This window comes from Amaranthus tricolor, chromosome 6 (assembly GCF_026212465.1).
Source record: "Amaranthus tricolor cultivar Red isolate AtriRed21 chromosome 6, ASM2621246v1, whole genome shotgun sequence".
NCBI lineage: Eukaryota > Viridiplantae > Streptophyta > Magnoliopsida > Caryophyllales > Amaranthaceae > Amaranthus > Amaranthus tricolor.
Genome location: NC_080052.1, coordinates 28,239,008 through 28,343,529, shown reverse-complemented (window position 1 = coordinate 28,343,529; position 104,522 = coordinate 28,239,008). Strand labels below are relative to the sequence as shown.

The 104,522-nt window shown below is 31.0% G+C and overlaps 8 protein-coding genes, 1 long non-coding RNA gene and 1 other non-coding gene across 16 annotated transcripts; 4 read left to right on the top strand and 6 right to left on the bottom strand.

Moving 5' to 3' along the window:
- Positions 1-5,084: 5,084 nt before the first annotated feature.
- Positions 5,085-8,091, top strand: LOC130815455 (autophagy-related protein 8C-like). Of its 2 annotated transcripts, none has more exons than XM_057681939.1 (6): positions 5,085-5,230; positions 5,424-5,497; positions 6,889-6,944; positions 7,055-7,107; positions 7,468-7,586; positions 7,671-8,091. In XM_057681939.1, exons 2-6 carry the CDS (start codon positions 5,461-5,463, stop codon positions 7,778-7,780), a joined length of 375 nt encoding a protein of 124 aa, XP_057537922.1. In that variant the 5' UTR covers positions 5,085-5,230; positions 5,424-5,460; the 3' UTR covers positions 7,781-8,091. The 2 variants fall into 2 exon arrangements, with proteins under 2 accessions (XP_057537922.1, XP_057537923.1); XM_057681940.1 differs by having other exon boundaries at positions 5,180-5,316.
- Positions 8,092-8,875: 784 nt separating this feature from the next.
- Positions 8,876-9,838, bottom strand: LOC130815154 (uncharacterized). The gene is made up of 2 exons (XR_009042542.1): positions 9,627-9,838; positions 8,876-9,315 (listed from the first exon to the last, which is right to left on the bottom strand). It is a non-coding gene; the product is annotated as an uncharacterized LOC130815154 (long non-coding RNA).
- A 1,671-nt stretch (positions 9,839-11,509) lies between these two features.
- LOC130815352 (uncharacterized) lies at positions 11,510-18,820 on the bottom strand. Its single transcript, XM_057681793.1, has 3 exons — positions 18,071-18,820; positions 16,791-17,631; positions 11,510-12,040 (listed from the first exon to the last, which is right to left on the bottom strand). The coding sequence occupies exons 1-3, from the start codon at positions 18,652-18,654 to the stop codon at positions 11,678-11,680; spliced, it is 1,788 nt and encodes a 595-aa protein (XP_057537776.1). The 5' UTR covers positions 18,655-18,820; the 3' UTR covers positions 11,510-11,677.
- Positions 18,821-29,565: 10,745 nt separating this feature from the next.
- On the bottom strand, positions 29,566-36,183 carry LOC130815451 (indole-3-acetaldehyde oxidase-like). The gene is made up of 10 exons (XM_057681928.1): positions 35,527-36,183; positions 33,400-35,022; positions 33,040-33,305; positions 32,731-32,934; positions 32,429-32,647; positions 31,149-32,114; positions 30,521-30,613; positions 30,346-30,444; positions 29,978-30,167; positions 29,566-29,886 (listed from the first exon to the last, which is right to left on the bottom strand). Exons 1-10 carry the CDS (start codon positions 35,663-35,665, stop codon positions 29,651-29,653), a joined length of 4,035 nt encoding a protein of 1,344 aa, XP_057537911.1. The 5' UTR covers positions 35,666-36,183; the 3' UTR covers positions 29,566-29,650.
- Positions 36,184-36,901: 718 nt separating this feature from the next.
- LOC130815452 (putative lactoylglutathione lyase) lies at positions 36,902-41,271 on the bottom strand. The gene is made up of 9 exons (XM_057681930.1): positions 40,765-41,271; positions 40,104-40,229; positions 39,879-40,003; positions 39,504-39,568; positions 39,219-39,431; positions 38,480-38,527; positions 38,281-38,388; positions 37,740-37,892; positions 36,902-37,208 (listed from the first exon to the last, which is right to left on the bottom strand). Exons 2-9 carry the CDS (start codon positions 40,211-40,213, stop codon positions 37,167-37,169), a joined length of 864 nt encoding a protein of 287 aa, XP_057537913.1. The 5' UTR covers positions 40,214-40,229; positions 40,765-41,271; the 3' UTR covers positions 36,902-37,166.
- Positions 41,272-42,281: 1,010 nt separating this feature from the next.
- Positions 42,282-48,735, bottom strand: LOC130815453 (vesicle transport protein GOT1-like). 6 transcript variants are annotated; one of them, XM_057681935.1, is made up of 9 exons: positions 48,370-48,735; positions 47,930-47,987; positions 47,775-47,812; positions 47,593-47,678; positions 46,048-46,139; positions 45,867-45,947; positions 45,679-45,776; positions 45,269-45,350; positions 42,282-42,673 (listed from the first exon to the last, which is right to left on the bottom strand). In XM_057681935.1, the coding sequence occupies exons 4-9, from the start codon at positions 47,621-47,623 to the stop codon at positions 42,635-42,637; spliced, it is 423 nt and encodes a 140-aa protein (XP_057537918.1). In that variant the 5' UTR covers positions 47,624-47,678; positions 47,775-47,812; positions 47,930-47,987; positions 48,370-48,735; the 3' UTR covers positions 42,282-42,634. The 6 variants fall into 6 exon arrangements, with proteins under 6 accessions (XP_057537918.1, XP_057537914.1, XP_057537919.1 ...); XM_057681931.1 differs by having other exon boundaries at positions 47,593-47,685; positions 48,370-48,526; XM_057681936.1 differs by having other exon boundaries at positions 47,593-47,673; positions 48,370-48,526.
- An 8,739-nt stretch (positions 48,736-57,474) lies between these two features.
- Positions 57,475-61,121, top strand: LOC130815262 (5'-adenylylsulfate reductase 1, chloroplastic-like). The gene is made up of 5 exons (XM_057681671.1): positions 57,475-57,888; positions 57,969-58,148; positions 58,234-58,375; positions 59,303-60,098; positions 60,192-61,121. The coding sequence occupies exons 1-5, from the start codon at positions 57,846-57,848 to the stop codon at positions 60,420-60,422; spliced, it is 1,392 nt and encodes a 463-aa protein (XP_057537654.1). The 5' UTR covers positions 57,475-57,845; the 3' UTR covers positions 60,423-61,121.
- A 5,961-nt stretch (positions 61,122-67,082) lies between these two features.
- LOC130815427 (glucan endo-1,3-beta-glucosidase 1-like) lies at positions 67,083-71,542 on the top strand. Its single transcript, XM_057681894.1, has 4 exons — positions 67,083-67,355; positions 67,794-69,095; positions 70,714-70,741; positions 71,338-71,542. The coding sequence occupies exons 1-4, from the start codon at positions 67,289-67,291 to the stop codon at positions 71,480-71,482; spliced, it is 1,542 nt and encodes a 513-aa protein (XP_057537877.1). The 5' UTR covers positions 67,083-67,288; the 3' UTR covers positions 71,483-71,542.
- Positions 71,543-78,742: 7,200 nt separating this feature from the next.
- TRNAF-GAA (transfer RNA phenylalanine (anticodon GAA)) lies at positions 78,743-78,815 on the bottom strand. Its single transcript has one exon. It is a non-coding gene; the product is annotated as a tRNA-Phe (tRNA).
- A 2,904-nt stretch (positions 78,816-81,719) lies between these two features.
- Positions 81,720-93,579, top strand: LOC130815289 (L-ascorbate oxidase homolog). The gene is made up of 8 exons (XM_057681705.1): positions 81,720-82,066; positions 86,908-87,017; positions 89,387-89,657; positions 90,056-90,158; positions 90,289-90,634; positions 91,351-91,716; positions 92,314-92,392; positions 93,038-93,579. The coding sequence occupies exons 1-8, from the start codon at positions 81,920-81,922 to the stop codon at positions 93,248-93,250; spliced, it is 1,635 nt and encodes a 544-aa protein (XP_057537688.1). The 5' UTR covers positions 81,720-81,919; the 3' UTR covers positions 93,251-93,579.
- Positions 93,580-104,522: the final 10,943 nt, after the last annotated feature.

Sequence of the window (104,522 nt, the reverse complement as noted above, 5' to 3'; positions counted from 1 at the left end):
GACACAGCACAGTGGCCAGCCCTCTTCTAATGCTCAAGTCTTCACGGCAGCACAGTGGACAGCCATCATGGGTCTTTTTGGTAATGATAAAATTGCGGAAAATCGCCTAAGTGGTAAGTTTGATACTACTTCTTGGATCATTGATACCGGTGCAACTCACCATGTCACTGGAGAATACTCTTGGTTGTTTGACATTACTAATATACATTGTCCTGTGGGTTTGCCAAATGGTGATATTGTTATTGCATCTATGGAGGGATCCGTTTCTTTGTCAGATACGATCACTCTACATCATGTTCTATATGTTCCTAACTTAAGCTGCAGTTTACTTTCTGTTTCACAACTTAATGATGCTTTACACTCAATTGTCACATTTACTTCTGATGTGTGCTTGATACAGGACCAAATGAAGGCTCTGATTGGAACGGGAGTTAGACGGGATGGACTATATTACTTCAGCAAACCCGAGATGGTGTCTGCAGTTGAAGCTACTTCCGATGTGGAGTTGTGGCATAGAAGAATGGGACATCCTTCTGAGAAAGTAGTTAAGTCTCTCCCACATGTCAATAGATCCAAGAGTACTTTGAATAAAAATTGTGAAGTTTGTTTTCGTTCTAAACACCATAGAGACAAGTTTTCTTTAAGTAATAATAAATGTTCTCGAATTTTTGAAAAAGTTCATTGTGATTTGTGGGGTCCTTATCGACATGAGTCATCGTGTGGTGCTCGTTATTTTTTGACTATTGTGGATGATTTTTCAAGGGCTGTATGGATTTATTTATTGCTTGATAAAAAGGAAGTTTTTCAGATGTTTATGTCTTTTGTAGCTATGGTGGATAGACAATTTGGCCAATGTCTTAAAATTGTGCAAAGTGATAATGGGACTGAATTTAAATGCTTGCTCAATTATTTTCGTGATAATGGCATTCTTTTTCAAACCTCTTGTGTTGATACACCACAACAAAACGGGAGGGTGGAGAGAAAACATAAACACATTTTGAGTGTCGCGAGAGCTTTACGATTTCAAGCCCACTTGCCAATTTATTTTTGGGGTGAGTGTATTCTTGGTGCGGCACATTTAATTAACCGTACACCCACACCTCTTCTTCAAAACAAAACACCGTTCGAAATTCTTTTCAATAAAGCACCTACCTTTGAAGCTATTCGTACTTTTGGTTGCCTTTGTTTCACTCACAATCAAAACACGAAAGGTGACAAGTTTGCTAGTAAGAGTAGGAAGTGTGTTTTTGTGGGGTATCCTTTCGGACAAAAAGGTTGGAGATTGTATGATTTGGATACGAAGAAATTTCTTATTTCTCGAGATGTTAAATTTGTTGAAAATGTGTTTCCGTTTGCTAGTCACGATGGTGTAGCTATTGAGTCTAGTGTTGATGGTGTCATTCATGAGGATTTTGCGGACATTGGTTTATGTGATGACGAATGTGATGATGAGTTGCATAGTAATGATCAAGGGGGGGTGGGTACACGACATGATCATAGGCGTCCTGTCAACTCGCAGCAGGTTCTGCCCAGCTGCTCACCCACGGCAACTGTTCCTTGCAGCAACTCCACGCCAGCAGCGTCTGTCCAGCAGCCCCCAACCATAGCTGCCGCACCAACTCAGCAGCTTCCTGCTGCTGCTGCTAGCCCAGAAGAACCCCCACAATTCACAGAAAATATGGGCCGTGGTTTTCGTATAAAATATCCATCTGTCAAGCTCCGTGATCATGTTACCCACACTGTTCTTGCTAATAGTCCTTCTCTCCCGGCTTCCGTTTCTGATCACCCTTCAGGTACTCCGTATCCTCTAGCACATTATATACATTGTGATAATTTTTCTGTAAATTACCGAAAGTTTATTGCAGCAATAGTTAGTCACAATGATCCGAGGTCATTTAAGGAGGCAATGCAATACGATGGTTGGAGACAATCTATGCAGGAAGAAATTCGTGCTCTTGAAAACAATGCTACATGGACCTTAGAGCCACTTCCTCCAGGCAAAAGAGCTCTTGGCAGTCAGTGGGTATACAGGACAAAGTTTTCTGTCCAATGGTGCAGTTGAACGACTAAAATCCCGGTTGGTTGTTCTTGGGAATCATCAGCAAGCAGGCATTGATTACACTGAAACATTTGCTCTCGTCGCCAAAATGACTACTGTTCGCACTTTTTTGGCAATTGCCGCCTCTAAGAACTGGGAACTTCACCAAATGGATGTCCATAATGCCTTCTTGCACGGTGATCTGGATGAAGAAGTCTATATGAAATTGCCTCCCGGATTTGAGAGTTCTGATCCCAAATTGGTATGCCGATTGCGCAAGTCGTTGTATGGCTTGAAACAGGCTCCCCGATGTTGGTTTGCCAAGTTAGTCACAGCTTTGAAAGAATATGGTTTTCTTCAATCTTACTCCGATTATTCCTTGTTCACATATACTAAGACAGGTATACAACTTAATGTACTAGTATATGTTGATGATCTTGTTATTTCTGGGAACGATTCCGCTGCGTTATGTACTTTCAAGTCCTATCTCAGTGATTGTTTCAAAATGAAGGACTTGGGCCCTTTGAAATATTTTCTGGGTATCGAGGTAGCCCAGAGTTCTGCTGGTTTGTTTTTATGTCAAAGAAAATATACTCTGGACATTATTTCTGAAACAGGGATGTTAGGCGCTAAGCCAGTTGGCATTCCCATCGAACAGCATCACAAGCTTGGATTGGCCACTGGCGAATTACTTAATGATCCTGAGTCGTATCGGAGACTTGTTGGTCGATTGATTTATCTCTCTGTTTCTCGTCCGGATCTGGCATATTCTGTTCACATCTTGTCTCAGTTCATGCAAGAACCCAGAAGTGAGCATTGGGAGGCGGCCTTGAGGGTCGTTCGATATTTGAAAGGGACACTGGGACAAGGTATTCTTTTGAGTGCAGATTGTGACTTGACTCTCCAAGGATGGTGTGATTCCGATTGGGCTGCATGCCCACTTACTCGACGTTCTCTTACAGGTTGGCTCGTGTTTCTCGGTCAATCTCCTGTGTCTTGGAAGACAAAGAAGCAGCATACCGTTTCAAGGTCATCGGCTGAGGCCGAATACCGATCTATGGCTGCCCTCACTTGTGAGTTAAAATGGTTGAAGGGTTTGTTGTTAAGTTTAGGAGTGCATCATCCTAAAGCAATTAAACTGTTTTGTGATAGTCAATCCGCCTTACACATTGCAAAGAACCCAGTTTTTCATGAACGGACGAAACACATAGAAGTGGATTGTCATTTTGTTCGAGATGCAATCAATGAAGGTCTAATATCTCCATCTTATGTTTCTACCTCCTCTCAATTAGCTGATATTTTTACTAAGGCGCTTGGAAAAATGCGGTTCGATAACTTACTCTCCAAGTTGGGCATCCGTGATCCTCATGCTCCAACTTGAGGGGGGGTATTACGGGAATATTAGTTAATTGGGAAAATATATTTAGGAAATATCTTTGTTTAGAATATAATCTTTGGTGTATATTCAATAATTAGGCAATTGGAAGTAATTAGGGTGATTTTCTTATTTAGCAAGATCATGTAAACCATACATAAGCTTTCTGATCATCAATACAAGGAAGAGCCATTGTTGTCATCTTTTCACTTTTTTATTTACATCAAATGAATTAAATACATTTTTGGCATATTTATATCAAGATTTTTTAAAAATTTTTGTTCTCTACTTATACGCCCAGTTATTTACACATTATCATTAAGTTATGGAGCTTTAATCTCTATTTAGAATTGATGACCCCCACAATTTTTTCTTATTCATCAATTATAAATGTGCTCAAAAAGATAAAATTTAAATATAATATCAATTACGAATAATTATTTCATTGAGTTGGTACTAGCTCTTTTTTAATTGGCTTGAGTTTAGGTTAGTTTGATTGCTTAACCTCCCCAATTTAGCTTTGAATAATATTCATATAATCTTTCTCATTATTAATTACTCTACCATAAATCACTAATATTTTTATAATTTTAACTGAATATTATATTATTATGGGAGTAGCTAAGTAGGTCTTGTATAGTTTTTGCACTAAATAGTATAAACTAACTTTAATTTTAAAGAATTTAGTTAAAAAGTATAATTAATTGGAGTGAAGAGTGAGAAGTGTAAATTTATTAAATAAAAAAACATCCACACTAAAAATATTATAAATTAAATATGACAGATAAAGGTTTGGCTTTAGAATAACTTGGAGTACCAAGTGACAAATCTTTACTTGTTTCTAGTTTTGTTCATATACCAAACTGGACTATCAATGTGAAAATTTTTATTTTAGAGTTTGTTATTTGTATATTAGGTATGCATAATGGCAATGTTGGTAAATAACTCTTTTAAATTGGCCTATGTTTAGCTTAAGCCAAATTACACCTAGGTATTATGAGTGATTAGATATTTACACGGTTTTAATATCATGCCATGATTTTTATTATGAGTGAATTAATTTTTTTTACGTGATAAGAAACGAACTCTTGTCATAAAAGTAAATAAAAAGCTCTAAATCACTAAGATAAGTAATGATTTTTTATGTCTTGTTGAAGTCTTTAAAATAACTTATTAGTTCATTTTATAAGAAATTACCGAGTATTATTGACAGACAGTCTCTCACAATAATTTATGTTGATAAAAATATAAAATATTTTTTAAGTGAACTTGAATTTGTTGAATCAACACAAATTAGTCAAACTGAAAATGACTAAACCAAAATTTTATTAAACCCAAAAATATTTCGACTCAAATTCCATCGAAGTAATCATTTTGATAGGCACATACAACTCGATATCCCAACTCCCAAGATTTGGATATTCAATATTTATAATCTTTTACTATTAATTAACAATTTTTTTCATCTGTATTTTCCAATAATTTATTTAAAGTAAGATGAAAAAAGATTAAGTAAGAATCAAATTCAGAATCTTATTAAATAAAATTAATATTTGATTTATCTAAATAAACTTCAATTCTTAGATTAATAAAATGACAATTTCAAATTTCTAAAAAAAAATGACAATTTCAAAATTTCTCACCTTTACATTTTTTTTCTTTCTAAATTCCAAGTAACTTGATGACGACGACAATCCAATCAAATTCCTAAATTATCCGCAAAGTGCTAAACAGAAATTATATATATAAACTGATAAAAGAAAGGAAGAATTGAAATTAAAATACTCCCAAGTCCCCTATAATTTTTCTTCGCAGAGGTATTCCAATTGCTTAATTTCCCAGTTTCCATTTTCCAGTCGAAATTGCAATTCTTTTTGTCGTTAATCAAACCAATTCCAGTAATGTAATTTTTCAATTATTTTGAATCGCCGTTTGATCAGTGCCAAAAGAATGGAGAATTTTTTTTATTCATTCGTTTGCTCATTCTTTTCCTTCTTTTCATTCTTGCAGTCTTGCAGATAGCGATTTTTCTCGTCTGAGTGCTGAAATGGCAAAAAGTGCATTCAAATTCGAGCACCCACTGGGTCTGTTACCATTCCTTTCATTTGGGATTCTTTATTTCAGTTTATATGCTATTATGATTTTAATCTGCATTCGAATTTGTAATCATATTTTGTGATCAAAGTTCGGGGAAATTTTCATCATGTTGGTAGGAATTTGACTTTGATTTTGTGCTAATTGTGGTGTATAATAAGAAAAGGAGTTTGCGTGCAAAATTAAAAGTTGAACTTATGAATTATGGGAGGCGATAAGTATGCTTGACATTTCTTAACTTTGGTTTAAACATCCATAATTGAATCTTTTTTTATCATTAGTGATCAAAGTTTGTGAGTTTTTCATCTGGAAATTCTAATTGTGAATATTAGTAGGCATTTAATACCCTACGGGCAAAGGGGAGAGTAATTAATCCTTCTTATACATGGTGAGAATTGGACCCATCTCACAAAGAGAAAGCACTCCACCACTAGGTTAATCATCATTTTCGGTACGCGTTAGACTTTGATTTTGTGTTAATTGTGTTAATTATTCATTACCAAAAATGGGTTTGCTTGCAAAGTTAACTTTAAACAGTTGGGCATTCTTTTGTTGATGAATTGTTGTGGGAAGTATAACAACGATCTTGGGTTACTCTTGATCATGTTGATAAACAATGAGATGATAAAGAATTAATCCAAAAACAATCATTAAAGCAAGAGTAGTAATCGACACCTTAATACGATTATCCCGAACACTTTTAACATCAACACCTACATTTTCATCTTCATCAACATCTTTTTCATCACAACTATTTACTTTATCATCATTTTCATCCATCAAAAGTCTCCTTTGACTTGTTGATAAATGGGATGCTAAATCTTTTTATTTTTCTTGGTGTAGCTGGGCTTTGAAGGGCTTCCATGATCAACTCCCTTGTAGTCCTTTTGAGAGATGGCATTTTCCATTTACTAGCTTCTGAAAATGATTATTTGAATTGTTGATATTCATTTTCAAGATCCATGATCAACATCAATGAATTAAAGATGGTGTGCACACTTTATAAGCCTTCCTCCCATTGTCATATGGTTTTGGAATGATATCTCTTTGACTTATGAAGTGTGCACTTCGTATTTCCCTGATTATATGCTACCATTTACAATAAGTCCAGTTAAACTTAACATTCACTCGGGTATCAATCTATAATATACTTTGATCAAGGCATAATGCCCGGTTGTGGATGATTTTCGGGTGAAATAAGGAAACTGAAATTACTAGTGGTTTTTAACATTGTTTAAATTGTTAGTTGTAGCCCAATTGATAATCATGTTTTGTGAACAGTATTAGTCGAATTGTCAACATTCCTTTATATCCTATCTCCTATTTTCTCTTATACTAAAGTTGGGATGAGGAAGGATTGAAAGTTAATGTTTACTTTCAGAACACAGACAAGCTGAAGCAGCTCGCATCAAGGAGAAATATCCCGATAGAATTCCTGTAAGATGCGTTAATTTTCAACATAATGTGATTACTTTGTAAGAAGTATTTGCGTTTTCATGTTTTGCCCATCAGATTATCAATTCTAACCTAGATAGCTGATTGTGCAGGTGATTGTTGAAAAGGCTGAAACGAGTGACATTCCCGACATAGCTAAGAAAAAGTAAATCTCATATTTGGCTCTCTTTTTGGATTTCAGTTATTTGATACTCATGGCATGGTGACATTGTTGATAATAACTCTAAATTTGCAAATCACCTTATATGTATTAGTGTACGGTATCTAACTTGTAGTTCTGAACTAGAAACTGGTCTAAAACTTGAAGCTTCTCATTTACCTTTTACTATAAGTCTGCCAAATTGTGTCAAGCTTAAGTTGGTCTAATGCTTGTGGCTCGTCCGATGATCAGACCTAATATATAAATTTCCGAAAGATTTTTGCATCGTGCATGCACGAATGATAGGTTTTCATCCTGTTACTAGTGATTTATGTTTGTGATCCCTGCCCTTATGAGTTATCGCAGGTACCTCGTCCCAGCTGATTTAACTGTTGGACAGTTTGTATATGTGGTGCGAAAGAAAGTAAATTTAACTCCTGAGAAAGCCATATTTGTGTTCGTGAATAACATTTTACCTCCAACTGGTAAGTTTGAAATCTAGTAAACCTTAAAAGCACTCTTACGCAATTTTTCGTGTTTGTAAGCATGGTTTTTTTTTTCTTCTGTAGCTGCTTTAATGGCCACAATTTATGAAGATAACAAGGATGAAGACGGGTTTCTTTATTTGACTTATAGCGGGGAAAATGTGTTCGGATCAAGTTGCTGCGCCTGCTGCTGATTCGCGTGTGAATAATCAAAGTCATCCAAAACTTGTTCAGTAAATCTTCCAGTTCATGACTATCATTCACTTATGTTCCTTGGATCCAAAATTTGTTTTTCTGACCATTAATTTAGGGCTTAATCCTCGTAATACTACCACTTATTTGTAATTAGGAGGTTCTGTACAATGAAGGGCTGTTGTGCCAACTGCTAAGTATGGGGCAACTTTTAGCTGCTGAAGTTGGCAATGGACCATCTATGTAACGTAATAAACGTGTTCAAAATACTTGATTTTGTTCGGATTGAGCCATTAAGTGGCTCTGTTCGGGAGGATTGTGTGTACGCAATCTTACCGTTAAAAATATATGTATCTTTGTGCGTCGTTAGTTCAAGAAGCAAATTGAGATCGATGAAGGGAATTCCATTTAATTAGAGTTGATACCGGTAAAATTTGACCTGATTCAACTTAATTTGAAACGGATCTAACTCAGAACGTCGTTATCTAAATCCAACACAATGATTTGAATGCCCACCTTAGCAATTCATACAGTGTGTTTGGAAAACTTGGTTGGTAATGAAATGTATGGAAAAGAAGTGTGGAGTCATTAGACTTATTTGATTGCCAACTGAGTAGTACTATTGACAAATGTTGAAAAAAAAAAAAAAATCTATTTTTCATTGTTTGGTTTCTTTAATTAGTAAAGTTTGTTAAAATTATAAGAAATGTCTTAGTAGTAAATTAGATTCCATTGTTATCATAAATTTTCCATTGTTATTGAAAGTAAAGCTATGATCCAAAAATAATTTATGGAGAATTAAATCTTATTTCAGTACTATATAATTTTAAAATTGAATCTCGCCTAATCCTTCCTTTATTTAGTCTACCCTATAATTCAAAAAAATTATATTTACAGATTCACCAACAATTATTGTGCGAGCTAACTATTAAGTGGATTTCATTTAGATGAAATTAAGGGATTAAATTTGTACAATCTTATCCTTGTAAAAACAAATACTTTTTTTACTAAATTGTTTTTCAATTGATATTTGATAGCCAATATGATCTTCAATCTTCAATTAAAACATAAAAATATGGATCTTTGCATTAATTACATTAACAACAACCACAATAATATTAGAGCTTTAATCTAAAAGATTAGAAAATCTTTGCATACATGAAGAATAAAAAACATAATCTAGGAAAAACAATACTTAATTAATCAAAATTTTATTCATCAATCTATTACAAACTCATTACTTTTTTATTTTTCTATTCTTTTGATACCCAACCTTAATTCTTAAAAGGAAAGAAAAAGGAAGCAAGCAAAACTAACATACGCAAAAAATAAAAATCAATATAAGTCATTTAGGATGAGGATTTTTCTTAACACATTGTTGCTTAACCCATTTGATTCCAGCCTTGAATCCTCCAAAAAAAGATGTTTTCTTCTTGTTGGTGTCTTTGTTTTGCACTGGTTTTACATCATCCATTGCACCAAAACCTCCTTCACCCCATTGATCTGCCCATGTTGGTGCCTCAGATGCCATAAACACCTACATCAATTATTAGTACAATGTTAAATGCAACAATGGAGTAGATGTGAAGCTACATGTACTCATTTGTACCATTAAATTTACTAAGTTTGCATCATCATAATCATCTTATCCAGTATATTTCATTCATAAGAACTATGATCAGGGTTTGGATTGAGAAAAAAGGCGGTAACGCATACTCATAAAGAAGAATACAGCCAAATAGTCCCTCTGAATGAAAAAGAACTAGGTTTGCATATTCAATGTAATAGTTTTTTTTAAGTAAATATAGCAAATTCAATTATACGGGTGAATTGGAATTTTGCAATTACCTGAATGAATCAAGATGAGTGTGAATTGATGGGTAGATTTGTGCTTGCTCTATTAACAAGATATTAGGAACTATTGTTTTGGTTTTTAAGCATGTGGTTAGGCTCTTTTATGCTGTTTTCAACCTCTTTTTTAGTGGACAAAGCATTTTGCTTTTGTTAGTCACTTAACTTGTATCTTTTCCTTTCTTGTTAAGCAAACTCTTGTTGCTACCTCAATGCTACTAATTTATCATATTCTTCTTTCTAAATTGTGAGTTCTTTCAATTATTGGCCCATTTTTAGATGTTATCTAAATTGCATTATTTTGTTAATACTCTTACCATAATGGCCTAATTAGTGGTTTAGCTAATTAATAACCTTTTTAAAGGTATAGTTATCAAATAATAAAACTTTTTTATTTAATCCGTACTTCCTAAAATATTTTTTAGGTAGCATTACTAGCAATCTAGCATATTAGTGGGAGTCATTTGAGGATATTATTATAGTAAAGTATTGTTTTTTTTATGTGATCAGCAATTAGATTATTGAACTCACTTAGATGAAAATTCTTCTGTTTAAATTACATATATTTACCCTTTAACTTGTAACCTTACTGATTCATTCAACCTAAATATAACATCAAATTCAAAGAGGAAATAATGAGATATAAAATAAACAAACATATAAGAAGTAATACTCCTTGCATCAACTAAATCAAAATTTGGCTTATATACATATTCTCTCTGAACTTTTAACTTGCCATATATTCAAATTTCAAATTTACTTTTGAATGCTCCTCCATAGTCACTACAAAAAGGAGAAAAGCCGATAACTTTTCAATATATATTAAAGGTTCTACACACTGCTTTATTTGTAACTCTCTTCATTGAGAAAATCTTATATCCACTAAAAACTCCAAACCTTATAAATCCAAAACTCGACTTTAAATCAAAGTGAAAAATTAAGGCTTAAATCTAAGTCTTTAGACATTCGACTTAAATTCGATTCATGATATTTCTGAGTTTTATTATTAGATAAACAGATAGAATACTCTATAAAAATTATACTTCCCTTCATATGTAGTTGAATTAAATAGTAGTACCACTCTTGATAGAAACCTCATTAAATTCATTATAGATGGATAATTAGTGGCAACCTAAGTTAATAAGCTCATAGGATACAAGGTCTCTTTCCATAATATTGATTATTCACCTGTTAATCTGTTGCCCTTTCATTCTGAATGAATATAATATGCCATCCTGGAAGTAGTTGAGTTAGGTTATTATTTAGGATATATGCATAATAATTATTAATCTATCATAATTACTATTTTATGATATATTCCAATTTAAAAGAATGTATTCATTCAAATTCAACTTAGTTCAAAAAGAAGGAAACACGGAAAGCAAAAGAGGGAAGAAAAGCAATAAAGAAAAAGACCCAAGAGAAAAGAATCACTTCAACAAAAGGCAAATCTAGTGCTTAAGATTAAGATATTCAAAGCTATATTCAGCAAGAATTTGTGTTTCTATTTTGGAACACAATCCTTTTTCCTTCCTTTGAAGGCTTTTAGATTCTGGGATCCATGTATTCTCATTTTCTTAGGTTTACACCATGTTTTCAACTATTGAACATTCGAATCAACTAAAGTAGTAAAATAAAATCGAGATTTCACATTCAGCGTTGAAGCCAAATTTCTCGGTGAGGTGTGAACAGTAAAATCATAATTGATTCCTCAATGTGAAATCACATGGTCTATGTTTAGAACACAATTGATTCCGTGCTTTGAGTTATATCCTTGATATACGAGCTTTTGGTGAAAAGAAAAATCAAGCAAACCCAAAAGCGAACCTATTAAGGAGTAGTTAAATGAATAAAAATAGATGAAAAACTGAAACATGGTATAACGCCGTAGAAACGATGTTCAATTTCATTGCTCTCTTTCTCAGCAGCCTAAGGCTGAAAAATATCAGCTGTTATATCTACAACAATATGCAACTTGGACAACAAAATTAGAAGAGGGGAAAGCAAAATTAGCAACTACTACACTAACTTATCTGTACTTGCCCTTTCTACTTGGCTTTTCGCACTGATTTAGACTTTTTCACCTTGCGGTTGTTTTTACTATCGATGCTTTCCCATGTGTATCCATCAGGAATAGCAAATGGGTCTGAAATCAATGCCTCGGGGCACTGTTGTTGCTGCTGTTGTGACTTGTTAGATGATCGGCTACTATTGCTTCGTCTTGGCCATGACAAAGATGTCGAAGCAGTTGTGGAGTGAGTTTCTCGTTCTTCAGATGGACTATGGTTGTTTCCGTTGCTCAAGAATCTTGGACTTGACAACGGAGTGTAAAAACAATCGGTTGGTTGCAACTCGATGAATTTAGTGAATGTAATTACTACCCTCACTGTTGGTACCACTGGTATTGCTATCTGCATCATTGGTACACCAATAGTATATGCATTAAATTACAGTAATAATAATACCCCAAGGTCCAGATGGCAGAACTTATACCAAGAACCACTGGATTTATATAGCAAAATACAGATTTGGTTGTTTGAGATTGGTACCACTAAACAACCAGAAAAAGCTAATAACATAAAGGCACATGCAGAGTGCAAGTGTGCAGCTGTGAACAGTCATCAACTTCAATCGAGTAAAAAAAAGATTAGGGGTGGTGTGACCGAGAATTGAGACTAGGATACCGAAAATCTTCTCATGAACCCCAAAATGATTGTAGATTGTACAAATTTACCAGTAATACTTTCAGACTTCAGTAACTAACTCAGGATGAGAAACATAGATTTACATCATCTTACAGTGTCAAGCACCCATAGTCATAGCTAGAGTATTAGTTTTTGACGCGGTAATTAAGGTGAAATGAAGTATGAGTAGGATAGCGTCAAAGCAGTATTCTCGATGAAGGTTACAAAGTGCAGAAGAATTCTAATACGACCACATATTAAGGGATTGTTAATCATTCATCTGAAGATCATGATAGGCAAGCTTCTAACACACCAGATAAACAGAATGATACCAGAGTTAGAAAAATATGGCATCATGATCCCATAAATACACGGATGAACGAGCTCCTTCTGGCAAGTGGACCAGCAATAAGCGATAACCTATAACCAGAATTCTACATTTGCACAATAGCAGCATCCAACTCCCTCTCCATGACTCCTGATAGGCCCTAAGATATACTTGCAGAATGAAAGTCTAGCAATTCATACAAACCTTTTGATATGATATATCCTCTGATAACTTGTTTGGATCCACAAATTCAAACCCTAATGACCTAATCTTCAAACAGCCAATTTGGCTTTGCCACAAATATTATCTTCAAATCCACAAATATTTCCCACATATTCAAAACCTCATCTCTAAACAGTCCATCCTTAGAGATCCACATTTTTTTCAAAGAAAAAAAAATAATAAAAAAATAATAAATAAAATAAAATAGTAATAATAATAATAATAATAATAATAATAATAATAAATCCCTCCATCGCTTTGAATTGCTTCAAAACAATTAAAAAGCTCCTCTAATTTTTGATAAATTTTGATAAATTATCTATCTCTAATTTTAATGAATTATTTATCTCTAATTTTTCGTGAAACACGGATACATGCTGCTATTTTTCTGATTTTCTCCTCCTTACCTCCATGCCCAATCGCAATTTAGATGAAAAGCTAGATTAGGAGTTCATAAGTATCAATTGTCGAGTATAATTGCAAAAAATTATGAAATGATTAGTCTAACATGTTAAGCCACACCTAAAATCTCAAAAGTATTACATAAATCATAGGAGTATGTTCAAATTTACTTAATCCAAGCATCCAGCTTGACACTGAAGAGTGAAGACTACTCCTTTCACAAGTCATACCTCAAACACACAGCCTGGTACAGGTATATCTTGAAGAACAATCTCCATATGACATACTCAAAAAGACATATTATGTATTAGTTGTACACATAATTACTATACAATGCCACACATGCCTACATATCATTCCCTAATGTTTGTGGACGGATTACATTAGAGGCAGGAATGAAGTTTCCTTCACTACACCTCATTAGCCAGACAAAGAGCAAGTACACTTAAAGAGGGGTCCCACTATCTTAAGAGTGGCCCACATGTTTAGGGTTATATAGCTTATTGGTCTCCGACATTTCCAAAACAATGGTCCTACAATTAAATATCCTTAATTATACTTTAGTAGATTTGTTTATGTAGTAATAGTAGAAATCAAAATCAAACGGCCACATTTCCAAGACAGAAAACATCGGATCAAGTGGACCCATTAAGATTATATAAAGCCTAAAGCTTTGATCTTTTTTTTTCCATATATCAATTCATAAACACACTTGCACCCTTTCCTCTCAAACCCCACCACCAAAGCCAAAAAATCATTCTTCCAAATCTCAACAATCCAAAAATTGAATAAAGATCCAAACTTCTATTTTACTCTTAAAAGTCTCAATGTAACCCACATTTCCCAATTATCAATAAATCAGGTATACTATACAAGTGAATAAAGCTAACCAAGACTATCAAATAGCGAGGAATGAATTATGTAAATTCTCCAAAATGCCCATCATATTTTTCTAACCAATATGATTTTGGGCATGTGCAAAGTTCTGACCGCACCAAATTCCCAAATTTAAGAAGCCTTAAATATTAGGGTATTTTTTTTATCAATTTTTGCTCGACACATGTTTTCTATCAAAGTGAAGATACTTGTACAAATAAAGTAAACAACACTAATGATAGTAAATACTAATACATGAACCTAAAAAAATCATAACAGTAAGAATTATGAGAAGTAGTAAAAATGCCCTGTTAAGCTACATTTCTATTACTATACTTCTATTTAAATGAATCAAATACTCGTACTGAATTGAATAGGAGTAAAAGCAAAAGCAAGAGTTGCAGAAATAGATTAAAGTAAAATATCAACAAGTACTATGAGCAAAGTGAATTACCAAAAATACCCATCACATTTACAAGGAAAAGATCTAGGAGGAAACCTGGCATCCCCACATTTGACATTTCACAATCACCAATAAATCTACTTTAATGAATAAAGAAAGCAAGACCACCAATACTGGAGTTATGAATTAAAAGTAGCAATAACCATAAGTACAAATTTCCATTTAATCACCCCAAAATAACCCCAACAAGATTATGACTAACCAAAGAATGCCCCCTCTAATCATGTCCAAACCATCCATACTCTTCATTTTACCTCAATATTCCATGCCAGTAAAAAAAATCCTTCACATATCAACTTATTACTCCATGTGTCCTTTTAAATTTACTACAATTTTTTCTCATAATATCAATTCACTTTCAGTAGCAAATTCATAAATTACTCCCAACAATTAACGGAGCTAAACACTAGCCATTATTTCAAGTTAAGAAGTATATAAAAGCCATTGTCAAAATGGACAATTAGATAGGTTTTAGGTTGATCAGAGTTTAAGATTGGTCAAAATATTTAAAAATCGCTATGTTAAGCAATTTGACTTTGTTGCTATTACAATAATAAGCAAAAAGAGTAAAACTATTAACATGAAATCAAAAAATCATAACAAATGTTCACAAGTTTGGGTCTCATGGCTAAGACAAAATTTGCCAGGTCTAGCCGTAGGAATCAAGTAAACAAGATGCACAGAAAAAGACTTATACCAAGAGCAAAACAAAAGAGTAAAAGAATCCTGACAAAAGAGCTTATCAAAACCCCACATTTACCCAATTATCGATATAACCAATAATCAATCCTGAAAAAAAAAAAAAAAAAAAAAAAAAAAAAAAAAAGCAAAGCAAGCAAGTTCAAAATTGCCAGGTAAACCAAAAACAATATGAATTACCAAAATTACCCATGTTACTCCCTCCATTTTTTCATCTAATAAAATTTTTTATCAAGATCCATTTCAAATTTTTGTAAAATTATTTAAAGTGAAATCTTATTTAATTCGTTTATAATAATATATAAATATTTATGTATTAATTTTTTGACAATTTATCTAGAATTATCCAATCTTTTAATGTTTTTTTCAATAATTAAAACTTTTGATTAACCATTAATAATTCGAATTTTAGGATCACCTATAAGAGAACATTTTTGCTCAGATGGTGACCGATTTTTGCAGGTTAATTGCCACAAAAACAATAAATAAATAAAAAATTAAAAATTGAAAGTTAAAATAAAATAAAAAAAATTATTCGATTTCTTTTTTAATTTTTAAAATTTTTTTATTTTTTTATAATTTAATTTTGCATTTACTTTTTTTTTTTTTTTAGCAAAAATGACTCGTTTTTATATAGGCAAGAGGTTACATTGGTGTATTCTTAGCGAACATCTCTTGTAGTTGAAATATTCATGATTAATCAAAAGTTGAAATTATTATAAAAAAATAGTAAAAAATTCGACCATTCTAGTTAATTTTTTTATAGTATTATTGATTTTGATGATGCAAAAATGGCTATCAAAAACACTTATTTTAATTACCGGTCAATAATCCCATCTTTTGAAAATTTTTTAATAATCTAACTTTTGTTTTCAGTTTGTTGTCAATAGACCCGTCAAAGAAATGACTACTATCTCAGGTTACCTCTTATCTTCTTCCTTCTTTATAACAATCCAATCTATTTGTCATTAACTACTAATTTTCCCACCTTTAAAATTTTGTTCAATAATTCAATTTTTACTTTTTGTTTATTGCTAATGAACCCTTAAAAAACTAAATAAAATTGTTAATATTTCCCAAGCTTATGAAATTGATCATTTCATAAATAATAATTGTCTTTACATACATATACCATCAAATAGAGATGTTCAAATCGTGAATTTTTTGAAAATAATTAAAGAGAAAATGTATTAAAGAAATTAAAAGAGACTTTAATATGTATGGATGAGATATATTTAATGGGAAATAAGTTGAATTATTATAAAATAGGAGAAGACGACAGTTGACCAAGCAGGTCATTTTCTAAAGAATTCATTAACAATAAACTGAAAGCAAAGGTTAAATTATTACAAAATTTTCAAAATATAAAATTATTAATAGATGATTAAAAATAAATTATATTATTCACAACAAATTTTCCAACAAATTTTCCACAAAATTCAAAATATTCCAAAAAATAATAAGAATTACGGAGAGTATTTTATTACCTTTACAGGAAAAGTCCCCGGCGGAAACTTGGTAGTAAGCAATTCCCTCATCCTCCTAACAGCCTTAACTTTATTCGCTAAAATATCAAGCAATGGCAAAACCTCCGCCGTTTTCAATGGAAAATCCTCCGTCAACCACACTGCTGGCCGTAAACTCTTGACGTATTCTTTCTCCTTCGTCTTCACCTCCGTTGTCACTGGAATCCTCGCCGTCGTCTCATTCACCGTTGACGCTCTTCTCCTTTCCGGGGCTCGTTTAGTCGACGACGGCGCAAAGTTGATATCTACGCTCTTCCTTCCTACTGAAACCCACTCTCGCTCCTCCCTAACGAAACTGCTATGCCGTCTCTTTTCATGATCGCCGCTATGGTTGAACTCGAAGTTTTCTGCTACTAAAAAACCTTCTTCTTCATCAAGCTCTAATGGAAGCACTTGTTCATCTCTTGAACTCACTTTTCGCGACCTAAAACTGAATACTACGTTCTGGATGTCGTAAACTTTTGCTTTCCATTTTTCGACGCTTTCGATTTTTTCTTGGCGTCGCCAATTTGTTCGAGGTATTAACTCCGCTTTTGTGACGTCCATTCCTGGTCGGTATACACTTGTTTGGGAACAAAATGATGCCACGTCATCGTCGGACATTGGAGCTCCGGCATTCTCGAATGCGTCGAAGATTTTCTTTTCGTCACGGTTTAAGACTATTAAAGAACCTTCTGGAATTTCTTTGTCGGAATCTCCTTCACCGAGGAAAAGGAAGCTTTGATCGGCGCGTTGAATTTTCATTCCATCGAATCCTGCTAATGTTGTGTCGGCGCGTACATTTCCGTCGCGCTTCCATATTCTGTAATTAGATTAATGGAAATTCAATGCCTTTGGCGGTTACACAGACGGGAATTTACGTAATTAGCACAAAGTAAGTGTATACGTTATGAATTTTCTCATTAATTAACTGAAAATTCAAACAATTTGCTAAAAAAAATTGTCCAATTAAAATTCTTAATCGAGAAATTATGAAGATCCATTGAAGCCGTTTTTTTTTATGGAGTAATTATTTTTTTGATAAAGATTTATGTTGTTTTTAATGAAATTAACTGCAATAACTCAATAAAGTCGAAATTGTTGAAATAATTTATGAAATGCAGACGAAATTCTTCAAAATGCCAAAATGCTATCAAATGTCAGCATTTCAAACCAAAAAATTTCAAATTAATCATAAAAAATAATAAACAGGGATGACCGATAATAAGTAAACGAAAAGGTAGAAATTAAGATTGATATACCGATAAGTATCAGATGGAGCAATTTTGCCAATAAAAGGAACAAAAGAGGACTCAAAATGAAATTGAATCTCCAAATAAAAATCCCTCATTCTTCTTAAAACAGCAAGTAGTCTAGGAAGACGACGACGCCATTTTGCCCAAGCAGATAAATGATGATGTTGAACAAGAATTCTAGAAACTTCCAATTTCCTTCTACAGAGAGCATCTTGTAATGGGTTCCATCCAGCAGAATTCTGAAGCGATACATCAGCTCCAGCAGAAGCAAGGAGTTGAACCGAAACGGGGTCGTTTAATCTAACAGCTAAATGGAGTGGCGTTTCACGGAATGGAATATCTTCACGGCGGTCAAGAAGGGATGAGATCTGGTCAGCAAGTTTCTCTTCGCGGAGTGAGTCTAACTCGGTGATGACTCGGGATGGATCAGCGAGTTTAGGGATGGTTGATAGGAAGCGAGTTAACGAGTGGTGGTCGTGGAGGGCGACGGCGTAATGGGGTGGGCTATGAGAGTAGTTAGATGGATTAATGGGCTGTGCTTGGTGTTGGGTATGGGAGTGGGATGAAGGATGGGGTGGAGGTTTTGACATTGATGGTGAGTGAGACGTTACAGGGTTTAGAGAGGGAATGTTATGGAGGTTGAAGAAGATGGATGTGAAAATTTTGAGATAGAAAGAGAGAAATTGAGAATATTTTTTGTATTTTTGTGGGGATTTAAAGAGAGAGATAAAGAGCACGCTAGGACAGGAAGAAATAGGAGAGCACACTTTTTGTGAGGACTGAGGATGAGGAAATTGCTGAAATGCTTAAACTTTTAATTGGGCAAATTTTTACTTTTTAAGAGAAAAAATTATTTAAAATAATTTAATATTTTTATGATTTTCTTATCTATGGACTAAACATGAATAATTTTAATTTTGAAGGGTATTTTTCCAGGTTAAACAATAACCAAATGACTTATTATAGCATATTTTTTTTATAACAAAGATAAATTAAAATAAAATGTCGAAATAAATGTTAAAGAATTTTTGATTTTTTAATTATTCAGAATTTTTTGTGTGGATTTTCAAAAATTTTCTCTAATTTTATATTAATTTTTAGTTTATTTTTTTGGTAAATTACTTATTATAGCAAGTCATTGGGTTACCAAAGTTTACTCCAGGCAAATACCCCTTAAGTTGGGAATATTCATGCTTAATTAATAAGTAAAAGTATTGTAGGAAAATCATAACAAGATTGAATTATGCTAGATTTTTCCTTTTTTTCATTTGAGGAAATTATTAAAAATAAATTAATATTTGCTCGATTTACACAAATAATATATACATATTGTTTATTTTTAAATAAATTAACCTATCATCATAAATTATCATACAATTATAAATAAAATAAAAGAGTAGAAAATAGAGTAACAAATATTGACTATTTAGAGTCTTGCTAAATGAATTGATTTTCTTAAATAAATTTAAACTAAGGTAGTTACGTATTTAAAAGGTTTTATTACATCAAATTTTAATACTTAAATAAAAATTTTAAATTGATTAATTGTTTGAAATTATAAATAAGTAAGGACTTTTTAAAAAAAATTTATTGATGTCAATTAATAAAAGTTATTAAAATTTTGGGAAAATTAAAATCAAATAAATTAGTTTGAATCTACTCAAAACAAGTTCAATTCATTCATAAATAGTTAGTTTATATTATTTAATTGAATTCTAAAACACCAATAAAAATCTTTTTTAGTATAATTTTAGGGCTGAATAAGATTAAATATTTTAAAAAGTTATATTATTATCCAAAGTTATTATTTCATTCAAATATATAGCATTTTATACTTTTTTAAAACAAAAGAATATCTTTTTGTTGCATTATTCATTGAAAAATTTTTTATGTATATTTTCATACTAACTTCATGTTTTACATCGTTTTTTTTAAGTGTAGAAACTCGTACAATACACAGTTTTTTTAACATCGGCATACTCATATATCCTCTTTGATTTGCATCAAAGAAAAAGTGAATAATTTTTAGAAAGTGTTAATAAACGAAGAGAGAAGATGAATTGTGTTGATGAAATTAAAAGAGAGTTAAAATGTAGGGATGAAATCAAAGGAAAGTGGTTGGCCATTGTCCAAAATAAAAAATGATGCAAATTAAGTGGGCAGACCAAAATGAAAAATGATGCAAATTCAATGGAATTTATGGAGTATAGAAACATATGACATTAAAAAAAATAAAACCAGTATTACACAATAAAAACACTCAATTTTGACCGTCATACACTCACATGTATAAATTAACTCAATAATTTTAGAAATTATCAACAACATACTATGGAGTATTTCATATCCTCTAATTTACTAAATTTAACTATAAATGAATTCTAATCAAGTTTAATTTAATGGTAGAAATATTGGTCAAGATCATATTTCATGTCATTTTATTTTAGCGAATAAATGAGTTTCATTTTGCAAACTCTTTCTGGTTGCGACACTTGAAATTTTACGAGTTTTTTTAGTATAATGTATGATATTTGCTAAAAAAAATACTCAATTATTATTTATAATCATTTTCAAACTATACTTAAATTTATTTTCAGCAATTATACAAACAAACTTTTTATTAAAAATATATACAAGATGAACTTATTTTCATCAGAATCAGAAAATGTTAGTTTATCTTTTGACAAATTCTCCTTTCATAATAACTTTTTGGATTTTCGGATCTATGGAAGTATATACTAGTTTAACTTAGTTATTGTACGTTGTAAGAAAAAAAATGAAAAAATAATTCTATTTTGTATAATAATAATAATAATAGGAGTGATAAGAATAATTTGCGATTTATAAACTTAAAGTTTAAAGTTTAGGTATTTTATGCTATTCACAGCTTTAGTGTTTAATTTTTGCAAATAATAGACACCAAAGTAATCTATAGTGTTTAGGAAAATTTAACGAATTTCGCCACTTAATCTAAAATTTCAACCATTTAACCAAAAATTCGGACCATTTAACTAAAACTAGCACTTTTAATTATTATTTTCAAGAAAAATTATTAAAATTTTGCTAATAGTTTTCATTAGAAATATATCAAGTATTATTTAACACATGCAAACAAGTCGAATTGATATAATCGAACGATAAATTTATTATCCACTATCTACCTACTTTACACGACGATTAAGATCTTTTTACATACATATTCATTTATTTCGGTATAATCCACTAAATTTTTTCATATACACGCTCTAATTAAAACAAATACGAAGCAAAACTTGTGAAGTTATACAAATTTGCCATTACTCAAAGTAATAAACGAAATTGAAGTTGTAGAAATGATTATTTTTAATGAGGAAGAAACCAAAAGCAAAGGAAAAGGAAAGGTGAGGGTTGTAAGGTGACCAAAGCCCCAAAAAGAGCCAAAGAAGAAAGAAGGAACAGACTATTTTGTCTGTGAAGACACAGACCATCCTTTAAGATGCATATACACAGTATAAATCCAATTTCTAGATTTCCTCTCCTCTTCTTTCTAAGTTTCTTTAGCATCTTCACTTGTCTTTTTTTGGATTTTTTTTTTTAATAAAAACCTATAAATAAATTATATATAAATATCCTCTAATCATAAATAATCTATTGTGATTTGTGAAGACTGTTCAGATTCCATGCAATATTGCTATTTGCATTTGGACACATTCTCAATCTTGAGCTACTTTTGCAAGGCATATACTACGTTAATCGAGTATATATTTATTTTATTAGAAGTACTAAATATGGATATTTAGTTTTATGTTGCTGATTCTATATTGAGATTTAAATTTTAATAATCTTTTTGTTTTTTTAATGTAATTTTTATTTAGAAAATTTCACCCTAAAGAGAAAAAAATTTAAATAATGTTTTTTAGACATATTTTAAAAATAAAATATATCAATGTGAGATCTCGTTAGATTCGTCTTAATGCATACTTTTTTATTATGTATTTTTATAATTTTTTATCATGCGTATTTAGAAATATTAAGGTTAAAAATTTGATTTGAAAACTGTGTAAAAAACAAATGAGAAAAACAAAAAAGAATAAAAAGAGTATATATATATATATATATATATATATATATATATATATATATATATATATATATATATATATATATATATATATATATATATATATATATATATATATATATATATATATATATATATATATATATATATATATATATATATATATATATATATATATATATATATATATATATATATATATATATATATATATATATATATCGTTGGAATTAAAGTACATTTAAATTTTAGTGTTGGTTGGTATACTTGAGTTGATATTATTAATATTGATATTTAATGGATGAAATAATATAAGAACACCCTTTTTAGAAAAAGAAAGACTTAATCTGAATATATTTAAACTTATAAACCAGGATCAAATTGAAAGTTTAATATAGAAAACACCACATAAATCATATTTGGAGTAATTAGTTTGTAAATTGACTTTAAATAATAAAATAACACTTTTATTTATTTCCTCTTATTCATTTGCTTAGAAAATACACAATTGTAGATGGGAGTAGAGTTGTTCAAAATAAATTCAATGCTTCAATATTTTTACGACCTTGTAATTAAACTCGATTTTAACTCGACTTAAAATAAATTTAAAATTATATAAAACTAATGTAAACACAAAATTGGATTTGAAATCGACCTAAGGTAGTATTTGGCAACATAGAATTCATTTGAAAATAGAAAATTTAATTTTGATATTCAAATTCAAGAATTATAAATGACGTATATATATTTGGAATTTGCAAATTTTGATGCTTGACCAATTCTACATTGTTATTGGAATTCTCTGGAATTGACCGAATTTCATATTTTCATATTTAAGATTTATCAAACATAATATTTGAGTTAATTTAACATTTAAAAAAAATTCAAATTACCAAACATACCATAAAATTAATCTAAAATTGGAATAAACAACTCTAAATAAAACAATGCTTTCGGCTTTGGAGAAGGGGAAAGAGTTCGGACATATTCATAAGCTGGAGTGTTCAAATTGGGCTGCTCGGCCCACATAAGCATATGGGCAAATACATAAAATTAGAAAGCAAATATGTGTTGGGCTTATTTCAAATTAGAACAATTTTCTTAGTCATTATGTTTATTAAAAAACTAGCAAGTTTTGTATGAGATCGTCTCATCGTGAGATAGGCCTATATAAGTAATCCATTAGTAAAAAAACACAAAAGAAAAATGAAAACTGAATTTTAGTTATATAGAAAGCGGTTATTTTTTTAAAAATAGTTTGGGCTGACCCAATTGAAGTCGTCTCACGATGAGATAGTCTCAATAAAGAAATAGTGTAAAAAATTAGTGTAGAAACTCATGCAATGCACACTTTTTTTAGCATCAACATATATAAACATATGATCAGGGCCGAAGCCATGATTTTAAATTAGGGGGGCCAAATTGTCAATATACTCGAAAATTATTTATTATATGAGGTGTTGAAAACTGGCATCATGACCCGAAATTTACACAACATTGTAACCGAATCCGATTTGACTTGAATTTAAAAATGATTTACAATTATATAAAAACAATATGGACACAAAATTCAATTTCAAACTCACCCAAAACACCTAACTCGAAATCAACAATGACTCGCAAAAACCATTAAACACTAGTTAAGCTATAAAAATATTAAAATCTTATAGACCGAAATGAAATTGAATCATATAAATTTATTACTCTATAAAAATAATAGTTTAAATTAGGGTTTGATCCTTTAATCTTAGATTACAAATGTGTTAGTCCAACCATTGAGTTATAGTAATTTTTGTTATATTTTTACTCTCTTTAAACTATATATCTTATTAATAAGGGGGGGCAAAATTAAATTTACAAGGGATCACATTTTCGGCAAGGGGGGCGGGGCCTCCCCAGCCCCCATGTAGCTTCGCCCATGCATATGATGTTTAACAAAATAAACTTACTGATATTATGCAATAGAAATACTTAATTTTGACAATTATATGTATAAAATTACCCCGTAATTCTAATAATTATCAGCAATATATTATGCATTATATTATATTCTCTAAGTTACTCAATTTAACTATAAATAAATGCTCGTCAAAGATACTTTAATGGTAGAGATATTGCTCAAGATTAAATGCCATGTTATTTTTCTTTATCCAATAAATGAGTTCCATTTGGCAAAACTCTCTTTAATTCAAATACTTGAAATTTTTTAAGCTTTTAAGTATAACAAGTGTAGAAACTCGTGCAATGAACGATATTTTTAGTATCAATATGTATAAACATATGATATTAAAAAATAAAACCAGAGTTATTATACAGTACAAACACTTAATTTTAACAGTTAAAGTATAAATTAACTTTGTAATTTTGAAAATTATCAACAACATATTATACAGTTTATTAAAAAATTACCCGTTATTTTCTCATACAAGACTTGCTAAATAAACAAGGGAGAAACTGAATTTATAGATAGCATGATCTGTCATATTTGTGATGATTCAAAACATTAATATTAACGTTCAAAATAATGTGTTGAACATTTAAATAACTAAAATGAGTCTTTTAAAAATGTTTTAATTATTTTAGTCAGACTTTTTAATCCAATTTTAAACTATCAGACCGCCTTAAATTAAAATTTGAGTTGGTAATTTTTATTCACAAACAAACAATGTAAAAAGTTTAGAGCTTAACATAATAACATTCTTGTTAGGTGTTTAGAAGTGAATTTTTGTTGGGTGGTCTAATGATATTAGCCACGTAGGACTTAGGCTGCAATGACAAATAGCAAATGTAAATATTTTATCTTAAATAGTATAAACATTTTGAATATTAGAGCCTTAAAATATACGAATGTAAAATAATTATAAGTAGTTAATTACTATTACAATCGATAGTTTTATGTAAGAAAATCTACAAAAATTTATCAAAATATTTTTATGTTACCAAATAATTTATGTTTCAATTATTTTCATATACAAACAAAATGGACTACATACTAAATATTACTTCCGTTCCAATTATACGTTCCACTTATTTATTTACAAATTTTATTATTTTAATTTTAATTAAAGTAAAACGTATAATTAAAACGGTGACAATGAGTAATTTATATGTAGGGCTGAGGATGACCACCCCTTTGGCCCTCTCACTCTATCCTAAATGCAGCCATGACCCACATGTGCCGAGGAAAGGGGATAACTAGTTGAAATTCGATCTTAAGACTAAAAAGATAAAACTTTTTCGACTGAATGAAATCCGATTGCATGAATCAATCAAAGGCGAGAAAATCTAGCTCCAACCGGAAAATAAGACACCACAATGGGCGCCGAAGATCTCTTGATCTCTTTGGAGTTGCTGGGCGACGACTCATCGGCTTTGATATGGTTTGGTTGGTCTTGTTCACAAGCAACCTGATTGAAAACTGGGAAGCAACTAAACAAATTAAACAATGAAGGCATTTTTAGAAATTTTGTGGTAAAATTTATAGAGTTTGATGTGTATACAAGAATTATAAAGATGTGAAGTATGTATGTGTTTTTTGTTTTTGGTCTTTTGTGAATGATGCTTAGGTTCCATTTTTGAGGGTTTATATAGCAATTGAGAATATGTTCTCCAAGAAATGACTTGAAAACTTCGTCCCCAAGTAAAAGCTATTCATGCATCTTCTAAGAAGTAAGAACCATCCAATATCATGCCTCATAACTCATACAAGTCATAGAGTGATTAAGACATTGAACTTTTCTAGTTGCCAATATTGTTTGACCGTGTCAAAAAAAATTCATGATTTTGAACAGAGGCGGTTCTAGACTCATTTATATTGTCCGACCATCTAAGGATTCAGAAAACATGGATGTCATATATTAACAAATTCCTTATAATTCATCAGTCAAGCATAGTTCTATTGGTGACCTATTTTTTCTTTGATATTGTTAGTTAGAGATTTAAAATCTACAAAAATGTCCATATTTTACCATTAATGGTTGACAAAAGACCTCAATTTTCAAAATATTAGAAAGCCCCTTAGTATTTGCTTTGTCCCTGATTTTGAAATAATTAATGAATTTGTGATGAAATATGTGTTCGAAAGAATTGAGAAAAGTTTTTATCTTAATAATTAAGATCTCTAGCATTTGATATTTTTTTTAATGTAATTCTATCATTAATTTGTCTTTTTATCTTTTTTTTCGTTTTGATTTCTTTTTTTAATAAATTTTATAATTTTAAAATTTATGCAAAATGAAAAAGGAGTAGTAAAGTAGAGGCATGGAAAAGTCCTGAAATTAGCTAGTAGTCCAAAGGGAAAGTTGATTGATGTTGCCATTATCAACATCTCATTTTTAATTTAATTTTATTATCAATCAACTTTCATTTTAGTTGAAACATTAACTTTTAATTACTTGCCAAAACTCGTGTAATGAAGTCAATTCGATTGCATCATTTGAGCTATTTGATTGGTGTTTTAGCATCATTCTCATGATCTCCTATGGAGTCAAAATTTATGTTCAACTTTACCCTTTTCTTTATCCACCTTATTTAAACAAATTTTCATCCTTTTTCTTCTTCTATTAAATTCTTATAATTTTGTATTTTTAAATAACAAAATTAATAAATGAAGTAAAAAATAACATTAAGTTAATAAAGTGTTTAGCAAATGATTTTTAGTTAGTTATTTTGTTCATTATTGACTTGTTAGGTCAAATGGATAAAAGTATACTTTTATTTAAAAAAATTGCTCTCGATGACTTTTTAATTAACTTTGGTCTATTTAACCCATTTTTTCTTTAATGTCATTAAAACCAACAACTAATCTGACTTTTGCAACCGACCTAACATTTAACTAAAAATGCTCTTAGCTAGTTGAATAAGGTTTGTTTGGCGCAAGGTAGCTATGTGGATAGTTATTAGCGGTGTCAATAGTTGACAAGCTGTAGTTGTGGGTAGCTGTAGTTGTATAATTGTAGCTATTAGTTATTTAGTTGTCTAAATTGATGTGTAAATTAATACTTCTATTCTTCGATAAAAGTAGCTATTCTGATAGTTATTAAAATATAATTTATAAAAAAAACTAGAAAAAATTTTAAACCTCCCCTTTTAATTTTAGGGTTAATTGACAAAAATAAAACAATTTGATTGATCCATTGAAAATAAATTCAATTATTAATTATTCCTAATTATTTGATTACAAAGAAACTTTGAAAATCGTTATAAACAATAGGTGAGTTTATTTTTAACAAATATATTTAATAAAAGGGCTTATTCAAAAATAAACAATAAATAAATTTATTTTCAGCGAATCAAACAAATAATGATTTAGAATCAACAATTTTTCCTTAATTTTAAAGCTAAACATTATAACTTTCTAAAAACAACTATTACCCCCAAATTATGAACGATAACGTTTTTTTACCTCGTTATTCCTTGGATCACCGGGTGTTTGGTACTTAGCTACTTGCATTGGCTTATTAGTTGGTCAGACTGTCAAAAAAAAGTGTTTGATAAATGGTTTTAACTCAGCTAAAAAGCTGACTTTTAAGCCAAAATAAAAACTACTCTAGTTAGCTTTTTTGTTGACTTTTTGGCCTATTGAGATACTTTTTCTCTAATAAATAGCCAACAACTAATATAGATAAATTTACAAAACATCTCCATTTATAAACAATTGGCCTTTTCAGCTAGCTTAAAAGCTAACAAAAACAATAACAATTTAGCTGGTCAAACAAGTCAACTAAAAAGGTCAACAGCCAACTGCCAACTGCCAACCGCCAACCGCGAACCGTCCTTTGCTAAAACACTGCTTTTGTAATTGTAAACCAGTACCCCGAATAGGTCCTACGTCCTACGTCGTACTACCCCGTTCCTTAATTTATTTGGCGGCTGATTGCCGGTTCTCTTATCTTTCCGTCCATCTCTATTTCTCCCTCTGTCATACCGTCATGGCGTCATATGTTCTGCATTTCCAAATTCCAAATAATACACTGCTTTTGTACAGGATCCATAATGCAGAAAAAATTTGCTTTTATTTGGTTTGGTCATCTGTGATAACTTGCCAATAATAACCAATTTTCTGCTCACCTCCTCATCTACACCTCCCAAGATTATACTTTTTACTTCAATTCAAGCCTGTAAAATTGTGATTTTTGGGGTTGAATTATGGCTTTAAAAGCTGATTCCATCATTTTTGGATGTGGGATTTTTTCATCTACTGATTTACAAACTAGGTCTATATTTGTTGAATTGAAGTTTAGAAGAAATCTCGAGAGATTAGGGAAATGGGATTGTTGTTGTGCTGTTTTGCGACAAGAAAGGGCAATTATTCCTGCCCCAGTTGATGATGAGAATCAATTGAAACCCAGCATTTCTTCTGAGAATCACTCTGTTGGGATTCAGCAAAATCATCATACTGGTTTTCATAGGGATTTGAATTCCCTTCCTAGTGAGTTTTCTTCTTTATAATTGAATTATAATTTGGATTTTTATGAATTTTAATTTGATTTATGTCGTGGGTATTCACTATAATGTGATTTTGTTCTTGTAGATGAAATAAATGTCTCATTTGAGTGTTAATTATGATAAAGATTGAAGTTTTATTATTAAATAATGTAAAAGTTGATTTTTTTTATAACAATGAGTGTCATAGAAGGAGATTTTCTTGAGCATTGTATATGATTGTGATTTGTGGTGCAAGGGGGAGTTATTTATATTTGTCTATTTATGTTTCATATAACCTATGATTTATATTTGTCAATTTGAGAGAATATGTGAGTGATACGCATCACATCAGCCATGTTGTATAGGTGTTCAAAATAAATAAACCGATACTTCACCACAGAGTATGTGAGATAAAGCTTGGAAATTAGGTAGAACAGACAAAACTGAAAAATTTAGCAAACTTGGAAGGGATAGAGCGAGTAGATGGATAGATTGTGCATTTGGAAACCTTTGCAGAGAGGGGGGGGGGGGGGGGGGGGAAGCTCGTCTGTATTAATGTTGGGTCAATACTATTCCAGTCGTTACCTTCAGATATTCTTGAGTAGCACTACTACAGTGATGGTCTTGAATATAGTATATCATGTAGTATATCCCGCTCATAAAAGTTATGATCAGGGTCTAAAGAGGGATGGAAGACGGCAGACCATACCCTTATCAAAAATGAACTTGTTTGGTGCAGGAGTTCGCTAACTTTCTTCGAATACTAGGAAGTTATCCCATGGATTGCTAAATAAACAATGGCATTGATGAGTGACACAAGCTAGATAAAGTTTTTCAAATCTACTAAATCAAACGGCTTCACACGTTATCGCATCAGTGTGACCATTACCGCTAGATTGAAACCTTGTTTTTTCAATATGACGGTGTTTGTGGTAAATCAATTATGAACACTCTTGCTTTGATGTAAGTTCCCCACGATTACCATCGACACCATTTTTTTATATCTCAAAATGAGTCTACTCAGCAGAATACGAACTTTTTTTTTTCTCTGCAAGATGTTTTATAAACTGAATATTCCGAATGCAAACACTATCATGTAATCATGTATAAGCTGTGCTTCCATTGTCTAGTGAACTGTTCAAGTACTTCTCAACAATATCTAGCCCACAAAGCTCCTTCACCACAGGCATTGTTGCAGGGACAGATAATTGGAATGGATCATACGCATGAGCATCCAAGCCACCCCAAGAGGCGAGCTGCTTTCTCGCTTCTTTGATGGCTGCTCTTGTTGCACAGTGAACCGATGCTGCTAGCAGCACTGGTGGCTCTCCAGATGCTGCATAAAACCAAATAGATGAGATTAATGGCATACTTTCCTGTTTTAGGCTTTTATATTTTTTCTTTTCTTTTAAGCAGTTTGCGCGCACCTTTAGATGAAAGAACACGCTTCTGATGATGTCCGCTGTTCATGATTTCGACATTCAATTGTCTTGGAACTGTATCAATCGTCGGGATCTTGTAAGTCCATGTGCTATCAGAGACCACCAAACCATCAGGGTTCGTTAAGTACTCTTCCAGCATGAAAAACCCAATACCTTGAATGAAAGCTCCTTCTATCTGTACACAATGCTACTTTAAGAATTCTCTTTTAAGCTATAAGCATGATTCATTATAAGTCTGCAAATCCTAAAGCCTTATCCTAACATTGTATGATCGGCTATACGAGCCAAAACAAATCAACATGAGATTATGCAAAAATTTCGAGTTATATGATCCGGATGCAACTATAACCGACCTGTCCTAAATCAACAGCAGGGTTTAGACTCTTTCCACAGTCGTAAATGATGTCTGACTGCAATATAGTCGTTTCTCCAGTGAGAAGATTCACCTCCACCTGTGGAGTATCGAATCTTTATTATCATAAAAACGACACAAGCTGAACCTTAGAAAGACGTACACGCACACATTACCTCACTAACAGAAGCTCCATAGTTTAGATACCGAATGGAAGAAAAATCAGGTACGAAGTAAGTGCTAGCTGACATATTCACTGTCTTGTGTGCCTGCATTTAGAAACTAAGTGTAAACTTTGTACAAAAATTTTCTTCATATTTGATGATCGGTTGATCATTATTCCAATGCTTTCCGAACTCAAGAGCGAATCCAAGGAACTAGTACAGGATGAGCTGAACACTCACCTATGCATGTGTGCTGAACTAACTTGATTAGTATTCTTCTGTATTATAAGTTACACAATTTAATATTAATAGGGTTTTTAATCAAATATCCTGAGCTATCACCTAAGTAGGCTCGGGCCTTGATTTACCATGTTTCCAATGTCCTACTAGAGGGAAAATAAACATAAACATGCAAAAATCGGGTTAATCATATGGCTATTACACACCACACGATAGCGCAACTTCTATTCCCAAGTATGTGTTATTCTACACAAATATTCATTTTTATAAGGAATGCACATGCTTGGAAGAAGCATGTCTTTCGGTCATGAACTCGTTTTCATAGGAGTTGTGCTCCTGCCTACCATGTCGACATTGAAACCACAATACATAGCCAATAAAAACGGTTGGTTCTTCTTACCTTAGAAATAAGCGTCTCCCAGTTGATAGATCCCATTTGCTTTTCTAGTCTCTTCAAGACGGGGATTAATCTATCGACCAACGTATTGCAGCAGATCCTAACCGCTTCACAGCTCGACTCAGATGTAGTGCTTCCAGCCGTAAGTCCCCCTTGTACCATACTTAATGTATCTGCTTGTATTACTCGTACCTTATCCAATAAACGATCACTTCCAGCACAGTTGATCAAACTCAGTGCAAATGCAGCCATCTGTTTAACTTTGGTCCATAAACCCTGACCTAGCTCGATCCCTCCTACTTCCACAGCTATTGACCCATCCGAAAGTATGCTAACTTTACCCGGTGTTGGTCTCATATTAACACCATATATAATTGGTATCCTAGAAATGCCCCTTTTAGACCATTTACGCGTGCTGTTAAATTGCTTTACCATCTCTTTTCTCTGATGGAAGTTTGATGATAAAGCTAGCTTATCCCAAATCGACGGTAAAGTATATTCACCATGCTCTCCAGCACTATCATCATAGAACAAAGTTAACGTATCGAATGTGTGGAAGTTTTTCTCTCGAACAATATCGACATCTAGGAAAAGGGTAGACGCTACATGTTCGATCACAGCTTCAGCGATAAATGATCCTTGTAGTCTACCAGGAGCGCGCATGGCAGTCTTACTGGTATGATTCGTTTTGCACAATTTAATATCAAATGATAAAGCACCCCAATCATACTTCTTAAGGCCATTCACTATGCAATATGGCATAAGAGGGCTAAACTCTTCTGATATACCCGCATCAATCAAAATATCGAGATGTAAGGCTGTGATCTTCCCGTTTGATTTGAATCCTACACTATACGTGATTTTCATGGGATGCCTTCCTCCTGTCATTATCATATCCGTTTTGCGATCTAGATACATCCTCACAGGACGGCCAAGCTTGTGTGCAGCTAGTGCACAAGCTGTTGCAATCTATAAACAACAGAAAAAGATGAAATTATCAGTAATTCGAGACTAGAAACGGGGATTATACCAATAGAAGAACCACAATCAACAACACCCAACTAGTGATCGATGAGGAACAAACTAGGGAGGTAAGAGCCCAACAGAAAGAGCTATTCTTGTGAGAGACTGTCTCTCTGTGAGACAACTTCAAAATAAGGAGCTCATATGCTAATAATTATATTGGTTGGTTTATTCAGCCCGTGTATGTAAAGCGTCTCACGATGAGACCGTCTCACACAAGAGTTTGTGATGATTAAAACCTTGCAAACGAAAATACTCACAGGCACAGCCTTTCCGGCTTTTCCGCCAAAACCGCCCCCCACCCTTCTTGTGATGACGCGAATGTTATTTTGAGGAAGTCCTAGACAAGAAGCAATCACAGAATGTGCAGATTCTGGATCTTGAGATGAAAGATAAACCACCATGCAATTATCTTCATCTGGAATAGCTAAGGCTGTTTGAGTTTCCATATAGAAAAAGTGCTGAGATGGGAGTCTGATCTGCAAATTTAATCACAACATAAAATTCATGATAGGTGATTAAGGGGCTACTGAAATTCCTGCAATAGAAAAGTTGAACCTACCTCAGCCGAAAGAATTTTCTGTTCAGCTTCGTCCATTCCCTTCGCAAAGTCACCGACTGGTTTGGGACTAATCAAACTATCGAAAAAGCTACTCCTGTCAACTGCTTCTTCGACTGTTAAAATCGGTGGCTCGAGATTTTCTACATCATAGTCCACGACTGCTTTCATTGCTGCAATGTCTGCACGCTTCTGTGTATCTGCAACCTATAATGCTCTCTGTTATGATCATGATTTATATAACTCGGAGGTAGAACACCAAGACGGTAAAATGAACAGGCAATTAATGGGTTCAAAACGAGACTAACTTACAACTAGAGCAATACGTTCACCAGCAAATCTCGTGAACTCATCAGCAAATAAAGGATTCTTGTCGGATATTGTTCTAAATGGGGCTCCTATATTTTCCCCTCCATCTGGGATATCTTTATGGGAAATAACCGAAACCACTCCTTCTGGAAATGATTCAGACTTGTATCTCACGCATTTTACTCTTGCTAATGGCTTCTTGCTATATACAAATGCCCCATATAGACAGTCTTTTGGCGAAGGAATATCATCGACAAATATGGCCTCACCTGGAAAACCAAGCCTCATAGTCGTAAGTCCAACCAACAAACACGCACATCGTTAAGTGAACAACATAAACCATTCATAGAAATTAAAACAAACCGGATGCCAGGAGAGCGGCAGCTGTTTTACTGATAGGCTCCCCAACAGGATGATGCTCCGTGCTGGGCTGAATTACTTGCTTTGAAGGTAATAACAGCGGTACATCACTGCCCTCTTTCGTTTTATATCCGTTTAATTCTAAACTCGAAAATCCCAAATGATCAGTTTCCGGTTCCACCAAAGCGTGCAGAAACTCCAAAACAAATGCCTCAGCTAAACTAGTCCGATATGAACCATGTGAAATCTCATCTTTAGGTACCACATTTGCTCGAACTAAACTCATCGTTTTGGAAATCACATCACGGTCAATATTTCTACCCGCTAAAAACTCTTCTATTTCCTTCGCTCTAATTGCATGCCTACTTCCATAAGCCCCAAAAGCTAACCGGATATTACTCACCACGAACCCACTATCAGAACGAAAAACTTCAGCTAAGCAAGCAGCATTTAGATAAGGTAACACATTCCCCAAAGGACGAGGCGATGCTCTATACGTTTCAAACACGAGTTCACTACCTGATCTCGATGATGGTATCCAAATCGGTATATTGACACTCACAATCACACTTTTTGGATCTAAAGGAGGCCTAATCAAGAACTCCTCCAACTTTATACTCTCCCTTTGTAAGCTTCTTATTATCTGTACACTACAACCTACAGCCAGAAGAACAGTAACAATATCTGAAGGAAATCCACACCTTTGTGACATAACTATATTGCCCCCTATACTCGCTGAATTCCGAACAGATAAAGAAGCAATTTTCTCGAAATGGGCAGAAATTTTCTCGCCCAATCTATCCTTATCACCCTCCTTCAACGCTATGATTGCCTTAGAAATCGATACAGTAGCACCGATTTGGATGCCTTTAGCATCCTTTTTAACTGTTGAGAGTTCAGGAATACACCTTAGATCTATGTATGTATCATATTCATCTAGTTCCTTATAGTAACCGGTTCCAGTATTGCTAGCAACTAATTTAACACGACCCAAATTTTTCGACTCACTCAAATTCAGCGTGGCTTCGAGTTCCTCAATGCTCAAAGGGGTATGCCAAGAATATTTCCCCGAATCTAATAACATATTCAACCTTATTTCGTTCTTCAAAAAATCCGGAAATCTTGATATCTGATCACTATGGTCATAAACAGGCAACCTACTCAACTTAACTTCCTTACCCTCCTCATTTTGCCAAAAAGTATTGAGCCCGAGATCCTCAATATCGACATCAGCTGCAAAACTTTTGCAAGCATCAGCAATAGGTCGATAACCAGTACACCGACAGAGGTTTCCGTTTATGGATTTCTCGGCCTCACAAACTGTGAGGTTCGAGAAGTCAGACGAGGATCCTACTCCATTACTTTTATCGGAATTGAGAAGGGCTGAAAAGAGGGAGACAGAGATTCCGGGTGTACAATAACCACACTGAGCAGCATGGAAGCCAGCAAGCCTTTGGTGTATTGGATGGAAACCAGTTTTCTGACTTCCAAGGCCTTCAGTAGTTGTAATAGAACAACCATGAATACTGCAAACAAGTGTAAGGCAAGAATTAATTGTGTAATTCTCCACTTTTTGGTGTACTGGATCATATTTGGATAGCAGCACAACACAAGCTCCACAACCACCTGTAGTCAGCGAATGACAGAATTTTGAACATTAATTTCAAGGATGCTTAACGACTGACAAAACACTCTCAACAAGTCAAACAAGCCCGTGAATTGTCAAAATACAGCCACAATAGCATATAATATAAGAAATAGAAAAAAGTGTGCTCAATAATTACACCTATTGCCCATCTGATCATGCCTATTGTCCATCTACCGTAAATATTGAATAATCGTTTTACTATTATTTATTACTAAATAATTTAACCTTTTTATTTTTTTGCTGATAACCTCTGTTTTTGTATTCTACCTATCAATAAAGATAGTTAGGGTAGACCAAGGAAGATGCATGGAATGAGTGTAAGGGCTAGTAGGTACTCACTACTGGTAAGGGTACTTTTCAAAAAAATATATATATAAATTGGATTATTTAAAATTAATCAATAGTTGAGATTATTCCTGCCGAAGGCAATAAGTGAAATTATATTGAAGTTGAGAAGAGAGATGAAGAAAGTAGTAATTAACCTTCCCCACAAGAAAGCTTGACACTTTGAAATGGTGTTTGAGAGCGCAAGAATTGGAGCAAAGTAGTTGATGGGTGGTCGATCTTTGATATCTCAAATCTTTCTCCATTAACAGCAAACACTAAATTCCCACCTCCCATTGTTTTTGTTCTATCCAAATGATTTCTCTATTTCTCTTTTTTATCATAAATATCATCACTATAGTATTAACTGGTCAGTGGAACCCATTTTGTATTATTTGAGTTGCATCGCTTTATGTCGTTATCAACATCTAGTGGAGCTAGAGCTGCTTATTTAGATTATTGGATTGATTTCGATTAGGCATTTTGAGTTAATCTAAATTTGTGTCTTTGACTACATTTATTTTTAGATGAATGTAAATCTATTTTTAAATTGGATAAATTGAATTAGATTATATAGTCGGGTGAATAGCAGATCATCCTCTGAGTGGAGCCTATCACTTCCTATAATGCTCCAACGTTGCCTGACCTCACTCACATTGGTTTTGAACAACGTGTTCAAATGCACATAACTACCACCACCTTAATTTCAAAAAATTAAGATGAGATACATGACCTAATAAAGACTTCACACTTAATATTTTTTTAGTGAAATTTAATTGGAAGTGGAATTTGGCCAAAAAATAAATTGATAAAATAAAAAGAGATAATAATTTATAAATAATATTAAAAGAATATAGTGAGACAATTGTTAAAAAAGAAAAGAGTACAAAATAAATAGGACAAATTAAAATAAAAAATTTATAAATTGGTACAAATTAAGAGTGAGTAGTCATTATGGTGGTCAATATAAGTTTTCCATCTTTGTCTGTATGGGTATTATATCATCTTAATGGGCAAATTAAAAATTTTCATACTATTTTCCACACTTGTCCTTCATATGAACATTTGCTCTATCTTATGGTGATTGGTATTAAAATTGAACCAATAAATTAATGTTTAATTTTCGTTGATGTAAAGAAAGCATGTAATCCAACATCATTACATGCCCCAAACCACCCATATTCCCATATTCCCATATTACCCATGTGCCATGTATTGTCAAACAAACAATGCTAACTATCTTAAAAGGATCATCCACTTAAAATATATGCATGTTGACTTAGAAGTTGTAGACATTCAACTCATTTAACAGTAAATTGCATTACATTAATGTCACTAGATGGTTTAAAGCTAACTTTATCATGAGTTATTAAAGGAGATAAATGTATGTATTCTTATTCTAAAGAACTAATATAAAATATTACTAAACATATCCATAACAGCGAGCTCATCAGCAAATAATTCTAGCTTGTCAAACCAATTAACAACACCAATTAATAGTCATTTGATATTGAGACAAACATGGCACAATAGTAAGCCAAAATGACACTACTAGTATGTAACTTCGGATTTGAAAATCCACATGATAATCGAGCACAATTTATTTTTGCGAAGTACAAATGATAGAATAGCCAAACGTTTACTCATTTCATCTCAGTCCTAGTATTCTCATTCATACTTCATATTATATCACATAATTCCTTAAGATTCAGAGTTAAAATGATGAAACATTTATTTATTTATGAAAAGCAGTCGGCCATAGTAGTAATACTAATAACTACTTGGAGATCGATTTCAGTCACTTCAACTCCTTGAGAAAATCTTCGTTGTCAACAAGAACCTGCAAAATCGGGAAAAATCTGAGATGATCTCTAATTCAACGACAACAACTCTAATTTGATAGGGTAAAGTTTACACCAGGGTACGATAATTCCTTAAGATTTCAGTCATTTTGCAAGTAATATACACCAGGGTAAAGTTTAGACAGGCAAGAGATAATCTCTAATTCGACAACAAAGGATATTCTTATCACTTATCAGTTTAGCTTCAAGGACAATTAAAAATCTGAAACCTACTTTAGGGATGAAAATTGCACTATTCACATCCAGTCATATTCATGTGTCTTGTCAAGTAACTGGATTGGTCGGACGGGCTGAAACCCAAGTCAGGTTTTGGTTTTCCAGGGTAAAAGAGGTTAACATTTCAGATTATGATCAGTCTCATTAAAATTATAATGTTTGCCAAGGCAATAAATGAGACAAATTACTTTGAGAGCTGCACCAAATTCCATACATACTACACAAGCATATATCTGGTCATGAAGAGCAGTTCAATTCCATTTGATATTAGAAATCAAAGCACAAGCACTCACAGTTTTCCAGCCATCTGGGTCAAGAAAAGAGACAATCTTTGTGTTGATTCCGGGAACAGGACCAGGTTGACGAGTTATCTTTCCACCAAGCTCTTCGGTAACCAACTTGACTACCTCACCACTTTTGTAGACATCATCGGTACTAATAGCAACCTACAGAAGTAGAAAATTAAAAATATACAGGACAAATAATCATACATAAATGAGGCGGTTAGTTATTGATATTAAAATGGTTGTAATCAGAATGATTTTTAATTTAAATTTTCACAATGTCATTCCCATTGTAGGGACCTCTCACCCTCAAACATGTGTTTTTCTTCATAATTTTCCATTATCACTTAATGCCATCTTCCAAGTGGCAATATAGGGAAATGAATTTTATGATGAAAATGAATTATTCGAGTACGACAAACATGAACATATTCCTCGTCACGTAGTTTTTCTAAGCTACATTACATTAAATTTTCATCAACATTACCAACAATTGATATCAACAACCAAACAGACAAGCATAAAAATAGAGAAGTAATTTCATTTATACCTGTGCATATGCAGTTCCTTTAGTATACTCCGTCACACCATAATTGTAAGTCAACTCCAGAACAGTTGTCTCTTCCTCAGGGGCATAACCCATCATTGCAATGGTGTACTTCATTGTTTGAAAAGAGCAAATTGTAATTACCCCAATAAATTCATATTAACTAATACATTACAGATCAATAGTGAGAAGCTTGTGATACCTTTTGTTCAGGCCTATCAGTCCTCTTCACTACCTTCATCCCCAAAGCCTACAAAATGAGAAGCAGAAGTATACTGCATTACTTAAAAAAAACAAATGGCTTTTAATGGTTTGACAATCAAAGTATAAAACTTCTCTCAAACTTGACAAGATTGATCACCATTTTTTTTAAAAAATTTAGACTACCATAAAGGACTTATCAGCATGCAATTGGAATCATAATGTAAAACCAACGCCACCTTGCATAGACACATTGCATCAGCCGCGTAGTAAAGATTTTCAAAACATATGAAACAATATTTCCCGTGTTGTAAAGTCGTAAAAAAACCACTTTTTGGGCCGTATCAAGGCTGTTAAGAAAAAAGGATACAACTTGACACATAGAAATTATATGAAGTTATGTTTTATGCACAAGAAACTGGATGAAGGATCTAAAATAGTAGGATAAGCAAGAGCATGTAAGATATACTAGTGTTTCAGCCCCTTATGTGTAATTTCTTTTACATTTATCCATACACCACACCTTAAGACTGCTAAGAATCTCCTCCTAATCCCAGTCAGAAGGCAAAGCAATAACTTTAAATATCAAAAAAGTATCATTGCAACATCGGATAACATCAACAAGTTAAATAAAGTAGTTTTTTTTTTTTTTTTAAATATTTTTGGGACTTCCTAAACACTCACTATATCAGAAGTTCATGCATACTGAAAGGAAGATCAATAAAAGAGCTTTTCAATACCTTTTCATAGAATTTGATTGAGCGCTCAAGATCACCAACACGAAGCATTACTTGGCAAAGTGGTTCAGGAGTCGAACCTCGCTGGATAAGCTCAAATAGGTAACCAGTAGGATCCTTCACAAAAGCTATTACAGTTGATCCACCTTTTACTGGACCAGGTTCTCTAGTTATGGTACCTCCCTTGGCTCGGATGTCTTCAACCATTTTGTACACCTAGAAGAAAATGAAGTTATGAATCAAGTTCTAAAAACTTTTCAATTCATCATATATACAAATACCACTTACATCTGGGGTAGCAATTGCAAAATGTCCAAATCCAGTTCCTATATCATAATGGTCCACCCCATAGTCTGTAGGACAATAAAACACAACTATGTTAGGATTTAGATGAGATATTCATAAATCTTCCCCCTTTTGCACAGTTTGCAAATTCCAGGAAGTATCTTAAATTCCTAACAAAGTAACCTCTCTCGTCGGTCTAACAGCAAACAATCCTTCAATTGATCAAGAAGGTTAATTATGGGCCAATGGCCAAGAAAACAGCCAAACAATGTCAAGCTTACCCTCCTCCACGCCTCATTCCCACTAGCAAGAAGTATAGAAACATCAATGCAAAAGTTGAAGGGTATAATTATAATCATGATAAGGTAGTTCACTCACTGTATGTTAACTCTACTGCAAAGTTGGACTCTTCCGGACCAAAACCAAGAAATGCATTGGAATATTTCTCCGCTGGAACATCTCGTTTCCTCAGCAATTTCATTCCAAAACATTCTGTGTAGAACCTGAAATGAATATGATGGAAAAGGCCAAATATTTAGCTACACCTAACACTTGGATGTTGGATCACAAATCACTAGTAAAGAAAGATTGCCATGGGTATACTTAATGGTTTTATCAAGATCCCCGACACGGTACACAACATGCAGAAATCTCCGCTTGTCTTTTTTTGGGAATTCCAACAATTCTGCATTAGCAGCTTCACATGCGGCCATTCCAAAACTATGGTACCTTAAAAGATTGCAAAACAAACTTAGCGACGATGTCAACATAACCATTCCTAGGATTACAAAAGGTAAAAGATTGCAAAACAAACCTAAATCATTAAGACAAATAGGAATTATCCCGACTCCCGTTTCTTATGGTTGTAACAAACAGAAAGCAAAATTCACCACTTAGCAAGAAAAAAAAATGAAGTATCCGACAAATACAACTCACAAAAAACATCAAAAATCAGATTATAGATCAAAATGCAAGGAATTTCACATTTTTATTCGCACAGAATCGCAAAAGCCGCAAAATTAAACATCGAAATGCAGGTTTGGAATTTTTTTTTTCCCATTTTAAATTGGATATGTAATAATGTAATTGAACAAGGGATTGCAATTATTCTCATTCAACAGGTAAAACGACCCCATTTAGAAACAAAAATAAGAAGATAAATTAACAAAAAAATTATAAAAAAAACCTAGAATTGGAGACAGAAAAACGAATTTTAAAAGAGATATTCAAGCTTTAAAATGCGAAAGAAGAGAGGAGAGAATACCTGAAGAGAGAAGTCTAGTAAATGATTTGAGGAGTTTGAGAAGTGATAAAAATGGTGTGAATAATGTGGTAAAATGCTTCTGTGATTCACATAGATTTTTATAGAAACTTCTCCAGAAAATGAATAAATGCCCTTCAGCGTCACTGCCTGTGATGTCTCTCTTTATGACAGACAATGATTTCGTTTAGGTACAATCGTCCAAGGATACATTCACGGCCTTAATTTGTCTGAGCTTAGTCACCTACTTGTGACATTAACTACTAGCGTATTTCCTCTTCCAAACCTCAAAACAAAAATTTAACACGTTAATATTTCGTATTATTAAACTATTTAATTCATATATGAAACTTATTTCATGATAAAACTGTTGTTTAAGAGCAACGATAACTTTTTTGCCCTTGACTTATTTTTTAGACAAATTAGTGGACCATAATTTCCTCTAAAGCACACAAAAAATAGACCAAATTGCATATATTGTGCAATTTTATCCTTTTTTGTTTTTTACATTTTAAATGATTTTTTGTTTATATTTAAATTTTTATTATTATATAATGTGATTATTGGAAATATAAATTATTTATTTTATTAAGATTTATTGTTAAATTTATCATTTATCGTTGTTATTAAAATAACTATTATTATTTTGATTAATTTACCCAACTAACTTATCAAATGATTATAAATGACAATTAATCAAAAATTTAATTATAATAATATTGGAAAACAATATAGTACTGTACTAATTATGTATGATATGTAGTACATAAATTCAAATGATCAAATGTTACTCGAAATTATAGGATGAATCCCTCAACAAATAAATCTCCTCGATAGCCTACTTGATATTCGATCTGTTTTTTAAATAAATTCTCATAATAAATATTTATGAAAATTAAAAAATAAAATATTTTAAATAATAAATATATTATGTTATTAAATAATAAATTTAATAGAGAAAAAACAGATAACATGAACTTTTTAAAATAAAATAGTGGGAGTAATTTTTCCTATTTATTTAAAAACGTTTTAAATTCTACTTTTAAGAAAGTTGCTTTAGAAGATGCGTGTACTCGTCTTTGATAGGATGAGGACAGAAAAACTTTGTCTGGCTTCTCGTTCTCGCAAAATCAAAGCCCTTTTATTATGGTAATACTAAAGTCCACTATAGACTAGTACAATCACTACCTCCGTCTAATTTGTTTAGCGCATCCAATTCCAATCGGAGTACTTTTCATCTCTTTGAATTTGATATGGAGTACTACATAAACCGAAGTGACAATTTTTAAATTTTAGTGTAACAAATCATGTAATACTCACATGTCACTGCTCAACGAACCATTATAAGTGCGTAAATACTCTTAATTCTCAACCATAATTATAAAAACAAGAAATGTAGTAAATTAAAATGAATAATTGTTTCTAGTTTAATAAAACTTCTCTAGAGTGAAACCAACACTTGCCCCAAGAAAAAGAAAACAATACAGAAGCCATAATTCATAGTTCAAAGTGCAAATCAGTAAATGAAAATGCAGAACTTGAAATTATAAAACTGCAAATTATGCACAATCATCCTACAAAAATACAAAGATTTTCAAATCAAAAAGTCTATACTATTAGCTCCTTGTTAGGAAAGATTCAGCACAACAAAGATAACTTTCTACAATGAGAACCACGAGCAAGGAAATAGAGACTAGCAAAGTAGCAATTCGAGGGTGAAAGTAAAAAACTTTGGCACTTTAATATTCATTCACACAAGATAGTTTGTAACATCTATAGAACCTGTACACTGCCATCACTTAGAGGAATCAAGAGATTGCACGTTCCTCCAACAGTATTTGACTACATATGCAAACATTTTCTGGATTTGGAATCAAACAGGCACGCGTTTCCCACGGTATCGGTCAATCAGCTGCACAAAATGAACGAGAACTTAGAGTTCAGACATAATCAAATGCCATAAGGTTGAGTTTCAGAACAAACATTTCATTTCAAATTGTAGATTTCAATTATGAAAACATTTGAGAAGTCATTCTCAAATTCTCATCTTTAACAACTTCTATAACAATGATGGATTTGAGTCAAATCCAAAGTTGATATTTTTTTATTTGCCAAACATTAAATTTAAGTCAAATTTATATTTTCAAATGAAATTATCATTCTCAAAATAGCATAAAGGGATACTTGAAATTACTACACGGGTCGGTTCATGGATTAAAGCAGACATAGATCACCACAAATAGTACAATCAGTTGAGAAGGGAGTTGTAGTTCGATGATTGGATCAAAAGTCATCCCAATGAGAAGTTTCTATTACTTTCATTTAAAAGAAGGTTTCAATGGAAACCAACCTCTCTACATATGAAGTGAAAAAACCAGCTCATCAGGAGATTTGGACTTCACGAGGTTGATTTTAATAGAACAATAGATTCAGTACAATAGAAGCAGACAAGTATTCGTTTCCAAACAAAAAAGAAAGTACAACTTTCAAGCCTTATTGGGTCGGAGATGCAAAATCATCTTGTGCATTCATATAGACAGCTATAGTATGTATTATAAACAGGGTAGGTAGTGTCAGAAGCTTTAGTTAGAAAGTATATTCTAGAAGAAAAATTGTCCTAAATAATCTCACATTTCATTCATCCGCTGTAAATAATCTCACCTTTAGATTGTTTTCTAATAAGCCCATCTTTGCCCTACATTTGCTCCTAGCATATCCTCTTATTTGTTAACGGTTAGCTTGTTTTAAAATAGAATAAGAAAAAAGAAAACACTCATCCCCTTCCACCACCAGAATTCCCTCCTTACCCCACCCCCCCTTTTGGGTACCAGCGACTCCCTCTCCTCCCCGTTCAAGTGCCAGCGTACCCTTTTACCTCCCCCCACTTATGCGCGTACCCCACCCCCTTCTCGTAACCCCATATACTCCCTTAACCCTCCATACCCAGTCGTAACCTGCACCTATCCTCCCCCACTTGGTGTACGACTCCCTCCCCCCTCCCCCATCTCTATCATCAATAGAACTGGGATAATCAGAGTGTTTTTAGGTTGGGTTATTAGGGTTCTGATGGTGGTGAAGGCGTGGAGAGAGGGGGAAAGTAAATGGTGATGCTAGATTCTTGTGCTTGAAGGTGGTTGTTTGCTGGGGTGGGGGTCGTTGTCACTTTGTGGTGGGAATGATTGGTTTGCCAGTGTAGGGTGGAAGGTGATGGTGTGGTGGTGCCGGGGTTTGGGTTGGCTGGGGTGGTACAAGGGAAAGGGTACTCTATTTTCTCTCTCTTTTTACTAAGTTTACCTGGATTATTAAAAAATAATCAATATATGGGATTATTCATAACGGATGGGTTTAAAGTTGGATTATTAGGACAATTTTTCCTGTTCTAAAAGAGGATAAATCTGAGGATGGGGAAAACTAGTATAAACAATTGAGTAAATGAGAAAGTCAATCATAATTTTGTATACACAATAGTGGGATCATACGCATGTCTTGGGAGAGTAACTAGCCTCTTGAAAGCATGTAATATCTTTAAATTTTCAATCTGCTATTGTAATTTTTGGATTAGATCAATATATCAAAATTTTCATTCATACGTTACTGCTTAAATTACAATTCCAAGTCTCGTTGTTACTTTACTGTATTTTTTTTGCTGAGTACTGAAATATGGATTCCCACTCTGATACATATGCACACCCCATTGCCTCTGTAATCCTATAGAAGATTCCGATTGAGATTCTCCTGAGTGGAACTGGGGACAAGAGGATCCAGAAACATCCACAACCTTTCCTTCAAAAGCCAAAAGAAGAACAAATTCTTCTTCCTTCACCCTATTTTTATGTTTCCCTTCCAACCATTCATAACTCAGCAATAAGCACAAACCAGAGTACAAACCAGAGCACAACTATTTCCAGTAAACTATTTTGATTCAATCTCTTCAGTAAGCATTGTTTTTTCTACATTAATCATTCATGAGTTTTACCTGGTCAGTGAGGATAAAGGATCACGCACTATTGTCCAACTAAATGCCAGGAAGAAAGTCCAAGAGATCATGCATGTTTTCTTTAAACCTATATTTTCTTGTCATTCTCAGGAGTGCTAATGAAGAAGGTGATATAACTTCTTGTCACACTTTAGAACTCATTTTTTCTAAATTAAAAGACTGAAAAACCGTATTTTTCTAGTCGCTCCGTAAATCCTGCTTTATAATCAAACACGAAATGCTTTACATAGCTACCAACAGTTTCTTTTCTTACAAAACCAAAAAATGGAATCTACTTACAGGTATAATGAAAAGGCCTGAAAACATCGGCCCAATCTTATAGATTACTCAAGGACCTTATAATAAGTTAATAGGCTCCAAAGATTTAAGTTACTACATTAATAACAGATCTTACAGCAAGCGTACAAATTTCAACCAAGAAATACCTCAACAGTTGAGCATTAGGTGAAAAACATGAATTTCTAAATCAGAATACCTTTCGGACTAAGTAAGAGAAACAGAGACACGTACCGATCTGATAAATGGCTGTTGGAAGAGCCAACCAAGAACAGGAATCCTTTGGGCAAAGACTGCCAATGTAGGCCAAAAGCCACTGAAAATAACATGCAATTCTCAGCAATTGGAACATAATACACGAGCAAAACATCTTAGACAAATTACATATAATAAACCTGAACAACAACAATAAAAACATTCCATTACCCCAGCATTATCAAATAGCTCTCGGGGTGGGGTTTGAGGGATGGATGTACGCGACCTTACCCTTGTTAGTGATAAAACTAACAAAGAGGTTATTTCTGATTGATCCTTGGTAGCAAACATCATATGCAACTTCACATAAATAAAAAGTGCTCGTAATTTAATGAGTCATTTTTCTATTATAATTCGAAACCAACTATAAATCTTTCCATATGACAAACCTGAAGAGTACAAGAAATCCATAAGATTCCAATATCATTCCAAATATTGGCCATCCTATCAGAACCAAGAAGAAGCCAACACCAAACGCAATTGTTCCCTGAGTAACAACAACGAAAACAGTAAGTAGCAAAACTTGAATGTATGGCGAGGATAAATGAGGTATCAGAAAGACAAGGGATAAGTATACCTTATAATTTTGAGGCTTTATAAAAAACTGCAAAGTGGACTTCAGTCCAATGGTCAATGCCAACCCAGACAAGAGAAGGATCTGAGAAAAAGCAACATAAGTGCCACTAGTCACAAGGGAAAATAAATATTGAGTGATAAGAGAAAAAAGGATCGGAAATATAAAAGATTAGGAAACCTACGTTTCCCATAGCAAGTAAGCCTTTGTCAAACAAGAAAACAACTCCAAGAAATGTGAAGAAAAAACCGAATCCAGTCAAACCCAGTCCAATCTCTGTTAACATAACAACAAGAGGAAGGGAGTTAGAGCTTTAGACGTTTTAAGAACATGATCAAAGAGATAAAACTCCAACATTTCTATGCCAAATTTCAACATGATTAAATAGTACATCACATCATTTGAAATACAAGTGTATAAGTAACAAGTAATTAGGCATCATGTTGTATTTTGTCTTCATAATGGCACACCAAAAAGTAAAATGCTGATAGCATGACATAATTACTCCAACAGCTATGGCCAAAATTTCCCAAAGTATCCATTCAATAGAAGAGGAGGTGAAAACTCATAGCCACACCAAAAGGATGAGTCAATGATCCCAAATTTCTCAACTAGAAAAGACGAGTCAATGATGCTAAATACCAAAACGAGAGAAGCTCACAATCTTGGTCCTAAAATTACACTTTTTTAAGTCGAGAGAATAAATAAAAACCTAACTAAGTTTCCAACACCTTACAATTGGCATAGAAGTTTCAACAATGTTTTCATGAACCTCAAAGTTAAATCATGAGGTCATATATAACAATCCTCCTTTTGGCTTTACCATTCACTCATATCCAACATGATCAGGTCGACTCCATTTCTTCTCATCTGTCTTCAACAACCCCCACCCCCCACCCCCCATCATCCAAGTCATCTTCAGTTTCCATGGCTTCTTGAATAACCTGAATTCATCCAACTCTACACTTCCCTTAAGATCATCTTTTGGTTTACTTCAAGCATACCCAAACCAGCCAATTCTCTTTTATTTTATCCTCAAAATCCGCAACTCCAACTATACCGATTTTACTAGGGATAAGTTTTCTCACTATTCTCAGTTAATTAATTAAGTACAATCTAACATATACATGATATGCATTTTGATAAAAATCCTTAAGAGATCATTGCATAATAAATCAAATTACTGCCCTCCCCCTTCCCCTCCGCCACCCCTCAAAAAAAAAAATCCTCTTCCACCAAAGCATACGAAAGCAACAACATTTATGTGTAGGAAATGAAAAATAACAACACTTTGTTCTTTTAATCTACTATCTAATTATAAAACTAAGCTAGCACTAAGCCCGCTGAAACATCACCATTGTTTTCATGTAAACAACCAAATACTAAATTCATGCCTTCAAAGGAACTTACCTGGAAGGCAATTAAATTCAAAATGACAATCAGCTTTCAAAAAGCCTTGTTCGAAGGGGGTCACTAATAGCTTCATTCAATAATTTGCCAACTTTATAATGTTTTAGAGGAAAGAAATAATGTATTGCTGTCAAGTTAAATATGAAGGTATCACCGTATCACCTAATGATACAATATCTATCAAGTCTTCTAATCTAGCCAAAAAAATTTGCAACTCAGACAATTGAAAAATCAGACCATATAAATCATAGATACTAAGTATCCATAGCAAAAATTTCAAAAACCAAATACAATCAGAAATTAAAAAAAGGATGCTCACTTTTCCGGTCATTCATCTCAAACGAAACCATTTTCGCAAACTGAACAAAGCGCAACAATCAATCGCGAATTCAGTATATCACTGCACTGCACGCTAAAAATTATTAGAATCAAATTACAATGAAGAATCAAATCAATCATGATCATCTAATCAAACACAAATACATTATTTATCAGGTCTACCTGCAGAAGTTTGGCTTCAAATTCGTGCTCAATGCCTCCTGCATTGAATTACATCAATCAAACAATAAACCTAAGTACCTAACTGAAAAATCACAATTCTATGGCATTTCACATCGATTTCATTCACATAAACAAAACCAAACTTCGCTACTCACGATTGTTTCATTCCAGCTATAACGGTTTTAATAGCATCAAATTGAGACTCTATACCTCCTAAAATAGAAGTTAAACAAGAAATTTTCAATAAGAGTGCAAAGCCTAATTGTTGAATTGAAAAATACCTCCTGCACTCAAATTATAACAGCACTATATCAATCAAACAATAAACCTAACTGAACAATCACAATTCCATCGCATTTCACAGCATTTTCATTAACATAAATCAAATCGAAATCACTGCTTTCGGTAGTGTTATTAAAGTTATAAATGTAAAAATTGCATATAAACACCTCCAACTATAGAATCAAAACAAGAAATGTTTAATAAGAAAGTAAAATCTAATTGTTAAATCGCAAAAATTCCTGTAGCGTTCGACATCAATTCGTAATAATCGCAAAACTAGATATGAGGAGAGATAAAAAAAGAGAGAAAAAACCTTGCCGGACGAGCTATCGTACGGTGCCGTCAACACAGAGGAGAGGGAATTATCGGCGATCGTCGCTTAAAATTTCCGTCGCCGGTGAAAGGGGAGAATGATCGAAAGTGTTGGTCCTCTCTCTAATGTGAAATGGTTTATGGGTAAAAAGTTTTTTGACCAACAACCCACCTGGTTTATTGGATGTATTACATTAAGCCCAAATTTCAGCCCAATTTCATTGCACTATTGCTTCGGCGGTTGGGCCTCTAGATTTAAAGCTCATAGTGTTGTACACTCCACATTGGCTTGAAATATAAGCCATACTTCATCTCTTGAAATCATGACGCAGAAAACCAAGCCTAATTTCACAATAAAAATACTACTCCACATGTTATTAACACAAATTCTTTTTAAGATTATTTAATTTTATCATTAAAATGAAGTATCAATTATTAAATAATTAAAAATAAGTAATTTAAATATAAAAGTAGATTCTTTATTTAATTTAGTTGCCCAGTCTCAAATTCTTAATTTAGGATTGTTTTATACTCTTATTACTTATTAGTGTTGGTAAGTAGAAACAAGGAAATTTCTTTATAAGTGTATAAGTGAAGCAAATTACATTAGGCATATAGAATTGTGTTTGCTTGTAAGGCCAACTGTTATGAATGGTATGTGTGACTTGAGTGCACATTTAAAAGTTGATTTCATGTGTATGACTCTTGGTTTGTGGAATCCAAAAGGGTGTAATTATGTGGAGAGTATTCATGAGGAATTATGGGTGTTAATGAAGATTAATGAAGAAGTAGAAAGGACTTGATTTTATGGTAGCTCGATCAGAATTCTGACAGAGGAAGCAGAGAGGTCGCTCGACCTTCCCGCTCGACCGAACAAGCCATATTGGTAGGTCGAGCGGTCAGACAGAATGCTCCAAAATGTAGCTGATACTCGCTCGACCAAGCCACTCGACCGAGCGAGCTCCCTGTTCCGGTCGAGCGGATCCTCTGATGTGCATGGGATGCTATTTTTCGACCTTTCAAGCCCTTGGAGTTATTTCATATTATTCATTACTCTATATTAAATATGTATTCAAGTGAGCTATTGATATTCATGTACCTAGTACTATATATAGAGCTCTCATACTCACACATAAAACACAACCCCTAAGCCAAACACATAGCCTTTTGTTTTTATCTCTTACTCAATTGTAATTCTTCATAGAGAAGTGTTGTTTATACTCATTCTTGATATAATATAAACAGAAACTACACACCACGGAGGATGTAGCCATCATTGGGTGAACCTCCTTAAATTCTTGTGTCTTTTTGATTAGTTTACATTGTCAAACGTTGTTTTGTTCATTGTTGTTTGTATCGTTCTTAGCATCGTAACGGTTTTGGCAAACGTTTTCACCAACCATTGATTGAAATGTCAGTAGCTTATAAATAGTCATGCCATAAACATTTATAGAGAAGATGAAAGTTATGCTCCCTCCATCTTAAGAGAGATCACTTAATATTGTTTTGGACAAAGCAATTAATCCCTATTCCCTAGTTCTTTTTATGAAAATCAACTAATTGGTGTAAAGATCGAGCCATAAGGCCAAATACTCTAGGTTGGAGTCAATTTAAAGTTACTAATATTATATCATCCCACATAATAATTTTATAATTTATCAATTATGTTAGGAGTAGTTAACATTTGCTTAATGGACTCTAAACTAACGTAATATCTTGCTGATAACTTTTTTTTTTAATTTAGACTTGCCTGAAATTCCTACTGATAAAGGGAAAAGGTAATTAATCTTTTTTATTTAGGTAACGAAGGCTAACCCATATTATTGAAAACCATTTACTATATAAGCTATCAATTAATTAAATAGAAATGGATTTAAAAAAAAAAAGAATTGAGTTTTATCTCAATTTGACTAATTATTTCTGTCTTTTTCAGGCAAGATACTAAAATCGAACTTCATCTATTCTTTTATATTCTCAACCTACATTATAATCCAAAAAAAATTTCGAAAATTTCAAAAATAACATCGAAAACGACTTACAATTACCATTCCAAAAAATTTCTAAAATGGTTGGCCACCCATAAACATATACCCGACTATGGCCATGCATCATTTTCATGAATGACTCTTACTATTGCTTAATACTAGATCACACAATTAAAAGGAACTTTTGTTAAGCAAGTGGTGATTAATGTTCGTCCACCTTTTGTCCCTTTTCTCCAAAGTATATGGTGGTGGAGTATTATATGAATTTGGTTGTCATTGCATACACCATGAGATGCTAATGTGGTCCTTCATCTTGTATGCCGGCACTAGTATTCCTTTTGTTATCGCTTGATGTTTTTATTTGCTTTTTACGGAGTTTTAAATTTATGTTTGAAATTTAGTATTTATAAAATTATTTAATTAAAAAATTATAAAAAGCGTATAATAAATTTCTACATATTGAAACAAAATTAATAAAATTTTACATGAATATATTTTAACTTGTAAATAGTAATGAAAAATTATATACAAGTTTCTCTCTATTAAAATAAAATATTTCTTATAAAAATATTATTAGATAACAGAGAGTAGTTGGAATTTGGTAATAATATTCTCTCATCCCCTACATTGGCTTGTGGAGGGTACAACTTTCACCCTTTGCCAAAACCAAAGGTCATGCGAGCCTTTGCATTAGCTTGATTATTAAAAGAGTTATAACTTCTATCATTTTTATAGTGGATAGTGAAGTAATTGCACTTATATAACGACAGTAGAAATAGGAGTAATAATATTACAAGAAAATTATAAAACAACCAAAACTAAAAAAGATTAATGATACTCTTTTAAAATCATCCTATCATATACATAATAATAATAATAATAATAATAATAATAATAATACTCTAGTTCAACAATCATCTTTTCACGTGAGAGTTAAAGAATTAGAGTTGAAATTATATATAATCTGGCCATGTATTTTAAAAAAATCTAAAACTTTTATATGAAGCTAAAATAATTTTGGTATTAAGTATTGTATTAAACACATTTTCTTTAAAAGTCTTAAACTTTTCTAGAAAGCTATAATTGTGATACCCTAGATTTAGCTTGAAAAAAGATTGATAGACTACTGATATCAACAAGGTGCATCTTTTTTTCATAGGAGTCCATTTGCTAAGAACTCCACAATTAAGCGTGCTTGGTGGGGAATAATTTTAGGATAGATGACCTCCTGGAAAGTTTTCCTAGGTGCGCACGAGTGAGGCCAAAGTGCGCCGGAAAGACTTGTGTTGGTCTGTGAGGCCAGTCTACAGTCTCCATTAGTAGTCACCGGCGGTCCAAGGGCCAAGGTGTTACATTAATACTTTTGTTTATTAAGTATTATATTGAGCACATTTTGTTTTTATACAGAGGAGTATTAGGTACTATATCATCTTTCAAAACAATTTATTCATATTGAATTCTCATTTTCGCCTTTCAAACATATAATCATTCAATTTTTTATATATATTTTCAACCAATTTGTAGGATGTGAATAAAATTTCTGCTAATATATCTTTATATCGGCAAAAGTTTGTTTTGCAAATAAATTAGATGTTCTCATCTTCATTTGTGTATTTTAAGTGGATTTATCATAAAATGTAATATCTTTATGCGTGTTAAATTTATTTTTGCTATTGTTGCATTAAGAGGTAATCTGTCAATAACTTATATTTAAATATTTGATATAAACATTTTGGGTGTGTGAATTATTTAATATGATCGTTAAACACCTTTTTTATTTGTATAATTATTAATTATGCTAAAAAAACATTATCAATATAGTTAAATTACTATATATATTTAAAAAAATTTGTGCAATGCACATGCATTGCACTAATATAACTTAATCAAAAGAATATTAGATATTGTTTATCAAAAACTATAAAGTAATGAGTGTCCAAACTTAGGTAGGGGAGAGGGAGTCCACCCCAAACTTACCCTATTATCATCTAAAATTTTTAATGTAAATTTACGCTTTTTAATTTTTTAACATTAAATTTCACCACTGTAAGTAAAATAATACTATAAATTACAATGTCAATACATTTGTAACCACCGTTGAATGACACAAATAAACTCTATGATCATGATCAATACTAGGACAAAAAACTTTAACGAAATTGAAGATTATTTTATCTCACTTAAAACAAATTATCACAATCTAGATAAGGTTATAGGTATTTGAAAACTCTTCTTTTGGAATATTTCTCCCACAACTATATTAGAAAAAAAAATGAAATTCATAAAGAGATACAAATAATCTCACTACACACTTAGTAGTTATTGTGTTGTCTAAATGAATATGTGTTTGAAGTGAATAAATAAAATGAGAATATGCATAATAAGAGTTTGCAAAACTATTTTTAGTTTCATGTGCTAGAGAAAAATATATAGGGTTATTTTTCTGTGTATAATTTTGTATAAGTTTCTCATATCATGTCTTTTTTTGTATATACTTAATATGCTTTCATCCATACTTTTATGTCAATATATCAATCGTGCAAAAAATCAGTGAAAAATAAATCTATACGACCGTACGAAATAGAGCATCGTATTGCAATAGTCGCGCAAATCATGTATGCTTGTAGGAGATTATAGAAGAAGCAATAATGTGGTAAACGAGCAGTTAGTATTTGAGCAAAGCAGTTAGCTTTAAAATAATAGCTCATACAATTTTGCATAAATATCATTAAAATCGTTATCAAGAAATGTTCATATCATAATTACACTAAATTTTTATTAAATGAAATGGGGCAAATTGTTTCACAAGAAGTGTGGTTATGTTGATCTTCCAAATATTGGTATGATTGTGATCCACAACTTTCAACCATAGAGAATACAAGAATACAGCACCTCATATATAAATAGTATATAATAATAATTTATAGCTACCTCAAATATTAATAGAATCAAATTCTTAAATCCTGGACCTCTAAGGAATAAGACAAATAGATTGAGACCAAAGCATTTATTTTTGTGCTTTGAGAAGAAGCCGCAAACATCTTCTACTAGTGTTGCTTTGTGTAACTTCATTTGCTCAACACACATGACTTGAAGTACATCAAGTTGTCAGCTAGCCATTTTCCAGTGCTAGCTGCCTACAGCCTTCTCTCAAGTGGGATATTAATCATACTATGACGGGATAATGAATCCCCGGATGATTTGCGGACTCTTAAAAAAAAGTCAGTTCGAATCACAAATTATAAATAAATATAAAAATTATTTATTATATAAAATAAAGAGTATATACAATAAAATTATCATAAAAAAATGTATTAATAACTATAACATTTTTGAAATTTATTGTCTTCAGATATTGAATGATGCTTTGATTCACCCTGGTCTAATAGTTACTTCAACCTACATTCAATAACTTAAGACCTATGTGTCCTTCTTAATTAAAGGCACTCTTTCAGTCTTTTAACTAAATTGTGATTAAGAAATTTTGTACAAAATATTAAAAATTTGGCCTATTTGATTGTGTGGATGATATTAATGGTAGTTAAAATTTATAGAATTTTCGTTGTATGGATGAGAATGTACTCTCCTTACTTTGCTGATCACCAAATAGATATAACTTAAAGATTGACTTGCAACACTTAAGTACCTAGGAAACCTAGTAACTGATTATAGGCGTATGAAAACTTTTCTATTGTGATATTTCCCTACAATGATACTTGGAAATGCATTATGAAAAACACAATAAAATACAAACAATTATGCATATACTCAGTACAAAATATGCAATAATAAATTATTATGTGTGTAAGAAGAAAATAAAATCAGAAACATGATAAAAGAGTTTGCAAAATGCTTTATTTATTCATGTATACGTACAGAGAAATATAAAACAAGAATTCAGAAATTTTTAACTCATATATTATGCATCAATGTTAACCAAAAATAGTATATTTGTAATATTTGTTTCAAAAAATTTCCTTTATTAAAAATCCCACACTAACATATATGGAGTATATGATTTGGAGTAGACTTAAAATTAGAGATTTAATGATTTTCTAAAAACTTCAGATAGAGTGGATCATGATATTTTTGAGTTTTTACACTAACTTATAATAAATTAAATTGATGCCAGGGTGGTTATTGAGATTTTAGGGGTCCTGGCAAAAAATTAATTATGAGTCTTAATTATAAAATGTATATTTATAATTATAAATTTATAATATAAAAAATATTACATGTCAATAATAGAGCTTGATATTGTCCGCTTTTTGTTTGATAATCATGCATTTATAATTCAATAATTAGAAAATAAGGTAATAGTTATTATTAATCAGGGGCAGAACAAAGTATTCCGAGGTCCGGTTTAATTTTTATAAATTTCTAAATTTGGGGCCCTTTATAATTGAAAAGACATATTTTCATAAAGTAAAATAAAAAAACTCAACATAATAATATTTTTAACTACTATAATTAAATTAAACTCAACTCGGGATCTAACTACATTAATTTTATAAGTTTAATTATTATAAATTTCTAAATTTGGGGCCCTTTATAATTGAAAAGATAGATTTTCTTAAAGTAAAATAAAAACTCAACATAATAATATTTTTAACTACTAAAATTAAATTAAACTCAACTCGAGATCTAACTAGATTAATTTTAATTTTATAAAATGACTTAGATTAATTTGTTAAAAATTAAATTTTAATCTCTAATGTAAAGAAGGAAGAGAGAAAAAAGTAATGGTTGATATAAAATAACAAAAAAGTGTAAAAGTTTAAAAGATTGAAAAATCAAGGATTAAAGTGTTGATTATTTTTAATGATTATTGATGTTTAATGAATAGGTGAAAATTAAACCCGATTCTTATTTGTCGCCACCCTTTTCATTTTATCGCCACCCCCCTCCTAATGAAATTACGAATTTGCCCCTGATCTTTAAAAATTTACAAATTTGCCATTGAATTAATAACTTTTCATTTTCATTTTTTTTTAATTTTTTTAATTATTCTTATTTATATTATTATTGTTATTATTATTATTATTATTATTATTATTATTATTATTATTATTATTATTATTATTATTATTATTACGGTTATTATTATTATTATAACGGTTATTATTATTACGGTTATTAATAATAATAATAATAATAATAATAATAATAATAATAATAATAAAATAATAATAAAAATAATAATAATAAAAAAAATTTAAAAAAAAAAAATACCAGTCGCACGTTTTGTGCGACTTATATTTTTTTTTTAATTTTTTTTTTTTTATTATTATTATTAATATTGTGGTTGTTATTATTATTATTATTAAATTATTATTTTTGTTTTAATTATTATTGTTATAATTGATGTAAGAAAGAAAGCGTAAAATTTTATTATTAGAGGAAACCCAAAATACAAATATTGGCTAGATTATAGAAATTAGGAGTTTATAAATTACTCCAATACAGAAAACCTTAGCCAAAACAAATTTTTTTGGGATGATGCAAAACTAATGCCCAAGATTCCTTTTATAAGGAGAAGAATAACAAGCCTTTGTTATTCTTCCGATGTGGGATAATGATAAACATTAATCTTCCAATGTGGGATAATGAAAAACATTAATATTTCAATGTGGGATAATGACAAACATCAATCTTCCAATATGGGATTCAAGACATAACCTTACATTGGAAGATTGATGTTTGTCATTATCCCACATTGGAAGATTAATGTTTTTCATTATCCCACATTGGAAGATTAATGTTTATCATTATCCCACATCGGAAGAATAACAAAGGCTTGTTATTCTTCTCCTTATAAAAGGAGTCTTGGGCATTAGTTTTGCATCATCCCAAAAAAATCTGTTTTGGCTAAGGTTTTATGTATTGGAGTAATTTATAAACTCTTATTTTCTATAATCTAGCCAATATTTGTATTTTGGGTTTCTTTTACTAATAAAATTTTTCTCTCCTCTGCATGTGGACTTAGTTGACACATTGTCGGTGAACCACGTAAATTCTGTTTGTTTTGTGTTTGTCAATTTTTATGCTTTCTTTCTTACATCAGTTATAACAATAATAATTAAAACAAAAATAATAATTTAATAATAATAATAATAACAACAACAATATTAATAATAATAATAATAATAATAAAATTAATAATAATAACCGTAATAATAATAATAATAAAATTAATAATAAAAAAAAAATAAAAATAAAAATATCAGTCGCACAAAACGTGCGACTGATATTTTTTTTTTTTTTTTTATTATTATTTTTATTATTAATGTTATTATTATTATTATTATTAGTATTATTATTATTATTATTATTATTATTATTATTAATAACCGTTATAATAATAATAATAACCGTAATAATAATAATAATAATAATAATAACCGTAATAATAATAATAATAATAATAATAATAACCGTAATAATAATAATAATAATAATAATAATAATAACTATGATAATAATAATAACAATAATAATATAAATAAAAATAATTAAAAAAAATTAAAAAAAAATGAAAATGAAAATTTATTAACTCAATGGCAAATTTGTAAATTTTTAAAAATCAGGGGCAAATTCGTAATTTCATTAGGAGAGGGGGTGGCGATAAAATGAAAAGGGTGGCGACAAATAATAATGCCCAAATTAAATGATGTAAGAGAAGATGTTTAGAGTTAAAATGATTGCTTTGGAAATAGATAAAAAAAGGAGAGAGAAAAATGTAATTATTAAGATTTGATTCTGTAATTAGTGATATATCATGTAAATCTCCCATCAACTTCTCAAACTAATTAGCATGTTATTTTAATATGATTTTTTCTATATGAGACCTTTTTAGATTGGGGCCCTGTGTGATTGGGCACTTCACACCCCCTAAGAACCGCCCATGTTATTAATAACAATTTCACTTGATGGTTAAATGCATAATTTAATCACATACGGTCTCAAGTTCGATCTATACAAAGATAAAATTTATCTACTTTTTTCGTAAGCTCTGGACGCAAGCCCTTTTTGTCCTTACTTAGGACCGGCCCTAATTGATGCACTCCAATAATATTTTTATTTCAAACCAAAAACGAAAAATGTTAAAAATGTCTAAATGATGTTTTTCACTAGAAAAACAAGGGTGTCAAACAGGGAGGAAGAACAGGGCTGAGGAAGGCACGCGCCAAATAATTAAAGGAGACGCCACGTGACGTGAGTGATGAGACAATGCCCTTTCATCCATTAACCAATCACATATCACCACGTAAGCAAAATCTCCAAATATTCTCTCTCCTCCAGAATAACGTCTAGGTTCAATGAACCTATAACACCACCTCTTTTCTCGCTCTCCATTATTTAATAAACTCCTCCTTTCTTTTCTCCCAGACACAAAACACAAATTGAACAAAAAAAAGTTTCAAAAATCCCTCAACAAAGTTCCTCAAGTCAACGTAATCGGAAGAACAAGAAGAAATTCTACATCATAAAAATGGCTTTATCTGTTACATCTTCTCTTTCATCAGAACTCAAAGGTTCGTTTAGCAATTCTCATTTTCCGCCATTTTTGATGTTAATGTTGAATTTCCTTTATAACGATATAATTTTTATACAGTGCCAAGCATCGGCGCATTTCAACCAACAGATCGTCCTTACAAAAATTTAACGGCGACGATTAACATATCTTCTCGGCGCGCGGCTTCATCAGTGAAGCCGTTACGAGCTTCTGCCGAGTCGCGCCGCAGCGACTCGGTGAGTCCTATTGCTGCAACCACCATTGCTGCTCCTAAAACTGGTAATTTTTCTGTCCTTGTACTGAAACTAGAATGTCTGGAAATATGTTGGTGAAATGACGAAATTGAGCTTGTGGATGATTACAGAAGAAGGGGTAAAAGAGGAAGTGCGAATTGTGGACGAAGAGAACTTCGAAGAGTTAGCCAAGGAGCTTCAGAATGCATCTCCTCTTGAAATTATGGACAAGGCTCTTGCTAAATTCGGAAATGATATCGCCATTGCTTTTAGGTATTTTTTTTATTTTTTTCTCATAGTTTAAATTAAAATTTTAGATATGTTTTGATCTAATTTTTTTTATTATTTTCTTGGTGTGATTGTATGATTATATTCTTAATATGGCTGTCTATTCTTTCAACCTAGTAAATTTGTTAGGTAGAAACCATGACGTAGGAGTAGAGTATTAATCTTTATCGATAGTCAACGAAATAATTCGGAATTGCATACTCCACTAATATGTGAGTGACTATTTTGTCACTGGGATCATGGGATGGAACGTATATTGTCCGATTTGCTCATCTCGAACGCCGGAATAACTCTTGCGAATCAATTCATAAATGTGAAATTATATTGTATTTTGCAATCTGGTTGGTTGTTACATACTTACACCTGTTGCAACTTACAATTATACAAATTCTAGATTAAGAATATTATATGTGTACTTATGTAGGATAAGTTGCTATTACTCCAAATCATACAATATAAAAACAAGAAGCACATAAGCAATTGTTATGTGAATTTGTGAAACCAATTTTGGTTTGGAGTTCAAAAGAAGGGTCAAATTTGCATGTTTTAAAGACCAATAGAAGGTTGAAATTGCAAATAGAAATGCTTGGATCATGCAATTAGGCTAGGAATCCAAACTTCTTAATGTAATTTATCGTTTAATGGTTTTGTGAGTTCTGTATATGAGGAGTATATATTACTAAGTTGGAAATTGGGTTAATGATGATATATAGGCTATATTTATGTGTATTGATGACATGATTCAAAATGCCTATTGAGTTGGAAATTTGTATGAAGTATTTCTTTTTCATTATATGCTCCAATGTGATCATTAAATGTGATTTATGGTCTTGGATACTGACTAGTATTCCTGAAGATGTGTAGATTTTCTAAGAAGTTGCTAACACGTAATTAAACGTGCTTATTACGCAGTGGGGCGGAAGATGTTGCTTTGATCGAGTATGCCAAATTAACTGGCAGACCCTTTAGAGTCTTCAGCTTAGACACAGGAAGACTCAACCCAGAAACATACCGATTTTTTGATGAAGTTGAAAAGCATTATGACATCCATATCGAGTACATGTTCCCTGATTCAGTAGAAGTTCAGGCATTGGTTAGGAACAAGGGTTTGTTCTCTTTCTATGAGGACGGTCACCAAGAGTGCTGCCGTGTTAGAAAGGTGAGGCCTCTTAGGAGGGCCTTGAAGGGGTTGCGAGCCTGGATTACAGGGCAAAGGAAGGATCAGTCTCCCGGTACTCGTTCTGAGGTTCCGGTTGTCCAAGTTGACTCTGTTTTTGAGGGTTTGGATGGTGGGATTGGTAGCCTTGTGAAGTGGAACCCTGTTGCCAATGTCGAGGGCAAAGATGTTTGGAACTTCCTTAGGACAATGAACGTGCCTGTCAACTCGATGCACTCCCAAGGATATATCTCGATTGGGTGTGAGCCGTGCACAAGGCCTGTTTTGCCTGGACAGCACGAGAGGGAGGGGAGATGGTGGTGGGAAGATGCCAAGGCCAAGGAGTGTGGCCTCCACAAGGGAAATCTTAAACAAGAAAGTTCCGAAACCCAAAATGGTAGTGCACAAGCCAATGGAGAGGTTGCTGATATATTCGAGTCTCAAAACTTGGTGAACTTGAGCAGAGCGGGAATCGAGAACTTGTTGAAATTGGAGGACCGCAAAGACCCATGGATTGTTGTCCTCTATGCACCATGGTGTCAGTTCTGCCAGGTTTGTTACCCAGCCACTCGCTTTGATTTTATTGATTTCATTTCTAGTGATCAGTAATTTGGTTATACTAACTGATTTTTGTTGTTTGAGCAGGCAATGGAAGGTTCATACGTAGAATTGGCTGATAAGTTGGCTGGCAGCGGTGTCAAAGTGGGAAAGTTCAGAGCAGATGGTGATCAGAAGGCATTTGCCAAGAGTGAGCTTCAGCTAGAAAGCTTTCCAACCATCCTTCTCTTCCCAAAACACTCGTCTCAACCAATCAAGTACCCCTCTGAAAAGAGGGATGTCGATTCACTCTTAACTTTCGTCAAGGCGCTTAGATAATCGACTATAAGTTTACTTCATGTAATCCAAAGAAGAGACTTAAAGAGTTTTCAACTACTAATGATGGCAAACTGAACTGGCAAAGATGGCGAAAGTTCAGTTAAGTTGGGTGTTGAACCTAAGTTCAAGCGATTTTGAGCATAATATTCCCTTTATGATTCGAAGGGAGGTCCTTTTGTAGCTAATAGTGAGTTTATGGTGACTTGCTTTGCTGCAAGTTTGATATGTCATGACTCATGTCCATATAGTTTCTTTTTTCTTTTCTTAGTTTTGCGGGGGTTTGTGAGGTATAAAATGGGGTAGAAATATTGGAGAGTTAACGTTCCTCCAAATCTTGGTTAGAGGTTTGTATATTTTGAATGGTTGTTTTTTGAACAAATAAATCATAAGTTTTTCTGTCCGAGTTCATTAATAAAAAATTGAGATTCACATAAATTCCTCCCAAGGTCAGTTTGGTGATTCAGATTTTATCAAAGATGGTAGAGAGGTAGTTTAATTAAGGAAGCTTGTTAATGAACTTGACGTTTGTCATTGGCCATATATTCACTATTTTAATTTTTATGTCTCTTTGAGTTTGTCAGCATATTAATTTTTGTTCATTATTTTAATTTGGATAAAGTTTTTACTATTTTCTTTAATTCATATCTACATATTTTCTTGAACTTTTTAATAATATCAACACAATTTAATTGTCTTTAATATTTTTTAATATTTGTGTAAATGTGGTGTTTAGTAGAGTAGCATATTGAGGAGAGCTAGTCTCACAGCTAGTGTGTTAGTCTTGATATCCACTCAAAATAAATCCGATAATATGATAATTTGATTTTGACATTGTAACAAAACTTGAATTGACATGACATTAAAAATAGCTTACAAATTTAATTTTGAACCAGTTCAAAACATCTGACCCAAAATAAATCCAATAATCGGTGATCCAACTGAACACATTTAGTCACCTAATTTTGCTTTTGATAAATTCATGGCTGGGTATGTTTAGGACAGACGTGTTAGGCGTAATTTTGTTTTTAATGGACCATAGTTGGGTATTTTTGGCATATAATATATAAGTAATTGAGTTGGTCTAATTTAAATACAAAAATGTGTATATTTAAATACAAAAATGTGTATTCAACTCACTATATATTATTATTCGGAATTTATGTCTCTATGAATAATAGCAAGTTTAGTAAATTAAAGGGCACTTGGGAGTTGTGACCAAAAGTTTGTACTTGGAAACATCAAGCTGGAGTTTGTCATGTGAAGTTGAAGATAGTTTTTACTATTGAAAGTTAGATAAAAAAAAAACGTAACTTTCTTTGATTTAAGAAGGGTAATTTTGCCTAGTTTTAATCTCCAACTTTGCCTAGGTATTGGAGTAAAATTGTATGTACTCATTGTGATAGAGTGAGATTTTGTTTAGTTCACTACAAAAGAAATTAATTAGTAAATTTTTTTTTTAATGAAAATCTGTTATAATTAGTAACAATCAATTCTAATTACTATCAGAAATAAGTAAAGTTTTCTTACAATTAGTATAAATAAGTTTAAATTGGTTTAAATCAGTAATAATCAGTTTCAATTAATAAAAATTAGTTAAATCAATAAAAAAATTCACAAATTCTTATATGAGACGGTCTCATGGTAGGATATGCCTTATACCTGGTTTAAATAGTCCAATAATAAAAACTTTTAGCTTATGAGCTTCTTGTTTTGAGGTCGTTTCAGCGTAAGACGGTCTCATACAAAACAAGCTGAAAAAAATTAGGTCAACTAAACAGAGCATAATAGTAATTGCGTCTCTACATTATTGTTACTAACAGCGAACAAAAAAAAGACAATATCATAACATCAAACATATTAATAAAGTCATGGTAATTTTTTTCTTGTTAGCTTTTAGTAACAGCGAACATACCCTAACTTTAGGCTTGGACATTGAGACACTTATTTTGAAAACTAAAAATTTTCCAAATCTTATTTTAGAATTTTTTTTTAAAAATATTATTTATTCCAGTTTTCACAAGTTGCATGGGTTTTGGGCCTTGGATGATATTCTGGGCTACTACTACTTTCAAAGCTCTTAAAAGTATCCTTGGCCCTTGAATTTAGGTCTAATACAACCTAAGACAACTCCTATGGTCATACGCACCACCAAAAATACACAAATTTTCAATTCACACACCTAAACAATTTAACTTTCTCTTACTCATTTAATGATTTTAAAATATAGTACTTTAAAATCTGCAAAATATTAATTTAAGTAACCTAGAGAAGCAGTTATGTAGTTGATTGTTTTTTCAGAAGCAATATTAATTTATACAATTAATTAAACAACTAAATATTTAACAACTACAAATCACAAATAATTGTATAAAAGTTGTAACTATTTAAACAGCTAACAACTGAGTACATTTATTTTACGTTGAATTTGAATACAGTTGGTAATTCTCACACAAGTCATACTATTAGATCAAACATTCTCATAAGTCATAAGATAAAACTAATTTATCATAATTGCTGTTAAGAGAACACAATTTATAGCAATATTAATTTATACATTTAATTAAACAATTAAATATCTAACAACTACAAATCACAAATAATTGTACAAAAGTAGTATCTATTTAAACAGCTAACAACTACCCATACATTTATTTTACGTTGAATTTGAATATAGTCAGTAATTTGAATACATTTATGATAAAACTAATTTATCATAATTGTTGTTAAGAGAACAGATTCGATATTTCTTCTAATAAAATTTGGAACAATTCTTTTGCTTCTTTTAACACTTTTGGGAATAAAAATAATTACTTGATAAATGAATAGTGATAGTACTGAAAGTTACTCATCAGAACATATTGGTTGAATACAAAAAAAAAAAATAAAAGAAAAAGATGTTAATGAGGTAAAAAAGAAAACAAGATACTCAGATGGAAGCCAAAAATAAATACTTTATGATATTGGGTGAAGCAACAATATTCACAAGTGCTGTCTATAAAGCTCGAAATTTTAGACAAGGACACCAAAATTAACTAAGCCAACAAAACAATGCACTCATATGTTGTACTATAATTTTATTTTATTTTTTTTTTTACTTTTTTTTAAGCATGAAGCAGTTAAAATTTATATATTAATTTAGTTGCTGAAAATTTAATTTTCAATTCTACACAAAGGATTATTATAATTTTCTTTTTCTTTGTATATTTAGATTCTCTAACCTATCAATGAATAAAAGAAAAAAAAAAGTAATATTTACTAGTAAACTCTTAGCAAGACCATTAGTAATGAGGACTTATCCAATCTAGATGATTATTTTCATTTGAAAAACTCTGATTTTCTCGTCTCTTAAATCTAAATCAATTCATGAATAATAATGATCTTAACTAGCTAGTAATTTAATACAAATGATGAATATTTAAATGTCGAATTCATAAAACAATTTATACGAAATTAAAAAATATAAAATAGTATAAAGGTCAATGTATTTCATTGAAAAGTAAAGTGAAGCAACTAGCGACTAACTTTTTCTTTAAGAAGATCCGACATGGTTGATTTACTAATCTTGAATATCTTTAGATCCATTAGGTCTTAACTAGTGCAAAAACGATGTGGTTTGCCAGACTCATTTAGAGGTGGATAAATGGATAAACCGTGCGATGTAATAATTAATTGTTCATAAACTCTCTTGTGAAATGGCATAAGTCGTCCAACTGATCTAAGCTTAGTAATTTTTTTTAAAAAAAAATTTTGACATACTAATTTTAAGATTTAAAAAGTCAATTTTAATACTTAAAAAGTCAATTTTAAAACTTAAAAGGTCAATTTTAAAGATTTTAATATAAATTTTAATGTTTGAGTAGATTTTACTTTAAAGTTAAAATGAAAATTTTTAAGTATTGCAATTGGTTTTTTAAGTCCTTAAATTAGTGTTTTAAGTATTGAAATTGACCTTTTCTGATATTGATATTGTCAAATTTCATAACTTAAAATGTCAATTTTAAATCCTTTGAAATTGGTCTTTTTAAGTCTTAAAATTGATCTTTTACTCTTAAAACTAACATTTTATGTTAAACATACTTAGTTTATTTTTAAGCAGTACCCACATTCATTAAACATATATTGATATATATATATATATAGTCTTATTTTTGTAACCACAAAATATAAAAATAAATAATAAAAAGGGGATATCAATCTTCCTAAGTTTTTCCTCTCAATCTTCTTCTATTTTTCAGAAATTCATCCTTGTTCTTGAAATCAGAATGTTCAAATCAACATGGTATCAGATGTAAAGGTTCTAACTGCATACCTGGATTATCTCTCAATCAATTCATTTCATTTTTCGATTGTTTCGAATTACTTCATCGATTTAGGTTTTCTGTTCATCTTCACTCTATTCTCGCCAACAACAATTAATTGAATTGTTCATTCGCAAAAACCTAATCAAGATTCTGGTTTGTTCTTTCCTTATTTTGATTTCACGCTGCTATAATTGATTCAATTGTTCTTTTGCAATGACAAATCAAGATTCAAGTTTGAGTTTTCTTGACCATTCCGATCCTCTTTTTCTTCATCCTGCTGACCATCCTAGTTTATTATTGGTGTCAACATTTTAGTTTATGAAATTGGGCGACACGGTCTCACCGAAAATTTTGGTTACTTGTTTACTTCTATAATTAGCGTATATAATGTCAAAATGGGCCTATAAATGTTTAGGTGGTATCATACCAAGTAAAAACTCATACACAAATTTTTGTGAGAGACCATCTCTAATTGGACCAACTTATTATATATTTTTTAAAATATTATAAGTAGGCATTAAGAATAATGTAAATAGACATTAAAGATATGATAAGTAAGCATTAAGAATAATACAATAGACATTAAGAATACACTAAATAGGCATTAATCTTTGATGGATTGGACTTTAAATACTGACAAATTCAATGAAAACTCTTTCCTCTTATCATTCATTTCCCTCAATACATATCATACAAGGTACTATAGAAAGATATACACAATATCTTCTAAATATTTCTATGTCCTAAATTTACCACCCAATATTTTCTAAATATATCCCTAACAAATACGTCTTTTAAAGAGACGGTCTCTGAAGAGACTAACTAAAACTCATAAGTAATGAAGTCCATCCAGATTAGTCATTCTGACCCATTTCTCTTCTTTGTCTCTCTAAACAATACAAATTGACTTAAGTTTCAAAGAATTTCATGATATAATTCAAACCGCTATAGGCCATTAACTAATCATCACTAGAGCATTGGACAATTCGAATTCTCCTCTTATAAATTGTGAGTTTGTGACTCTAAATAGGAAGTAATTATTACAGTATATAATATATTTGAGATTTTAACTATTGTATTGGTTTTTTGACATAATATTAAAAGTCAGTATAACAAGAAATCACTGGTTCGAATCTTAATCGTCAATTATTTAAATTGAAATATTTAACATTATATATGAGAAGTACCTGTGTTGTATAACAATAATATGTGGAACAATACAAAAATAAGTCTAAGCATAGGCCTTAAAATATTAATTTTCATTCGACAAAAATGTTAAATAAAAGAAATTAGTTGAATAAAAAAATTATAAAAAATCAGTTTTTTTTTGTACTTTTTTCTCTTAGCCAATGGCCATTGGTAGATTTGAGTATGTGATTTATTTTCTATTTTAAGAAATAGCAATATTGTGTTGTTGATGGACTTGTTAGGATTTTAAACCTTTGTTCTAAAATATTTCTCATTAATAAAGTTGACATTTTTATTAAAAAAGTCAAATATTTAACAAGTAAATAAATATTCTTAAAGAGAATACTTAGTGTAACAATATTTACATGACTAAGGAATCAAACTCTAAATCTAGATTCCATATATTTTGGATCAAATTCATTTGTTAATCAACTCATTTTAATAATCATTCCATCCACATGCATGAGATCATAGTTTTCCAAATGGCAAGGAACTGGTGTATTATTTATTAGCATTTACATGTACTTCTTCAATTGCCTTTCTTACTAACCATGATGGAAACAAAAAAGTTAATGCTACTTTTAGAGGATTATCAATGCTATGTTTACTCATTTGCCCTCTAATTATAACACTTCTATTTCCAATCATATTATTTTTCATGAACTTTTTCATTTATATCAGCATTTTACACTAATGTGGTTTACAAAATTAGAAAAGTGACAGAAGATTTATCATTTTTTAATGGGCTTACATGCACCTATTTATGATAGTTCCACCGTAGTTTGCCATACCCATTACCCTCCCATTTGTTGTGCAACTAGTTTTTGGAGATATCGTCTTTTTGAGAGACAAATTTTAAACAATTTATTAAAGATTAATGCCTACTTTTAATATCGTGAATATGCACTTACGTTATTTTTAATGCTTACTTGCAATATTTTAAAAAATATATAATGGATTGATCTAATTAAAAATGGTCTCTCAAAGAAATCAGTGTGGGACTAAAAAGAGTCTCCTATTGTGTTATCACCCACTTAGCAAAACCCAATTTGATTAAAAAAAAAAGATTCAACCTCTTAAACATGCTAGAATTAGCTAAATATTATATCATATTACCAATATAATTATCAGTAATCATACATATTAATATTAATTATCATGTCATTATAAACTTATTAACTAATGCCATTTTTCTCTGATATCATAATCATATCCCTGCCAGTGAAATGTCTTGTAGCTTCACTATTTGCCAAAAAGTAACAAAAGAAAAGGAAACAAATTGAAGAAGGCCAAACAAAAATGGCAGAGAAATAATGTGCACATTTCTTCTGTTGAGTCAGAGGAAGATGATGTTTTAGAGCTCAAGCTTCTGTTTTCATGGCTGCTTTTAGGCTCATTCTTTCATTAGTTCTTCTCTTTCTCTTCCTCCACTCACCATTTTCAGGTAAAGTTCTAAGCTTTTGACTCTATTTGCAACTCCTTAGCTAATTGAGGAACACATTGAATTATTTGTTCAAGAAAAATGTAGGGTTATTCTGGTATAAATAAACTCATTTTCAAAATTGGTAAATAACCATGTTTTGGAAGCTTTCATGTCTCACATTTGCCCACCATTTATTGTTCATTAATTCGGATAAAGTTTGTGTCTTTGTCTGTGTTACTTATTCAATTGCCCACCATTTATTGTTTCATGATTTTGGATGACTTTTTGAGCTATCTTTCCCAAATCCCTTATTGACTTATTGAGGAATCTCATTTGAACTTTTGGTGACTTTTGTTTATGAAGCAAACCCATTTGCTAGTTTATGAATTTGACTAATACCCAGTTTGGAATTTATTATGATCATACTCATACATCCCTATTCTCTGCATAAATTTTCAGTTTTAGGGAAGATTATAGCAGAAATTAAGCAACAACAAGAACAAGATGAACCCTATGTTGGAGTAAACATTGGAACAGATGTACCAAACTTCCCATCTCCCTCAGATTTGGTTTCATTTCTCAAGTTACAAAAGATTAACCATGTGAGACTCTATGATGCTAACCCTGATTTGCTGAAAGCCCTGGCTCATTCAAAGATCAAGGTCATAATTGGGGTACCCAATAACCAGCTTATTGGAATTGGATCCTCCAATGCCACTGCCGCGGCTTGGGTGGGCCGAAATGTCGTTGCTTACTACCCGGATACTGCCATCATCGCCATTGCTGTGGGCGATGAGGTCTTAACCTCGGTTCCTTCAACTGCCCCTTTGCTTTTCCCCGCTATTGAGTCACTTTATAGTGCACTTGTGGCCTCAAATCTTCACACTAAGATAAAGGTTTCTACCCCACATTCAGCCTCACTAATTTTAGATCCCTTTCCACCTTCTCAAGCCTTTTTCAATACTTCAATGACTCAATATTTGTTGCCAATTATTAAGTTTTTGTCTAGGACTGAATCTCCTTTGATGATGAATTTGTACCCTTACTATGTTTTTATGGAGAATAAGGGTGTTGTGCCATTGGAGAACTCTTTGTTCAAGCCTATAACACCTTCAAAAGAAATGGTTGACCCGAATACTTTGCTTCATTACACGAACGTGTATGATGCAATGATTGATTCTATTTATTTCTCAATGAAAAACATGAATATTTCCGATGTTGTGGTGCTTGTGAGTGAGACCGGGTGGCCTTCGAAAGGCGATTCCAAAGAGCCTTATGCCACTATGGATAATGCGGATACTTACAATTCCAACCTCATTAAGCACGTTTATGACAAGACTGGCACCCCATCTCGTCCAGACACCACATCTAGTGTGTATTTATATGAGTTGTTCAATGAAGATTTGAGGTCGCCCCCAATCTCAGAGGCCAATTGGGGCTTGTTTTATGGGAATTCAACCCCAGTTTATTTGTTACATGTTTCCGGGAGTCGAACTATCTTGGCTAATGACACAACAAATCAAACCTATTGTGTTGCTATGGATGGGATGGATACAAAGACTTTGCAGACTGCATTAGACTGGGCTTGTGGCCCGGGAAGGGCAAATTGTAGTGAAATTCAGCCGGGAGAATCTTGTTATGAGCCAAACAAGGTCCAGAACCATGCTTCTTATGCTTTCGATAGCTATTACCAGATGCAAGGGATGGCTGTTGGGTCCTGTGATTTCAAAGGCGTTGCAATGATCACTACCTCTGATCCTAGTAAGTCTGTTTACCACATTTTGGTTAATTACTAGTTAGCATTGCCAAAATTTTGCAATACTGTTTGCCAGAGCCGTCTTGAAAAATTTGTGCTCTGTGCAAAATTTTTTTATTTTATGCATAATTCATAGTTTTTTTTTAAAATCACCTCTTATTTATAGTAAGTATATTTAGTTTATTAATAAACTTAACATATTTTTTTTGATTAACATTTTTATCTACGGAAAAAGAGGGGTTTTATGCGGTCAATCATCTAGCACACTCTCGAAGTCCCCTTGCTATTTGCATTCTATCTTGTGTGTGTTATTGTTTCAAATTTCGGATTCCTATTAAAGATCTATTTAAGCATAAATCCCGATTTTCAGCATTATGGTTAAGATGCTTTTGCGTTGTGAACCTCAAATTCTATTGAGCATAAGAGGTGATTTAGAATACTAGTATGGGGGCCGAAAATTTATTTTTATGTGTAATGAACCAATTCAACTGCTATTTTTCTGTGTTATGTCAATATTATATTCAGTAATAATGAGTTTTAATTGAATTACTTATGTCATGACCTAGACAAGCCTGAGCATAGATTATGACCTGGTCATAAAGTCACAATGCCAAAATAGTCTACACGATTGGTTGAACTTATGGCCTATGAACAAGAATCTATTCACCCTAAAATAAAAATTAAAAAAATAAATAAAAATAAAAAAAGCTTAGATGTGGTTGATATGATGTGATTTTGAAAAAAAAAACAAAGCTTTTTTAGCCTAGAAAGTGGAACAAATAGCATAATAGTTCACTTTTTTCCCCATAAATGAGGCTCATTTTAGAGGGAATTTGTTTATAAAGATTAAAGAAGACACCTTTACATTATTCCCTACTTCTGTCCTATGAATTTAATAAAGTACTCATTACGTTTTCTAATGTAATTAAAGTTATAAAAAGTTCATATTAATAATTTTTGTATTGAGACGAATCAAATAAAATTCCACATGATTATATTTTAACTTATAAATTAAGAATAAAATACAAATTAAGTGATAAGTGAATAGTACCCAAAAATAAATGGGACAATTAAGTTGAATAGGAGGAAGTATTATGTATATTTAGATATATTGATGTTTAAATTTGCGTATTGGAGCAAATTCAAAGGGGTAAGAAGTACTTCATGTTGGAGGTGAAGATCTTCAGTCATCTAATGACATCTGGATGATAAAATGTTTTTTTGTACAAATTTGAGATGTTGTGTACTGACATAGAAATGTTCAAAAAGATTCGATAGTCTGACATTTATCTGACCTTGTAATAAAACCTGACTTTAAAAATAAATTTACAAATTATTTAAAATTAATATGGAGATAAGACTCGATTATAAACCAATTGATGACTAAATGAACCTCTTTAACGGGAGGTACTTAACAAATGGAGCCCAACACCTGTTTATTTTGCAGTGAAATCATGCAAAAATTGTGTGGCTTTTAGCTGAGTTGGATTGGAAATTGGAATGATGTAGTATGCATTTATTATATTTTGGCATCTTTACTGTTGAGTATGCCGGTGCCAAGTAGTCCTTTGTTTTTGAACATGGTGCTTACATTTTTTAAATTCTTGTGACGGGTTTTTGTAGGTCATGGGACCTGCATTTTTCCTGGAAGGTGCGCCAATTTTCTGCCTCACTTATTATCTTTGGACTTCGTTATTACTACTATTTTTATTTAAAATTACCAGCTTAGGAGGGTGTTAATTTTCAGCAAAAATCAAGGGTGTTTTATAATCTTAACCATAATTTTGCGAATAAACATTAGGCAGTGCATTTTAGAGATACTTCTTTTGTCCCGTTTAATTTAATGCAAAGAAAAAGTCGGTATTTTTTAAGAAAAAAGTTGATAATGGTAATAAATGAAGAGAGAATGAATTATATGGATGAAATTAAAAGAGAAAGTGGTGAGTCATTGTCTAAAAATAGAAATGATGTGAATCAAGTAGGACGAACCAAAATGATAAATAATGCAAATTAAATGAAACGGATAGAGTATTTGATTTTTTTTAGGGTGGACAGGAGAATTCATATAGGTAGGGTCGGAGAAAAAATTAATTATTCATAGAGGGTGAGAATCAAAGAAGTGTGAAAGAAAAAACATGAAGTAATAGAATAACACACGATTCTCTTTTAAGATATTTGATTATTACTTTGAAGCAATAGAAGTTATATTAACAATAAGAAGTGGTATATTTTGTGTTTGATTTGCAGTAAGAGAGAAAGAAATAAGACAGAAGTAGTAGTGAATTCAACTGAAGCTACAAGTGGAAGCAATCAAATAAGTTCAAGTGAATATGCTCTCATTTCTTTGTGTAGTCTTCTGTTTCTGTGTTTTCTTTCCAATTTACCCTTTTAGCCAAGACTAATTGAAGATTTTGTGGTACATAATCATAATACTAGGTCATTTTTTGGGCAATTGTAACATTTTTAGTTGTAATTTTATGGTTTAGTATCACTTATTTTCCACGCCATTTCAAATTTTTTTCTTCATTTTAATCATAATCATCATAATCATAATCATAAATATTAATAAAAGAACTGAAAAATAATTCTTAGAATTTTGCCAAATATAGAAGTATTAATTTAATCATAATCATAAATAATAAATAAATACTAATAAAAGAACTAGAAAATAACACATGGCGATTTCTTAGAGTTTTGTCAAATATAAAAGTATTAATTTTATAGCACTATAATTGATTGTGTGCTTTGCTATAATTTATTTTCCTAAATGAAGTACAAGTTAAATTAAGTATTTTAAATATATTTTTACATTAATTCTTTATATCTAAATAAGAATTTTAAAGAAATTAGTTGTTTCAAAAAAAATATTTTATACATAAGTAAGAAATTATTTTTGAAAAATATATTGATTTAAATTATCATCATAACCATGAATATTAATAAAGAGTTGGAAAATAGCAAATCACAATTTCTTATAGTCTTGTAATATTCTTTGAAAATTTTATTTGTATATGACTCTTTACTAAACTCCGTGCATTGCATGAGCTTCTAAACTAGTTAGATTCAAATTATGCTATCTCAGTATACAAACTCGTTTAGTGCACGAAGTTTGTTAGTATGAAAATACCTATAAATATAAATTTTAAACAAAGATGCATTTGTATAATATAGTTATCAAATTATAATATCAATAAATTATGTAAAAGTTGAGATAAGTTTGTATAACAACGTAATTATTGCTTGATTGAATAAATCGTTATTGATTATATATTATGCGCAAAAGTAGCTATTTTTGTGAAATAAACGATTTTGTGAAAAGAATTTGTGTCAAAATTGACATGCTTGCAAACGTACTATCCACATAATCCAATAATTTATTCATTCTCAATAAAATTAAAACAAATGACAGAGCTCTTAGAACTTGTAATTTGTCATTTTTCAACAAAATTAATAATATATATAATGTTGAAACTTTAAATTGAATAAAATTCACTTTACCTTATTTACTCTAAATAAACATAACAATAAATATATCAATTTGATTATTTTATGTGATAAACCTTTTTGTGAGGATGACACGTGAAGTTTTTCAATCTTTTCAGTTAATTGTATGATTTCAATCAATCTATTAATATAGAATTCAAATAAAATTCACTTTACCTTATCTACTCTAAATAAATATAGCAATAAATTGAGCAATTTGATTATTTCATGTGGCAAGCTTATGGTTGATTATTAAATATGCATTGAATGTTAGTGAATATTGGGTTTTTATAATGTTTGTTAACAATAGACCTCAACAAGCAAAATGGTTGATTTAAAAAACGTTTTAATCAATCAACATCATAATATGTTAAATATTGATTGATTGTCAGATGTTTGATTGATGTAGCCTAGTCAACTATTGAATTCAGTCATTTTAAATACTCTAATAAAAAGTTTACATATGACAAGTGCTCTAAAAATTTAACATTGACTTTTTAGAGCTCTTTTAATAGATGTTGATGATGATTATGATCATGATTATGATTGATAATGAATGGTCTTGAATTTGATATTCTCTTGTATTGTAATGACTAGTGAGCCCAAACATTCCACCTAAATGGGCTCAGCATGCTAGCTGCTTAATTATGGGCCAAAAACTGTAGAGTCCGGTATTTCTGTCTTTGTTTTAGGGTTAGTCAAAATTAGTAATCATTTCACGCGTTTTCCGTGGCGTCATTAAAACCCTAGCTTTCATTCTTATTTAATCCAAGGTTTCTCCTTCCTCAATCCATCTGAATTCTCAACCCTAATCTTCATTCTTCTTCTCTAATACTGTTATTGTAAAATCGAGTATCAATGGTGTTGATACCCGGAACAGAAGTAGTGGGAACGGGATATGATTCTACCGAAAATTTTTGGTTTGGGGTGTTTGGGAATGATCAGTAAGCAGTTTCCTTTTTTGGGTTATTGGAAAGAAATTCATTCCCAAGACCCCCCATCCCAATGATTTTCTGTGGATTATCCCTTGCCCAGACTTTTCTCATACTTTGTGCTGGCTTTTTGTTTCTAAAGGATAAAATATTATTTTGTTCTTCTAGTGAGTTGTTCCTTTAGTTTCTATTTGATTTGATTATTTTCTGATTTGAACATCATATTCTGGTTGATTAATCTAAGTTTTAGGTTTTTGTTTCCAATTATGGATGTGTTCATCATGATGAGTAGTTTATTGGATTTTAAATTAGTTCTGTTTTTGTGTGTAAGTTTGGATTGTGTATCTAATTGTGTGCAAAAAATTGTTTTGGTGTCAAATTACCAACAGAAATAAGAAATCTCCATTGAAAAGTTAAAACTTATGCCATTTTTAACATGATTATTTCAATCATTTTGGGTTTAGAATCCTAGGGATGTGTAACATTGAGATCTTGATTATTAGAGTATAGAGATTTATTTAAGATTTAATTCAATATGAAATGTCCTTAGAAAAAGTAATTCCAAATGATCTTATGATTTTGTAGATTTATTGTTAGAATGATGTTATGGTTACATTTATATTTAATACTTTCTTTGTTTTTATATGTTATTTCTATTCACTTTTATGGTATATATTTTAATAAGTCAATATTTAAAAATTATATATTGAGACGAATTTAACAAGATTTTCTTATAGATCGATGAGAATTAGTAGTTAAAGTTTGACACAAATTCGTAAATTCTATTTGAAAAGAATATACGAGAATGGAGGGAGTACTACACACGCTTTAAGAATCGAAGTGGGAAGTCCTTACTTTACTCATTTGACATAAGTCACTCTTGCACATTTACCACCCCAATTGGGTTTGTGCGCAGGGTAGGAGACGCTCCTATGTTAAATTTGTTGGAGCAATTGTTCTTTTATTATGATTTTACAACGAAGAATGAAAGAATGAGTAAAGAATTAATTTGCAAAATATAAATAATTCAATACAAATCACACACTAAGTTTGATTGTGGCTTCCGCTCGCTAGATTTTCCAATAGATCAAATGATCTTCCTTCTCTTGATGATTACAAGGGTCTTACACCTAATGATGTGATATAGGACATATATATGACTGAGAAATAGTAGATTGACAATAAGGAAGTCCAATGCAAAAAACAGAGTATGAAACACAAAAGCAGAAGAGCTGATGCTTGCCTGACTTGTTCGAGCGGCCAGCAGCCAGACTTTCTTTCAATAAAAACATTTTGTGAGACTATGTGTTTTTTTATGTGCAGCGATAGCAACCACTTAGACCATAATGAGATTATGAGCCACAATGTTTAACAATCTCCGCCTTGAAGAAATAGTCTCAATTCCATCAAAACACCACATAACCACATTGATCAACTATCCTACTCTGAACAAAATTTATCCATAAGGATGCTTCCAAATACCTATCTAACAAAGATGTACCCACCTCATCGAGGTGCACCTCCCTTAAAGGGAGTTAACCCGTTACTAATAATACTAAGCCCATGGGAAACCACATCTCCAACTATAAGCCCATTGGATATACATAGAAGCAAGCATCTTATCCAAGACCACCAAGCCACAAGCTATAAAGCCTTAAAAATGCAACAACCTCCTATCAATAGAAACCAGCTTATGACTACACATAAGATCACATCGTACCAATGAACGCTTACCAAACAAGTTGACATGCCTTTGATCTATCACATTGTTTATCATCATAGCCATGAAAGTAACTTCCATAGTACACATGCTCGTTACCTCAAAAACAACCAATTTTTTAATTTACTCGCCACTTTACCAAGACACATACCAATCTTGCCCCGGATTGTCGATCATCAAGGCCTCCATCTACATCGAAATTCACCATATCACCTCATGAATGTGATAACCATTCCTTCAAGGTACACAAAGAAATGACTCCACTTAAAATATGTGCACTTACATTATCAACTTCATTCACCTCAGCTAGATTAACATCGCTACCAACCTCCACCATCTTCTTGGCGTTAGAAGAACCACAAGTTCGAAGATAATCGAACTCTACAAAGACAACCACTTGGAAAAACATAATTTTTGAAGTGCTAGGATCCAACAATTACTTCTCGATCCTCTTTGAGTTCCCTATAAGGACAAACTTCTTAACTCGTAACTCAAATCTCTTTCCCACACAAGTATAAGCCATACCACCCAAGTACCATACTCCGAAGTAAATCATGAAGTGCCAACTTCATCACTTTGGCATCAAACATCTTGCTTAATCCCACTTGTAACAACGTATATTTAGCTATACCATGTAGAGCCATAAGCATCTTTATAATCAATCCACATCTCGTAACTCTACCTACCAATTTGCTTCACGGCATCCCTCTTTTCTCAAAGTAAGCAAATATCGGTGATTACCGTGGGATGACACTAAGAAAAGACTCCAAAACACTGAGTGACTACAATCATGAGTACTAATTACATCCATCTAGAGCTAACCCGTCTTTGCTTGTTTAGAACGCCATGCTCACATGACCCAATAGAACCCATACATCTCTTACCAAATAGACCCCTCTTAGATGGTACCATCATGTCCTGTGCAAAAAACAGAATATGAAACAGAAAAACAGCTCGAAGAGCTGATGCTTGCTCAACTTGGTTGAGCGGCCAGCACCCTGGCTTTCTGTTGACAACATCATTCTGTTAGACACTCTTTGTGTCCCTTCATGTGCAACAATAACAACCACTTATCCCAAGCATAACATACTCCATAAAAACAAGACCAAAATGAGATTATGAGCCACAATATTTAACAAAAATTGAAGTAGACTCATAACATAAGATGTGACGATTAACATTTTGCCACGATCGAATGAAGGATTAGTCGCACTAATGTAGATGTAGAATTTAGCAAACAAAGTTGTTCTTATAAGCATCCAAGTCTTGTTCTTTAAGCAGTTTGTTTAATCCATTCTTCGTATAAAATGCTTCTTCAGCCATTCACCATTGTGCACATATTCTAATAAAAAGTTAAAAGAGGTAGTGTGAAGTTGTGACTAAGGGAGGAAAGACTATGCTTGATGTGAACTACCTGAAAGGTCATGAATCAGTTACAAACTTACAATACACAAATTGCTATTAGCTTGGGGAATGTCATGAGTGTTCTCGTTTCTTTGATTGTTAAACTTGCGTTGATTGATCATTATAAAGTTTATTAATAACTCTTTGGCTTCGTGTTATAACGGACTATAGTAAAATGACTCATTGAATTTGTGAACTTTTTATTCATGTGAAGTTAAACATGATGTTTGCTATCAATGGTCAATCGGAAATAACCACTTAGTAGTCATCACTAACAAGAGTAAGGTTGCGTACATTCAATCTCTCCAAACCTAACCTAAGTTGGGAGCCACCTAATGGCAATGGAGTAATGAAATGTTGATAGTAGCCCATTAACCAAGAACGGGAACTTAAGACTCCATTCTATATAGATTATTTGAATTACTATATCTAAAATTAGTGGCTAATAAATGAGCAAAAATGTGACTTGACTATATTGATCCATATCTGAACTTGTTGATTCTAATTTGAAAGTTGAAACTCTTTGAGATAAACTATTGGGTTCAGTAGCGGTCAGTAAACCTTGTGTAGATGTTGAAGTTCCCCTGAAATTGCTCAACACTGGAATTGAACATGAAATTGGCTGGGATGTGGCCTAACTGTAAAATCTTTCCAAGTCCCTTCCAGTCTAATCCAATAATTGTCGAAACATGATGAACCCCCTCAGATAGCTGGGGGGATTGTGCCTGTCTGCATGTCCGGTTTCAATGGTTTTGTGTTGCTTCATTAGTTAAATAAAGAGACTGTTTGACAAGCATGTGGGCTTGCCTTTCTACCATACATGGTTTGTTCTATCTTTACAATCCATCTTTTTTACTGGTAGTACTTGCATCATTGGATTGATCGAATCTAGTATTCTAAGTTTTCATTGTTCATTGTTCATTTCCGACTGCTAAGCGAATACTATACATGAGATATTTAGTGTTTCAACAGATACTAAATTAAACCTGATGAAAACTTTTGTGCCAGTAACTCGTCGTGCAGCTAGCCAAACTTCCGGTAAAGTCATTCAGCTGTGTACAATTCGGCCACACAAGAATAGGCAGAGACCTATTCTAGGACCTCTAATATGGGATGAAATGAACACCAAGGAGCGAGTCATCAACCAGGAAATGGAGGCAGTAAAATGGCATATTACATGGAGATATGAACCGAGATGAATAGGTTGATGGTCAAGAATCATGGGTTGGCGTATGGTTGAAGGATTAATTTCCCCTCTCCGCTTGTGTAGGGGAATCAAAAAAAGTTGATGGTTAGTTCCCATTTGATGTAGGATTGGATCCATGCTTGGGAAAAGCTGACCTATGCCTTCAGTAGCTAGACAGCTCTTTTATTTAACTTGAAATCAAAATGGAGCTGAGTTCTTTAGATGATATCTTTAGGAAGTTTGTAATGAAGAAATGCCTATTTTATGTCATGAAATTATAACTTTGATTCTTTGAATTTGATGTATCATGTATGTATCATCTGTCATGAAATGTGAAGTTTGTTCTCTAAATTTCCTTGCAGAAATATAGAATTTTAGTTTTTTGGTCCTTTTATTTATTTTGCTATGTTTATTGCGGAAATTTTGTATATAGGAAAGTAAAATAGAGTGTATTGAATAATTACATTTAAAAATGGAAAAATTACCTAGAATAATCCAACTTTTCTATGATTTTCCTACAATAATTTCAACTATTAATTAACCATAAATAATTTCAACTATTAATTAACCATAAATAATTTCAACTTATTATATTAGGTAATTCTACAAAAAAGTAAACTGAAAATTAATGTAAAATTAGAGAAAAAAATCTAAAAATTTACATAAAAGATTCTAAATAATAAAAACAAATCAGAAATTTTTTCAACATTTTTTTGACATTTATGTAGTTTATTTTTTTAAAAAAAACATAAAACTTGCTACAGCAAGTTATCAGGTTACCGGGTTTACTCTAGGAAAGTACTATCTAAAGTTATAATTATTCGTGGTTAATTAATAAGTTGGAATATTGTAGGAAAATAATGAAAAAATTAGATTATACTAAGTAATTTTTTCTTTAAAAATTTAAGCTGCTCTTACAGAAAAAATTGCGGTGAGCGTGGATCGAACACGCGACCTTCAGATCTTCAGTCTGACGCTCTCCCAACTGAGCTATCCCCGCTTGTTGATTGTATGCGCGAAATATTATATATATTTATAATAAACGTTGTAGTCACAGTCACACTGTCACAGGCCACAGCGACTAAGTGAGACATGTGATGGGCAGCCTGAATTTGAGGCAGTGTGGTCAGTGTTTGGCGGTGATTTAAATTTGGTCAAAACTTATTCTGCTCCCCATTTTTTTAAATTTCTTGCCATCATTTCTGGATCTTAGATGCCCATCATTTTTGGGATTTTAGAATTTTATAAAGGCTTACGTATTGGCTATTCCTTAATTCAGTACTTATGAACTTCTTATAATACTCAATTTAATTTTTTTTATTTTTATACTCCTAGCAAATTTAAAATGACAGCAAATTATAAGTATTATTTTGTTTATTTTAATACTATTTAGTAAATGAATAAATGATCTTTGGCTTAAAAATAATAAAATCTTATTTATTCATGAATAAATATAAAAAAGAAAAAAAATGGTATTTGAGTGTAAATACTATTTAGATGTGTTCAAGTTAAATGATGCTTGTTTTGCCAAACATTTTTTACTCACCTGATAAACTAAGCATACATGAATTATGTAAAACTACATTTTAACAATATTTAGGACATGCAAGTTCATTCAAATTAAATGTAATTTGATTGAATTGAACTTTATATATATTAACTGAAAATGACATTATCTAGAAGAGGAACGAAAAATAAGAAATTGAAAGTATTGTCTTAAATTGAAGCAATTTTTTCACATATTATATTATAAGATAATAAAATTGAATTTAAAATCTTATATGAAAAAGTAAGACTCACTGATTATGAAACGTATATTCATAAACAATTTGCCATGCCATGTCATATGCATATGCATGTAGCTTGTATTAATTTTTTGTTTGACAAATTAGATTAAACCCTCTACAAGTTGCCCAAAAATGATTTGAACATAACTTCGAATTAATGATCAAACAATTTACGGCGCAAATCAAGATGGAAAGGCTATTTAGTCTTTTGCGCCTACTTGACTCTTTACTAATTGGCAGTCAACCACCCAAATTAACCCAAAACACTTTCAATCCATTGTCCAGTTGGATGTCATAATAACTCAATTAGTCATCAAGATCTAAACTTCAAACTCATTTAAGGCCCCCCAAAATCAAGCAACTAAAAGAATCACAATCTATGCCTCCAATAACATTTTTTAACCCAAATTCTTAAATAACACAGTCTCATAGTGAATAAAGTAAAATCAATTTTATTGGACTGGTCTATGAGTAATTAGTATGTTAAAGTAAATTACTTACAATTTTAAAGTGATTAATTAAATAATAAATTAATATATGAGTCCGTCTCATAGTGAGCCGATGTCATACAATACTAGTTATTTTTAAAAATTATTTGTAACTTAAAACAAAAATTAGTGAAAGTTTCATCGATTATTATTCATATTTAAGCAACGAAATAAACAATCAAGGATAAATCTATATATAGTGACTAATTCACTAACAATATGATAGTTTACAAGGGTCAAAATGTGTTTTAAGTTTTCAAAAGACGAGAAAAGTTGCGGACGGACTAGGAATTACAATAAATAGAGCTTATATTGTGTATTTTTTTTATTTTAGGCTGTTTTATTTGTTGTTTTCCTAAACAGCTTTCTACTTATATTACATTTTTAAACATAATTAGTCTTATTTATCCTAATTTTAATATTTTAATGCTTACAGTCTTTATATATTTTAAATATATAATTTAATAATGCTTATGGCCCCTATATGTTTCTCCATAGCTTTATTTAAACATTTTTAATATTTGTGATCTCCATATTATTTCAATAATGTTATATATATTTTTATGCTAATGGTCCGTACTATTTTTTCCATTAACATTATAATTTAATAAAATAATATCTCCTCTAAAAGATTCAACTTTTTTAATCAAAATGTCTTATATGGGCTTGGTCAACATCATTTTAACATGAATCAATCTTAAAAGGTGTTAAAATAATAAGTATGTTTACTAGATAAGTATACAGTAAAAAGTAATCATTAAAAATATTTGTTATGAAGTATTAGATTGATCCTCACTAAAATTTGTGTTAGATGAATTGATCTATATAAGACTTTTACTTTCTTAGTTAATGTGAACATTTCTTATAGTTATGTTCAAATAGGAACAAAATGATTACAAGTTAACAACATAAAAACTATTTTATTTATTTCATATAATTAACCTTGTAATATTTTTTAGAGTTAAGACATCAATTTATTTATGTTTTGAATTGCACGGTAGAATAAAAGAAGAGATAAGTTACATAAAAAAACAAAATCAGTATTTTTGAAAAAAAAATATTCTAATCAATAACCGTAATTTGTAAAATCACCACAAAAAAAAATAATAATAAAAAAATAAATAAAACAAAAAAAGATAACTTAAAATAACAAAACTCTCATTCTATCAAATTCTACCACATAAGGGTGATTTGTTGACCTTACAAATAATTGTTATTTACTAAGACCTTTTCTTTTGAGAAAAATGACCCTTACTTTCTAACTTAAATGAGATCCGACTCTTATTATACTTTCTCCGTTCCAATTTACTTGCAATGTTTACTTTCTCATGTAATTCAATGCACTATTTAATTCTTAATATCCCTAAGTTTGTATAATGAAAAAATTATAAAAATTTGATATTAATAATCTTTGCAATGAGACGAATCAAACAAGATCTCACTTAATTATGTTTTAACCTATAAATTAAAAATTAATCACAAATTAAGAGTGAAGAATAAATAGTGCATTTTTTCTGACGTTAAAACTGATTTGAAACATAGAAAATACAAATAGACTATTTTATGGGGTATTTTATAATCAATATTTTAGACCAAAAATAGCATAAATAATTGTTAAGTGGATGCTAGTGACTTGGTGGATCCATAAGGGCTAGTTGGTATAGTTATAGCATAAGTTTCCCTTTTTCCTACACTTTCTTGCTCCACTTCGAACACTCCAATTACAAACACACACTCTCTCCCTACCCTATCTTTCTCTCTCCATCTTAGAGAGAGAAAGATCTAATTAAGCTTACTCAAAACAGAGAAAAGTCCTAAAAAAGATCGAAATGAAAGAAAAAAGACTAATCTGGTCATCAATCTTAGTTTTATTGTGTCTTTTTCTAGTTAAAGGCATCAATGGTGGAAACCCATATCGATTTTACGATTGGAAAGTCACTTATGGCTTCATTTATCCATTGGGTGTTAAGCAACAAGTAAGTTCTTTATACCTTTTAACTTTTAATTATTTATTTTTATTTATTGTTCAACTTATATTATCAATGTACTTAATTAATCTTAAAATAGTACACTATAGTTTTGTCTTCAAATTGTAATGCCGGCCCTATATATATTTTGAGACCTCGAGCGAAATAGCACATTGAAATTCTTTTCCTTTGTAATTTATAACTCATACGGAACTTCTATGACCATTAATTTTGCCTTTTTGACATGAGGCTCTGAGCGACGGCCCCTCTTGCCCACCTTTAGGGCCGACCCTGCTTATGTGTGATGACTTTGTAATGTACTTATTTGTTTTATTTATTTCGCGTCATTTTAAATTATGATATTGCTTATCACTTTTCCATATAAGATCACGAGTTTGTCAATGCCTACCTTTTAATCAAATTTTAAATATTGCTTTAATTATTGGAATTAGTTGATTTAGGAGTATTAATTAATTTCATTTTGGTGAAGCTTTAGTTATTTTTTCCTTATTTGATTAGGATAAACTTTCTATTTTGGAATAAAACAATGAAAATTTTGGATATTGGTTACTTTAATTGTCCTTTCTATAGTTTTATTAGTGTACTTGCGTATTTAACAGTAACTCGTTAGATTAATAAAAAATACATCTAAAAAATAAAATAAAATAAAATTTTTTTAACAATGCGGGTTAGTTACGATACAGATCTAGACAAATCAACATAAGAGATTATTGAAAAAAAATATATCTATTCCTCTATTCACTTCTATTTATCACGATTTATTATTACTAAGATTTATTATTACAAAAATGTACGCAAATCCCAATTTTTTATGTTAATTATCTTTTAATCTTTTAAAATTCTAACTTTGCACTTTTATCTAATGAGTGAAAGGGATAGATCTAAAGAAATCTAGCTTTACCAAAAGTTAATTTTGATCAACACAAATTTAAACAATACAAGACAAATTAAAGTTGCTTGTAAGTTGTAATTGTACAAAAATAAAAATGCCTCTCGTTTCTAATTTATATTTTTTGTCCAACTCCATCAATCATTCCCAAAAACAAGCCTTAGTAATAATAAACAATTATTTGATAAGTAAAAATCAATTCTAATCAGTAAAATTAAAAAAATCTCAATTTTCTATGTTTTTCGTTTTCCTCTATTTAACATTATTTGCTATGTTTTTTTCTATGAAAATGGTTCCAAATACATTTTTTAATTCTCAACAATAGATTTTTTGGAAAATTTACTTAGAATAATCCAACCATTTATTGATTTTCCTATAATAATTTCAACATTTAATTAATAATGAATAATTTGAATTTTAGCGTCACTTACCTAAAAATATTGTTGCCTGAATGGTGATCGGTTTAGTTCAAATAAAAAATCAAAATATTAAAAATTAAAAGTTAAAATCAAAAAATAAACTTACTTGATTCTTTTTTATTTTTTTGTAAAATGACTTGTATAGTCAAAAAGTTACCTTGGTGCATTCTTAACAAATACTCTTTATAGTTGAAATTATTAATAGTTAATAAAAAATTAAGATTATTATAGAAAAATCAATAAAAAGTTAAATTATTTTAAGTAATTTTTTTTTCCTCTTAATATTAGACGCTGAATTCAAACATTTTATTGTAGTAAGTGTAACAAAATCAGATTAATAGATGTGTATCTATTAAGTTTAGTCGAAGCATTATTTTTTTAGCATGGAACAAATTAGTTATCAAATTTTAACAGAAATGTCCGACTTAATTATTAAATTTTATCTGAAATAAATTTTACATTTTCAGACAATATCTTAAATTGGATTTACTATACCTCTTTCAATCCCTTAGTTTATTTTATAATCATAAAAATAAAATAGGCCCCTATTCCTAGAAACACAAACTTATTGACAGGTCCTGTCTAATTTAGCTGTATTATAGTTGTTTTATTTATATTTATTTGAAATAGTGCACTACTTGTGAAATTTAGAGCAATGTTAACCATGAACAGGTTTTGGCTTTTTCCGCTATTTTTTATTGAATAATTTGTAAATTACTGTTTAAAGTTTTAGATTTTTATAAATTATAGTTTTAATGAATATTTTTTTACGAATTAAAGTCATTAAAGTATTAAAGTCTATAACGTTCAGACTAAATTGCAGAATCCCCACTATATTGGTGGTCGGAATTTTGTGATTTGACCTAAATGTTATAAAATTTGATACTTTGGTGGCTGTAATTTGCAATAAATAAACATTAAAACTATAATTCGCAAAAAATTAAAACTTTAAGATTATAATTCATCAATTATTTTTTTTATATTGATTTTCTATTTTTTTAATTAAAACCTTAAATTTTGGTTATGGTGAACAATGATCTTAATTCAATTTTCACTTTATATAGTTGGAACTCGTAGAATTCAAGAAATAGGCTGGGCAATTGAAAAAAAATTAAAATAAAATAACCCACTTAAGAGAGGATTCACTTCTAGAATTGATTAGTACGTAACTAATTTAAAGTGACATGAAATGTTCTTCTATTTCTTTCATCCGAGACAAGTTACATATGCGTAATAATAATTAAATTTTTGTGAGAGATTATCTCTAATTAGGCTGATTTATTGTATATATTTTTTAAAATTTTGTAAGTAGGCATTATAAAATGATGTAAGCAGACATTTAAGATATTAAAAGTAAACAGTAAGTTTACGGTAAATAAACATTAAAAATACGATAAGTAGACATTAATCTTTGATGAACTGAACTTAAAATACGTCTCTCAAAGTAACGGTATCTCAAGAGACTAGCTAAATAATAATTAAGCTCTTCAACAAGAACATGTGACTACAATTGAACCCTTTTTCAGTTGAGCTCGATCAGTGTGGGTTCGTGTCCGTGACTATGGAGTATTTCTTTTGGGTCCTAGCTTCCTTTTACCAATATCTGATTAGTGTTTGGCTTTATTTGGATTTTTGGACTTAAGCTAGGATGGTACCGAGACTCTAAAATGGATCCTAAGACTTACATATAATGACATGACTTTCACTATGTACGATAGCTTATCAACTTATGCGTTTATGCATAAGTTGTACCTGTTCATATGAGCGAAATACATTGAATATGATAATAATCGTATAAATTGTACATGTATTCTTTACATGATGTTTAACAATTGATTATTGACTAATTTAATAGACTTGTTTCACAGTTTATTAGCATATTTTTTGTTAGCTATTTAACTAATTGGATAAGTCAATTGTCAAGAAAATATTAATTTTTAGTTGCCATACAATCACACAGAATAACTTTTGGGTTTTGCTTTTAAATTTTTTTTAATTGCCTTAAAAACTATTTATCAAAATACTTTTTTTTAAACAACTATTAAACGAAAAAACAACCCAAAAAACTAGCAAAAAAACCTTTTGCCTAAGTCCCTTATTTTTTTTCTTCTCATATTCTCTAAATGAAAATTTCATAATATTTTTTAATTTAAAATCATTTTATTTTAATAATCAAATACTCAAAAATTTAATAACATTATTCCGCTCACTAATAATCAATTGAAATTATATCTTACATTCTAAATTGGTGTACGACTCTATATAATAAGTAGATTAGTTGAATTACTAGTTAGGAGTACTATATGTAAGTGAGACAGAACTTCACAAGCAAAAGTATTGTGTAGTTGGCATGCTCCAAAAGAGATAGGAATAATTTTCTTTTATTTGTACTATTCTTTATTTTTAAAGTTAGTCTTTTGTTATTAATATTATCTTTTGTTCCGTTTAGTATATTAGTTAAAAAATAATAATTATATTGTGTGATATGGTACTTTTTCACAAGTATAGAAAAGGTTAGAGGTGATTATTCGGATTATCGATTTCAGGTTAAATGTTTTAGGTCTATTTGAAATCAGGTTTTGCATTTACATTGAATCTTACACAATTATAAATCATTTTTTAAGTTTGGTCAAATTAAATTCGATTACAAAGTCGGACAAATTTCGGATGTCTTGGAACAACTCTAGAAAAGGTACTTAGTTATATATTATAGGATGTGTAGTAAAATTATTACATTAAAAAACTAATAGAAGTATATTAGTAAAAAAAGTTTATTCAACCATACAACCCCCACTCGTGAAGTAGTATTTAACATAGAGCGGTGCTTCTGTGATATGATCCACCATAAATATTAGTCCCTACTTGTATTTTACCAACTCCCTTCATATTTTCTACATTTTTATCATAAATTCACAATAATGATAGAAACCAAAACACTTTGGTTCTCAACCTTACATTTTCTTAACCTTCTTATTATTCTTGTTTTGTGTATGCTTGTAAATGGCATGAATTGCGAAAGCCCATATCGATTTTTGGAGTTCAAAGTGCATTATGGCATCCTTAATCTTATGGGTGTAAATCAACATGTAATTAATTATGCAGATAATTCTATAGTGATTTGACATACTTGTATAACATTTATTTTATACTCTATCAATAAATAGCTCTTAATAAATACCATTTATACTTATATACTTATAATTGATACTGATAATTTTCTTTACAAAATATCGCAATTAATTAAAGTATTTGAGAATAGAGGTACTGGAGTAATATACTTCTATGTAACATATGAATATGTAATGATGTGAATTGTAATGGTATGTATAAATCAGGATCCGAGGAAGTCTTAGTAAATAACGGTAATTTGTGAAGTTAACAAATTACACTTATGTGGTAGGATTTGATAGGATGAAAATTTTTTGTGATTTTAATTTATCTTTTTTGATTTTATTATTATTTTTTTTATTTTTTTATAATGATTTACAAATTACGATTATTGATTATTGATGGAAATGCAGGTGATAATGATAAATGGGCAGTTTCCAGGGCCACAGATTGACTGTGTGACCAATGACAACTTGATCATCAGTGTTCATAATTACTTGAATGAGCCTTTCCTACTGTCATGGTAACTCTTTATTATTCTTTAAAGTTATCTGTCTTTCTTACAAGTATTTATTTATTCCATATATAATTAGATTCTTTATCATCCTTGAAATCTATACTGTACCAAGCTCATAGATCGATCGTACGTACGTTTAGCTATTTACTGTCCACCATTAAATGTAGATGCAATTTCTGTATTTTCTGGCCGCTATTAATACTCGTGTTTCCTATGGTGTAGTATTAATATGAATCTCAAAGTGTGGCTAGTTGGGCAAGCTTAATATTGGGAGTGTAGTAGTGCTATGTATAATGTTTCCACCCTTCTAAAATATCTGCACCTGAATGTAATATGTTTGTGTAGAAAAATGTCACTATTAGTAACAACTGTCAACTAGCAAGTATAATAGAATAGAGAAAATATTTTGGCTTTGGATTTTCGATTGTTTGCTTGTTTGTAGTATAACAAATGTTGTTAAGCTAGCTAAAAGTTGATTTTTGAATTAAAATTAAAAGACTATTTTGATAGATTTATTTTCAATTATAAGATTTTGATTTATATTTTTTCTTAATAAACAATTAACAATTAATTTTTATAAAATATTTCTAAGCAAGTTTAAACATCTAACTTTATGATTACTACATTAATCAATACCTTCAACTAGTTAAACCAATCGTACTTTAAATAATAACCATTTATTAAAACATCTCTGATAGATTATTATTGTAAATAAGTTAATGGTAAGTCTTTTACGGTTTACACTATATTTGGATAGAACTTAATAGGAAAAAGGAAGGAAAGTAATTAAAGTATATGAAAAGGAAGGATTTAGAAAAAATACTTAGAATAATTTTGTTAAGATTGCAATCTTTTTAGAAGTAAAAAAATTTTGAGCGAAATTTTTTTTATTTCTCTTTCTCCTCCCTTCCTTGTTTCCTGTACAATAATAAATATTTGCCTTTTATTTCTCTTCCTTATTTTAATTTCTCTAAACAATTATTATTATTGTCCAAATATAATACAACATTGCGGTTTAAAAAATAAAAAGAAATAGGATTAGTAATTTGTTAATCTTAGGCTTTCTGTAGTGGTGTGGGATCCACAAGCATGCTATTAGATCTGGAGTCAATTAAAGCAAGGGAACATAGCATATGATCCACCTAATGGGCCACGTGATGTCTATTATCACAAATGTCAGGCACTAAGCAATAACCTTTTCTATTTGAGCTATTCTAGAGATGTCGATTTCTCGATAAAACAAGCTCAAAATAATAATTTTTTTTAAAGATTAGTTAAATTTATTTAATTCATATATAAAATGTGCCTTATCATAAAATTGTCTCAAATAAAAATTTATATTTCTATTTTTTTTTTAAATATTCAAATTTTACTTTGTCCAAGAACATTCCCTAAAGTATATAATTAGTAATTATATACACAAGTCACATAGGCTGAAACTTTATTACCGGAATTTATCACTATACCTTAAATACTACTCGTGTTGGACCGTTAATATGACTTTTAGGCAGTTCAATTTTAGAAATCTTGAATTTTTTCCTCAAATAATTAAGTCGGAAACTTAAAATATGTAATCAAGTCGTACATGAGCTTAAGAGTCCATGTAATATAGGGTAGAAAATAAGCAACTAAGAGCAATAGAGCATTTCTCATCATCATCAAACCCAATATTCCTCCTATAAAAACTATAATTAGAGTCTAGAGATGAAAGAAAGTGGACAATTCATACTCATAAAGAAGTATACGGCAATACAACATATTTCTTGTGAATTAATCTTAAACTAATCATGAAACCTTATAAGTTACTTATAAAACTATAAATAATCCTTTGAAAATCAACTAATTACCCTCCTCAATATAACCACTAATGTATGTGTTAAGAAAATAAGATAAAATATAAATAAAATTATTAGAGTTAATTATTTTTTAAAATTTTATATGATATTGAGTTTAGGAAGTAGGAACATATATTTTTCTTATTTATAGAAAATTATTTAAGTCTCTTATCTTTTGGTTTGTTAACGAAACATGATTCATATATTAGCTGGGACTTTCTATAATAAATAATAGAGGTCATCAAATGGTGATCAAATACAAAAAACCTAAGCAATAAAAAGATTTATTTGTAGAAACTTGTGTCTAACTATATGCAGGAGCGGAGCAATATTTGAAAAATTCTTTGAAGGCTTGTGTAATTTTGAAAATTATGATAATTTTTAACAACTTTATATGTTTAAACACTTAACATATACTACGTAATTCAATATTGAGGCCTCCGATATTTCAGGGCCTGTACGGTCGAATATGTTGAATATGCTCAGAACATCTCCTAACTATGAATGTAAAGATGATTAATTTTGGGTGCAATAATGTAGGAATGGATTGCAACAAAGGAAGAACTCATATCAAGATGGAATGCCAGGAACAACATGTCCAATCCCACCAAGAAGGAACTTTACATACATCCTCCAAGCTAAAGATCAAATTGGGAGCTTTTTTTATTTTCCTTCCCTTGCTCTTCACAAGATTTCTGGTGGATATGGAGCCATTCGAATTTATAGTCGCCCTCGTATTCCTGTCCCTTTCTCTCCTCCTGCTGGAGACTTCACTCTTCTTGCTGGTGACTGGTACAAGTACAGTCACAGGGTATGTTCATATCATTCACATCAACCAACTTAAGCTAGTGCGTTCTTGGTATTGTATGGCTCTAGGCAAACTGAAAGAAATGGGCTCTCTCTATGGAGGTCTATTTTGAACTTAAATGAGTGTTTGGAAAAATAACAGAGACAAACCCTATATATTATAATTAGCATTTAAAATGTAGACGTGTCATATAATTCTTAAATGATAAAATAACTACTCATCAATTGCAAATTCTTAAGTGTCTACTTCATTAATTAGCATTTTTTTTTAATTTTAGGACCCTTTTTAACTCTGGGCCCTAGGCAAAAACCTGTCTTGCCTATGATCAGGAACGACCCTGACTTAAGCTCTACAAGTTTGCATATTGTTTTTATGCCTCATGTATGTACTTTTTCGTGTAGCAACTGACAAAGCTGTTAGATAGGGGTCGCAACCTCCCTATGCCCGATGGTCTTCTCATCAATGGTCGCGGATGGAATGGTTATACCTTCACTGTTGAACAAGGTGATCATCTTTTTAAAACAACCCGGGCCATGTCCTAGGCAGGCTCTGGCCTTATTGAAACAAGAGCTGAAAATCAATAGTTGTGTAAGTAACAGATGCTGAATTCAATTGAGTATCTCATAACTTGCAGGGAGAACTTATCGGTTTAGGATATCGAACGTGGGAACTGCAACATCGATCAACTTCAGGATTGCAGGGCACAAGCTGAAGCTAGTAGAGATTGAAGGGACTCATACTTTGCAAACCACTTACTCTTCACTTGACATTCACTTAGGACAGTCTTACTCGGTCTTAGTGACTGCTGATCAAGCCCCTGATGATTATTACGTTGCAGTCTCTACACGATTTACTAATCGTGTACTCACCAACACCGCTGTTCTACACTACCGAAATTCTTGGAAGAAAGTCTCTGGTCCTATCCCCGGTGCCCCTACTACGCAGATTGGTTGGTCTATCAATCAGGCCAAATCTTTCAGGTAGATATTTTCATGCTACCCCATAACTTCAGGCCTATGATGCTACCTTACAGTGAGTGCCACTAGAACTAATCTATTGATTCATGTAGCCGTCCAATCTTTCGAAATGAGAACTTTAACCTTGTCTTGAGAGAGTTCCCCATTTAAGTTGTATATCAGTATTAGAGGTGTTCAACCGGATAGGTCACATTTTAACGGGTCATTAGTAGGTCGGGTCAATAACGGGTCGGATCATTGACAAGCCTTTGTCTAAAGGGTCAGACTAGGTCGGGTCAAATAATTATACAAATTGGTTGTGAAAAATATTTTACCACTTTTTTTTCTATTTTTATATGATATTATATGCATAGTAGAATTGACTCAACGGGCCATAAAGTGTAATTAAAAAATTATTTTATGCTTTTAAAAACGGATCAAAGTGGGTCGTATTTAAACGTGTTTTGACCCGCCCAATCTGTTTAACATTTGACATAACCCACCGACCCGATCTATTTAAATTTTGACCCGACCCGTTCCGACCCGGCTTGTTGAACACCTCTAATCAGTATAGATTCCTAGGCATTTCTTCAATGAAGTAAGATGTCTTCCTATCAGTTGATTATCACAAAATTTTCTCGTTGCACCCTTTTTTTCCTTGTAAAAAAATCAGTTTTTATGAACTTGATCACTTCGTAAGATCATGCAGATGCTAATCTTCTACTTCAATTCAAACACAGGATGAATTTGACGGCAAGTGGTCCTAGACCGAATCCACAAGGATCATACCATTACGGCTTGATCAAAGTACAGCAAACCATAGTGCTTGCGAACTCTGCAGCACACATCAACGGAAGGCAGAGATACGCAATCAACAGTGTGTCGTATGTCCAGGCAGATACGCCCTTAAAATTGGCAGACTACTTCAACATTCAGGGCGTCTATTACCCCAATAGTATGCCTAGTTACCCGACAGGGCGCCCTGCCTATCAACAAACCGCAGTGTTGCAGACTAATTACAGAAGTTTCATCGAGATTGTGTTCCAGAATCAAGAAGACTATGTTCAGTCTTACCACATTGATGGTTACGCTTTCTTTGTTGTTGGGTAAGTGCAAAAGTCGATTTTGATTGGTGAAAGTTCTGAACTGAATCCTGAGCGTACTAAAACTACGGGTGTTCAATGGGTCGGGCCTCCATTTTGAGCCCTTATCTGGTCCGTTTTTAGAAGGGCTTTGTAAGGGATGGGCTGAAAATGAGCCGGGCCAAAAAGGGCTCTACTACAATTAAAATGAAATGGACTATAAAGGACTTAAATAATGGTCGAAAATGGACCTTTGTAAATAACATAATTAATGTATAATTTAAATATCATAAATGATAATGTCAATGGAGATTATCGATATTTTTTCAATTTAATTATTATAAATGATAATTGAATTGTTATAAATTGATAAATGGGGATTAAAATAATTTTTAGTAATAAAAATGGTTCGAGTTGGGCCAGATCGGGCTTTGCATATTATGTTTAAAGGATCCTTACCCAATCCGGCCCATAATTACTTAAGCCCGGCATGACCCTTATTCGGCCTATTGAACACTCCTATAAGGGACATTTGAGTACAAAATATATTGGGACGGAGGTAGTAATCGAGTTGAACAAGTGTGATAGATGCTTTAACATTGTTTTATTTTGGACGAGCAGGATGGAAGGTGGTACATGGACTCCTAGGAACAGAGCCAACTATAACTTGAGAGATGCAGTTACTCGCTCCACTGTTCAGGTAAACTAGCAGGGTATCACCCTTTACCCTGTCGTCGAGTCTGAAACATTTACACCTGCACACAGCAAGCGTGCATCTATGTTTGACAATGGCTATTTGGTTGATCAAACAACCAAACAAGCATTGGGTAAACGACTTTTAAGCAAAAACAAACCATTATATACTCTAACACGCCCCCTCTCATAAGAGTCTTTGGGTTAGAAATGTGGATGCGACACAGGCTCTCCTCATACCTGACCCTGAATATTCCACTTTAAATGAGGGGTGGTTGAGATTCGGACCTGTAATCTCTTGTCGCACTGGCTCTGATACTATGTCAAGGAACTAACTCAACCAAAAGCTTAAACTGATAGTTGAGGCCCTATAATATGTTATATACTCTAACAGACTTTAGCAATTGAACAGCTGTTAAACCAACCAGCATCCATCTGCTAAAAAATCCGACTTTCATCACTTGCATCAACAATTTGAATTTCTAAGCATTATAGCATTTGATAGAAGACTAGCGCGATTATATTTGCATGACATAAGTTTCAATTAGTAAAAATCAAAAACCACCGGGGCAATCCTTCATAACTAGTTGAAGTTAGACTAGTTAGTATTCATGTTAGATATGAATGACAATAGAAATGTATATGTATGCAGGTGTATCCAAAGGCGTGGACAGCGATATACATGTCATTGGACAATGTAGGAATGTGGAACATAAGATCAGAGAATTGGGTAAGACAGTACTTAGGACAACAATTTTACATGAGAGTTTATACTCCGTCTCGTTCTCTAAGGGACGAGTATCCTATCCCTAAAAACGCCCTCCTTTGTGGTCGGGCAAGAGGGCGACATACTCGCCCTCTTTGAGAATCTTTTTTAGTTATTAACGTATGATAGTTTTTCGAGTCCATTTTAGTCACGAGAGTGTGACATTAGTTAGTCTACTAGATCCGCGATTATCAGAGAAAATTTGCCATAAGCTTTATGGCAATATGGGAGGGGTTTTTGGCTTGGGAGGAGGATTCTTAAGTTGTGTAATTAGAAACTATTGTTTCATGCCTTACCTCCCCGAGTGTATTGCAAAAAATGTAATTTGAGAACGTTTATTCTAGTTGCATTGTTTATGAAATAAATATTTGAATTTATTGGTGTTTAAATTCATTGTAATTTTTTGCTAAATATTTCCTTCCGTTTCTTAAAATTGTTCCCATTTGTTATTTTAAGTTGTTTTATTGATTATTCTCCTAAAGAATATTCTTTTTATATCGTAAATTGTGGACATAATTAACCTTATCCATTTTAAATTTTTATTAATGATTATGATTCTCACATATTTTTTCACTAACTTCATTTTAATATTTTAATATTTCTTATGTTCTCCATATGTTTCCTACTAATTTTATTTAAATATTTTTTAATAATTGTGATCTCATACTTTCTTCCACTAATTTAATTTTAATATTTTTTAATGTTTGATTTGGTCTTCACTTTTTTGCATAATTTTATAATTCAATAAATTAGCATATTCACCATATAAAAGATTATACTCCCTCCTATTCGCTTTACTTGTCCCATTTGGTTTTTCAACACTATTTATCAATCAATCTTATTATGTAATTTATTCTTAATCTATAAGTTACAAAATAGTCATGTGGGATCTTGTTTATATCAGCTTTTTATAATTTTTACTCAAGCACAATTAGATATGTTTAAGATTGAAAACGTGCATGACAAATATGCCAAAACCAAATGGAATAAGTAAAGAGAATAGGAGGGAGTATATATTTTTTTAAGGAAAAGTTACCGTTAATAATACAAACCTTTGTTAGTTTCCTTACAATAATACCAACTTTTGATTAATCATGAATAATACTCTTATTGGTGTATTTTCCTATAATAATACCAACTTTTGTTTAACTATTAGTTTACAAATGTTTTTTTTATCACATAGCATAATATAAACAAAAGTTGGTATTATTCTAGGCAAATATCTCCTAAGTTATTATTCATGATTAATTAAAAATTAGTATTATTGTAGAAAAATCAGTAAAAATTTGTATTATTCACGATTATTACCGTCAACATTCGTGCTGAGAACAATTTAAAAAACGAAGAGAAATTATTTCCGGTTAATGTCTTCTATCGTTAATTTTACATCCGCTTGAATTAAACCTACCTTTCATAAACGTCAAAAATATGCGTTGGAATTAATAACTGGAAAATACGTAATAATTATGATTAACTAACACTTCAAATTCAGATGACTCGGATTATACTATTATAAAGTATTAATCTTCTTACAAAAAAATTAGAGTTTAGAATGTATTAAATACAGAAATAAGTCAAATATGAATTAATGTACGTTATATTACTAGGAAGAATTGTCAGAAAAACGAATAGAATTTTTGTCAGAAACTAACATAAATTTTTTTTGTTGTCAGAAACTACGTAGAAAAGTTATTTCTTTTTTTTAAAGACTATTAGTTAATGATAGACCAAAATTTCTGTAAAGTGCAGTATGTGCAAGTGTCGTGCAATTTATCTAATAAGTAATTGGTAGTCTTTAACAAAGAAATAACTTTTTTTTAGGTAGATTTTGATAAAAAAATCTAATTTTATAGTTATTTCCTGACAATTTTTTTTGTTATATTATACAATAGATTTAACTAAACAGAAGGATCAATGTAGATCAAATTATATAATATAATAATTGCATAAGGATCTAGCTAGCTTGGAGTTTAGTAATAGCAAAGGATTTGAGTAAATTAGATTCTTAATTTTGCTATAATTTTGAGAATTTTAAGCGATTTAGATCACAAATTTTTTGGACTACACCAAACTTTGAAATATTGAAATATCTAACAATATGATTGATAAATGATAATACAAATTAAAGAATGAAGGTTCTCCTTTGTGGATGTATTATGTTCTGCCTTTATTATTACTTTATTATAGACTATCAGTTATTTCTTATGTAAATTGCACGTGGCTTGCACATGCTACATTTAACGAAAATTTGAATGTCTATCGTTAACTACTAGTTTTTTACGAAGAAATAACTTTTTCAAGGTATTATTTGAAAAAAAAGTTTCAATGTAGTTTTTGACTAAATTCATATTTTTATTGGTAATTTCTAACAATTTTTCTTTCATTCTTCATCCCTAATCTGCACATTTTACCTCCACTCCACTGATGCACACTCTTTGAACCATATTTTATAGTGCACACTATTTTTATTTGCAATAAGTCTATACAACACTAAATGATAGATAATCTGCAAGTAATAAATTAATATTTGAAACCGTTTTGGCACAAACACAAATTATACATTCATGCATTATACTATTTATACCAATTCAATTGTACGGTACAACAATACATTGATTTTTAAAGAATAGCATTGAAAGGTGTGAAAATGTGTAGTATATTAAATTTAAATAAAAAAATAAATAAATTGTACTGATGCTATTAACTGTTTGACTGAGATTAAAAAAGATCGTGATTTTATTTGTAAATAAGGACAATAATATAAAATAAATTAAACAATTTAAAATAAAAATTGACACAAATCAAATGGAAGAAAGCGAATATTTTTCATAAAAGTTCCATAAAGCCACCGAATGCATGCAACCTAGGAAATTTGGTATCAGTTGAACTTGTTTATTAATATAATATTTGAAGGTGATGCCTTAATTCCATTTTTGCAAACGTATACCATTTTTCATAGTCAACTGTCTTTAATTTGAAGAATATACTCCCCCTTGTATTTAGACTATAAGTGCCCTAATTCCGGAATACCCAACAACATCAAAAATGATCTATAATATATGCATAAGAAATGTCTTAACAATATGATGCCATTTGTCATATTTCATCATATTGCATAGATCAAGCCATGTGGCAAATGTGAGTATGAGAGTATCTATTATAATATTTAAATTGAATTTATTTGGACATAACTTATTGTAGTTTAACTGGTTTTTGTATTTTTAATTGTGGTTGGTTTTCTTACTGAGTTTATCTTATATAAATTGAAGTTAAGTTCTTTCACAAAACAAAATTTGTTACGATTGAACTCATTTTATTCAACTAAAGAACAGATTTTTGAAACTACACTTATTTTTACTTAATTGAATTTCATATTCATCGTCATACCTAGCGTATCCTACTCATTAAAAAGTATGATCAGGGTCTGAGGAGGGAAGGAAGGCGATAACTCGTACTTATAAAGGAGAGTACGGCCAAATTAAAGAGTCCCTCGGCTCGAGAACTGTATATACTCTAACACATCCCTTCACATGAAATCCGTTTGGGTTAGAAGTGTGGATGCAATATAGACCCAACTCATATTTAAAGTAAAATATTCTACGTTAAGTGAGCCATGGGTGAGATTCCAACTTGTGATCTCTAGTCACATTGGCTTTTAATACCATATAAAGAGACTAACTCAACTATAAACTTACCAAAAGCTCAAACTTATAATTAAGGCTTTAAAATATACTCCCTCCAATTTACTGAAAATGGGACATTTACTTTTTTTACACTATTCAATGCATTTATTCAATGCTTAATATCTCTTATTATACATGAAAAAATATTATAAAAAATAAATATTAATAATCTTCGCATTGAGATGAATCAAAGAAAATCTCACTTGACTGTTTTTTAATCTATAAATTATGAATAAAATATAAATAAAAATAATAAGTAAATAGTATTAAAAAGAAAATGTGTAAAGCCAAAGAACTAACTATAAAAGAACTTAAATTTTACGCTATGGTGACGAAGCATGCATGACGTGTACAAAAATCTTGTATTTAAAAAAAAAAAACAGAAGGTAACGAATAGATGTTATTGGTTGATGGCTATGAGATAAATCTCACGAGTTGAATGTTTAGTTACGAGTATGAAAGTTGCAAAACTACAAATTTAGAGAAAAAGTATGGCCCAAAACAAGGGAGCTTTTGTAGTTTACACTCCCAAAAATTGAGCTATTTGGAATAATTTTTATGGTAAGAAAAACTTTTACCATTATTTGAAAAATTAGAGAAATATTAATTGACACATAAATTTGAAAGACTATTTTTCATATTGTCATTTGGTTTTAAAATGAAATTTTATCGAATTTATGTACAGTCAATTTTTTCTTCTAGATAGATATTTTGTATTATAAGAGTAATAATAAATTTAACGGTTATAATAATACGCTATTATGAGTAAGTCTACTGACTAATTATTTTCATCCGATGGATCAGCCAGATGAGTCAGGTATATGATGATTGATGATAAGGCATAAATGCGATCACCAATTCTCTTAACGATATGCTTTCCAGTTTTCCATGCATCTTTTTGGGCCAAAAGATGATAAATTAGCTAGGCCATTGATAAATTATTTTAATTAAATTTGGTTAATATGGGCCAGATTAATTTAAATTTGAATATGATTCGACATAATGTCAAGGAATAATACACCTAATTATTTTTCATTAACTCTAAATACATCTATTAATTATAAATACAGAACGTCAACCGATTGTTTTTGGCAAGGTTCTTTTAAGTGCATAGTATTTAAGATTAAATATCCTAGCTAATATTAGGAATACACAAAGTCGGATAAATAATAAAATATATTTAGAGTCAAATAGCGATAGTTGAGAATATTACTTTACAAAGTTTTCTTATTAGGTTAATTATAGCTTATATTATATATAAGTATCCCTTGTAACATTAATTTTATATATATATATATATATATATATATATATATATATATATATATATATATATATATATATATATATATATATATATATGGCATTAATTACTAGCTATTAGGCTAGCTAGTTAATGTCAAATTTATGTTAATTAATAGGCAATGTATATGTCGAGCTAAAAACTATGTATTTGCTGTTGTTGGGTAGATAATTCCTCATAGTATCATTTTCATAAAGAAATTAGCGAGAAACATTATTGGCATTATTTCTCCATTTAATAAGCTCTAGCACATCAAGCATTTAACAATTAAATGCTTATTGGATATAATAAATATAGTATGAGTAACTGTAATTATATAGTGATTTTTGGTTTAGTTGGTCTCTTAACACGACACTAATTAGAAGTTAACGTGATAATACGATATCACAGATTTGAATCTCACGATCCATCCCTCATTTAAAATGGTATAATTGGTAACAAGAGATCACAAGTCCAAATCTACCACATCTCTCATTTGGAGGGGCATGTGCTTCTAAGGTCGTCTCGTACATATATCATATATGGGTGGGTTAAGAAGCAAAAGATAAAAAGAATTCCTTAAAATTTAAAAAATTTAAGGTGTAATGAATAAATAATATAATATTTATCATCAAAATAATTAATAAATTAACCATTAAAATGCAGGCATTATATTCAAGGGACAAATATATATCTTTGAAATTGGTCGTCGCTATATTTAATTTTTTTTTTAAAATTTGCTGAAAGATGGCGACGATCTGGGTTACATGCTGGAATTACGTTAATTTAACATCCACTTAATTGACGACAAGCAAATTAAGGTCGAGTTTGTCATTGCTAAAGTTATTTAACGCCCGCCAGGCGACGCCATGTGTTATTGATATCTATATCAATAGTAACAAAGTCAATTCTATTTAGTATTAAACAACGATATAATAAATTATATAGAAATACCAAATATCATGTACAATGATCATGGTTTTTTCAATATAAAGTGCTACACAAAATTATTCTGCATTTACTGATTGTTATTTTTGGTATAAAATAATTATTATAAATATTTTATAAGTTAAAATTACCTAAAATAATTCAACATTTTTATGATTTTCTTAGAATAATCCTACCTATTGATTAACCATAAATAATCACACCTTTGAGGGATATTTTCTTAGAGTAAACCCGATAACCGGACGACTTGCTATAGCAAGTTTTTTTTAAAAGATAAATTAAAATAAAATATCGAAAAAAAAATATCTAAAAGATGCTAAAAAAAATTATGATTTAAAAAATTATGATTTTTTTTATTATTCAAAATTTTTTATGTAATTTTTCAAAATTTTTCTCCAACATTCATTAATTTTTAGTTTATTTTTATGAAAAATTACCTATTATAGTAGGTCATTAGGTTACCTTAGTTTACTCTAGGTAAATATCTTTAAAGTTGGAATTATTCATGGTTTATCAATAGTTAGAATTATTATGGAAAGATCATAAAAAGTTGAATTATCATAGATAATTTTTCCTATTTTATAAGGTTATAATAGTCAAATGGTATTAACAAAAAGAAAAAGAAAAAAAAATTGTCTCTTTTTCATTCTTTTTTCCCTTTTTAGTGTGTATTGGATGAACATTTTCTATAAACATAACTGATCCTCTTTACTATGCAAAAAGCTAGTGATTGACAAAGTGTAGTAAAATCACACGAGTACCTCCCTCTATTTTCTTCTCTCTATTTATTCTCCTCTTTGTCACCATTCCTTTCATTCCTCACCATCTCAGCTCCCTCCTCTCCCTCTCTTCCTCCTCAAAGTAAAAAAAATAAAAAATAATGGAAAGATCAAAAGAAAATAATTCAAATAATAATAATAGCAAAAATAATAATTTTAGGGCTAAAATTCCATTTGTGAGGAATATTTCAGCTAAGGAACTTATAGAGGAAAGCCAAAATCCTAACATAAGGCCTTATGCAAGATCCAAAAAACCAAGGCTAAGGTGGACTGAAAATCTCCACCATAGATTTCTTCGTGCTGTTGCTAGACTTGGTGGTGAAGATAGTAAGTATCGCTTTTTAAATTCTTTTTCTATATTGTCAATTTTTGATCTCGTTGAATTGGTTTTTTAATATGGCGTATCAAGTGTTAACGTGATAAAAAAAATCTCAAGTACATCCAATTGGTGCGATGTATGAGGAGGGCTTGAGTATATAATATATTCAAAGACTTCAATTAATATTTGACGCTTTTGTTTGAGTTAATTAATTTTTTAATAGTTGTGTAAAAAGCTTTTATTTGATCAACAAAATAGAGAAAATAAAAAGTAATATTTGTGTATATTTATTTAATTTTCGTTAAACAATGAGATGTATTTAATTTTTTTTATATCATGTCATTCACATTTTTTAAATGAAAATAAAAATGTTTATTTTTTAAATTTTACATTTAATGATAAACTAATCTATTATATATTTTAATTGATGATCTTGTATTCTTGTTAACGAATGCCTCCTTCCATGGTAAGTATATAGATCAATTTGAAATAATTATAATTAACTAAAAAATACTAAATTAAATAACTTAACGTAGCATAAAATTTAGAATTTATCATCTTTCATTTAATGTACGCTTTAAAATAAATTTTATATTATGCTCATTAATTAACGCCTTAAAAATGTTGGTTAGCTTTTGTTTCTGATATTTATCACTAATGTAGTTTTTGATGAATAGAATTTTTGTTTGGTTGATCATTGACAAGATAATTAATATTGATATGACACTAATATGTTGAGTATTTTTGTGTCAATTTATTTATTAAGAAAATTTTTTTTATTTGATTTAATGTTATGTTTCAGGAGCTACCCCAAAAATGATTTTGCATGCCATGGGTGTGGATGGAATTACTGTGTCTCATGTCAAAAGTCATCTTCAAGTATTTTTTTTTAATTTAGTGATTTTTTTTATTGTTTATTAATTATTTTGATTAATTGTATAAAAAATTCAAGTTTATAAATTTAATATTTTTGTTTATGTATTAACAGATGTATCGAAGTCTGCAACAAGAAATGCTGATACAAGGTAATCATCGCTAATTGATTTATCAGCAATCGTTTATTTATTTATTTATTTTGCATAGTTGACTTTATTTTATTTAACTTAATTTCCATTTTATTGGTTTAGTGTAAAAGAAAATTTTATTCACTTATTAATTTTACTCATGTTTGTTTAAATATAAATGAATTAAAATTTTATTAAAAGGCTTCAACAAAATTAAGAGGGTTTTTTTTTTATTATAATAATTAACCCTCTCATTTTAAAACTTTTTTTGCGTATAGTTCATTAAGGCTTTGGCATAGTTGTTGAATTTTTCTAGAAGGGAAATAATCTCATAATGATATGATCGTATCAAATCTTCTCTGTCCTTACCCTTGTCGTCATCATCATCATCATCTTACCCAATATATCCCGCTCATAGAAAAACTATGGACAGGGTCTGGGGAGGAAAGGACGGCGGCAACTTATACCTATAAAGGAAAGCGCGGCCAAAGGAGTCCCCCGGCTTGAGAAAGATAATAAGATGTAGCTACATGGAAAAGATAAATTGAATGCATATAAATAAAATAAATAAATAGAACTAACTACAAAAGAAAACAAAAAAGAATACAAACTAATAATATAAGAAACGAGAGAAGCAAGATGGCAAGAACACCCAAAGGTAACCTAAGAGGACATCAGTAGTCTAAAACATGGATATGGCGCCTCCAACTACCCCTATCCCTAGTTAGGACCTCAGAGAGGTTTAACTCATATAAGTCAACTCTTATTTGCTCATCCCAAGTTCTCCTGGGTCTTCCTTGACCCCTCTTACCCTCTACTACAATGCTTTTTACCCTCCTCACCGGAGCGGCGAAAGTCTTTCTCTGCACATATCCAAACCATCTCAATTTATTTTCGCACATTTTTCCAGAAATAGGGGCTATCTCTAGTTTTTCCTAAACTCTTGGTTCCTAATTCGATCCATCACTGTGTGCCCACACATCCATCTCAGCATACGCATTTCTGTAACTTTCATTTTTTCTGTCCTTACCCTTGTGCTGATAAAAATGTAATAATTTATTTATGGTAGAGTATAATTTTTTCGCTTTTCTGATATTAATTAATAAAAAACAAACATTTATCAAGACCCGTTCACGTTTCAATTTGTTTATGGTAACGTATTATATTTTCATTTATTAATTCTTTAAATTAGAAGATTTGCAGATTAATTCATCTCTACTCGAGCGATGTCCTTCCTAAATAAATTAATTTTGAAAAAGATATTTCAGACTTGTAATTTTTTGTTTGTGATAAAATATCATTATGCTAGATCATATATGCTTGTGCAATGCAATGTAGGATAGTTTGAAGATTTAATTATTAAATAGTAAGCATTGGTAAATAGATATGAAATATGGAACATATTTTACGTATTGCATTTTTAGTAATGAAATATAATCGTTTATGAATATGTTAGGTTACAAAGTAAAACTAAACAAACCCATAATGTATGATAAAATAAAATTAAAAAAAACTCATAATTTTCATGTTAAAAATAAAGCAAAAAAACCCCACTAATCTCTCCAATAGCTTTTGGAAGAAGTAAACAACATGTGATAAAAATTATGCTAGATTAATATCTGTATACACTGATAATTTGATATTTTAATTAAAAATATGGGAAATAACTTTTAACAAGTTCTGTATGAAATTGTCTTTGCATGGTGAGACGAGTCCATACAAAAGGCCCATTAGTAAAAAAAATAAAAATAAAAAACTAAATTTCCGCTTGTACGAAACAGTTAAGTTTTTTAAATAGTTTTGACTAACCCAATTGAAACTGTCTCAATAAAAGATTAGTGAATAACGTTTTATTGTTTATTTGGAGTATATAAAAATATTTTTTAAAATTATATTATGGCAGTTATTTAAATTAAAAAGGACTTGACATAGTAACTTACGCTCTATTTAGTTTATCTTAAAAAAATAAATAATTAGTGAAAATAAGTTTTGATCAAAAAATATAAGTAACAACCAATAAAAATTAGTTACAATCATTAGATAATATAGGTCATACATTTTGAAGTGATTTTTAATAAAAAATCATTATGATAATATTAAAACCATTCGAAAATAACCTGATCTGATCAACTGAAACCATGTATGACCTAAACCAACTAGAAGCAACCCGTATATAAAAATCAAAGTTAAATTGTCAAGATATTTACATATATTTGAAAATTGATATTAATTTGATCAAAATTATTATGCTTAAAATCCACTCAAACATTCGAATGGACACCTCTAAATTCACACTATATATGTTACCTATGAACCAAAATAGGACCCAGAAAGTATAAGTGAAATAGGAGTAATAAATTGTAAACAATTACTACTTAATTGATGCATCATACGGAAATGTTAAAACTAATTTGCGGCGAAAGCTAAAAAAAATTATTTAGGTTTGATATGGAATGTAAGCAGCACATACTATTCCTTTTCTTTAATTTTTTTAATTGCTACCAAAATTACGTCAATTAAAGTACAGATGTTAAATGTTTTATAGAAAACCAAAAGAGAAGCAGGTTTATGATTTATTCATCGATAATCGTCAAATAGGGTATCATTATTTAATGACGAAAATTTATGATAAAAAATTACAACTCATCTTATATGAGACTGTCTCACTTTAAGACGGATCTATATAATAGTCCATTTTTTCAATTAATTACTTTAAGATCATAAGTAATTATTTTAAGGTTATAAGTAATCATTCTAAGTCTATAAAAAGTTATTATATTAAAATTATAAGCATTATCCCTTTAACGTAATAAGTGATTATTTTAAGACAACAAATATATATTGGGCTAGTCCAATAAAAATGGTCTCACCGTGAGACCCTCTCATCAAAAAATTAGCGAAAAAAGTAACATCATCAGCGATTTTATCTCATAACGGCTAGCAAAATACATACAAACCACAAATTCACCAACGGCCCGTTTGGTAGTTGATACTATATAGTGGAAATGATAATGAAAAGGTAGTTTAATTTTTATTGAAATATCTCTTGGAAAATTTAGTGATCACGCTTATTCTCATTCAAGAATTTCATTTTCTTCGCAAAATTCATTCCAATACATTACCATTTGAACATGTGGTATTAGGTGGTAATGAAAATTTGTGAACAAAAAACTTTTTTTTGATCAAATTTTTATTACCATGGGAATGACATGATACAAACCATGAAAATTTACAATACAAATCATTCTCATTATCACTAACTAGTATAAAAACTCGTGCAATGCACGAATTTATTAGCATGAAATATAAAAATATAACTTTAAAGAAAAATTTTAGTATACATTATCGTGATTAAA

What these genes read in the sequence shown, in the direction of transcription:
- LOC130815262 (XM_057681671.1), top strand. Translation starts at nt 57,846, where the DNA reads ATGGCTTTATCTGTTACATCTTCTCTTTCATCAGAACTCAAAG. An exon ending in GATATCGCCATTGCTTTTAG is followed by an intron (nt 58,376 to 59,302) that starts GTATTTTTTTTA and finishes CTTATTACGCAG; the next exon opens with TGGGGCGGAAGATGTTGCTT. An exon ending in CATGGTGTCAGTTCTGCCAG is followed by an intron (nt 60,099 to 60,191) that starts GTTTGTTACCCA and finishes TTGTTTGAGCAG; the next exon opens with GCAATGGAAGGTTCATACGT.
- LOC130815451 (XM_057681928.1), bottom strand. Translation starts at nt 35,665, where the DNA reads ATGGGAGGTGGGAATTTAGTGTTTGCTGTTAATGGAGAAAGATTTGAG. An exon ending in TGCCGCTCTCCTGGCATCCG is followed by an intron (nt 33,306 to 33,399) that starts GTTTGTTTTAAT and finishes TTGGTTTTCCAG; the next exon opens with GTGAGGCCATATTTGTCGAT. An exon ending in GGGAGACGCTTATTTCTAAG is followed by an intron (nt 30,614 to 31,148) that starts GTAAGAAGAACC and finishes TTCTAAATGCAG; the next exon opens with GCACACAAGACAGTGAATAT.
- LOC130815427 (XM_057681894.1), top strand. Translation starts at nt 67,289, where the DNA reads ATGGCTGCTTTTAGGCTCATTCTTTCATTAGTTCTTCTCTTTCTCTTC. An exon ending in GATCACTACCTCTGATCCTA is followed by an intron (nt 69,096 to 70,713) that starts GTAAGTCTGTTT and finishes GGGTTTTTGTAG; the next exon opens with GTCATGGGACCTGCATTTTT. An exon ending in ACCTGCATTTTTCCTGGAAG is followed by an intron (nt 70,742 to 71,337) that starts GTGCGCCAATTT and finishes TTTGATTTGCAG; the next exon opens with TAAGAGAGAAAGAAATAAGA.
- LOC130815453 (XM_057681935.1), bottom strand. Translation starts at nt 47,623, where the DNA reads ATGGTTTCGTTTGAGATGAATGACCGGAAAA. An exon ending in TGAGATGAATGACCGGAAAA is followed by an intron (nt 46,140 to 47,592) that starts GTGAGCATCCTT and finishes TTATGTTAACAG; the next exon opens with AGATTGGACTGGGTTTGACT. An exon ending in TAAAGCCTCAAAATTATAAG is followed by an intron (nt 45,777 to 45,866) that starts GTATACTTATCC and finishes GTTGTTACTCAG; the next exon opens with GGAACAATTGCGTTTGGTGT.
- LOC130815352 (XM_057681793.1), bottom strand. Translation starts at nt 18,654, where the DNA reads ATGTCAAAACCTCCACCCCATCCTTCATCCCACTCCCATACCCAACAC. An exon ending in GCTCCATCTGATACTTATCG is followed by an intron (nt 17,632 to 18,070) that starts GTATATCAATCT and finishes ATCTAATTACAG; the next exon opens with AATATGGAAGCGCGACGGAA. An exon ending in CGGGGACTTTTCCTGTAAAG is followed by an intron (nt 12,041 to 16,790) that starts GTAATAAAATAC and finishes CCAATGATGCAG; the next exon opens with ATAGCAATACCAGTGGTACC.
- LOC130815289 (XM_057681705.1), top strand. Translation starts at nt 81,920, where the DNA reads ATGAAAGAAAAAAGACTAATCTGGTCATCAATCTTAGTTTTATTGTGT. An exon ending in GGTACAAGTACAGTCACAGG is followed by an intron (nt 89,658 to 90,055) that starts GTATGTTCATAT and finishes TTTTTCGTGTAG; the next exon opens with CAACTGACAAAGCTGTTAGA. An exon ending in TTACTCGCTCCACTGTTCAG is followed by an intron (nt 92,393 to 93,037) that starts GTAAACTAGCAG and finishes ATATGTATGCAG; the next exon opens with GTGTATCCAAAGGCGTGGAC.
- LOC130815455 (XM_057681939.1), top strand. Translation starts at nt 5,461, where the DNA reads ATGGCAAAAAGTGCATTCAAATTCGAGCACCCACTGG. An exon ending in CAAATTCGAGCACCCACTGG is followed by an intron (nt 5,498 to 6,888) that starts GTCTGTTACCAT and finishes GTTTACTTTCAG; the next exon opens with AACACAGACAAGCTGAAGCA. An exon ending in CCCGACATAGCTAAGAAAAA is followed by an intron (nt 7,108 to 7,467) that starts GTAAATCTCATA and finishes GAGTTATCGCAG; the next exon opens with GTACCTCGTCCCAGCTGATT.
- LOC130815452 (XM_057681930.1), bottom strand. Translation starts at nt 40,213, where the DNA reads ATGGCCGCATGTGAAGCTGCTAATGCAGAATTGTTGGAATTCCCAAAA. An exon ending in TTGCAATTGCTACCCCAGAT is followed by an intron (nt 39,432 to 39,503) that starts GTAAGTGGTATT and finishes ATTTTCTTCTAG; the next exon opens with GTGTACAAAATGGTTGAAGA. An exon ending in CTGATAGGCCTGAACAAAAG is followed by an intron (nt 38,389 to 38,479) that starts GTATCACAAGCT and finishes CAAACAATGAAG; the next exon opens with TACACCATTGCAATGATGGG.